The sequence below is a fragment of the Hypomesus nipponensis genome, chromosome 17 (genome assembly GCF_054491055.1).
Source record: "Hypomesus nipponensis isolate SF chromosome 17, ASM5449105v1, whole genome shotgun sequence".
Lineage (NCBI taxonomy): Eukaryota > Metazoa > Chordata > Actinopteri > Osmeriformes > Osmeridae > Hypomesus > Hypomesus nipponensis.
This window is the reverse complement of record NC_140377.1, coordinates 13,556,444-13,659,799: the sequence shown is the minus strand read 5'-3', so window position 1 is coordinate 13,659,799 and position 103,356 is coordinate 13,556,444. Positions and strand designations below refer to the sequence as shown.

Genomic DNA, 103,356 nt, shown 5'->3' with positions numbered 1-103,356 from the left:
GTGTTGGGACCGGGCAGTCTTGAGCGGTGGGACCACCAGGCGGTTGTCTGAAGAAGACCGTAGGTGACGGGTGGGGGTGTAAGGTTGCAGGAGAGACTTGATGTAGACGGGTGCAGTCCCGTTCACTGCTCAGAAGGTCAGTACCAGGGTCTTGAATCTGATACGGGCGTTGATGGGTAGCCAGTGGAGAGAGATGAGGAGCGGTGTAACATGGGAGCGTCTGGGTAGATTGTAGACCAGGTGGGCCGCTGCGTTCTGAATCCTCTGAAGAGGGCGGGTTGCACATGCTGGGAGACCAGCGAGTTGCAGTAGTCCAACTTGGAGAGGACCAGTGCTTGGACTAGCAGCTGGGTGGAGTGCTCAGACAGGTATCTCCTGATCTTCCGGATGTTGTAGAGGGTAAATCTACAAGACCGGGAGACTGCGGCGATGTGGGCCTTGAGGGAGAGCTCGTCATCCATGGTAACCCCAAGGTTCCTGGCAGAGGATGAGGGGGTCACCGTCGCAGATCCCAGGGTGATTGACAGATCGTGGGAGATGGAGGGTTTAGCCGGGATGATGAGAAGTTCAGTTTTGGCGAGGTTCAGCTGGAGGTGGTGCTCGGTCATCCAGGCGGAGATGTCTGCGAGGCAGGCTTCAATCCTAGCTGAGATCCCCGGATTGGTCGGGGGGAACGACAGGTACAGCTGTGTGTCGTCGGCGTAGCAGTGGTAGGAGAAGCCATGGGAGGTGATGATTGGTCCAAGTGAGGTGGTGTACAGAGAGAAGAGGAGGGGTCCAAGGACGGAGCCCTGTGGGACACCGGTGGAGAGCTGGTGAGGGTCAGACAGTTTGCCTCCCCAGGAGACCTGGTAGGATCTTCCCGAGAGGTAGGATGAGATCCACTGGAGTGCAGTGCCAGTGATGCCCATCTCAGAAAGTCTGGAGAGCAGGATCTGGTGGTTAACAGTGTCAAACACTGCAGAAAGGTCCAGCAGAATGATGACTGATGACCTCGAAGCCGCTCTGGCAGACTGGAGGGCAGTGGTGATTGAAAGGAGGGCAGTCTCTGTGCAGTGGCCGGTCTTGAAGCCCGATTGGTTGGGGTCAAGCAGGTTGTTTTGAGAGACAAAGTTAGACAGTTGGTGAGATACAGCACGTTCAATTGTTTTAGAAAAGAAGGGTAGCAGTGATACCGGTCTGTAGTTCTGGAGGACAGCAGGGTTAAGGGAGGGTTTTTTGAGTAGAGGGTTAACTCTGGCCTGTTCGAAGGCAGAGGGGAAGGTACCAGAGGTAAGAGAGGAGTTTAAGACATGGAGAAGAAAAGTTATGATAGAGGGGGAGATGGTTTGAAAGAGAGGGGAGGGGACAGGATCAAGGGGGCAGGAGGTGGGGCGATGAGAGAGAATGAGGTCAGAGAGCTCTGACTCGGACAGGGGAGAGAAAGAGTTTAGACATTTAGTTGGGTCAGTCATGAATGGTGAGGGGGTAAGAAAGGTGGGTTTAGGGAACCGACTGCTAATGTCGGAGACTTTTTCCTCAAAGAAGGAGGAGAAGTCGTCTGCTGTCAGGGTGGAGGGGGGGGTGGGGGAGGTGTGTTAAGAAGGGTGGAGAAGGTAGAGAAAAGTTTGTGGGGGTTTGAAGCAGAGTTAATTTTGTTTAAAAAGTAGAGGGATTTAGCACCAGTTATGTGAGAAGAGAAGGATTTAAGGAGGGAGTGATACTTATCAAGGTCCAGACCGTCTTTGGACTTGCGCCATCTCCTCTCAGCTGCTCGAAGGGTGGACCGCTCTTCACGAATAACATCCGTAAGCCACGGGCAGGAGGGAGAAGATCGCGCAGGCCTGGTTGACAGGGGACAGAGAGAGTCAAGTGATGCAGTTAAAGTGGTTAACAGGGTGTCAGTGGCAGTGTTAGTGGGGTGGGACGAGAACTCATCAATGGGAGGGGGAGGGAGGATGTTACAACCGAGGAGAAATGGGAGGGGGATAGGGAGCGGAGGTTGCGCCGGAAAGTTACGAGGGGAGGGGAGGTAGGAGGGGTTGGAGGGAGAGAGACAGAGAATTTGATAAAGAAGTGATCAGAAATATGCAGTGGGGTTACAGAGGTTAAGTCAGTGATACAGTTACGTGTCAGGATGAGGTCTAGCTGTTTGCCTGCCTTGTGGGTTGCCGGTGTGCTCAGCAGCGTCAAGTCAAAGGAGGTCAGGAGGGACAAGAAGTCGACAGCCTGCGTTCCCTGGAGGTGGATGTTGAAGTTCCCAAGGACTATCAGGGGGGTTCCATCATCCGGGAGGACGCTGAGGAGCATGTCCAGCTCCTCCACAAAGTCAGCAAGCGGTCCTGGTGGGCAATACAGAACAATTAAGCATGCTTTGATAGGATTAGTTATCATCACATAATGGTGTTCAAATGATTTGGCAGTAAAGGAGAGTGGTGTGGATGTGTATTTAATATGAGGGGAAAGAAGCAAACCTGTCCCACCACCCCACCCGGTTGAGCGGGGTGAGTGAGTGAAGGAGTGGTTGACGGAGAGAGCAGCTGGAGTTGCAGTGTTCTCTGGGCGGATCCACGTCTCTGTCAGCGCAAGGGCATGAAGAGAAGCATGGGATGCAAACGCCGGGATGAAGTCTGCCTTGTTCACAGCAGACTGGCAGTTCCAGAGCCCTAAAGAAAGAGAGAGGGCAGGTGGAGAAGATCTGGATATGTAGTGAAGGTTAGAAGTTGACTGTATATACTTTGTGACATATCTACGTCTACGGGTAGTGTAATGAACAGGAATGCTAAAGAAACACATGCTAGCTAAGAATAGGTTCAAGGTAGAATTTAATCTAATTATGAAAATAAATAGGTTGATACTTATCAGAAGAGGTGATCCTCCTCGTCGGCCTTCCTTGGTGGACTCCCGCAGGTAGACTCCTTTGTCTTTGTTCGACTGGGTCTTCGTGCGCCGAGGCTAGCAGACGAGGCTGCCTCTGTAGTGCTAACCGCCTTAAATATGCAAGGCGCAGCTGACAATGACCCTAATTATGTAAACAAAGGTCAGGGTCTCACGCGGCGGCAAGTACCCTGAACAGATCTCTAGCTAGCTACTTAACTTAACGGCCTGGATAGCTGCTGTCTAACAGTCCTGCCCAGACACAAGAATTAGCAACAACACAACACAAAACTATAAGTTAAAGTCACTTACTTGGTCAGGAGGCAGTCACGACGTACATTCAGTAAAAACACTATTCGCTCAGAATCTGGTTACAGAGTCAGGGCTATTTAGCTGCTTTCTACAATGACCCTAATTATGTAAACAAAGGTCAGGGTCTCACGCGGCGGCAAGTACCCTGAACAGATCTGATACATCATAACTTGTGATAATAGCCGAATTGATGTAGCCACCATTTTGAATTCATTGAAAAACGTTTTTTCTTTACTCCTCCTACACATGTTGTCCAATCCTCACCAAATTTGGCAGAGAGTATCTTCAGACCAAGCCTCACAAAGGCCTTCACACGATTTTTGGATTTTCAGAACCGTTTGCCCGGTACAGGCAATCAAAATGTGCCGTTAAGCCAGCAAACAGGAAGTTGGGTCGTATCTCAGCAAATCTTTGATGGATTTGAACCAAACTTGCTGCATGCACTCGGAATCCTGTTCGGAGTGTTTTATGGGTCATTTGACTACTTGGCCACCACATTGCTGCTTGCAGCAATATTTTGTCATTAAGTTTTGTTCAGTTCATTGTTCTCATAAAAATGAACGTGTTCAATGACCGCGTTCTGCACAAAGCTGTCAGCCAATGAAGAATACATTTTCCAATAGAGTCAAATAATTGGTCATTCTGAACTTTTGAGTTGTACCCATAAATGTTGACGATGATACAGACAGTGTTGTTGTTACTGACAACATGACAAAGAAAGTGACCAGAATGGTCACTGTCTGAGTGCAAAATGCTACCATTAAAATTATTCTTCAAAATAATGACTCCAGCAGAGCGCTCAGAGCCCATTACAAAACCATAAATCATTACCCCACTGAGATCTCCAGAAACTGGCATCAGAAGTAATCGAATGAGATTCTTGAAAAAAACTGTCTGTCTTAAATTGTTTGGCAAATTAAAAAAGTGCTTTGCGCTTCACAACATTTCTTAACCCCCTTGCATTCAATGAGCTTGAATGAATTCAGCTCTTAGCGTTAAGAGCTTCTTAATGGACCTGGGAAACCCGGCCAATATGAACAATAAAATACATTTCTAAGACGTAGTTGGTTCGCAGTTGCAAATAAAGTAGGTGAAAATGAGCCCAAGCTCTGCAGATCATGTAAACTTAAAACTGTGTGAAAGCTTAACCAAAATTGAATAGCAAAAAAAAAATGTTTTTAATATGGCCAGCTCAAAATTACAGCCTTAACTAGCTGGCAAAGGGGGCTAACTCTGTAGAGTAGTAGGGATGTTTGGAATGTTAACGACGGCTCATTACAAACAACGGCAACATGTTAAGGAAGCCCGAGAGAGGGATGACTACTATAACAGCAGCAAACGCTGTACATCAGACACCTGTTAGTGCAGCAGATCTTCATGTAGGCAGGATGATTTCAGAACCATTGATAAAGGCACGCCCTCCGACGAAGTAAGCCGCTTTCCCCTCTTACCAAACTTTTTCTACAGCTGGCCAAAGTTTATTTAACTTTTCTCTGTCCACAGTTGATAAGTCCTCTGCAAAGCGCAAGTTGTTGTCACAAAGGAAGGTTGACTTCTTTGCTGCTTTCCTGGTAGCGTCACTGTAGAATCGTGAGGTGAAGTGGATGACACACAAACTTTAAGCACAAATTTGAGTGTCCAATAACCTTCAAAGGGCATAATTATCTGCAGTGGCGTTGTTAGACATAAAACTGTACTGGGGCACAGGCCCCTATTCATATAATTTTTTTTTTTAAGCGTGCTGCGCACAATGCACTACCAGGCTATAGAAACTCCCCTTGCTTAACCCACTATACAACAGTTCCGGGACACAAGTTTGATATCAGGTTTGGCAGGGACATCTATAGTTAATCCAAGCGTACAATTTTTTTTAGCTTCATGTAATATTGTTTTTATGTTTTAGTAAAAATAAGATGGTTATTTAGAAACTTTCTTTAGTTTTGTAATGTTTTCTTACTGTTTTTCCGGGACTATCAACCTAAATGAATGCACTGACTAATAAAGTAAATTGTTAAAACTCAAACTTTAGATTTTACTGGGGCATAGCAGATTTATACTGGGGCACGTGCCCCAGTAAAAAGGGTCTAACGACGCCCCCGATTACCTGTAAGAAAGGCTGGCAGGATCAGCCAATAGGAGACCAAATACGCTTGTCAGACTTTTATCAGTTATTATAAATGACGGTTTGTCTCTGCAGTAATACCGCACCAAGTTTTCTTTTATGCTCGCAGTGAGCAATCTTTAATTTAGTGAAATGGTGCGTTCATGATAAAAGTAAGTTGGTTATTGTTCTTAGTCTTCGGATTGTTTAACCTTATTTAATTCTGTAACGTTTATAAATAGTCTATGTAGTGGTCGGAAAATTGTGGAGGCTATAAGTCTAGGCTATAAGTAGCCATAAGGCTATTATAAGTCTCCCGACACAGCATATTACAGAATATACCACAAATAATGTTACCAATGCCATCATAATTAAACAAATATTATACAGTCTATTAACATTATATTAATCAAATCCGACCACTGTTGAAAACTAAACTAAACATTCCTCAGCGCAGTAGAGTTAGTTAGAGCATGTCATCGGCACCAAAACTTAAAGGTGGAGCTGAAAATCTCAGGGAGAAAAAGAACGATACATGCGATGCATTGAGTGGGTAATGCGGCGTGTATTGAGTGGGCAACGCGCCGTGTATTGACTATGCAATAAAATGAACTTAGTGTAACCTGGGGTCAGGAAGAAAATGACTATTGGCTATATCTGGAAAAACTTCACAGGTTTTTCACTGTACACCATTAAAGACTACAATAAATGAAAACAAAGCTAGGATTTCATCCTTTAGCAATTTATTTAGGTAAATTTGTTAAATAACAGAACATGTAAGGAAAAATGATTGTTTATAGAAATGTAACTTTACAAAGCGAAAAACAGAAATAACTCAATAAATACATAATCAACAATATAGTCTTTGATCATTTGCAGGCTACAGCAAAAAAAAAACATTAATTGTGAGTATAATAATCTTCAGACATTTCAGGATGGAAAACTAAAATAATACAAAATAGACAAAGTCCCATTTTAAAATAGGAAAATACTTTTATGTGATTATTGAATACTTAATTTGTTAACTTAAAACCTGATTTGCACACTAAAGAGTCCATGCATACCGTGAAATCATAACTAAATCTCAGTGTTTTAATATAAATCTGAAAACACAAATGTGTGTGTTTGTTGTAGGGACATGTGAGATGGCAAATAAAGAAAATAAATGTCCAGAAATGATTAATTCATTCATCAGCATGAGATAGTCCTACAGTTGTCCTAACACTAAATTATACAGATTTTGATCCACAGCATTGACTAAGAAGGAATGTGTGGACATAGAGACATCCTACTCTCACTGCTGTAAAAATTTAGTCTACTGCATATAAATAAACTTGGTATTAAAATGAACATGGCTTCAGTTTAACAAGTAATCAATATGATAGGTAATGACAAACAGTGTTTGGAAAGTTCACTTTCTACATGAACTAGTTCAGTTCATAGTTCACACATTTTTTAATGAACTAGTTCAGTTCATAATTCAAAATGTTTAACTAAGTTCACAGCTCCAAAAATGTCTTTAAATATGTTGCAAGCTATAATTGATATCTCTCTGTTTCCAATACTGCTCTTCCAATACTATTCTTTACATCAAGAATATAAAGGTGTACCAATCGTAAAAAAAGCAGAGAAAAAACAATGCAAAGGAGGGAAAACCTAGAGTCAGTGTGTGTGCTCAGAAAGATCTACTGTCAAACTATTAAATACACAGAGGTACCAATAAATAATGTATTGTTCAACAGTGTGCAATTGATCATTGTAGATCGAATATATTTTACTGTAGGAGAGTATTTGTCTGGGTTCTCTACCTATATGTAGACAGACTTCCTGTTTGCAATATATAAATAGAATTGTTAGAATGACGTCACCAGGAGAGAACGATGGGTGCACCCTCTGCAGATGGCAGAGAAACGCATCCACCAATCTCTGTGTAGGACAGGTCTAGCTAGCCAACCATCGCTGTTGAAAGACAGATGCATTACAAGCTGCAATAAATAAATTGTCATAACTATCCATATTAACTGCCCAATTAGAGTAATGCGTAAGCAAGAACCCATCTGCGTCTTTGTATGCAAAGGGACAGATCGGAGATCCACACCATATGTTGATATGATCATTTCTTTTTAAGGGATGGATAGAAGTGGGTAGCACCTGTTGTTTTCTGAAGAGAGTAGAAAGTTTTACGGCTGAACTTTGTTATCAAACTCTCAAGTTATCACTCTACTGAAAACAACAGGTGCAGACTTAGCTCTGGCTGGCGCCAACACCAAAACATCTGGCCCCACATGTCCTCTCATCTGGATCCAAAAGCCCAAACTACTCCCACAGGCCCATCCCAGGTCCACCACAGACCTGGGCATGATGGTGGTTGGTCAAACGTTACAGGGCGCTTGTGTAAATTGGCCTGGTGTGCCAGATGAATGAATGTGCAGCTTTGGGACTATTCCTTTCAAATACACTACATTGTAAACATGGAAAGCAAGGTATCTTGTAGGTTTCACACACTAAACTGAAGGAGGGTGAGTGCAAACTTGTAAATGTTTCATGAATACTGTTTATAACTTTTGGCAGCAAATGAAAAAATGATATAAATAAACAAATATAAATAGTTAAAAGATGGAAGGTTTCACTTTTGTACACAAGCAACTCTGGGGCCCACGCCCCCCCCCCCCCCCCCCCCTCAAAAAATAAATAAATAAATAAATAATAATTTACAAGCAGTTTGACCACAGATAGCCCTTTTTAAAGCAACCTGTTTGGCTGCCCTCTTAGTTTGTTTGCGTGAATGCTTGTATGGAAAAAGTGCAGATATGTCAAAGTGGATGAAATACAAAGCAGGGAAGGCTATTGTGAAAACATGTCCCTATATGTTGATTTGGAAAAGAAAAAGGGGAAAAAAACATTTTAACAATATTGAGGTAATGTATAAGAAGTTCATTAAAAGATCCTGTAAAGCAAATTCCATGATTTGCTTCTCAGTACATTATAAACGTGTGAAATTAGTTGCTGAAAGCATGTGCAAAGTGCGAAAACTGTCACACTGAAATGTGGAGTTAGACCGTTGAACAGTTTCTCTTCCGTTTTCAGCTCAGGTTTCGTATAGGAGGAGCCAGAACCCGACCGATCTACGTCACAGCGACCTATTTACGTTAGATCACAGACGGTTGCATTCTGTTATTCAGCTGGTACGATGCAAAGACAAAGTAATTAATACATGAAACACTGAGACTGCAGGTAGGTCTGTTCGGATATCTGCAATTGATTTAGCTACAGTTGCTGATGTTACTAAATTCAATATATTCGAGGGGGTGGAGATTCAGCTCCTTCAGACACGCCCCCCCAGTCTCAAGCAGAAAAGACTGTTGTTTTTCAAAGCCTTATTTAACATATTTGCTGTGGGTTTTTTTTCTTTTGTTTTATATCATATGTTTTAATGCCTTTGTGACCTACGCAGCTGGGAATGGCTGTATTACATTTCTATATGTAGCGAACAAAGTGATCGCGTCAAACGCGCCCTTTTTTCAGATTTTATTCAGTGATAAATCATTTGCAGTGATCAAGGGCTTTCTGCGTTAAAGTCTGACCAAGGCAAGACACAATTTATAGGGGAGGCGTTGACATGGCCGGACAAAAAAATAATAACAATAGGTTGAATAAGAAAAAATAAAAGAATGAGGTAAGAAGTTCTCTTTTCTCTATGTTTGGTGTGCTTCTTCTGCTATTGGGTAAACTGTTCAATACACAGTGTTTCCTACAACAGAATAGTATCCCTTTGACACAGAAACAAACGTGTCATGGCACAATCACAAACCAAGGCAGAAACCGCAAGTGGTCTGCAGATTTTTACTGAGCATCACACAGACTGAGGCCCTCATGTAGGCCTACGTACATTCCCAAACGTAGCGTTATTAGCGCCATGGCCAACCCGCGGATTGCGCACTGTGATACTTCAGTTTACGTCGTATTTACGAAATATGCAGGTCATCGGGTAATCAGCGCCTTTCTCCGCCCACTATACCGTATATTGCAAGCATTTAAACGCGCAATTGAATGGGCCTCCTTTTCTCTTTCTATAACGGATCAGACACTAAAGTCGAAACAGTGATGACTGTTTGAAATTATCCTGATGCCAATATTTGTAATGTGGCGAGGAGTTTAACAACTGCTGGAATGGAATGTGAACGTTGAGTCGGAGATTTGATGTAATATTCGATTTCTTCCAGCAACTGTAATATTGCATGGCTGCTTAATCTGTAACGCATAATGATTTTGTGTTCACTCAACTGAAAAAGTGTGATCCCTGTGGCAAAAATCCTTTGGCCTATGTCTTCTTCTTGCTCGGGTTACGAATGCCATTTAACCAGGAGGCATATGCGCATCCTGGTTTACGCCTGCTTTTTAAAAGCGGACAATTTTCACAGCAAAATAGAGGTGCGCTTTCACAGACGTTTTTATACCACGGAATACATAATTAAGCGCACTTAACGCATCCCTTCCCATCTATTTATGGGAAACTCCCACTTTCCCCTTGACCCTCCCGTGAATGCATATGCATCAAGGAAACAAGGAAAAGCGCAATTTGCCATTTTCAGTTCCCTCGACAGGCAGTCTGCGCTGTTACCTCAGTGCGGCATGTTTGTACATACCTCGCTATGCTTTTACGCAAAAATTGCGAAACAAATGGGCGCAAACGCGTTAGTACATGAGGCCCTGAGAGGAAAAAAAGCTTAGTAGCAACTAAAGAAGGACAACAAATACTTCTCACCTGTTTGGATTTAGATTTTGATCTGGTTGAATGCTCCCCTCAATAAGTTTGTGTGTGTGTGTGAGTGCATGTGCAGCTACTTGGATCAATTCTGTGTAAGTGTGTGTGTCAGTAAGCGTAAGTATGAATGCTTGTATTCATTTGTAAGTATGAGAGAGTGTGTGTGTGTGTGTTCAAGGGCATCAAGAGCAGCAGACAGGCACAGCCCCACAAACGGACCTGACCTGCGGTCTTCGTGCTTCTGCAATTTTACAACTAAATAAAAACTGGACTTCTGCTTCATTCAAGTTTGACAAAGCTAGATTACTCTCAGCCCTCTTCTCCCCTGTCCTGAGGGAGCAGTGCAAAGGTGCTGCCCCACTTGGCTAATCTGTAGAGTCAGCTCCAGAGGGGAGCCCCGCACTGGGGAGGAGGGGGGGGTCTGAGGAGTTCTCCCTCTCTTTCTTCCTCCTCTCCACCTTAATCACCTGCTCCTTGGAATCAGGGCTGTGGAGCGAGACATAGGGGGCACACCTGCGATCACTATCCCATTCGAAGACAGCTGGGTTGCCACCACTTGCCAGCTCCCTACCACTTAGCCAAAGCATCCTACGAGGTGTGGGGTGGGGGTTGGAAAAGTCACAAAATGAGGTCCAATCCAGACCCCTTTTTCTTCTTACTTCAGTGGATAGTATATGGTGGAGGATGTACACACAAAAGGAGTGATAAAAAAACACAACTAAATTAGCTAAAGAAGCCAAGGATAGCAACATGGTTGTGGTGGCAACAGTTCTTTTTTGTAGTGGGGGGAAGGAAGGAGAAGGCAGAGAAATGGGTAGGGGATGTTTCAGGGAGGGTGGTCAGAGTGAGCAAAATGCACATGATGATGTCACAGTGCCGGTCACCTGGAAACGGTTGAGGGAGAGAGTAGCTTTCATCTACCTCCCTCTTTCTCAGCCTCCCTCACTTTCTCCATCACCATGCCAAACCCCACAGTGCAACACCATCAGGTAAGAAGGTTTCAGTTAAAAGACACTGAGTTGGATAGACTCTGTGGTCCTCAGTCCCCCTTCTCTTCTGCTCCTCCATGTTATCCCTCCTTCTCCATCACGCCTACTTCTCCACTCAGTGTCTTTACTTTTCGTGGGTTCTTTAAAAAAAGAGTCTTAGTCCATCTTAACCCTCCCCCCCTCGCAGACCAACAGTAAACTAATCCACCCTTGAGTCCATCCATCTCTCCGTCCAACTGTCAGAAAGACAAATATCCTATCTGGTCTCTTGGTCTGTTCTTCATATTTAGTTATTCAGTCCTTGTGAGTGTTTTTTTTCTTTTTCCTGTATTCCTGTACGTTTTTCCAAGCCTCCACGGGTGTGTCTCTCCACCCATGATGACAGAGCAGGCCTACTCAGCCTGGCAGACACACCTTACCGGCAAACAGGAGTCCCACTATGGTGAAGAAGATGGAGAGGACGAAGAGCACGTAGGATGAGCCCACAACAGTGTTGTTGGGCAGTTTGTAGGGCTGGCCCCCTACCTCATTGATGTAGAAGCCTATGGGAAAGATGAGTGCTGCCATGCAGAACAGGATCACTGTGAGACAGAGAGAGAGAGCCAGAGGGGGGGAGAGAGTGAGAGTGAAAGAGAGGGGATGAGAGAGAGACAGACAGAAGGGGGAGGAGACAATTAGCATTTCATGTCACACAAACATTTGGCAACAAAAAAAACATACTTCCTTTAGGCACTGAGACACAAATCAAGGACAAGAATAGAGCAAACCGAGTGAAATGGAGTGATAGAGAGAAAGGATCCTACCAGGCAGGACCGACAGGAAGATAAACTGTAGAAGAGAAAGAGAGAATGCAAGGCAGATGAAGAGCAATAAGTGAGTTGGCCCTGTAACAGAAAGAGCCATCTAAAGGGAATGGGAGGTGCCCCGTTGAGGAAGCAAAACACTGTGACATGCATTCGAACCTCTCACTGCCTCTCTCCCTCACACACACAGCGTAGAGAAGGGCATCAAGACAGGGGCTTTTCTGTAGAGGTCTCACGTTTGAGTTAATTTTCGAATATTCCTATTATTTTTTTATCTGTGAGGGAAAAAAACAGCTTTATTGAGAGAGAAAACTATATCAAATGTCTGTCTCTAATCCCTAAAAGTGAGCTACACATCACACCCTACAACCAAAACCCACACATGATAATTTTCCACTCTATAAGGACTGAATTATCTCAAAAAGCTAATTTTCTGTCTCTCTCCATCTGAACAGGTGGGATGTCTCCACTGCCAGCTAGCTAACCAACGTTGTATGGCTAACCCACAGGGTTGGGTAGACACAGAGCTAATATTTACGTCTGTCTTCTTCCCGGACTTCCCCGGGAAGTCAACAGCCGACTTGGTGGCCATGACAGTGGCACATAATATAGGTAATATGTGCCACATAATATACGAGTACACCCAGAGGTACCTCTGACTCTGAGGGCCTGTACACATGTACGTGTAACCCACCCAAAATCTGAGGGTTGTGTTCAGAACCTAACTCATACTTTGTGTTGAACTATTGTTTTTTTTCAATTGTAATTTTTTTATTTATCAGACACAAAGAGCGCAGGTTATGTGACTTTGCCTGATTTAGTTATTTTACTTTTGCAACACTTTTCAACTGTGTCAAACAGCGGTAGTGACCACTAGGTGGCAGCTGCGCAAGGCAGGTGTTGTCTTTTTGTTGTTTTGTTGTTGTGTTGTCTTTGAGAGACGGTGTGGATGCGACAGAGGAGCGGTGTGTTCCAGTTGGCCAGCGGTGTGGGGAGTGAGCGTGGTGGACAGCGGACTGGATTCTGAACTTAAGGCCTGAGTTTGGATTTCCATTTCATTGTGTCACCAGTAAGATCTTTCCTTTCTGTGGATTCGGAGGATCGTCGGTTACCTGTTTATTAGTTTTTTTTATAGACTGAGCTCAAAACAGGTACTGGGTTGTGCACAACTAAAATCAAATTGACTATTGCTGCAGCAAAAACTTAAAAGGTAGTATTCTGGCCAGAATATATATTTTTTTGTGTTTTGATATGTGAAATGTGACATGCATTGTTGAACAAAATTTCAATAATACAATTTTCTCTTGGAGAGTTGCCATACCATTTGTTATTCAATATACTTTGTCTATTTTATCTTTCTCTCGAACCAGGACATTACTACAGGCAGGGGTGTAACTACCCAGTGTCAGAGGGGTATGCAGCAACAATTTTTGGCGCCCATCCCCACCCCCCAAAAAAATAAATAAGTGTGCCTGACATCATCATGTATAGGCTTTAAATAATAAAGGTTTATTTTAAAGTATATCAGCCACTGTAGGCCTACCATAATTATAAGTAATTATATATGTATATATAGCATAGGTATATTCAGGGCTCGACAAATTGTGGCAACCATATTGTGACAAGTGGTAACCTAATCATCACCCCTGGCAACCACATTATTAGACAATTTTTTTCATGTACTTTATTTTCATTACAAATAAATCATCATTCTTGGCATTCGAGCATATGCTTTGCGGATGTTTAAATTTCCATTCTGATTTATTTACTACGTCCCCACTGTCAGACATAGGCAAAAAAAAAAAATTCCCACATGCAGGGTTTTGATACAGAAATGCATTTTTCATTTGCAATGGCAAGATTAGCTTAGCCTTTAACAAAACATGTTAAATTATTTCGATTTGGCATTAGAACTAATCAGACTTCATCTGTAAGCAACCCCACTTTAGCTCACGTTAGCAAACACTAGCTAGTCTGAAAACATGAATATTTGCAAGTCTCCAAGTTTGGTAGAAAATCTATGCATGATTGCACACTGTGCATGATTGATGTAAACCAGAGTTATTGCATTATGTTTTCCAAATTCTTGTCATTTATTGTACATGCTACCTTATATTTTCCGGTTTTCAGCTCAGCAACCTCGGTTTTGCATATTCTAAACTAGCCTTAAACCCAAATTTGGCTGCTACATTCCCAGTGTTAGCAAACGCTAGCTAGTCTGTTAACATGAATATTTGCAAGCCTCCAAGCACAAACGTCAGCACAAATCCTACCTGTTGCCTTTAATCATCCACTTATTTACTACGACTGTTGCATCCCTTGACATGTCATCTCCTTTTCCCTCTTTCTTTTTCTATTTTTAGCCCCAGACAACATGTGTCCATCATTTTCCATAGACGACAACTCAATACTCATAACTGCTCGCTCAGCGCTCACGGCGCCCCCGCTCCCTCTAGATGTCAAAATTCTATCTTATGAGATAGGGCGCCTACCCTAGCAGTTCTAAAATGTTTTGTAACATTGAGGAAATGCAGAAACGCACAACAGCAGCTATAAATAGAAAATACCAAAAAAAGATTTAATATTTTTAAATTTATTAATTTTTACCATTGCTTTGGCACCCCCATGGTGCGGCGCCCCTATGCGGCGCATATAGCGCATTCCCACTTTTTGCGCCCCTGACTACAGGTATTTAAGTAGTGATCCCAGACTTTGAGATATTTTTCCAAGTAATTTATGGAGGCTGATTAGGACCTGGTCACATACGTACATTCGCAAACGTAGCGTTATTAGCGCCATGACCAACCTGCAGATTGCGCACGCTGTGAAACTTCAGTTTACGTCCTATTTACAAAACCTATAGGCCGATTTATACTTCTGCGTCTCCGTTAACGGACAGACGCACGCACGGAGTCGGACGGACTGGTTGAATTTATACTACTCCAACGGCTCTGCGTGCTGAAAGCAGTTCACAGCCAGAACAGTAGATGACGCTGCACTGCGATGCTAGCTAGGTTATCGAAAGGTCGGAGCAAATTTACAAATGAACCATTTCATCAATAAAATAAGCACATTTTCAGCAACTACACTGTCCATTTCTCGTAACATCTTAATTCAGATGCTGATTTACATGTACTGTTTAGCTGAAATAAGAGTTGTAAAAACTTACAACAATGGCGGTCAAAGGATTCTGTTCTCTTGTTGGTCACGGCAATCCCGCCCCCCACCCCTGACGCAATACGGACCAATCATAGCCAAGGGGTATCCGTAAAAAGACGCACGGACAACGGATAGTCAGGAAAATCAGGAGGCGCACGCAGAGCTGTGCGAGGGCTCTGCGAAGACACGCAGAGGGCGTTTCTTGAAGGAGAGGGCGTTCCCCATGTGCGTGTGCGTAAAAACGCAGAAGTATAAATCGGCCTTTAAGGTCATTGGGTAATCAGCGCCTTTCTCCGCCCACTATAGCGTACATTGCGAACATTTAAACGCACAATTGAATGGGCCTCCTCTCTTTCTATCATGGATCAGCCACCAAAGTCGAAACAGCGATGACTGTTTGAAATGATCCTGATGCCAATATTTGTAATGTAGCGAGGAATTTAACAACTGCTGGAATGGAATGTGAACGCTGAGTTGGAGATTTGATGTAATCTTTGATTTCTTCCAGTATCTGTACTATTGTATGGCTGCTTAATCTGTAAAGTGTAAAGATTTTGTGTTCGCTCAACTCAAAAAGTGTGATCCTTGTGGCAAAAATCCTTTGCCCTATGTCTTCTTCTTGCTCGGGTTACGGCTGCCATTTCACCAGGAGGCATATGGGCATCCTGGTTTATGCCTGCTTTTAACAAGCGGAGAATTTTCAACGCAAAATAGAGGTGCGTTTTCACAGGCGTTTTTTGTACATACTGCCGAATCCATAATTAGGCGCACTTTGCGCATCTCCTCCCATATCTTTACGGGGAACTCCCACTTTCCCCTGACCCTCCCGTGAATCATAGAGTTAATATAACTAGAGACAGCTACTTCTGTCTTCCAAGATGGTGTCCCCATTCATTTCAATGAAAAGTGCTCAGTGGCGCAGTGAGGCAAGCGAGAGCTCCTAACGGACCGCGCCATCTTTCCAGACCGACTCGTCCAGTCTTGCGCAGAAGCTTGTTCCTAGCTCCGAAACTCATGCATGCTTGCAACTAGCTGTATACGTCATACTTTGCGACAACCAGTCGCAAGCTTGTGAGCTGGAGCTAAGGCATTGCAGAAAACTGTCAAAATGTGGTAGAAGTCCGATCAAGAAGCAGATAGCCTACATGTGAACTTTACGAAAATCAATACTATTAGTACTGTAGTATTATACGTGCAGGGCCTATACGTTTTTCTTTTTGCTTTGTGTTTATAGTTTAACTGCTTATGTATTGTGTCGGATAAATAAACTTTAAACCTGAATATCTGGCTCCGTTGTTGTTCTAGCTTTGCAAAGCAAATTAAGCCTATACCTTTACTATTATAATGATGATGAGTGTTGTTTACAATTACTAGCTTATTGTTAATGCCATCGTTGTGGTGTTAACTGACTTAAAGTTCTAACAATTTAACGACCATAACAATATTGACGTTATCAGACATGATTTATTCATCTTTGTCTTTGCCTCAGAATAACATGTCAACAATATATAATGAAGCCGTAACATGCCACTATATTATAACTAATTAGATTAGGCTATAATTACGTTTGTCATGCCATGTGCATAATAGCGTTCATTACAAAATGGTTAAATCTGCTTTAAAATAACTTAAATTAACTCTACAAACAACCGTCATGTATGTGCAACCATTTTTAAAACTACAATAAAGGCAGGCAGCTGTAGATTATCAAATCCTTTCTCTTTGTTCTCATTCAGCTCAGGTAAATCAGCGATTTGCTGATGCTCCCTTTTGTGCTCGTTCATTGTTCGTATCCGCGAGCACGTTTCCAGGCAACTTTTCTTGACGTAAGCAAATAAATGGGCTGCTAGTTTACCCATTTCGGATTGGTTTCAATCTTTGCAAAAATCAGGAAAAATTCTTATATGAAAAAGCTAGTAGTATGAGCCAGGTTCGAGAATCTAACAAAAATTATTGGGGGAGATAGTTTTCGATATGTTGACTGGAGTTAATAGAATAGAAACGACCGGACGAGTCGGGTAGAAAATCGGAAATGCAATACCAACTACATCCACCGGGGCTGTTGCCTCAAGCCGAGAGTCGAGGGGTGGGGGCGTGCCGTGAATGCATATGCATGACACGGAAAAGCGATATTTGCCCTTTTCAGTTCCCGCGACAGGCAGTCTGCGCTTTTAACTCATTGCGGCATTTTTGTACATACCTCGCCATGCTTTTAAGCGCAAATTGCAATACAAATACGCCTGAAGTGGGCGCAAAAGCGTTTGTACATGAGGCCCTGAGTGTCTGCTTGCTTACCTTAGCTGAATTTGTATCTTACAAGACCTCTAGTGTACGTGTCATACTACACCCAGGGGTGAAAGTAAGCCGTAACGGGAAGAAATTACGACACACGCACAGGCCCGTTGCGACAAGGCAATCAAAACAAGCAATTGCTTAGGCGCCGAGCTGGCTTGGGCCCCCAAGACAACGACTGGTTAAGAATAAAATGCGACAAACGTGTCAGCGCCCCTTTGATAGTCAATGCAGTAAAGTGCAAAGACACTGTTATTGGGATCCCCCTCAAGGGGCCCCTTTCTTGATCTGTGCTGCTGGTAAAATACAAAAACCACGTCGGTCGACAGTCATCATGAAGCAGAATTATGCTTCAGGAAGCCAAAAAAGGAAGAAGAGAAAGGAAGAGGAGGATAATAAAAAACAAGATAGTGGTAAGTGATAAATTACACTGGATAAAATAGCTCTACTTGTCTTGGTGTAATTTTGCAGCAGGTAGGCTAGCAAAAATGTGTTTGTTAGTCCGTTAGACAGAGACTTAAGGCCGTTATATGCTGGTACTCCGTACTAGTTTTCTCTAAAAGGTCGTCTTTTTGAAAGACATCTGTGATGAGAACTTCTTGGAGAGAAATTTTATTGTGAGCTAGTTTATGCTCTACTCTAGCGAATTCAGAAACGTGAGTTTGTTGTCTGTGCACTGACTGCCACAGTTTAGTGACCTAGAGTAGTACATTGTAGTTTTGACTGTAGCCTATATACAGTTTGTATGGATCTTTTTGTTTCCAATTATATCTTTAATATATATTATGTCTTTTTGTTTATCATTTTTCACATTGGATTATACACTTGGTGGAGAAATGAATTCACAAAACCAGAGCCTTGTCTATATCGCAGGGGTGTCAAACCCATTTTCACCGAGGGCCACATCAGCATGGTTGCCGTCAAAGGGCCAGTTGTAACTACGATGTAACGTCAGTAACGATGTAAAAACATGGTGTTTTTGTTGTAGCTTTTGTGAACATAGGGCATATTATGCTGCAATTTAAGTCCGCCTTTTAATTCTTGGACAATCTGCTGTTTTTCTTGGAGGATACATTTGCAAATGTTTGTCAGTGTTCGGTGACAAAATGCAAGCGCGTATAGCGCAAGAGCAAAACTTGTTTTGCCCTTCATCTGAACGCAGAATAGCTTTTTGAGCTTCATGTAAAATAAACATTGCCGTTTTCCAATAGCCTAGGTAAAACCTTGTCTAATGAACGTGATGTCTTCATCATTGCTGGCTCCAAATTGTCGATAAGGGAAGCAGAAACATGCTAGCTTGGCTGAGTACTCTAACCAAATTCGAGAGCGATACCAACTTGGGTTGAATGCCCGAGGACCTTGGCTGAAAATGCACATGGGGTACGTTCGCAGAACCGGCTGCATTGGAGTGCTGTCATTCAAACCATGCTCGCCTTCACCCAGTTAAACTTTGCGTTTAACACTGATGTGCATACACTGCTTTCTAGAGGCGGGATGTCGTCACTTTGCCGTAACACAATTGAAATGCATGGTGAGAGATGTCGTTTATGGTCAATGCACGCTGTAAAGCAGCGTAGACATATTTCAATAGCCCATTAATCTTCCGCGGGCCACATAAAATGACGCGGCGGGCCTTGAGTTTGTCTTTAATATAATATTATGTGACTGCACCTGTTGCACTCATCGTCTGACTAGTGACAGCTGGTAAGAGTGTCACACGTGTGATGAGAGGTGGGAGATAAACAACGACGATTTCTAACTTACAAAGACGCAACAAAGCAACGTGTTTTCGACAAAAAACCGCTTCTCCACCTACTGTTCTGGCGGTGAATTGTTTTCAGCACCCCCAGCCTTCGGAGAACCATAAAGGCAACAGAAATGCTAATTAATCCGTCCTATCTGGCGGCCCGCCCATCCGTAACGGAGTCGGAGTACCATACTGGCACCTTCAGTTTTAACATGCCGCAGTGCTGTGTCCCGTGTTGTTTAAATAGATCGGAGTTTAAAAAAACAACTGTCATTCTAGCGCTAGCAGGCTGCGGGACACATTTTTTTCAGCCCAAATCAACAAAGCTGCCATATAATGGCACTTGTCTCTGCCGATTGGGCACTCGCATGTGCTGTACCTGACTGCCTGACTCTCATCAAAAACAGATACAGGTGGGTTAAAGAGTGATACTAGAGTGATAAGAAGTCCTACTGAATGCTTGATAAGTAGACTATAATACAGTAAATAAACAAAAATAAATAATAAATAATTAGGTTAAGTGAAATTTTCGGCGTGCGCACAGTGCGTGCATTACACCTGTATCATAGTACCACCAAGAAATAAAAACTACTTTCACCCCTGACTACACCTCCTATCTGAGTTTCTAACGTCAGCTGGTCAGATAGGCTACAGTACTTTAAAGTTAACTGTCTACCAATGTATTGTATGTTACAGTAACACATGGTTAATGAGGGCTTTATGACCAAATTATTAATTTTCTGCTTCCACTGATAATCTATAACTCAGAGATAATGTATCAGAAGACAGAAGGGGACCTGAGATTGCCAAACAAAAGCTACCCATTCAGGTGGCAGTGGCCCAGGGCCAGTTACACCTACAGGTACCGACAGGCAACCATCCCCCAGCCTCTGTGACCTGGTAGACCACCATCTGTTACAACGTCTCCCTGCATCACAGTCGTCCAGACAATCTCCTCATGCAGGGCTCTACAGTGCGAGTATTTCACTCGCATTTGAGCCTAAAAATCTGTATGTGCGAACTTGAAAAATAATTTACGAGCACAGTGCGCGAGTGACGGGCTGTTGTCAATACACGGAACAACAGCGCGATGAAGTGAAGCATATATGACATGGAAACCAAGTGACGGAGTCGCGACTGCACAATGTGAACATAGCATAATGACGCGCGAGCGACGATTGGCAACCAATGGGCCAAAGCCATATAAAAAGAGTTACGACACTCTTCGACCTCGCCAACACGTGATCACTTGGTTCAAGTAGCTTGCAAAAAGAACACTGCTGGCAACCTGTTTGAATGGTTTTCAACGGGACAGACAGTAGCAGCATCTCGTTTTACTGACATTTTCGGTATATTAACACATAATATCAATTGGTTACTGGTGTGTTGTATTAAATATATGTCTGATACTATTACATTTATGTATTACATTAATTTATAACACTAGGCTGCAATATTGTGAAGCAGAGCTAGAAATGCCTATGCTAGCTACCATACTGTAGCTCACACCAGCTCAATTTAAGACAAGAAAGGAGTTTGGTAAATAGAACAGAATATACAAGGCAACCAATTGCATTAAAAAAAACCTATTATGCAATATATGGGTGGATGACGTGACATGGCAGTTTTGCTGTCTTCAGTGTCCAACATGTATGAATACAAAATATATTTGCCAAAAACCTTCTCAATATTGTGCAAAACATTTTGCTTTATGTGAACACACTCAACATTAAAACAGTTCATCACTCATTTTTTCAGAATTTTCAACCAAACATAACCAAACTCATATGGTGTGACTGTCCGGCACTTGTTTCTCAAAGTGAGAACTTGAATAAAACTAAGAAAAATGTATGCAAAAATTCTCAAATAAATACAGAAAAATAATACAGATGTCTATTTGTGAGCCTACTATTTTCAAAGTCCAAGCATAATGTTTTGAGTCAGTTCTAATCAAAAAGATTTTGTCACACAAATCAAAATCATATGGTGTGACACTATTTTGGGATGTTTGAACGGGCAATAGTTTTGACACCTTTGGGAAGGAGAGGACCTTCTTCAGCAAGGTTGTACAGTACTAGCAGTGTATTGCTACTGTACAACCTGAGGTGAGTCATCATTTTTTTATATTTACAATAAATCAGATTTTATTGGCACTCTGACAAAAGTCCCACTTCCAGATGTCTTTGGTGTGACACATTTTTCATAAAAATGCAAAAGAAATGTTATTATTTTGTCATAATTACATGTAAATCTATGCTGCTTTGTTATAGCTAGCATGTTGTTAGTGTGCTAATATGTAGCTACAAGACTCAAGGTTGTGCTAAGTGCAGAAAACATCATATGGTGTGACACTTTATCATATGGTGTGATATGTCTGCCTGTCACGCCATATGATTTGATTGTCACACAATATGATATGAATTGTAATTTCCTGCAGATATAACAATAAATAACAAAGTCCAATGTATGTTTTGTCCTTTTAAACATGTATTTGGGTCCATCATCACATACAAGTTGTAATTATCCACAATTGATTGTGTTTAGTTTAGTTTCATTCGACACAGCAGACCCCTTCACAGAAACCTTAGAATGCTGTTTAAGTCTAAACAATGTTTTGTCTTAATCTCAAACCATACATTCCCTTTTCTTTTGTCAACTTGAGGCAGATAATGATGACAAGTGCAGAGAGGACAAAGAGATACAGGGAGACTGAATTTAGACCCTGCAAAGAGAGGAGTTGCTGAGGAAAAGAAAAGTAAACAACAACTGTCTGTTTCCATTTGCTGACCAATAGGAAGGTCTGAGGGAGGGTTTTAAGGGGTGCTGTCACTGTTGATTCAAAAGACCTTGAGGCAGATTTCTTGAAGCCTGGCAATACATGATAGCTAAAATATCATTGGACTTCTTAGTTACAGTGTAGGCAGTGCAACTAAGAGGAACACAGTTATGAAATGAAGAGAATAGACAATGTTGAACAACTGTTCATACCATTATGTTACTCTGTTAACAGATATCAAGAAAAGAAACAGAAAGGGGAGATGCCTAAATTTAGAATCCAGACTCCCCCACCGTCAAGAAGAAAGAAGCTGAGGGAGCTAACTAACCCTAAGGCAGTCGGTTTGCTACTCTCTGCAAATTTGACTGGCTTATGTACAATGAAGTCTAGATGAATTGATTTATTAATGGACCCACTCAGCTACCCTGTATGTTTGTTTTACTTATATTAATACATATTGAAGACCAGTTTTGAATTGAAATGAAATTTGATAAACAAACATTTGTTCATATGTTTCATACAATATTAAAAAAATGTTTGTTTTATTGTTAAATATCAAATGAATCAATAACATTTGAATATTACCTTCCAGCATTTAAGAGTGGTGAAATATTTCCTGCCATATGAGTGATCAGTACTCACCAATAAGTAGGATAAAACAAGGTTTGTATTGACACATGGCGACATTATCATATAGCGTGACACTATATCATTTGGTGAGACATTCCAAATTGTGAAAATAACATACCGTTATTAATGGTAACACCTGAAAATGTTCATGAAATACATAGAAAATAGTATCAGCAATAGTCACAAATATTTTTAAAATTCTATAGCAAGGTTTGTCACAATAAATAGAAAATATGTTGAAAGACCGACGGCATAAGTCTCACATTGAGCAATGTTTTAGAAAATAATACACAAATGTAATTAATTAATCTTCACAAAACTATAATGGATCACTGTTTAGTTATGATTAATGACTTTGATAAAGTGAGTAACTTAACAAAAGGTATTATCCATTTTCAGTTTATATACAATTATTTTCATGTTAAACCATATGACAATTTTACGCACTAATACAACAAATTCTCACATAAATTCTGATTCCAATTGAAAATCCAAAAACAACATATGTTTCTATAAAGATGAGAGTTAGTAGAACAAAGGTCAATCATTTTTATGCCTGTTATTTGAACTTTTTGAAAAAACACATTTTTCTGGTACAAATGTCACTGACCCACATCCAGTGAAAGGGTTAAGTTTGTTTTTAGTGAGTGGACCTGAAATTCCTGCCGAGCGTTGACAGCTAGCTGGACGATAGGGGACCCCTTAATCTGCAGTTCATTGTTGCTAGCTCTAATCAGATGTGCATTTAGAATCTAGCAAGCTATATCTTACAATAAACTTAAAGTAAAACTGGCTATATAAAATGTGGGTGACCAGACGTCCTCTTTTACCCGGACATGTCCTCTTTTCGAGACCAAAAAAAGCGTCCGGCAGGGATTCCAAAATTGTCTGTGATTTTGCCTCGTCGGAAAATTAGTGCATTACTTTTAAAGCTATTTTCAAAACAGCTCACTTGATTCGTAACACTGAACATGAATGGAGTTGAACGTTACAAAATACAATGTTTGGGACTACAGGTCGCAAACGACACGCTTACTTCTGCCTTCTTCTAAATACAATGGAAGTCTATAGAAGTGTCCCAACTCTCTTATTATTTGGCTCTGGGTCTACCCAACTTTGACTACCAAGCCTTTTAATCTGTGGCGTGCCTACATAGTCTATAATGTCCCAGTATTTTAAGAAAATATGAACTATAACTATATTCATGTTTCTTAAGTGTTCTATTTCTATTAGAGTGAAAGTTGCTAGTTGTCTAGCATTAATTGTTAAGTCAGTGGCGTTGTTAGACATAAAACTGTACTGGGGCACAGGCCCCTATTCATATCCCTTCTTCCAAGCATGTTGCGCACAATGCACTATTAGGCTAGGCTACTAATACTCCCCTTGCTTAAGAACACTTCATGAATCACACATAGATTTTTCTTAGAACTTTCTTAAGAACAAATTTAAGAAATAACTTAGGAAGATATTGGTGAATGAGGCCCAATGCTTGTAAAATCAAAGCAGTTAAACTGAAAACACAAAGCTTGCATTAACAATAGATGTCCCTGCCAAAGCTGATATCGAACTTTTGTCCCTGAACTGTTATATAGTGGGTTAAAACCCTTTCCTGCCGGACCATTCAAATATGGGAAATACAATTCCCATGGTTCCCGCCTTAATATCTTTGCCGTCCAATCACCGATTTTATTTCTGAAAACTGCCAGATACTCATGACAAGTTAAGCTCAAAGCACATACCATTGGTTAAGGGGTTACTGGGAGGGGAAAATAAATACATCGTCAGCAACGGCAGCCATTGTTTTCAGAGTAGGAGCCAGAGCGGAGACAATGGGAGATTGCCTACAGTGTTAGATTTACAGCTTCGAATTGAAATCGGAGACGATATTATGAGTAAAGACAAGTTTCTTAATATGTGTTGTCAATATTGTCAATTAAAAGTCTAAACTTTTTCCTTACGAAGAATTTGTTTGTGGCAGTGACGCCCGTTTTTTCAGGAAAGAATGACGTGTCCGGCTTGACTGTTTGTGACAGGCAGCTATGACGGTAGTAGCATTGTTTAGCTTCGATTTGAGCAGATTTCTAAAAAACTTGGAAAAACAACTTTGACACGTACGAACATACCGGTATGTCCAGTCCTGGCTGGTCCCTGGAGCGTACGGACATACCCGTATGTTTAGAACGCGTCCTTAGAATGTCCAGTTTGGCTTATTACGTAACAATAAACTCTTCAAAATTAGACTACGTGTACATTATAAACATAAGTCTTGATGTACTGTATATTTTGAGAAAGTTTACCTTTATTATCCATATGAAAACGTTCAAACAAATTAGTTTAGCTAATGTTAGCTAATAGCTAACCAAAAATAACTCATGCTTTACTCACGTCACCTAGTAAACCGTAAAATTATCAGTTTTCCTTAACTTGGCTATCACTTCCAACACATGTTACTTTTGTACAACCAACTAAAGATCGAAATAATAAATATACATTCACTAATATGCATCTAAAACATCCGACAATAGTTTTTCTTTCGTCTCGTTTTGAGCTACTAGAGGCCATCTTAGATTTTTTTTTCTTCCGGCAACAAATATGACCCTTGATGATGTACCACTTGACCCCGTACACCTCAGTATTTTCTCGTGAGAAGAGTAGGTTATCTCGTTGACCTTTTCACACCCACAATGCATTGAGTACTGACCAAAAAACATGGCAGCCTATATTATCGGTATTAGCCGAGTTAGCTTGTCGACAGCTACACTACGATAATATATCATATGCATTCACTGTGGATTCACTTGAGTGAATATTTGAAAATCGGAACAGTAATGATAGAATTAAGTTATTTGAATCAATATTTTAATAAGTTAAAAAACCCACACCAACACGTTTCTTAATTTTTACCACAGTATCATTTCATTCATTTCAGGTAGCTACATGTCCAGGAAAGGGTACAATCTCGTCATTGTCACGTTACATATCAAGAAATATCATTAGTACACAGCTATAAAAAACATCAAAATCTAAAACCTTGATGCTATGTAGAGGTAGGCAAGGCTTCTGTCAACATATCGGCAGAAAGGTACAGCATGTTTGAGTTGTGTGATGTACTGGCTATATTTAGGACATGATCCTTTACACAGGATCCATTATGGGTATCCAGGATCATGATGAGTTTAGGATTTCTGGATCTGTTGTCATGACAAGTCAACTGGCATTTATGGTCATCATATACTTACAGTATACAATGAAACTAAACAACGTTTTCCAAGACCTAGACAGAACCTACACAACTACAACAACTGTGTGGTATTAGGTCAATAAAAGACAAGATTAAATTTGTCACAAATGCCTCAAGACACCAAAGTGGGGATATTGTGAATGTAAACAAGTAGGGCTAGGTCATAGGAAACTGAATGTAAACATAACATACTAATACCATAATATGTGGACATCAGTTTTTGAGGTAGCAGCCATATGCCAAAGTATTGAGTGGAGTCTGATGATGTACAGGTGTGTGTGGGGTGCATGGGTTTGTCCACAATGCGTGTGGCTTTGCGGAGGCGGCGTTAAGTATAGATGTTTGAGAGAGGGACGAGAGATCCTGACTTTCTTCTTGGCTGTCCTGACTATCTTCTGCTGAGTTGCGGTTCGAAGCGGTGCAGTTCCCAAACCAGGCTGTGATGCAGCTCCTTGGGATGCTCTCTATAGTCCCTCTTACAATGTGGTGAAGATGTGGGATGGGAAATGGGCTTTTAGCCACTGCAGGTATACCAAGAAATAAGGTGTTCAACGGTTTAGTTGATGTTCAGCAGGGATGGGTTGCTTTGTGCTGACCTGACTTGCTCTGCACACCTGAGAGATGGCAATGTAGTACTATACATGGACAATTTGTACAGCAGTGCAACCCTCTTTCAACCTTTTCTGTCTCTTGGAACGGGGTCTGTGCAGGCCAACATTCACATTCACCTGTAAAATTAGAAAGGGAGATGTTCAATATATAGAAAACGGTCAACAGCAGGCAGTCAAGTGGTATGACAAGAGGTGTGTTCATAACCCTATGAAACATTACAGTCATACATAAGTGTCTTGTCAATTCAATAAGTTGTTATTTTGAATAAGCATAAAGTATGGTTTATTCTATGTCTTCCAAGTAGCTCAAGCCTAGATTTTCCAAACAAATTACACTTTCACATTTTTGCAATACTTGAACTGTGGCCTGACAATAAATGAGGAATAATAAAAGTTCCATCAACACGGAAATGAATGGCAGTAGATGGTAGCAAGAGATCACAAAACATAGCCATCAATTTAGAATGGATGTCTGCATTATTGTGTTTGCTCTAATTAGACTAAACATAAGTTACGAGCTAGCTAGCAAAAACATCAGATCGTGGAAATCAACAACAGGTCATGCTGTCATCTCAATATCATGCCACAGGTATGTGTATAATTTGTATAAATAATCTACTCACCGGAAAAGTTTTCCCAGAAAAGTAGAAGCCAACCAGAAAGGTTTGGAAGTATCCAAGCAGCATGAGCTTACTTGATCGCTTTTGATCAAGGGGTCCGGGAGTCATTGGTCATTGTCCAGTCTCGCCTTTATGGCTCAACTTGATTGACATTGTTGATAATTTACTCTGTTACGTTGTTTGTGTGGTCAGATTAAAACGAGTACAAAAATAATGCAGGTGCATCCAGACAGACTAACGTGCTAGGATTGTAATGCATCGTTTTATTTTCCTTACTTATTTTGTGAACACGGGCTGTGTTGCCAGCTCAGTAGGCTTACGAGATGGAAGCCAAGTAGAGAAAACAAAACGATAGTTAGACTGACTGGATGTATCTGAATTATTGTGTATTCGTTATAATCCGACCACACATACAACGTAACATAGCCTCGTAAATTAGCATCAGCTAACTTGTTGATTTGACACTACGAGCTAGCTAGTTTGGCAAAAACATCACATTGTGAAATACAACAGTTCATGCTTTCATACCCGTAACATGCAAAATATATATGGGTGGTATAATTTGAGTTGTAAAAATACTTTGGTCACCAGAATCATAGCAAAAATATCTACTTTGAAGGTTTCCGCCAGTCCCCTGAAGCGGAAGTAATACGTAACGAGAAGGCGGGATAAACAAAACAACCAATGAATGGAGTAGTCGTCACTAATACGGGGTGCAAACTAGGTCAATGGAAAATGCGAAGCGAGAAATGCTGAAATTGTATAGCAATTCGATTTCAATGCGTCATAATCAATTTCTGGAACATTGACATTAATCAAAACTCACGCGCATAAAAAACTTACTCTGGGGGACCAGTCAAGAAATTTAGAACCTACGTGTGAAAGGATTAACTAGCTAGATTATGTACATTGTAAGCTAAATGTACATGCCTTGCTTGGCCAATTCGGTCTACTGTGGAAGAATCTCCAACGTTTTTTAGTTATCGAGAGGAGTATCCAGCCATAGCGCTAGCTACTTTTGGGGGAGGATAATTCCGGTTTCCCCTATGTCTCCACTAGTCGCTAGAATGGTCATAACTTTTAATCAAAATATGATATTTCTAATCTGTTTTCTGTTCTACATTGCCCACAGATTTGTGGATATTCCACCTGCTCAAAGTTTTTCTCTATCTCGTAATTAAAGTGGTTAAAAATTAAGTTGTCTGATGAGGTATGGTGGATGGAAACGTTTTTTGTAAAAAATGGCTGCCTAAAACCACCTTGATAAAATATGATTTGCCATAAGTAATCATATAATTATTTACATCATAAAAATCCCCTAGTTCTCCTCTTCAATATGGTATGAACAGTTAAGGTGTATGATTTAATATGAAAATTCATAAAATATGAAAATTAATATGAACATCATATTTCAACAGCATATGGAATGTTCAGAATTTTGTCCCAGGCAGTAAAGGACAACAGAATTGTTCGCAGGTGTGTTCTTAGAATGATTAATCCCGATATTTCGTAAGTTGAAAGCTTGTGCCCCGTTGCTCCTATTTAGCATAGTTAAACGCCCCGTTAATTCCCACAAAAGGGCATGATATGGCAGGGCCGTGTGCACACTCAGAGAAATGTCAAAACAACGTGGTAAAGACGGTGGAGGCCTCGACAAAAGACAGAAAAACGTAATAATAATTCTGATGTGGAGGTACAGCTGCAAGAAGTTAGTGACAAACGACACATCATATTTAATGGCATCAGCTGTGGATACAAAGCAGTAAATAAAACCGATGCATGGTATGCAATCATGAAGTGAACGCTGTATCTGGAGAAGTGCGCAGAACTGATGAAGTGAAAAAATAAATGGTTTAACTTTAATCTGTATTCTTCAGCAAAAAACAAAGCCTAGAAATCAGTTGACTGTTACAAATATCCATGAGGACTGCTCTTGGTAGCCTAAAGCGTTTCAACAGGTAGCCACTCGTCGCTCTCTGCAAATAAATTTGTATGGTCAAGGAAGATGTGATCCCTCCTCAGGGAACAATCTGCAACATTTTGGAGCAGCAATAAATACGCCACTGTGTGGTGTAGTCCTAGTGTGCGGAATAAGCCTGCTTTGGGTCTATAAATACAGTGATAAGTCACTTATTATTTGATGGCAAAGTTCCTTGTTACTGTAACATCATTGATTTGAATTGAAGACAAAGCAAGGCTAGTTTACAGTTTTTTGAATTACCCATCTCAGAGTAGCTTTATAGAATGTACGGTTACTGTATTGAAAAAAATAAGACATAACATAATTGCTGCAGTAAAGACTTCATTTGCAACAGGACAAGAAATATGCAATATAGCTTCCATTTACAGTATTACCCTAGCTCTGGCCCTTCTCTGAGCGCCACCACACATTCTAAATCCTCTCCCTCTCCCTTGTCCCCCTCCTCTCCCTTGGCATGGTACTTGTCTTCCTCTCCCTTGCCCTTGTCCCAATCCTCCCCCTGTCCTGGTACTTGTCTTCCTCTCCCTTGCCCTTGTCCCAATTGTCACCCTGGTCCTGGTACTTGTCTTCCTCTCCCTTGTCTCACTCATCTCCCTTGTCCTGGTACTTGTCTTCCTCTCCCTTGTGCAGGCATTACTGTATTCTTACTTTCTTGTGTTGCTCTATATTGTTCTTTTTCCACTCCAGATAAGCCCAAAGAGGTCCTATTTACTGTCTATACCATATGGTCATGCAATTGAAAGAACCTCAACTCCTGAGTGTTTCCTAGTTGGGAATCAGCTGTGATGTACAGTATTTGCATAACTTCAGCTGTTTCTCAGTAGCAATGGAATACAATACAGGGGATATATTTGTGTTTCAATTCACAATATAAATAGCTGTTCACTTTGATTGTAGCCGATAATTTGGTCTTGGTTGAGCTTGTGTCTAAAAGAAGTTCAAGCATTTAAAATGTGTATTTATTCTATCCATTTTGTGTCAACGCAACAAGAAATGTGTTAATTGTATAGCCTACACAGACGGATGTTGTGCTCACTGTGTTAAGAGTTTAGGAAACTTGTTAAAGGTATTGAAAAAACTGTCATAGCGATTGTAAAATACTGTATTTATATAGGCCCAGCACAATTCATACACAATGGAAATTTCAAGTGCTTTACAAATGAGCAGAAGTGTAAGTGCAGTGTGTATTTATTAAAACAAAACAAAACATTTTTTAAATTATGAAAATTATGAGTTATATTATTACTTATAAAGGAGAGAAATATTCAATTTTAAATTAGAACGGACGAAAAATGTATAACTACTTATTTGCGCAAAAATGTCAGCTCTCAATTGTGCGTAAGAGTGCTCTTGGGTGTGCGTAAATTCTGTTCTTACCTAAGAATAAATCCCAAATAAGAAAACATTGGTGAATGCCGGAATCTTCATGAAAACTGCGTAAGTGGGGTTTGAGAACAAATTTGTTCGTAAGAACATTTGGTGAATGAGGCCCATAGATGTTGCGTTTTTTTTTTTCGGGATTATCAACCTAATGCACTGACTAATAAAGTACATTGTTAAAACTCAAACTTCAGATTTTACTGGGGCACAGCAAATTTATACTGGGCACGTGCCCCTGTAAAAATGGTCTAACAACGCCTCTTTGTTATGTTATGTTTAATAAATAATACAAAATAAAAAAAACTGTGCTCCTAAATTTCTTTGTGTGCTCCTACATTTTTTCATTTAGGAGCACATTTACTCCTTAGTGAAAACGTTAGCGAAGAGCCCTGTCATGTATTTTCCACATTCTTGATAGCCTATTTTACACACACACACACACACACACACACACACACACACACACACACACACACACGTAAGTCCCTTTCTGTTTCCCCTCTCTCCACCACTCCTTCTCTCCTGAATCGTCGTGCCTCTTGCTCCAGTAGCCCCGTTCCCCCCAGCACCCAGCCCTCTATGTAAACCATTATGCAGCAGCCTCGGGAGGTTGAGTTCAGATAGGCACTGCTGCTTAGTTCAGCAACGTCACGAAAAAACATCTAGCCTCTTCACTCCCTTTTCTCACATGAAACAGGCTCTTAGGTTATGAGAGATGTTGTTCTGCCTCGACACTATGGGAATATCTTTCTCTGCCTGTCTTTTATGCAAGTCCCACAGTCCACCTTTTTGTTACTCTTTCCACTTCATTGACATCCTGGCTCACACCTAGCAGTCTAAAGGGGACCTTTCTATCAGAAAGGTACAAGGCCTTTTTTGTGTCAGTACTCAATTGCTTATACACTGATTATAATGATCATACACAGGATCAGGGGGAGAGAGAGAAAGAGAGGAAATTAGAAATGATTTGGAACCTGAGATAGTCAACAGAGCTTAAGACAATAGTGACAAAACCCCCTGTTACCACACCAACCTTGTCACTTTGCTGGCAAATATGAGATGTGTAAAATGACTAAATCATTCCACTTCAGTCTCTGACACACTGAGAACTGAATGCCTCGACAGCTTTTAAACAGGTTGGAGTTTGGTAAATTGTGTGATTCACAGAGTATTTTTGAATGATTTACATTAAGCTGAATCATGATACATTAATTACATGGTAATGATCCATTGGTGTAAAACAGTCAAGGCCTTTGTTACAGGCTAAAGCTAGAAACCACCAGGTTAAGACCTTACCATAGTTGCCAGGGTTTGAATCCAACCTGGGCCCTTTTATGCATGAATTCCACTCTTTCACCCTGCCTTTCCTGACACTGAACTTTAACTGTTTAATAAAACATCAACATGCCGAAAATATATCTTTACAAAAACAACAACAAAATGATGACCATTGACTCCATGACTAACATGTTGGTAAGTCACCCTGCTTCATCTCTGTTAGGGGGTCTGCTCCCATTGATAATCAACCAATTATAATACAGGCGCCCACGTGTGAAAGCACCACAGCTAAGAAGGGCTGGTGTTGATCTGCACAGAGTAGGAAGTGCGCTTCACTGAATTCCTGTATGAAAGGAGGCGGGATGAGAGTGCAAAGATAGTGAGTGGCAGAGATGGCACCTAACTTCTGAATCAATGACCCTTGGGGACCAGCGAAATCAGGACACAATCACATGCACCATTAGTAGCTTCTACCTGACTCAGCATTGCTGGTCTAAAACGGAGAGAGAGAGAGAGAGAGAGAGAGAGGGAGAGAGAGAGAGAGAGAGGGAGGGAGAGAGCAGGAAACGGGCCCAGTGATGAACTACAACAATGGACTACAAGAATAAATGGCATGGTCATGTAAATCTGGAAAGTGTCGTTTTGCAGTTACAAGCTTCTCTTTCACCGTTAACTGCTCAACGAACTGTCACTTACTGCCGGTGAAGGCGATCCAGCGGGCGTACTTGGTGGCCTCCCGGCGCCAGTGCGATGCCACCAGCAGGCCACAGGTGACGGTGAGGGAGATGATGCCCATGATGATGAAGAAGAGCGTGGTGACCCACTCTGGCGGAAGCCGTGGGGGAATGCATGTGCGGTCGCGCCCATGGATGGTCTGGCACTGTCGGACCAGGCCCACAGTCAGCGCACCTGGAGAGAGGGGAGGAGAGGGAGAAAGAAAGTACGATAAGACAAGTCATTAGTGTTGGGTATCACATACATACTAATTACTACAATGCCAAATGCCAGAACTTGTCCTGGGGTGCGTTTCCCGATAATGATGGATTGTACCAACAATTGAGCAAAAAAAAAAAACATGAATATTTCTAACGTGCGTTTCCCAAACGAATTTTCAAGAGACACTTTAGCTACGATGTCTTTGGGAACGGCCCGTAAAACTAAGATTCGTTGTACGATGGATTTTACGATCAACTTAAGCTTACGACTAGTGCTGTCAAACGGTTAAAATATTTAATCGCGATTAATCGCATTAATGTCATAGTTAACTTGCGATTAATTGCACATTTTTATCTATTTTAAATGCCCCTTGATTTCTTTTAGTCCATTTTTTTTTTTTCTAATTTGAATGCTCTTATCAACATGGAAAAGTGGATCGGATTGCTTGGTGCAAATGTTTTTTTGTTTTTTTTAAACAACATTGCAATCGTCTGGCTTTGATGAGGGGGCGGAGAATTTGCATCAGCTGTACGCTTGGCCATCAAGTGGTATTTCAGACTGGACGTGCTGCGATGATAGCTCAGTTCACAAAGACAAAACACACATATCACTTTGCTCTTGTCGATGGGACCATTTGGTAACTTTTTAATAGTAAACTTTCTATTCAGAATCTTATTGGCATCCATTTAGGCGTCCTGCACTCGCCATCCACTCAAAACATAACGTTAGCCAATACTCTTTAGCCGGCTCGCAAGCCCAAACAAGTGTGTGTGGCGTGCCTGTTGTTTTGTTTCCGGTCTAGCTAGATCCGGTGTGGTGTTGTAGTTTTTCTAACGTCAGTAGTTGTTGCAACAGCATGTTGCAATGGGTTTGCGTTAACGCCGTTAATAACGCCTTAAACTGACAGAACTACTTACAACGCTTTCGGGAAACGCAGCCCTGATCGATTTGTCGTATACCTGGAACACACACAAACACACACCCACACGTCAGTCTGATACACAGAAAGCACGCCTTGTCTAAATATGACGTATCCTTCCTATTGATGATCCCCAAAACACCCCAGAGCACCAGGCCACCACAGAGAGATGTGCTCAGCACAGTGCTCAGGGTGGGACAGACAACTTCCTACACCAAAGAGATCTAAGGGTGACTCAGAGCCTGTGAGCAGCTCCACTCTGCAGCCCACTGGGCCCAATTATGTCAGAGGTTTAGACCTTCTCACACCCAGCGCTAACGCCTTCCTGTCAATAATCAAATCAATCCCAGACATACATGTGTATGCACAAAACACCCACACAGCATCAAGGTTGATGAAACCAGACATTCCCCTAAAGAATGTGCCAGTTCATTAAGAAACAACGCCTGTGTGAAATTGCGATGCCAACGTGACAGCAGTGTGTCTCTACTCGTCTCCCTCTCTATTCCTGCTCATGCCATTCTCAGCCTCGCTGTCACATGCACCTATCCAGCTCTCTCTCTCGCTCCCTCGTCCCATCTCATCCGCTGTATGATCTTTATCTATCAGTTTTGAGGAGGCTCTCCTCAGATAGTGGAGTCAAGACATGAGTGCTGGCAGGATGACACCAGCGCTCAGGGTAGGAACATGCTTCAGTCAGTCCACTGAGCTTCGGACTGGGAGGCCTTTCAAATAGTGAGTCCTCTTCATGGGGGATTTCTACCTGAGTAAGCATGGAGTACCACTTCACATAATGGTGTTCTGCTGGAGAACTGGCCTGGGGTGACGGGAGCTTGACTCAGTCACAAAACTCTGCCAGGGGGGAGGAGTGGGGGTGTGCAAAACATACATTCTAGCACCTGCAATTAAGGCTTCCATGGGTTGAGACTGGGCTGAGACTGACGGGCTGTAAATCTTTGTTGTCAGAAAATCTTTGTCGTCAGAGGACCTTGTCCCTGGGGTTTAAGATAGACCTCTCCTACAATGTGAGACCTGGCTGGTATGGAGCTCTCCAACTGTAGGGTGGATCTCCTAGGACTATAATACTAAAATGTTGAGCTGAGTACTGCTTGGGACATGTCTTGTGCTGTTGCGACTTGCCTGGGTGTCTTTTTCAAAATGTCTGCTGTTCTCCGTGAATGACTTTCTGTCAGAAATATTAATCTATCAAGCATTGCACAGTCAGTCGGTGAACAAGTTTAAGAAAGCTTTATTGCTTGCGGCCGGCCCACAAGGAGACAAAAACATCACACGCCATTGTGCTACAAAGTTTGTCCGCTAGCATGTTGCGCTAGCTAGCTATTTAAGCAGAACCGCTCTTTACAGTCATTGGTTAAGACAAAGGCATGCAAATGTTCCATGGCTCTTCTTCATTGGCTCCCTTGCATAGACCTGGTGCGCGTGTGTGCGTGCGTGTTTGAGTGCGTGCGTGTTTACGACATCAACCCTGATTGGCACACAACAACAACAGGATCTCCTGATGTCGTAAAAGCTCCTTCACGAAAGGTGTCAAGCAGATGGTCTCCAGACCTTGCGTTTCCACCTTGGTCCTTGTCACACAGCATCTCATTAAAACCAACAAACCCCCAACCTCTTCTAGTCTTCAGCCCCAAGATAAGGGTCTTGAATGTTTACTCACAGCTCAGATTTGGGGTTAGGTCTTTCTTTGCACTCAAGTAATACTGAACACAGAATCATTCTTATACAGGATAAATATGTTACATCTTCAATTTTTCCATCACTTTCCAATGGAAAATCTCTCCTGTTCAGTCCTCAAAAGAGATGACAGCTCACACGAGAGCAATAGATGCCAGCTAAATAGCCCATTAACAAAGTGAGACATATTTTTGTGCAACCTTGAACCCATTTCAGGACAGATGGGTGGAGAGTTGAGGTGTTGGGGGGGGGGGGGGGGGGGGGTAGTAATGGCACTGTTTTATGACCATTTCCCTTACGTCTTATAGCTCCTGCTGCTTCACTAGCTCTCAGTGGAATTCCTGTCACGGCATGGTTCACAGCCGGATGAGGCAGATACACACTTGAAGATAAAAACCACAAATACACACACCCAAAACATGTTTTTTCTACTCCCAGACAATTCTGCAGCACACAGGCAGGCCCGAACGGCCTGTTCACACACTAAAACTGTCTGTTTCTACCTCTTTGGAAAATACACACAAACACACTGACTAACATGCTTAGTAAAATTACACATCTGGATAAATACCTAGAACTTATTCATAGCTAGCATGTGTTTCCATAGCATTCCTGTTCATTACACTACCCGTAGACGTAGATATGTCACAAAGTATACACGGTCAACTTCCAACCTTCACTACCTATCCAGATATTCTCCACCTGTCCTCTCTCTTTCTGTAGGGCTCTGGAACTGCCAATCTGCTGTGAACAAGGCAGACTTCATCCCAGCGTTTGCAACCCAGGCTTCGCTTCATGCCCTTGCGCTGACAGAGACATGGATCCGCCCAGAGAACACTGCAACCCCAGCTGCTCTCTCGCACAACCACTCTTTCACTCACCCACTCCGCTCAACCGGGCCGGGTGGTGGGACAGGCTTCTTTCTCCACATATTAAATGCACATCCACACCACTCTATGTTACTGCCAAATCATTTTAACACCATTATGTGATGCTAACTGATCCTATCAAAGCATGCTTAATTGTTCTTTATCGCCCACCAGGACCGCTAGCCGACTTTGTGGAGGAGCTGGACATGCTCCTCAGCATCCTCCCGGATGATGGAACCCCCCTGATAGTCCTTGAGACTTCAACATCCACCTCCAAGGAACGCAGACTGTCGACTTCTTGTCTCTCCTGACCTCCTTCGACCTGACGCTGCTGAGCACACCGGCGACCCACAAGGCAGGCAAACAGCTAGACCTCATCCTGACACGTAACTGTATCACTGACTTAACCTCTGTAACCCCACTGCATATTTCTGATCACTACTTTATCCAATTCTCTGTCTCTCTCCCTCCAACTCCTCCCCTCCCCTCGTAACTTTCCGGCGCAACCTCCGCTCCCTATCCCCCTCCCATTTCTCCTCTATTGTAACATCCTCCCTCAAATTGACGAGTTCTCGTCCAACCCCACTAACACTGCCACTGACACCCTGTTAACAACTTTAACTGCATCACTTGACTTTCTCTGTCCCCTGTCAACCAGGCCTGCACGATCTTCTCCCTCCTGCCCGTGGCTTACGATGGCCTAAAAGGTTTGTCATGGTATAATTCGTAAGCACTGACGGTATCGATATTTATCACGATATATTAGTTATTCTTAAAATGTCATGACAATCCAATCCGCACTGCAGCGGCTAATCTACCGCAGTCGGACGGATTTGGATTGGGTAACTCCGTTGTGTCACTAACACGAGTTGAATTTTTCAAATTTGGCAGCATTTAATTGCCATGGAAGATCGACTTCTCAGTAGCCTATGTGTTCAACAGTAGCTTACGTTTATTGGATTGCAAAAAAAATGGTTAAATATTTGTAGAGTTAGCTCTAGCTATAAACAATGATTACATGGCTGAAAACTCGATTATTTTGGCCTACAATAAACATACATTTCACAATTCTAACCAACCTGGCATTGGATTTGTCAAACCTATTCTGGTAGATTCAATTAGCGGTCGGTTCCCTAAACCCACCTTTTTTACCCCCTCACCCTCCTTGACTGACCCAACTAAATGTCTAAACTCTTCCTCTCCCCTGTCCGAGGCAGAGCTCTCTGACCTCATTCTCTCTCATTGCCCCACCTCCTGTCCCCTTGATTCTATCCCCTCCCCTCTCTTTCAAACCATCTCCCCCTCCATCATAACTTTTCTTCTCCATGTCCAAAACTCCTCTCTTACCTCCGGTACCTTCTGCTCTGCTTTCAAACAGGCCAGAGTTACCCCTCTACTCAAAAAACCCTCCCTTAACCCTGCCGTCCTCCAGAACTACAGACCGGTATCACTGTTACCCCTCTTTTCTAAAACAATTGAACGTGCTGTGTCTAACCAACTGTCTAACTTTCTTTCTCAGAACAACCTGCTTGACCCCAACCAATCGGGCTTCAAGACCGGCCACTCCACAGAGACTGCCCTCCTTTCAGTCACCACTGCCCTCCAGTCTGCCAGAACGGCTTCAAGGTCGTCCGTCATCATTCTGCTGGACCTTTCTGCAGCATTTGATACGGTTAACCACCAAATCCTGCTCTACACTTTCTGAGATGGGCATCACTGGCCCTGCACTCCAGTGGATCTCATCCTACCTGTCGGGAAGATCCTACCAGGTCTCCTGGGGAGGCAAACTGTCAGACCCTCGCCAGCTCTCCACTGGTGTCCCACAGGGCTCCGTCCTTGGACCCCTCCTCTTCTCTCTGTACACCACCTCACTTGGACCAATCATCACCTCCCATGGCTTCTCCTACCACTGCTACGCTGACGACATGCAGCTGTATCTGTCGTTCCCCCCGATCGATCCGGGGATCTCAGCCAGGATTGAGGCCTGCCTCGCAGACATCTCCGTCTGGATGACCGAGCACCACCTCCAGCTGAACCTCGCCAAAACAGAACTTCTCATCATCCCGGCCAAACCCTCCATCTCCCACGACCTGTCAATCACCCTGGGATCTGTGATGGTGACCCCTTCATCCTCTGCCAGGAACCTTGGGGTTACCATGGATGACGAGCTCTCCCTCACGTCCCACATTGCTGCGGTCTCCCGGTTGTGTTGATTCACCCCTTACAACATCCGGAAGATCAGGAGATACCTGTCCAAGCACTCCACCCAGCTGCTTGTCCAAGCACTTGTCCTCTTCAAGTTGGACTACTGCAACTTGCTGCTCGCCGGTCTCCCAGCTTGCGCAACCCGCCCTCTTCAGAGGATACAGAACGCAGCGGCCCGCCTGGTCTACAATCTACCCAGACGCTCCCACGTTACCCCGCTCCTCATCTCCCTCCACTGGCTACCCATCACGGCCCGCATCAGATTCAAGACCCTGGTACTGACCTTCCGAGCAGTGAACGGGACTGCACCCCACTACATCAAGTCTCTCCTCCAGCCTTACACCCCCACCCACCACCTACGGTCTTCTTCAGACAACTGCCTGGTGGTCCCACCGCTCAAGACCGCCCGGTCCCAACACAAGCTCTTCTCCTGCCTGGCCCCCCAGTGGTGGAATCAACTCTCCACCTCCATCAGAGACACAGACTGTCTCTCCACCTTCAAGAGAAGGCTCAAGACGCACTTGCTCCGGGAGTACAACGGGAATGGTTTGCTGAACCCAATGCTAGTTTCCTCAAGGATCACAATGACTCTTGCTTAGAGACTTGTTGCTCTTGTTAGTTAGTGGTAACTGATTTAAACCGTTATATTCGCTGCTATATATTCTAATTTAGTTAATCTTATTTTTATTTTTACTGTTGCTTGCTTTTCTACAGGTAAACTTGCACTTAGCGATTCCTGTTGTTTAATTGTAACTTGCTACGTGCTCTTATGGTTCTTCCTTTTGGCACTTATTTTTTGGTTGTTCACAATGTGTGCTTCTTGTTTTGGCTACCCGCAATGCTTTGGGGCTATCTTGTTATTATTATCAGTGGCCTATGCACTTTGTAAAGCTCTCTCTTGGAAGTCGCTTTGGATAAAAGCGTCTGCTAAATGAATAAATGTAATGTAAATGTAATAAGTAAATAATCCTGCATCTCAAAATGACTATGGCAAGGATGCAATGTCTCGTTTCCTGTCCCCTTGACTGGTGAGGGGCCTTGGAGGAACAAGTTGGGTTTGCTTCTGATGTTGCCAGGGCAATCACACCCATCAACACATGCAATCTGGGCATTCAACACAGAGCACCACAGCACCAGCCCCCAAACACTCCTCTTCTCCTAAAAGATTGACCCTTTCCCTGCCTGGTATCCAATCCCAATCAATTAATTGATCTATTCGTAGACTCATGTTCACTACTCCGCTCCCTCCAGATCCAACAAAATGTGCCGGCAAGTCTCTTCTTCTCTCTCCCTCTCTGATGATTTATCCTCCTCTGGGGTCTAAATGAGAGGAAATTAAGGCAGTGTGCTTGTCCAGAGTCTAGCAATGCTGTTGTTTGAGGGGTGGAAGTGATGCTTCAGGCCCAGCACTGAAGGGAAGCTGGAGGGATTAGTCAAGCCGCCCCCTGAACTGTGGTGGGTGGACAACAGTGTGGGCGAACGCAGCTGTAACAGCGGTGGCCGTTGTTGCTGCTGCAGGCTTAAATACAGTTGGCTGCATCAGAGGGACACACAAGCTGTGTAGTGCCCAAACACAAAGTACAGACACAGCCACTGTAATCACTGAAGATATAGCCCACTTCTCACACACTGACCGAACCACCTGTGAGCAGACTACGCCACACCAACCACACACACTAACTAACGCACAACAAAAAACACAATCACCAATTTAAGCACAAAATAAATCCCTAAAAGTATATTTAACCACAGGCATGTCTAAAGTTACAATTCAATGTTTTTGTAGTTTTAACAAACTACAATGCCAATGGTCTACCACTCCTTAAGTCTTAATCTATATAGTCTCTCAACAGTTCAGCAGGCAAGCTATGTGAAGATGGTTTTTGAACCATGCAATTCTACCAGCCATTTACTGCAGCAGGCTGCATTTAAAGATCTAATTTTAGATGTAATTGCTTTGTTTAAACAAAAACCATTTACACAACTGTTTTTCTCAGCAGAGACAGTTTTGACAAGTAATCCCTCCCTCTGTGGGGACAGAACACTTTCACAACAGTAGGAGGCCTTGGCACTTCTTCGCAGTATAGCCATTTCGCCAAGAACATAAATCACTATCAAATGTCAGACATGACCATGGAGAGAGACAATCGGACTCCATGTAAACACAGATGAATAGAACGGAGGAGGGAGAAAAAGCACGTGTCTCTGTGTGGAAAAGAGTTGGTTCCTTGTACAGCAATAAAACAGGCACACAATTTCCACATGTAGTGATGGCCTTGAGGGCTGCTCTCTTCATTCTGAAAATGTCACGACTCGCGATTACCCCTTCACCAACAGGCACATTATTCTCGCCAGTACTCATACCTAAAAGTATGATGTCTGTATTGGACAGTGTATGGTTCTCTCAGTAAATAGCAGAATAGTGTGAATTCCCAATTAACTAGGTTACTTAAGGAAAGCTCACACCTGTGACCTTAAGCTCTAATAGACCTGACAATCCCTCTCCCATTTGTGTGTGTGAATCCCAATTCTGAGACACACTTACTCTGGTAACAAAGAGATAGAAAGGAAATGAGAGTAGGGCTCCTGGCTGATTCACCGGTTCTCCTTGACACTGCAGAAAATTGCTTTGTGTTAGGAGCCCCGGCAGGAAATTAACTTAGCTGTTACTGCCTTGGGACATCACACAGAGGTGAGGACAATGTCAGGGCTCCAAAGATCCTTTATCTGGGAGGACATGGTCATTTCTCATACTGAGGGTTGGAGATGGGTAGAGGAGGTCCCTTAGCTGTAAATTCAGTTCAGATAAAAATGTTTACACTCATAAATAACAGGCATAGTTAGGATTGAAAGTTGTATGAGCTGAGCAGAGTTAGGGTTCAGTTTTAAGTAGTTATATTGTATGATGTTTTACCTTGACCTACAATGCCCAACCATGAACTGTTTAAAGGGGTCATTGACTGGGTTTTTGGGGTATTTCACACTGTTCCTTGAAGGGGTCATTGATTGCAAAACCGATTTTACCTTGTCATAGTTGAATAACAACAGTTCAGTGGGTAAAATGGACAGTGAATCTCAAAGTCCATTGACACCTCTTTCCTATCTAAATCTCACAACTTGAAACTGCAACTGTAAAACAATCGGTTACGAAAAAGCTGAATTTGTGACGTCACAAATATGGCATCACCTTTGTCACGCCTCAACATTTATATACAGACCAGCCCTTTGGTGTTCTGGCCCAGGATCTCAGACACTAGTTTAGCTGTGCACTGCTCTGTTTACTTCCATGGGAATTACAAATGAGAACGTTTCAAAGTTTTTGTAGGATTTTGAAAATGGACCATCGTAAATGCAGTATTCCAGGCAGTACAGGGAATGCTGACACTTTTCATAATCTTCCCAAGGAACCAAACACTCGAAAGGCATGGCTTATGTTTTTCTGTGAGAAGATCCCTGTGAAGTTCGACACTCAATTATTAATTTGCTCAAACCATTTCACCAAAGACAGTTTTGAATGAAAACCTTGGTCAATTTAAAGAAGGATTTGCTAAGCTGCTGTTGCTGGTGCTTTTCCGACCATATGCTCATTACAAACACAAGCTGTAAGTATGATTTTGTATGATGAACAGTTAGCGCGAGTTAAAGGGAGGTTTTCTCCATTTTATGGTATGCACATGAATATATAGATAAGCTGAGCGCTGATTGGTTAGTTTACAACGAGTGAAGCTGCGGAGCAAAGACGCAACACAGCCAACAGCACTCACTGAAACATTGAAGGTGGAGACTTTAAATAAAAACGTACAAATAAATCTATTTTGTCGACCCAACACTGTTTTCGACAGATTGACTAGATATCATTTGAAATGATAACGTTAGTTGTTTCCACTTCTGTTGTCGAAGCAAACGGGTTTGACCTAGGTGGGTAACGTTACAGTTTAGCAACCAAACTATCGTGGTTCAACTCAGCATCAGTTAGCTATATTGCTAGCTCTAACTAATAAAAAATAACCTGACACAGATCTGGACAAACATGCATCAGTGAATTGTAGATTTACATGACAACACAGGTTAATAATACAAATGAAACAGTTAGGAACATGAAATAACGTTAGTCCCATTGCCAATAAACTAAATCATCACACATTCTACACATGATAGATACCGGATACGTTAGCATTGCTAATATCTGTTAGCGACAAAATCATACTACAGCTTGCGGTTGTGATGAACATAAGGTCGGAACAGCACCTCTTTTCAGCAACAGCTTCATAGCAAATCCTGCTTTACATTGTCCCAGGTTTTCAAAACCGTCCTTGGTGAAATGGTTCGCGCAAATGTGTCGAGGGTCGAACTGCACAGGGATCTTCTACACTACGGTATAGTCAATGTTAGCTAGACTCCTGCTCATCTGCTTTTTATTAACGCTGATTTGCAAGGAATGCAAGAACAGCAAGATGGGATAGCGAAAACACCTAGAGTGCAGGCATGTAAACTAGTTTAGCTTGCTAACGCAACAGCATATGTAGAATGTGCGTGATGATTTAGCCTAGTTTATTGGCAATGGGGATAACGTTATTTCATATTTTTTCCTGACTGTGTTTCATTCAAATAAATAACCTGTGTTGTTGTGTAAATCTACAATTCAAGATGCATGTTTGTACAGATCTATTTTTCAGCAAGATAGCTTGACCTAACTGAAGCTGAGTTGAATCACGATAGTTTGTTTGCTAAGCTGTAGTGCTAGTGTCACCCACCTAAAGCGATCCTGTTTGCTTCGACAACAGCAGTGGCAACAATTAACATTAATCATTTCAAATTATATCTAGTCAATCTGTTGAAAACAGTGCTGTGTAGACACAATAGATTTATTTGTACGTTTTTATTTTAAGTCTCCACCTCCGTTTCAGTGAGTGCTGTGGCCGTGTTGCGTCTTTGCTCCGTAGCTTCACTCGCGGTAAACTAACCAATCGGCGCGCAGCTGATCTATATATTCATGAGCATACCATAAAAGGAGAAAACCTAGTGTTTTTTCCAGGGAAAATTTCACAGGATGTATCAGGGGGCATAAAACAGCACCCGGGCCATTTTCAGCCCAACCAATGTTACATACCCCAGATAACACACATACGTCGGGCCGACGTCGGCTTAAGATCGAAACGTGTTCTATTCATAACGTCGGATGAGCATTGGCAAATGGTTGGATTTCTTCTCATCTCTGTGCTCTATTTCATACGTCGCAGATACGTCGGCTCATCACTGACTGTTTCAGGAAGAACGTTCCATTATGCTCATTCCGTGTTGTATTGCAAGCATATCTAGAGCCAGAGACTCGCGAGTCAGAGGCATTCACTTTTAAAACTGTCATTTATCTTCACAAAGAAGGACCAGTCGTTATTAGCCCTTTTATGCATGAATTATGACAAACTTAGTTAAGATTTTTCCCCCATGTGTTTTAGTCCTCTTTAGGCATACAAAAATGAAGTCGAACATCATTTGTTTTATGAACACATTTTTATACCCATAATTTTTTGTCCACTCAGATGGACAGCATGCGTCTGGGTTGTAAAAAAATAAGAAGTTGAAGAAATAGGGATTAACCAAACCAATGAGAAAAATCATATATTATGCTGTTAAAACTACTGTGTCACATTTTTACCATCTTTCTCAATGAAATGCAATGAAATATGAAGAATCCTCTGACTCCTCAGCTTCCCTCTCCCTTTTTACCATTCTCAGATAACGAACCATTCATTTGAATCAGGTGTGTTGGAACAGGGAAATATCTAAAACGTTCAGTACAGGGGGTACTTGAGGACCAGGGTTGAGAACCACTGTTGTAGGCCAGTGGTTCTCAAACCTAGTCCTTAGGGACATCCCTGCCCTGCATGTTTCCCCTGCTCCAACACACCTGATTCAAATGATTGGTCATTATCAGGCTTCTGCTGAGCTCGATAACAACTCAATCATTTGAATAAGGTGTGAGAAACATCTTAAACAGGGGTCTCCAACCCTGGTCCTGGGGAGCTACCTGCCTGTAGGTTTTAGCCCCAAAAATCTAGCACACCTGAATCTAATAATTAGCTGGTTGATCAGGTAACTAGTGTAGGATAGTCAAATTAGTGTTGTTGGAGCAAAAACCAACAGGCAGGTAAAAAAAACATATCAAATTATAACACCCCAAAAAGTTGTTGCATATCAAGTATTTTCAAGAACATCCAAGTTAAGTACTAGAATAAATCGTGGGTGACTTGAAGCCACTGACGCATGATGTCCAATTTAGTGGACAGATGATCAATCGTAATTTCCTCCCAAAATAAAAGCAATACTTCGAAAATGTTACAAAAGCATTGCTCCTTAGTAGTTATTTACCTACGATTGTATACTTCTATAGAAGGATTGGCAAGATATTTATGCGCTAGCTAGCGTTTTTGAAAATCCGTCGGCCATCTTGGAATTTCAAAAGTTTTGTTTCACTTAGAACAACTGGCCAATGGGTAGCAGTGTATGGGATGATGCAAAAGCGTCCGCTAGAGTGGCTGATGTGCAATTCTAAAACTGGTTGTTCCCATCCTTGATTGTGATTGGCTATAACGCCTTCCATGCCGTTGTAAAATCCAGCATAACCTCACAGGTTGTCCTCATAACATTCTTTAACATTCCATTTTACTGTGCATCGAATATTTCAAATTGAAAAAGACGGCAAAGACGTCCATCTGGCTGTTGCGTGGCAACACGGATTTATGTAGGAATTATACTTTGTAGTAGCGGAAGAATGACGGTTTATTATTAAACTATTTTGTTTCTAATAGTTTTTATTGATGAAACCATATCAAATATTTGTAGTAACAGTTTTCGAAAAGCAATAAGCCCCGCGAGTCTGTGGTTTACTCTGATTTTAGCATCCGCTTTGCGTAGTGCCTAACAACTCCCCTTACCTGTTTTAAAATCAGCGTATACCATGGTTTCTTGGGGCTTATTGCTTAACTAAACCACCAAAACCCATGCATATACAAGAAACAGAGTTTTGAAAAGCTGTCCACTGTAGTGACCACTATGCGTGAAAGGGTTAGGTAAGTAAAGGAAAGTAGAAAAATATCAAAACGTTTTGCGATAAGTAGCCTATGCCTACAACAATGTGTAAAGTTACTGTAATAAGCTAGGTTTGAGTGAACATTATGCTACAGAGCTAGCGCAAAGGGACCCCAACCGGCTAGGCTAGGTCGACACTCGTCAGACATTTTACAAAAATGTAGCTACTAAGTAGAGCAAAATAAACATACACTATACATGTTATAGTGGTTCAGATGGCTGAGCGGTTAGGGAGTTGGGCTATTAATCAGAAGGTTGTTGGTTTGATTCCTGGCCATGCTAAATGACGTTGTGTCCTTGGGCAAGGCACTTCACCCTACTTGCCTCGGGTGAATGTCCCTGTACTTACTGTAAGTCGCTCTGGATAAGAGCGTCTGCTAAATGACTAAATGTAAATGTTATGTCAAAGTGTTGTATTGTAATTAGTAACCTAGGCCTACATACACATAGTCTCATACATTCTGGTTTAACAGTTATATGTCTGATTTTTTTTCTTCTAATTTCGGCAGTTAGCCACTGTAACCATGGCAGTCAAGACAGACAGAGGGCGGCGGAGACCAATGGAAGACGCAGAACTGTAGGCAAAGCTGTATATTTATGTTTCTCTGTTCCGTTGATCTCTCTGTTTTGTGTTGGAGTTTTTTTAAGAGCTTAATGACATCAACATCCAGTCTGATAATAAAAGATTGTTAACTTGAATTGTGTCTCTTCATTATATTACCCACACACAGAAAATCGAGGTTGAATCAAGTAGCTTGCTACTGCTAATAGCCCTGTATGTTCATTTGCTAAGTGACATTTCAGATAGATAGTGAAATATTTGCTGTCTGAGAGATCCAAACTAAATAAGTCACCTTATTGAACGAAATTAAAAAGAGTGAAAGAGTTCACAGTAGGGATAGGCATAATTAATCGACGATCGATTATCGATCATTAAGAATTTCGTCGATTACATTATTTGTTCATCGATAAAACTAATGTGTTCCGTTACGTAGTGTGTCTTGAAGGAATGCAATGGATTTTGCTATGTGGCAAGATTTAAACATTTCACCAAACGAAGACAATGTTTGGAGAAAAAAAACGCTAAAAGCCTACTCAGTTACCGGCGAGTTTCCATGTATTTCAAAAGTAAACATGAAGAGGTCACGGCGAAGTGTAGCGTGAGAACATTTTGACTTAAAAATTACTTTGTTCACTGCCAACATATGGAACGCCGAGTTAGTCAAAATTAAATCAATAAATAAATAGTTAAATGAATAGATAAATACATACATAAATAAGTACGGCTATGAAATAAAAAGAGATATTAAAAAAAAGATGGTAATAAATATATAAATATAACATTATATAATTATATAGCTGAATCAATTTACCGACATCAATAAATAAATACATTTATTTATTTAAAAATGAAGTTTTTGTAAAGACAACATGTATTTAATTCATGGGACTTTTATTTCCTAATGCCACATTTATTTATTTTTTGAGACTTTTACGCACCACATTTTTTTCCACATGTATTTCCACACCACATTTATTTCCACTCCACATTTCTTTCAGTGCTGTATTTATTTCACATCTCACATGCAAACGAGAGGGGCGTGGTTATCGTCAGACCAACGCAGCAGATAGCTATGCTACCTGTATGGGGGTGACAGTGGCATCGCACTGCCGAAAAGCATACAATGTAGACAAGCTTTGCCCATAATGTCTGTGTCGTCTCTGCCTTTGTATGGGAGTGATGGCGGTGACTTAGTAGCCTACGTGTGGGGACTTGATCTTTGATAGCTATGAGGTTGCGCTGAAGTTACCTTTATAAACATGGCTTTCGCTCGTGTGACGTGGAACTCGTCTGCAAAGCTAACAATCACTGCCAACACTATGTCTTCCTAGGTGGTATGTTGGCTGTCACCGGTCTCGAAGTCGGCAACTGTAGGCCAAGTGGCTGGCTATCCGGCTAGCTAGCTGACAAAATAATAAAAGGACGACATCAGTGTGGCCATTTCAGCTAGAGCTAGCTACTGTAGAGCTAGTAGTGTTGTGCTGTATTGGCACATATGAACAGCCAAACCCGTTTTGTCACTGAATGGTCATTAAAACGAGTCCAGTGGTAGTGGTTTGATTTAATATTGAATAATTCCATAAACCTGTACCTAATATCTGGGTTTGGTTATTGTGTACCGTGTTGAATGGGTCTTGGTCTTGACACGTCTTGGTTAGTTGCAACTTTAAATTGCCAATAATAACAAAGCGTTAAGAAACTTGACTTGAAGCAGTAGCCTACTGTAAATCCAAAGGTATGGGTAATGTCTGGAATGGTCTGGCTTCACTTCAGGTCTCGTCTCACTAAATGGTAATGCATGGCATAATGGTGAGGCTAGATCGTTATAATCAGGTGCCTTATCGACCTAGTTATCCACATAATAGCAGAGCGATGTAGCGGTGGTGGCAGTGATTGTCTTCTTTGTTGCTAGCTGTGTTAGCTAACATTACCTGGCACTTATCACCCCCCGCTACCTGTACATCTTGCACACGAACAGTGCTCGATAAGTCTCAAACTATTTAAGACTTCAATATCTATGTTCTGTAGAGCACTTATCCGCCCAAGTACCTCTACAAAATCTACTATTTGTGCCAAAATAATATATCCTGACAAGCCATGCCGTTCGGCAGTGCGATTCCACTGTCACCCCCATACAGGTAGCATAGCTATCTGCTGCGTTGGTCTGACGATAACCACGCCCCTCTCGTTTGCATGTGAGATTTGAAATAAATACAGCACAGAAATAAATGTAGTGTGGAAATAAATGTGGCGTGGAAATAAATGTGGCGTTTAAAGTCCCATGAAATAAATAAATGTTGTCTTTACAAAAACGTCATTTTGAAATAAATAAATGTATTTATTTATTGATGTCGGTAAATGGATTCAGCTATGTAATTATATAATGCTATATTTATTGCCATCTTGCATATGGCATATTGCCATATTGCCATGTATGTATTTATCTATTTATTTACCTATTTATTTATTGATTTAATTTTGACTAACTCGGCGTTCCATACCAACACTGCAAAGCTGAGTATAAATACAACTCCTCCACGACTCAAATGATGTACCACTTGAAGAACGTACATCCGACTTTGGTTAGTGGCGGTGCATCCTGCTCTCGGTGTTAGCACGGAGGAGCTGCGATGCACAACGAGCAGAGAAAATTACCCAAAGGATCTGCAAGTCCATCGAGATGGATATGCTACCCTTGAGTATTATTGAGGGCGAAGGTTTTTATGAAGCTTTGTTAATTAGCCGGAAAAAAACGAGGGTCAGTTGTGTTTGAGCACCGGCTTCTAGCTGTCGGCTCCGCTTCTAGGATAAGAAATTGTTGTTCTTCTTGTAATACAAATCTCAATGCGGAAAAACGTTGTGTTTTTTCTATTTTCACTGCATTTTGATATAGCCTATAAATAGTGAATATTAATATAAAAATGTTAATGATTAATTGAAAATCGATCGTTAATTCTCCCGACGATCGATTAAGACAATTTAATCGAATGCCCATCCCTAGTTCACAGACACCAGAATGAATGCGTTCACAGTATAGTTCATCAGGCAGTAATACGGTACGTTCAGTTCACATTCACCAAAATTATGAACAAGTTCATGAACTTCCGTTCAATTAACGTATTCAGTCGCAACACTGGATTCCACCCCTACTGGAGTCAGGTGGCTGAGCGGTTAGGGAATCGGGCTAGTCATCTGAAGGTCTCCAGTTCGATGCGCCAAATGACGTTGTGTCCTTGGGCAAGGCACTTCACCCTACTTGCCTCGGGGGGAATGTCCCTGTACTTACTGTAAGTCGCTCTGGATAAGAGCGTCTACTAAATGATTAAATGTAAATGTAAATAAATAAATGTACAGTTAAGAGGAAATATCTGTAGAACGGCCGGTACAGTTTTGATTAATCGTTCAGACATCGTCTGAAGATCGGTTTCGATCAATTGCCGACGTCTTGGCGACGTCTTGCCAATGTCCCATGATGTCCATACGAAGTCGGCCCGATATATATTTTATACGTCGGCCCGACGTATGTGTGCTATCTGGGACCCTATTCGGAGACCTTAAAGAACAGTGTGAAATACCCCAAAAAACCCAGTCAATCACCCCTTTAACAAAAAATATTTATATCTCTATCTGTCTACAATACCGCTCTCGGCCTCTACGCAACTTCGGTGCTCTCACGCTTACCAGGCATAGACAGTAGAAGAAAACACGAGCAGCGATTGACTGGTTGGGCAACCCTGGATACCGGATGCTTCATGGTGTTTTTCGCCTGGAAGTCTCTAGAAATCTGGCACCTTATTAAACGAAATTAAAAAGAGTGAAAGAGTTCACAGACACCAGAATGAACGCGTTCACAGCATCGTTCATCAGTAAAACAGTACGTTCAGTTCACATTCACCAAAATTATGAACAAGTTCATGAACTTCCGTTCAACGAACGCGTTCAGGCGCAACATTCAACCCCTACTGGAGAGAGTTGTGGGAGACGACGATGATTGGTCAAAGTTGCGTGAAAATTGCGGTGATAGATAAAAATGTCAACGTCGCACTGAATTCGCGGGGAATAGTTGAATTTGCGTGAATTGGTGCGATGGCAATGTTGCGAAATCCTGGAGGGTCTGGTAAGTAGTGATGGGGGAAACGAAGCTTTTCGAAGCAACAAGCTATTTGACACAATTGTCTCTAAAAATTATCGCTTTTTCGAAGCGTTCAATACATCTTCTCCATAGGGACATCTGCTGGTCAGTTTATAGTATGGCGACTGTATCGAGCGATGGAAGGAATCAAGTGACGTCAAGTCCTCGAGACGTCAGTCTCATAATCGTCATTGACAACTTGATAAATAAAGGTTATGTGACAAATGTTTCCATTTGCAAGTGTCAAAAATATGTTATCATATATCTTGTTGTATTATAAACAACGTAACGTCTATACTACTTTATGTTTATGATATTTATTTTTAGGTTCTTATTACATTAATTACACATAAAGTTTAACTGAGTATGGCCTCGTGGTAAGAGCGCAACCCCTCGCTCAGACGTAGTGAGATCGCATCCCCAGCTTCCCGTTTTAGTAGAAGTATATGCTAATAGAATATATTACTATATGACAATGTAAGCTAGCGGTTAAGTTTTGGTACATGCTTTTGCAACCGGGAAAGGGATGGCCACATTTGAAGGCTGGTAAAACTAGAGAAAGATGTAGGCTATGTGCTTGTGTACACCTACTATCTCATATCTGTATCTATCTCTGTCTATCTAGCTCTGGCAATCTATCTGTATTTGGTTCTGTCAATGAATGTAGTGTCCGTAAATAGGCCTGTCTCCTCTTTATAACCTACGAATATTAGTGATGTCTGATGTCTTGTAAGCGTTTGAATAAAACGCCGTTTGTCTCAGCTGCTCGTGTGACGTCCGATGCTTCGGACGTCACTTCGACACTTCGACTCTGATCACGTGGTTTTTGCCCATTTGAAGCCACGCTCGACACGTTTGTATCGGTACAAATTGTTTCGAAAGGTCGATACCGCTTCATGAGCACGGTATCGAGCGTAACATCACTACTGGTAAGACAAGACAGCAAAGAAGTCCTGTCTTTCTTATTCTGCGTCTTTGCTTTCAATGTCATCAAAAGACGAGTCACACAAACTATAAGTTTAAAACAGTAGCCTATATTACATGACGCTCTAATGTCAAAATATGTGAATTGTACATGATGGCCTTTGTTAGGCACTTCACCAGTAGGTCTAATCCCAGAATGTAAACATGAGGGGTGGATGTAAGTGGTTGTTACAAATGTTAGGGATCAGATTAAGAATACCATGCAGTTCTAAATTAAGATTTGGTATTTCCAGTGGTGATGCTAAAATTCTAAACAGATAACACTTAAAGACATTTAACACTTGATCAATTACCTGCAGATTCACCAGTGTTGATCCAATCGGGGTTAGCAATACTAGCGATTGCAAAGATATCCGCAGCCAGAAAGAGACATCCTGATATAATCGTTAATTTATCCATTTCTTTTGTTTGATTCTTGTTTAAAGGTTATATATATATCGAGAACGTGATGCGGTGGAAACAGGTGCAATCCCGCGACCTTCAGTGTTTAGATATCAGATTGTTATCAGTCTACCTCACCCCCATCAAAGGCGATTGTTGTAGAGATTCTGTCATTTTGTCGGTACGTTGCCGCAAAGAGGCTTTCCCACCAACAGAACAACCCCCCCCCCCTCCCCCCTCCCCCCGCTCATGTGTATAGTTGAAAGACGTCATGCGAAAATAAAGCACTTCGTCTCCAAACCTTGCCGTTTTACCCGAATCTTCCTCAGATAGAGCAAAAGGAGCTCGCGCAATGTAAAGGCCCAAGACTCCAACCGCTTGTGTCCTCTCTCGGATCCGCTCAGTAGCAACAGCATTTGGTAATTAGCAGGCTATTTCTCACGTTCGGACTCGATGTTCCGAACAGCGGAAGGGGGGCTTAATGCCCGAATGTGTCCCTTTAAAGCATTTCGTATGTGAAAGTCAAACAACCGTGCAACCAAAAAACGGATCTATTCCCTTAACGATATCCTTGTAAATGAAGCTCTAATGTCACCAGTCATGAAAACGAGAACCAATCCTCCTCTTGCTTATTCATTCCCCCATCCTTCATCCATAGCATCTGTAGAGTCCACTACAAAGCTAACCTACTCGCTCTCCATGCCAAATATAAAACCGCTGTATAAATGCAAATATTACATATCTAGAACAATAACGATGGGATGTTGCAAGTCTAACTATCCTCCCATTCGCTTGCTAGTCCCCCCGCCCCCACCCACCCCCATCGCAGTTAACGACATAAAGCTGACACCCCCACGCAGTGTTCTACAGATACAACACCCCTCCTTGCAGCCCTCACACATTAGGTGGGTTCGACTTCATGCAGCGCCGGCGTCGCCTGCAGCCCGGCTGACTTGAAGCAGCCAATGGGATTCTCAGCTTCAAGGCAGCCGGCTGTCGGCGCCACCGGTGCTGCATGAATTCGAACACACCTATTGGCGTTTATGAGGCATCCGCTGTCGTATCGCGAGATATATTCACAAGGGTGGCAGACTACCGTGGCACTCCAGGCATTGTGGGCATCGATTCATAACTATTCCAAGAATAAATCTTTGAATGATGAAAAACACAACTGTGAAGGCATACTTTTTATTTCCAAAGGTTCTCATGATTCCACCCGAAGACAGACCAGAATGATTACCTTTTCATTCAGCTACCTAATGTAAATTACGTTTCTTTTCATACATGAGTGGCATGGCTACTATTTGTAGTGTTAGTAATTATCAGCAAGATCTTGCACGTTTTTTTTTTTTACTTTGGAACTCAGAGGGATGATTAAATGGCAATATGCCGGGGTACAGATTTAGTCCACACTTCAAATCCTTGTCAAACATTCAGCCGTCGGCTAGTGTATTTATTTGACAGATTTGTCACGTGGTTACATATTATTTAAATTAAGCTACCAGCAGTGTAATATGGAAGCAAATCGTGACCAAAATTCAAATGAAAATGCATGAAATTTAATTTTCAAAATATGCCCCAGCAAATAGATACCAAAATTCGATTTGAAATGTAAAATTCGAAAATGATTGCGGGCAGAACACGAAAACGAAAATGCATTTCCAGAAATGCGTTTTCATTTTAAGAACGTGGCTGCAAAATCGTGACCACAATTCAAATTCAAATGCATTTCCAGAAATGCATTTTCGTTTTCGTGTTCTGCCCGCAAAGAACTGCCCATAATTCGAAAACGAAAATGCATTCTGCGCGGCGCAGCAGAGTGACGTCAGTAGCCTCTCTTCTTCAGCTCCCTGCTGACCGAGCTACCCATCTTGTTCGGTAGGGGGCGGTGTGCACATACGCATTGCATTACATGACAACATTTGCCTAGAAATTGACTGAATTGCCGGGTCTTTAGAGTACGCATCACAGATCATGGCGCTCCCTCAAATTGTGCATACACTGATAGAATTAGCTGAGCTGGTAGAAACTAATAATATATCTGAGTCTGATGCCCGTGACCAAGTAGAACAAACTGAGTTGCTAGTTGCTTGAGGAAGACCCAGATCGTCTGGGATAGCACACATACTTTTTGCCGACGTCGGCCCGATGTGTATAAGATACGTCGGCAAGATGTAGTATGGAGATAGTTGGTATTTGATCGAAACTGACTTCCAGATGATGTGTGGACGATGAATCAAATCACACCCGGCCGCACTACAGATATATTCTGATAGATAACTCCTTATATGCTGTTAAATAGGCTATGTCCGATCTCTCAGAAAGAAAATATTTCACTAACCATAACCGATATGAAATGTCACTTGGCAAATGAAGATAGCCTATAGGCTGAACATTGACTTTGATAGGAATAAGGAGACAATGAAAAATATGCTTGACCATCCAAAATTGGCTATTAGCAATACAGTAGGCTACTTGATTCAACCTGGATTTTCTGTGTGGGTATTATAATTAAGAGACACAATTTAAGTTCATGATTTTAAATCAGGCTGGATGTTGATGGCATCAAGCTCTTAAAAGAACTCCAACACAGAAAAGAAAACAACGAAACATAAATATATAGGCTATAGCTTTGCCAGTTGTTCCACGTCTTCCATCGGTCTCCGCCGCCCTCCGAGTCTGTCTCGACTCACTTGGTAACAGTAACTGCCGATTTTGGCAAAGGAGAAGACAAGTGTTTACAAGTTTCATAAGCACTTGCTCAATACTGTTCCTCCAATGAGCAACGGAGCTTTTGTTCTGAGGTAAAGTTCGGTCGTTCTGAAATCGTCTGCTTTTCCCTAAAGCAAGCTGTTTCACCCTTGGCCTATTTCAGACAAAATCTGAATTTCCGCAATCTGAATCTGAATTTCAGCAATCTGAATTTCAAGAATCAGAATTTCAGCAATCTGAATTTCAAGAATCTGAATTTCAAGAATCTGAATTTCAAGAATCTGAATTTTTGAAATGTGTATTTTTGGATCAAATAATTCCGTGTAATTAAATTCGGCATACAAATAATTCAGATATTATATATTAAACAGCAAAATATTTCAGTTTTATGAAATTCGACACACAAATATTTCTTAACTTTCATATTCAAATTCAGATACCTTTGTCAGTTTGAGCCCCATACACTTTGTACATCTTTACTGTATCTCCCCCACACATAGCATTTCACTCCACTCACTTTCTTCCAACGTCAGAACCACACACCCCTGTCACAATAAAAGCACACAAGAAAATACCTTACAAGTATCTGCACAATTAGAGGGAGCGCCATAATCTGTGATGCGTCCTCTAAAAACTCGGCAATTCAGTCAATTTGCCGGCAAATGTTGTCATGTAATGCAATGCGTATGTGCACACCGCCCCCTACCGAACAAGATGGGTAGCTCGGTCCGCAGGGAGCTGAAGAAGAGAGGCTACTGACGTCACTCTGCTGCGCAGCTCAGAATGCATTTTCGTTTTCGAATTACGGGCAGTTCTTTGCGGGCAGAACACAAAAACGAAAATGCATTTCTGGAAATGAACTTGAATTTGAATTGTGGTCACGATTTTGCAGCCACGTTCTTAAAATGAAAACGCATTTCTGGAAATGCGTTTTCATTTTCGAATTTTACATTTCAAATCGAATTTTGGTATCTATTTGCTGGGGCATATTTAGAAAATTAATTTTCAAATGTCTTTTTCGTTTTCATTTTAATTAAGTGAAAGAATGAGCAGTCTTAAAGAAGAAAATCAAAATGCAAATAGAATGATTGACTACTCATTTTATTTATGAGTCAAATAATGCAGCCACATTCTTAAAATGAAAAAGCATTTCTGGAAATGCATTTTCATTTGAATTTTGGTCACGATTTGCTTCCATAGTGTAATACCTGCATGCATGTTGCTTTTAAATGTGTCAAGTCTCCTATAATAACAGATTAGTCTTTGCATTGTCGCCTCCTGTTGGTCATGACTGTACTAACATGCAATGTAAATTTGAACTAATACCATTACCATTGATAACCTTATATATTTTAATGAATTTACATCAGGTATACAGTGAAATGGACAGAAAAACATTATTATTACTCCAGATCCCTGTTTACGGTTATTTGTGAACAACTTTAACGATTGCTACCAGAGGATTATCATTTGCAGAGGGAGGACATGGGTTAGGGGAACATCCTCCTTTTCTTCGGTAAGCAGCTAGGCACAACATTCCCATGTTCAAATGTTAAATAAAGGTGTATTAGTTGTTGTAGTTAAATCATATTTCATAATTCATCAATGAAGGGTGTGTTAAAGAGGTGTCCACTGGCTGCCATGGTTTTATTGCTGTCCACAAACTTTTTTGCAGCCTGGAAGACAAGAAAAAGGAAGAACGAAAATAAATTCACTTTAACCTCATATCTACATAAAAGACCATGATAAAACAAATATGAACTTAACACGGACCAGTGACAGATACAATTTTACCAGGAGTGAAGATATTGGGGCCATTTGAAGTGAAACAATTTGACTGACTGTTGGTATGCTGTCAGAAATATTAATTTATCAAGCATTGCACAGTCAGTCGGTGAACAAGTTTAAGAAAGCTTTATTGCTTGCAGCCGGCCCACAAGGAGACAAAAACATCACACGCCTTTGTGCTACAAAGTTGTGCTAGCAAGCTATTAAAACAGAACCGCTCAACTGTTATTGGCTAATACAAAGGCATGCATGGGGCTCTTCTTTCATTGGCTCCCTTGCATAAACCTGGCGCACGTGTGCGTATCTGAGTGTGGGCGCTCTCTGACTCCTAAGTTTGACCATATGATTAACTCTTTTATGGCCTCTCCAATAAGATAGTGGTCAAACCCAGGGAATCATTCTTATAGGATAACAGTTACATATTTAACTTTTCCGACATAATGGCTACTCACATTGACCACATCAGTGTGGTTGACTGTGTCAATGCACTGTGTGATGTTCTCTGGTGCCTGGTAGGCCCCGCTGGCCAGGACCTGAGCCCCCAGCTCCTCCAGCACACATGCTGAACTCTCCATGGACATCAGATACTCTGCTTTCACCTGGTTCCTAAGGGCAAGGGGTGACACACATGCCAGGGGTAGGCATGGGCTGGTTTCAGATTTTGATGGTATGACAACCTTGATAAACAATACCACGGTATCACAATTACATCTCAAAAATATTTTTGTTGAAAACAATATATTTTATTTTAAAAAAACATTAAATGGTTTGAACAGCAGTAAACATAACATTTAACAACATTAAATTGTTCAGTGTTTCCTCTAGGATTTTTTTTAGCAGTGGGGGCAGGTCTGTCCGAACCCCCCGCCCCGGCCAAAACAAAGTGCTAATCCTATATTTCGGAACAGGTTCATGTAGTAGTCTAATAGCTAATGTAATATTGCACATATTTTCGTCCTATTTCCCCTAAAGAAATAAATATTGCCTACTTTAAGACACCTTACACTCAAAGTATGTTGTAAATGGCATAAATGCTGCCAATGAATAATTGACGTAACAACTTATTGTAAATGGTCAGTGGCCTAGCCTATCGATTAAAGTAGGTCACTCGGAAGCATGTACACCGTCTGCTTCATTTTATTTTGATAGGCTAAGCATTCTGTAGCAAATAACAATATACCCACTATTTATTAATTAAAACGACTTCAGAATAATGCACCTAAAATACAAACGTGAGCAACGGCAACGTGAGCAACGGCAACGTGAGCAACGGCGAGCAGGGGAAGATTACAAACATAAAATCACCAGTTAGCTTAATTTAAATATGCAAGAACTATAGACAAATACAATAACAGGCTTAACCCTTGTGTTCTCCTCGGGTCATTCTGACCCATCAGTCATTGTGACCCACCGTTGTTTGCGACAACTTTACCGCATACAAAACAAAGTGAAGCATTTTCTTTTAACCGTTGGGCTGTCTCAGACCCCCCACATTGCGAAGGTTAAAATAACATTATTTCTATTTGCTTTTGTATTGGGTAAAATTGGGTAAACACAACGATGGTTTGTTATGAACCTTTTGGTCATGTGACCCGAAGGCAGCACAAGGGTTAAATTAACTGACAACATAAGTTATAAGACTTACAGTTCTCAAGGACGCACACACGCAATCTCAACTGCGCTGTGAAGCGCGTGTCCGTGCCATTCTCCGACATGCACTCTAACAATCACGGCAGATAGATGGCCAAAAATTTTGTACAGCCCTATTTCTGATACAGTGGCGGCAGAAATTTAGCCGTGGCGGGCCGCCAACATAGCGGAAACACTATCAATTCTATTTATTCATTTTTACTAAAAAGAACAATGCATAAATATTGTTTTAATTTAACTTATACACACACAGACGGTGGAAGACTTAAATGTATATACATGAAGCCAGCTAAATGTAGGCCCTAATTTTCTTTTACTAAATCGCAGAAATGAAGTAGCCGGGCTCTCAAGTTTATGTTTCTTATTATTTGTTTAACTCTGTATAACTCAAGACAACTATAAACTCTGCAGAAATCTGCTCTTCACAGCGTGAGAAATGGTTGAAATATGTGAGTCTCACAGCAAATAAGTGAGATTTGAGAAACTTGTAGTAGGCCTATCTGCTCTTCCCCAGAAAAAATATTTTTCTATGGCTCTGGTGTAATGTGAAACTAGATAGTTACATTTTATATTTATTCATGTAGCTGATGCTTTTATCCAAAGCAACTTACTTTTTGCTTTACAAAAAGTGCATAGGTCAATGATCATAAACGAGATAACCCCCAAAAACATTGCGGGAAGCCAAAACATGAGCATACATTGTGATATGCAACCAAGTGCCAATGGGAAGAAACATAAGAGCAAGTAGTTAAACAAGTTACAAATTAAACAACATGAACCTCAAAAGTGCAAGAGTGTACCTGTAGGAACGCAAGCAACAATAATATAATTTACAGCGAGTACAAGGAGTTAACTCGGTTACAACTAACCAACAAGTGCAACAAGTCCCTCGGTAAGTGTCTTTGTGTTCCTGGAGGAAATAAACTAACATCCGATCCAACAAATCTTTCCAAAGTACTGTTGTACTCCTGGAACAAGTGCGTCTTGAGCCTTTTCTTGAAGGTAGGGAGACAGTCAGTATCTCTGATGGAGGTGGGGAGGTGATTCCACCATTGGGGGGCCAGACAGGAGAAGATCTTGGGTTGGGAGCGGGCATACCTGTCAACATTGGAGTACCAAAATCCGGGAGATTTTTTTGTTGTTGCTGATTAGACATTAAATTCCTCCGTCCATGTAGCCTACTGTCAGGGACGGACTGGGAGTAAAAATAGGCCCTGGACTTTGATCCAGACCGGCCCTAATGCTTAATGGCTTAATGCGAGTGTGCATAGCGAGCGAGCACATTTTTTGTGGCTGATTTGAGCGAAAACGTTTTTGAGGCTTTATGTAAAACAAACAAACATAGCCGCCTTTTCAATTGGTAAAACATTGTCCAGTGAAGGTAATTACATTTAAGTTTCTTGGCCTGGTTTTCCATCTTTATATTGTCTCTACTAGCTAGCTTTCTATATGTCAGTGTCACTGCTGTGTGCATAGACATTCATTTGGAATAGACCAACTGTCCGGGGGGAAAGGGGGGGCCGGCCAACCGTGTTGCTGGCCAACCGTGTCGCTCAATCTTCTGCCGAAATTTTTATCAGTTGTAAAAAAATATATAAGGCAAGCGAATTATAAGTCATCCAGAAGTGCTTCGGCCCATCGGGAATTCTCCAGGTGCTCCCAATGGCCAGTCCGCTACTGTGTAGCCTACTGTTAATTTGCAGCTATATATATATTTTTTTTTTTTTCTGTAGCACCACCTGAGACTGTTGCCATTTCTACAAGTGATTCTGTATCAAAAATCAACCATGTTTTTTCAAATTCTCCCGCCTACCTGCGGAGATATCAACAGCGCAACTGGGTTGTAGGTTGCGGCAGAGAATGTAGTTAATATAGACGGGCTCTGGTTGCGGTTACAAATGGGTTGAAAATTGTATGATAGCCTATGTAGTAGGTGAGTAGGATGCGTTTCATACAAGATCTGGCAACTGGACAGCATTGAAATTATATATTGATGTGAATATTTATATAATGAGGTTTGGCCATACAAATTACGGGAGTTTCACGGGAGAAATTACAAAACGGGAGGGGGGCAGGAGATGGGTGTGAAATACGGGAGACTCCCGGCGAAAACGGGAGTGTTGACAGGTATGGGAGTGGGTGCTCGAGAGTTGGGACCACCAGACGGTTGTCAAAAGGAGACCGTATGTAGCGGGTGGGGGTGTAAGGCTGGATTAGAGACTGGATGTAGGCAGGTGCAGTCCCGTTCACCGGAAGGTCAGTACCAGAGTCTTGAATCTGATACGGGCTGGGATGGGTGGCCAGTGAAGGGAGATGAGGAGCAGAGTGACATGGGAGCGTCTGGGTGCGTTGAAGACCAGGCTGGCTGCTGCGTTCTGAATCCTCTGGAGAGGGCGGGTTGCGCATGAGAGCTTGTCATCATCCATGGTAACCACTCTTAAACACGTACAAGTTGTATTTCCTTCATCCATGGCCTTTTTCGGTACCAGAAAAATTCCCATACTGCAGGGAAAAGTTCCAGGGGTGCCCCTCCTTCGGCTATTCTATACACCTGGTAGTGAGGCTATTCTATACATCTTCTCGCTGCATAAAACCTGAGGGATTCCTTCACACAGTCTTTGATGATACCAAAATAAATAAATAACAGCTCATACCACAGCAACAGTATAACAGAAAATTAGAGAGGTATTGAAACCGTGATTTTTTCAAATCGCGGTATACCTTGAAACCGGCCGATGCCTAGCCAGGTGTCAGAGGTGTATACCACAGTGATACCATACCATCACTTGAGTCAGTGATTATTAGGGCTGTCAAAGTTAGCACAAATTACTTTTAAGTAGGGATGCACCGATATGAACATTTTGGCAGATACCAATAACTATATTTGGAAGCCAATAACTGATACATGCCGATAAATACAAAGCGTGGTCTGATTACAAAAACAAAAGGCAAACCAATACAGTGGACAAGTGCTTTTATTAAAACCTTAACTGCATAAAACATCTAGATCTTTACATTACCAAAAGGATCAGATTTCTTAAAGGTCCCATGACAACCTTTAAGAAGTTATTTAACATTAATAAGTTTCCCCAGCCTGCGTTTGGTCCCCCAGTGGCTAGAAATGTTGATAGGTGTAAACCAAGCCCTGGGTATTCTTCTCTGCCTTTGAGAAAATGAAAGCTCAAATGCTCGGTTTTGAAAATCCTCTCCTTGTGTCGTCATAAAGGAGGAAGGTTACCTCCCCTTTCTCTGCTTTGCTCGCCCAAAGAATCTGTCCCACCCATGAGATACTGAGCTACAACCGTGCGAGTGCGATATTGTTTTTTCCTCCAGAGACATCATGGCTTGCAAACTAACAAAGCATAACAGTTGCTCACTGTTTGGATGTACAAATAAAAACAAGTCTTTTTTTATTTCCTTCATCCGAGCCTCTGAAGAACCAGTGTCTTAATTTGATTTTCTTTGGAAATGTGCCGACACAACTTCCAAAAGTTTTGTATGCTGCGCCAAACATTTCAGCCGACTGTTTCCTCAACTTGGGCCAATACAAAGTTGGCCTTGCTGACCGTCTGAAATTAAAATCTGGATCAGTACCAACTCTCCTTGGTCCGGCTACAAATGGACAGTAAGTCAACTACCGCTATATCATTTTGTTGCTTTACTGTATATGGTTACTTAGCTTGCTACCCTTAGAATGTGGACCACCATTAGCTACCATTAGCGCTGGAGCTAACAGCTCAGTTACTGTCGTTAATGTGAAGGTAGATAGCATCATGTATGTGTGTGAATACACACACTGTAACGCGAGTGTTGTACACTTCTTTGTTATTTGGATAACCGTTCTGCTGTTGGTGTTACGGCGCGTGCAATATCCGCCTTAGCCCTTATTGAAATGACTGAGTGTGCACCTCTGCAAACCAGGGTGATCAGATGAGAAGGGGAAAATTTGAGGCATCTTACAGCAAAGGGGATACGAGCCACTGCAATACATCCACAATAGCGCATGGTGCCACCTCTCCTCCTCATTAGCATTTAAAGCAACAGACACAGCAACGGCACGTCCCGAGGAAAGCTAATTGTGGGACTGCTCGTAGTGGCTCTAATTCTGCAGCAAGCCTGAATTTTGGGAAAGAGACTTCAGATACAGTATTAGGGGCCACTAAGGCCTATGTAAAAACATCTACAAATAGCATGTCAAGGGACCTCTACATTTTACAATCAATTATACATTCCTATGGCCGACTTTCTTTTCTATAAATAAAATATTGTTTGACAGAATAAATAAGTGTTTCAATGGGTGGAAATAATCCATAATTTATCAGTTTAAATTTATTGATGAAATGTTCTTATTGGACCGATAACAATAACACTAAAAATATACATTTATCGGCCAATACCGATATGGCCGCCGATATATCATGCATCCCTACTTTTAACAGCATATTTGTTGTATTATTATTTTTTACCCACAATGCAGGTAGTGAGTCAGATGTTACAGAAGAGTATTATGGCCAGACAAATCAAAATACAAATATTACCCATCTTTCAAGAATATTTGTTTTGTGTTGTTAAAAGAATCCTGTTAAATTTGCCTGAAAATGCCTAAACAGCATGTCCAAAGTAAATTGAAAGCTGTTCTTGAACCATTTGGAGTACATGAATAAATGGTCTCTTTGAAAGGTGACACTGAAGTTATTTCCCCTGTTGCCAGGACCCCTGTAAGTCCTACTGGTGTTGAGTAATAGAAGCTTGAACACAAGGAAATTGAAAGTTTCTATATCCGCCTAGATTTTGTTCTGAAAACAGAGGCCTGAAGAGGCCTAAAGGTGGTAGGTATTAGCTGGAAGACAGAATTGGACCACAGCTTGAAGCCTTACCCAATTCAAGTCAAAAGTCAAACATAATACCACAATATATTCATATTTGACACGTTTTTATAAGAGTACATCCAGCCATTTTCTAAAAGGGCCTTTTGGAGACTCCAAAATGACGCTTTGTAATCAAGGTAAAATACTTGGGATAAAAAGGTATTCTTTTTCATAATTGTTATCTCTAATGAAAGGTGGTACTTAGAACTATCATATATAATAGCTAAATCCCCCATTAGTATTGCTGAAACACAAACACTGAAGCATGAACACACTGGAGTGCTTTATCTGATTCCCAGGATTGACGCACAAGAAACACAGCTCGTGTCTATTATACTATTCCCGGGACTTTTATTTTGAAGGCTCCACAGATACCTAGCATGTTGGGTATTAGCATTTACAGCATTTCCTTAGCTCCAAGGCTAACAAGCTAATTTCAGAGCCAGTAAAAGCCAGTTAGAGAAATTTGTTTAGAACGAGTGTGTGTGTCTTTTTGTGTGTGTGTGTGGGGGGCAGGACGCACAGACCTAGTTGGCTTTTGAGGGCCGTCACCAGTAGCCTGGCTCTGCCCTCCTACGTACTTCCGCTCAAATTTGGATTTTGCTTCTGTACTAGGTCTGGGAGTTTGACTTTGAAGTCGGTTTTCAGAAACACATTTTTTGTAGGTCCAATCAGCGAACAGAGGGAGTGGCTGAGAACAATGACGTTAATGTCGTGCACTACTTTGAGTAGTTCAGTAATGGCGGCAGAGAAAGATGCAAGCGAAGCTATTCTGCGGTTGCAGCAACGCTGCCGAATATCCATAAGTTAAAGCCGGAGCAAGAACATTCCTTACTGAGTTTTCTTGGTGGCCGTGATGTTCTGGCCCTCCTCCCCACAGGGTTCGGGAAAAGTTTGATTTTCTAGCTACGGCAGCTAGCTCCGTTACAGTAGTGGTGAAGGAGTTGGCTAAGGCGAACGCTTGCGATTGGTTATGGCAAATCAGAGTGGCTCTGGGCAGATCCAATAGTTTTAAACTTCTACAGAGGACCCGCCTTCAAGGAAGTTAACGCTTGTCAATGAAGCAATCCCAGACCCTCTGAACAAATGAAATGTACGAGGGTCTGGTTAGGACCAGGCTACGTCACCAGGGCATGCAAGCTCCTATTGGGTCAACAGGTGTCAATCGAAAGGGCAGAGTGTAGCGGCCATTTTAAGACTATCCACTCAAATACTCGAAGCACATCTACTCCTATGAGTAATAGTGCGAGAGAGACTGAAAAAAAAAAATTTGCGAAGGCAGAATGAAGCAACAAGATCGTGGCTAAGTGTGGATATAATTCATTGCTTGGACAACTACTCGACATTGTTAGATACTTTGGACCTTTGGAAATGTAAGCAGATCATGTTTTTGATGGGTTGTTTGCATACCTGGACCAATCTGAACCTTTTAGGGTGGGTACAACTTTTTGCTTTGGCTTTCTTTATATATTGGTCACCGAAAAAATACATTGACTGTACTTGCTGTTGTAACTTGATCTTGAAATGGATTACAGCAATGCAAGCATGAGAATCTTAGCTTTCCAAAGATGTATGGAATGTGTAGCAGTCTAAAAATATACGTTTTAGTAGTGAGTGCGCAGTAACTTGGGCAGGAGGGGGGCTCGGTTCTGTCGCACGGGCGGGATTGGACCGGAAACAGGTTAATTGATATACAACAATATACCGACATTTGCATAAAGAAAGCATTTGTTTCTTACCAAAAAAGTAAGAAAGTCCCTTTACGGTACATTGAACAAATAAAAAATACTTTACAATGCACAATCATTCAGGATAAAAAAACAAATCATTTGACAGACATTGCGATTACATACAGTCCTGCTCACTATTTTTGGCACCCCTTCATGTTTTGCACAACTGAGGGAATGTCTTCAGAAATAAATGGAAATGTACAACATTTATATCAGCAGTATCTTTTAATTGGAACTCCAAAGTAATTTAACAAAGACAATTGTTATTTCAACATAGATTTTGTAATTCCAGGGGTATTCCAACAGAAAACCAGCATGTGCACTAATATTGGAACCCCTCCTTAATATTTGGTTGCACACCCTTTGGCAGCGATGACAGCCTCCAAACGTTTCTTATATCCATCTATAAGCTTCTTGCACGTCTCGGGTGGTATTTTCTCCCACACTTCCTTTGCAATATGCTCAAGCTCTTGAACATTCGCAGGGTTCCTTTCTCCAATGGCAAATTTCAGCTTCCCCCAAAGATTCTAAATTGGATTGCGATCAGGACTCATTGCTGGCCATTTTAAAACAGTACATTTTTTCCCTTTCAACCATTCCTGCGTGGTTTTGGAGGTGTGCTTTGGGTCTTTTCTTGCTGGAGGACCCATGATCTTTGCCTCAAACCAAGTTTCCTTACACTGGGCAAGACATTTCGCTCTAGAATTGCTTGATAATCTTCTGATTTCATAATGCCTGTGATACAGTCAAGGCTTCTAGTACCAGATGCAGCAAAGCAGCCCCACAGCATTATGGATCCTCCACCATGCTTGACTGTTGCTATGGTGTTCTTTTTCTTAAAGGCTTCATTGCGCCGACTGTAAACATACTGTTTGTGTGCATTACCAAAAGGCTCCACTTTTGTTTCATCTGTCTTGAGGTTTGTCCAAGTTCTCTTTCAAGAAGATCAATTGTGTCTTTTCTTCCTTGGCCTCCGCCCATAAAGCCCCGCTTTGTTTAGTATGCAGCCTATGGTACTTGTTGAAACAATTACACCAGACTGCTCCTGGTTGGTCTTCAGGGGTCTCATTTATAAAACTGTGACTAGGTTTCTTACTAAAAGTGTACATACGCCCAAAAGCCTTAAATGGCGTACGCACACAAAAATTCCGATTTATAAAACCGTGCGTACGCACAACTGTAATGTTCCCTTTATAAATCACTGATTACCCACAAGTGTGCGTGCAAGCACACTCATGAATGCTAATGTTGTATCTCAGCATGACTCTGGCATGCGATTGTTCTTTACGGTGAATCATAGCGCATGACAACTTCTCAGACACTGTTAGCTTATTGGTGGAGCCCGAAAACTCAAATTTGGTGGCCGGTAGATCACCAATTAAAAAAAACTGTGCGAGTGGAGTCAACTGTGCCAGTGATACCGCGAGTCGAGATACAATTTGAAAATAAAAGCGTTTGGTTATGAACAGTAGTCTATTAAAGTCTGGACTGATAACGAGGACGTAGTGTAGCGATTGCGCAGGAACTTAACGACCAGTTTCCAGTTTTTGACATGATGATATATGCACAGTATTAAATAAATATATTTAGTTATACACTGTATTCCGCAGTTATGTAAAGGTAGGATATGTGATGTTATCTGCATTCCATGCAGTCGGGCATTTCCCCCTCCTGCACTCCGGTAGTGGACAATATGATGGTGAGACAGCGCTGGATTTTGATTAAAAATTTTAGTTGATTGTACAAGGTGTTTATGGAACAATTATCACTCAGTACCAGGTAAAATAATACTGTTGGATTAAATCGTCATATTAATGATGAAATCGAGTGAAAAAAACGTGTGAGGAAAACAAAATATATAAATATTACGAGTAATCGTTCTTCCCACATTTCCTTTCTGCAGTCTGACTACAGTACGGTCATCTGCATCGCCAATTCCAAATGTTTCCTAAATGTGCGTAGGCTTACGAGAGGGTCAGAGTTTGCGTGGAGGACCGCACATTCTCCCGTCAAGTTTGTTTTTTATAAATCACAACCTTTGAGAGGAAAGTAGCGTACGCACATTTTCAGCCCCGTTTTGTGCGTACGCAAGCTTTATAAATGAAACCCCAGGTCTTTAAATGTTTGACGTGGTGTTTTTTCCACCATTCACACCAACCTTTGAAGACTTCTGTCATCAATTTTTCTCTTCCTCCCCATGTCCAGGGAGGTTCTTGACAGTTCCATGCCTGGAAAACTTCTTAATAACATTACGCATCGTTGAAACAGGGATACCAAGGTCTTTGGAGATGGCCTTTTGGAGGTCTTGTGCTTACAAATGCTAGCATTTATGGTGTCCTCAGACAGCTCCTTTGTCTTTACCATTGTCACACATGAAGAGGGAATAACTGGTGGCTTTTTAAAACACCAATATGATAATTCATTGGCTAATTCATGTCACATGGGTGGAGGCAATTCATCCCAGGTGATCCTCATTTGTGATTTACAATGGGTGAGCCAAATTGGGTTTCCATGCTGATTTGCATCAAAGGGTGCCAATACCATTGACACAGCAAGCATTATGTTTTCCTCATAATGTTTATCTTTTAAAATGTTCTTTATCATTTGCTGTTTTGTATCAAACACAAGCTATCTGTAGTAATATGTTGTTTCACTTGATACATTTTCTTCAGTAGATATTCCACAATATGTTCATAAACTTCATGGGTGCCAATAATGGTGAGCAGGACCCCCCCCCCCCCCCCCCCCCAAACTCACTTTGCTCTGTTCACATCCTCTTCAGACAGGTTTCCCTGGGCTATGCCCACCACCTGGGCAATACTGGCCTTGATCACCTGGGGTAGCAGGGACATTCAGATACAGGGAATGAAACACTCACTGCACCTTGATGTACTGTAACAGCGGAATTTGAGGCTGATTAATGCATTCTGTGCTGTACCTCTCTGGCAGAATCTGCTTGGGCAATGGTGTAGACTCCAAACAGGCCAGAGTCAGAGTATGTGGCATTGAAGGCTGTAGCCTGCAGATGATAGTGTAGTTACAAGGATTATGGTACCTCATTGACATACACAACCCAATCAAAATCCATCACAATGAATCAGCACTCGTCCAAAGATTTATAACTCACTAAGTAATGACTTTAGCATAAATGGTCCTCCCAAATACTCAGCCCAATGGTTCTTTCCACAGGAAATAAAAGCAGTTATATTTGGAGAGACAATTTACCAAGCCATAACAAGGGTTCGTACAGATACTGTATAATGAAATTCCAGTACTTTCAAGGACTTTCAAGCACTTTTTGGGGGATTTTCAAGGACTACAATCAGAGATCTCATTTATCAAACATAAACTTTATTTACTTTAAATTAATCCTTATTAAAGCTATATTTGTTATTCAATCAAGAGCAGTAATTTTCTCTTTTTCTTTTGTTCTTTGATTAACATTAATGAGACGGACAGCAGTGGGTTTATGTAGTGAGTTTGTCTGTAACACTTCCAGAGTTCTCTGTCATATAAGAGGTGTACAAACGTAATCTTAATTCTGGATAAGGAATCTAAGTTCTTTACAATTCTAAATTAACTGCCATTTAATTGGAAATGTTAAGGTGAAATTTGGCACAAAAATTGCTTGACTTAACACCTGAGCGGAACACTTGTGTGCATACCTAGAGTTGGGTACTGACTGGGGGTGTAACAATACACTCAGCACACGATTTGATACGCATCACAATACTGGGTGTACAAATACAATACGTATTACGATATTTTGAACGACATTTTAAATGAAACTGAAATTCATAGGGGTGGGAATCTTTTGGTACCTCACGATTAGATTCTTGGGGTCATTAAAAATTGATTCACAATTTTTGATCAAAAGAAATGTTTTAATAAAATAAATAAATAAATAATAACATATTTTAAAATATATTGATTTTTTACATTTGTGAATCGATGTGAAACGCTAGAAGACTGAATCGCAATTCAAATGTGAATCGATTTTTTCCCCCACCCCATGAAATTCAATTTATAGATTTATTTCCAAAACATTAAACATTTTCAATAATTTTCTTTGTTGTACATTCAATTTAGTTAACCCAGATCAAGCGATTTCTGTGAATGCCGCATGACGCAGGTGCAGAGTAGGTCGCCGAGTGATCAAACGGATGTCATATTGTAAAAATATTGCCATAACTCTACATTTTGTAAACATTTTGTATTAAGCATTAAGCATTCATGAAACCATAACAACAGATATGGCTAGGGCTTGACTGGTCACTCACGTCAAAAGGTTTTGTGGTTGCCTTGGCAATGCCCTGGCTCAGTTTGCTAGTGACATTGGAGCCTCTCTTCACATGCGGCCCAGCTCCAAGAACCCTCTGCAGCACACTAAAGGCGTTGGCCTCCGACGATCCTGCAATGCCAGCCTCACTGGCGATCAGTGCATGAACCAGACTGTCGCCGTTCTGCATTCGCAACTCGCCTGGTATACACAGTGAAATGATTAACCACCGTGTGAGCACACTCATGCCATTAATACTCACTGGGACAAAGCTACCCAAAAAGTAGGAAAGCGACCTTGCGATTCCATGACGCTCTCCCACCACCCAGGTCGACAAGTGATGCACACGCCTTACCTCCACGATAGTGAGCCTTGGCACCAGTTGCTCCCGCCCCACCTCGTCCACCAAGAAACAGTTCCCCCACCTGCCTCAGCACCGAGTGTTTCACCCCTGTGAAGGTCAGAGAAGGTCAAAACACAGAAATCCTAAAACAAACATTTAAGTCTATCCTCAGTCCAATTTAAAATAATGTTCTTTTCTTCCAAGTTCAGGATCATTACCGGTATGCAATATGAATATGCACGTGTGTACACGCATAGGTGTGTGTTCATAAGTATGAAAATATGTATGGGTAGTTGGGTACAAAAGTGATGTGTGTCAACCGGTGTTCGCATGTCGTGTGTATGTTTGTCTATAGATTTTGTTGTTTATTTAAGAGATGGATCCTCCCCTTGTTATTTTCCTTTCAAGTGTGTTTTGTGTCTGGTTGACATCACATTGTTCCTTAAAAGAAAACATAAAAAGTAAAAATACATAAATGAAATAAAAACCTAACAAAAACGTCTATCCTCAGTGAAGAGGGTGTTGGACCTAGGTCCGCAGCATAGCTTTAAACATGCCAGTGCATGTCAATTCCCTCACACTGTAGAGCTCAAACTGCATACAGTACTGACACCCCATACAGATCATCTCTACGTCTGTAGACGGAGGCCAAATCTGATCCACACATTCTAAGAAGAGAACACACAGTGGCGAGGAAGGGGGCATTTACAAACTGAAATAACCCTCCTTGTCAGGCCGTCAGCCAATAGAGCCCAGGGCACCCCTTAGGCTTGCCAGATGAGAACTAAGATCAGGGTGCCCTTGGATAATCAAGGAGATGAGACAGAAACTCACCTAGTCCTACTAGGGCCATTCTTGAACTGGTGAAATTGTTCTCAATGAAGGACCGCAGCTATAGGAGAGGGGGGATAAAATGGGACACATTTCTGAATGGCCTCACAATAGAAAGGCATTTGGTTATGCAAGGTAACCTTTAACAGCACAATCCTATCACCATTGAACCACATTCTATACGAATGCTTTCACAAACTGAGCAAGGTTTGACAGTTGCCCATCAGCATCATGGCAAAACAGTCCTCTACACCTGAAATCCAAGCATCAAGCAAAACAATCACAACTAGCTCACCCATTTCTGCCAAGGACAACAAAGAACAACAACAGCCTTACCTTTTCCGGAGTGATCCGGCCGACCATGTAGTCAGGAGAGTATAGGGAGTTGGAGAGGGCGTTCTTGTACGCAGCTTCATGCAGCTTCTCAAGGACACCTGCAAGGAACAGTAAGAACGCCAAACACATTCAGATGTGAGGAGACAAAAGGGTACAGTGAACGTCTTGACTTAATCTTTTCACAGTTTACACTTGAGCATCAGTGTTCTTTAAAATAAAACCTCATGATAAGTAAACAAAAATCTGAAATGTCAGAAATAAGGTGTGCACAGTTAAGAAGTGGAGCAGACCTATTTGTGTGCACTGCTGGGCCAGGGCCTTGTCTATCTTCACCCTGGAAGTGAGGTCTTCCACCTCCCATGGCCTGAACTCTGGGGCTGTGATCACATTAATCAGGTACTCCATAACAGAGTCTCTGACGGAGAAGGACACACACACACAAGGCCCATTCACAATCACACACAGGATATTGTCAGTATGATCATTGTGTAACTTACTGTTGCATTGCTAGTCATATGTTGACAAGTAAGGGTCATGATGTGTTCTGATTGGTTGTTCTTGTGTATAGGCATGAGTATTGATAAGATTTTAACAATTACGATTCCTTATCAATTCCTGCTTATCAATTAGATTCCATATCGATTCTTTTATCGACTCTTATTGGGCAAGGGGGGGGGGGGGGGGGGAGTAGCCTGACGTTGTCATACTCATAATTCTATTCAGAATACGAGTATGATAACTCTCTGTTGGGTTGTGAGTATGGGGTGTGTTTCAACCAAACTCGTAAAACAAATGCCTTAACCAACCTAAACCTAGACCAAAACCAACCTAGACCTAAACCAACCAGAGCAACGTAATATGTTGTTTGTTGAAAACAAATTTAACCCAAGCGCTCTTTGGTGACGTGGTTGATTATGTTACTGTTGATCATCTGCCCATCATTGTATAAAGCCCACCCTGACAATTTCATTAATCATAATGTTCATAAATGTAATCAATCATCAATTTCATTCAGTTATCAGACAGTTTTTCCCCAACGGAGCTACCCCAGACCCAACTTCCCGACCAAATGTTTTTATGGGCGGGGCGAAGTTGGGCTGGCAGCCAGGCTAGGGAAAAAGAGCACAAACAGGGTTTTTTTTACATTTTTATTTTATATAATGCTACATACCATATACAGCATGTATGCATATACATTTACATTTTTCCATTGCTCTTCTTCTACACTTCTATTTGAGCATATAATATGACAGTGTCAAACATCGGCCATTCTGTTAAACAATTAAAATTGTAATAATAGATTAAAAATGTATTTGGTCAGTTTAATAATGGGTTAACACAACAACGCAAACGTGTGCTGATAACACGCCTCCGTTCACGTAAAGTGATCAATAATGGGAGACGAATGCCGGAGCTAAAATGTATGCTTCAAACAACGGGACAGAAGATAACTTGATCGACAACACACAATAAAGGCAAATTGCTTCACACAGTAACAAGTGGTTGTGATCACTTTTGAGCAGTTTAGTTCTACTCTGAATAGTTAGAGGGGAAGCGCGAACGTTAGCTGCGCTGCTGCATGCATCGAACACATGACATTCCAGTAACTTCATTCCATGCTGTGTGTTCAAATGCTTCTTGATATTTGTTGTGTAAGGCTGGGTGTCAAACCTGCCCCCACCTCTCATATTTTTAAGTCTGGAGTTTCTGGACGGTCTCAACTTGATGGCTCTCACACCCCATTCAAGATATGGTCTGATTGGTTGTTCTTGTGTATAAAGGGAATTGTAATGCATTGTTCTTTGGATTCTTCATCTCCCTTGTCCTACTGTCCTACTCCTTGCTCACCTCTTGCTTTTTCTCTGATATACAAAGATCATGGTAGAGTAGGTAAGATTTAAAGCTTTCATATTGTAACATGTTTGCATTGTAATTGATTTCATTCATTCGCAAAGTTATTAAATGTGTATTTCATTTAACTGTACTTTGACCATTCTTGCTGTGATTTAACCCATAGAGTCAAATACCTAGCCTGACGTTGTCATAATTCTAGTCAGAATATGAGTCTGAAAACTCTCCGTTGGGCTGTGACTACGGGGCGTGTTTCAACCGAACAAATGCCTCTTCGCTCAATTGGATAGACCTACAACTAATCAGAGCAACGTAATATGTTGTTTGTTGAAAACAAACAACCCAAGGGCTCTTTCGTGACGTTGTTGATTACATTACTGTTGATCATCTGTCCATCATCGTATAAAGCCCGCCCTGGCAATTTCATTGGTCCGCCCAGATCCTGGTTTTATGTAGTTGTCCCCAATACGAGACCCTCCAGATCCAACTTCCCGACCAAATTTTTTTATGGGCGGGGCGAAGTTGGGCTGGCAGCCAGGCTATCAAATACCTGGAATTCTATTGGTATTGGCATTATTTGGTTCATGTTAATACACTGTTCAGTTTCCCATCTTCCTTAAGCCATAGGGGAGTTTGTTTTGGTTGTTTGGCCAATATATTACCCCCTACAGTTTTATTTCCTCTCTTCGACGAAATCGACTTTTTACACGGGTTACAAGTGGCGTTGTTGTCATTTTGACTTTAGAACGCTTCTGCCTAGTTTGCTGCAGTGTGAATAAACTATAAAAGTTTGCGCATGTGCAACGGCACAGAGAATCGTTAAAGAATTTGGCTGACGATTCCAAGGAATTGGTTCACTGGGAACCAGTTCTAAACAAGAACCGGTTCTCGATACCCATCTCTACTTGTGTATAAAGGAAATTGTGAAGGATTGTTCGGTGGATTATTGATCTACTGAGGGTTTCTCCTCAGCTCTGGCTCCCATACTCCTTCTCCTTCCTCACCTCTTGCTTCCTCTCTCTCTCTCTCTCTCTCTGATTTACAATAATCATGGTAGAGTAGGTAAAAGTTAAAACCTTAATTTTGTAACACGTTTGCGTTCTAATTGATTTCATTCATTTGCAATGTTATTAAATATACATTTAATTTAACCTTCTTTTGACCATTCTTGCTCTGATTTAACCCGTAGACTCAAACATCTAACTCCAGGTTAACTCCAAGAGGTTATATATCATTACCATTGACAGCAAATAATGAATCTAACTGCCAGTGAAAGAACCTGACTGAGGCAAATGGCAATACAGTACTGTCCAACAGCTCACATCTCAAAATGCCAGGAATTTGTGTGTGTATCTGTCTGCAGGGTTTCCCGCAGCACTTTTCAGTTAAGGCGGACGCCTAAGCAACACACACCTACCGCCTTAACTACTAACCCTAACCCTCACGCCACACCTGGTATATCTCACGTTGAAAAGGCCACACCAACAAAGTAGCCCTGTTTACGTTGTAAACAATAATGGACGATGCGCAATTTCACGTGAAGAGTGAAGCGACAGACTCGCAAACAGGCGTGAAAAATTGTTGCAATTAATTTTGGTGCAATATATCGCGCAACAAAAAGTAATTATCGTGAGAGCCCTAAGAAGAACCGTCATCACCAGCTAAAATCACGGGGATTGCACTATATCTATTAGTCCAAAAATCTGTGAGTCACCAACATCATAACGGGCACTGTGCCCCATCTATAATTCCATGTGTGTGTGTATGTTATCACAGGCACTGTGCACTTGTTATCAAAATACAATTTAAACCCCATGCAAGAAATCAAAGACATTGGCTAGATGCAGCATGCTCATATCTACAAAACGCAACAATGCTGCAAGTTTTTGGTGTAGTATCGAGTCAAATATTAAAATTGTAAAGAGACTGCTAGTACGAAACCAGATACTAATTGACGCTAACAGCAATTTTGAGGCCGAACAGATACAATTTCAGAGCATATGCAAACAAAATGGCCGCAATTTCAAGCCCTGCTCTCTGTAGTGCAAAAATGTATGGCGCTTTAAGCGTGGGAAAATAATAATAATATAAACGAAAGAGAATATAGGTAAGTGCCTTGCAAAAGGCAGACACACAATAAATAACAAATCACAACACTTCACATTAACAGTACAATACTTAAAATGGCATGTTTTGTAACATAGAATTTCTAGGGTGCTTATACAGTAATACCAGGTGAAGAGGGCAAAAATAGGTGACTTACAAGTGGTCTCTCAAGCACTCAACCGAGTATACCATGGTCTCTCTTGATGATGTTACACTGTGGATACAGAAGTGTGACACGATTAGGTGTGAGTGCAACATGAGCCCTCAAGGTTATTAAGAGAGGTTCACGTAGGGACACTGGGTATGTGGCCTGTGTGTGGAGAAATAGAAGGGGGGGAGGGGGGTGAACTACACCGACTGACCTCAGACTGCCTCCCACTGCCTCCACGCCCCGACATATTCTTAATGCAGACGCACCCTTAGTAGTCTGTAAACAACAAAAATGGTCATGCACCAGCAGTACTCTTAAGTACTTTAGGACTTCAGTCGGTGGCAAAGATGCGAGTAGGGTGTGGAATATAGACATTTAAAGTCCCTGTGACAATAAAATGTGTTTAGTTTGTCACATCTCAAAAAAAAAAAAAAAATCCGAACGACCCAGACAATTAAGAATGATTTCAAATATTGTAACTAGGGTAACTAGGGCCATGTAACTAGGGATGTCACGAGAACTGATACTTACGATACCTTTCGATGCTAAAATAACAAAACACTGATGATGCCCATTTTTTTGAAGCACCGTAAGCGCCGATGCCAGATGTTAGCATCGGTGCTGCACCTCTTCTGGATCTGATGGGGGCAGTATTCAGGAGTGTTCCAGTTGACGTTTACATTCAGAAAACCAAGATGGCAACTGCAGCTGCAGCGATCGCCCCACCTCGACTTGTTTAAAACATAGGCACAAAAAGTTGTGTTTGGAAATAACCTAGAAGCTACTATGCAGAAGATGCTACCGTGTTCTTCAGATCAAGGGAGGTAATACATTACATTTACATTACATCTAGTCATGTGGCAGACGCTCTTATCAGGAGCAACTTACAGTGAGTACAGGGACATTCCCCCGAGGCAAGCAGGGTGAAGTGCCTTGCCCAAGGACACAATGTCATTTGGCTCAGCCGGGAATCGAACTCTTCAGATTACTAGCCCGCTTCACTAACCGCTCAGCCACCTGACTCCCCTAATACTTCCAATTTAGCTAAGAATTCAAGGTGAGCCGTTCCAGAAGAGGCGCAGCACCGATGCTAACAACTGGCATCATACAAAATAAATCATTGTTCGTTGTGGTCGCGGCGAAGTTCTGAATACATCCAAAGAACTCACTTTTTCTGTTTTTTTTATCTGTCATACACGTTACACGATGTTTGAGATGGTGGGCACTAATGTTACAATGGCTTATGTTATGTACGTAGTTTAGGTTAGCTATGCTGTAGTTTTAACCTTAACCTATAGCCTACCTTGGTTAGAAGGTAAGCTCATGTTCATCTTGTTAGCTGTATATTTATATTTATTTAGCTGTATTGTTATGCTATATTCTGTTGCACATTCTGTTGCACAAGTTTTGTATGTCTTACGACATTTTGCTATTTTTCCAAATATTTTTATAAATAAGTTCATGTTTCAAGTTCAAGTACATGGAATCTTAGGAAATCCTTTTTTTTACCATGGTATCGAAATTGGCATCGAGAAATCGTGTTATTTTACTGGTATTGGAACCGACTACTGAATCTTTGGTATCGGGACACCCCTACATGTAACTAAAATAAGTTTAAATCTTTAAGTTCTCAGATCTCAAACGCTAGGGGGGGTGTCTGTTTAGGTTGCTACAACAAAGGGGTTAGATTCTACAACACAAATGGATGCCCCTAGCAGGATTGGCTAGGAGCCAATTCAGAGGACATTGATTCCCGGGTAGCCAGTCAATCTTGTCCTTCTCGGTCTGCAACCAAATTGTAATTTTGTATCTCCCTTTATGCAAGTTAGCAAGCTTGAATAGCACTTTTTCGATATGTAACTAGCATGACTTAGCCAAATAAGCTATCAATAAATACGTCTACTAGTATTAATAACAGCTTATGTGCTCTGTAGTTACTACAGTGTTAGGGGAGGGGCTATACTCAGTGCCTCCATTGCATAAATCCTGAACACAAATTTTGAAAAACTGTTTAAATGGTCTAACTCAGTTTAATTCAGTACTACATAGTTCAGTATTTTTCATGTGTTTAACCCTTGTGCTGCCTTCAAGTCACATGACCCAAAGGTTCACAACGAACCATCGTTGTGTTTACCCAATTTTACCCAATACAAAAACAAATAAAAAGCATTTTCTTTTATTCTTTGTGATGTGAGAGTCTGACACAGCCCGACGGTTAAAAGAAAATGCTTCACTTTGTTTTTGTATGCGGTAAAGTTGTCGCAATACGACGGTTGGTCACAATGACTGATGGGTCAGAATGACCCGAAGATAACAAACATTAAAAAAGGTGTTTAGACAAAACTTGAAATTCACTTGAACTAGGAATCAAGGGCAAACATCAAATCTCTCAAAAAATATAGATTAAGCTTAATGGGGGTCATAGAATGTAATCTACATACATTTGAAATAATCCATTGTTGAGCATACTAAAAACGCACCTGCAGTCAGGTAAAGTAACTGGTACAAAATGGTAGCAGCAAATACAGGACACTAGCTAATACAGGGCACCACCTAACACAATGATACCATGGCTGAATGAAGTGAACACAACAGGTAACTCACAAGGTTAGCTGCCAACCGCAGCACGTGGCTGACCCCCTGGCTCTCCAGGGTCTCATAGCGACTGCCTGCCTTTACAAACACACCCACGTTGGACACAGGAGAGTAGTTCTCCAAGGAAGCAATCACAAGGCCATTTGGCAGCTTTGAAACCTGAAAAGCAAGCAAAGATTTGAGGACTACCGAAATTAGTCTTCCACGTACAGGAAGGGGTCTATACAATTGACCTTTCGCAAAAGCCACGCCCACCTTAGTTACCGTTCTTCCTCCATCAAGTTTTGCGTCTTTGTATAGCGGGTAGTGATGGGAAGTTCGGATCATTTTACGGACTCGGTTCTTTGAATCTTGTTCATTAAAAGGAACAAAAGTTTTTTTGAGTCATTCGTTCATTTCAACGGAGGTGGGGGGGTAAAAAAATAAAATAATTAAATACAAAGCATCATGACACTTTGTATGATTTGAAATTATTCATTATTACACTAGCATTTTGTTATCACAGCACACAATTACACTGCACTGAACTGTAAGTAAAGTAAAAAAGTTGCAAAAATGACCAAAATAACAAAACATGTAATCAAATCAAAGATTGATGTAACCGCAGGGTTTCCCGCCAGATTCGGTTTGCTGTCAGTTTGGCGATAGTTTCTGTAATAGACTAAGTCGTTCTGCAGAGAAGGGAAACTGGCGTTTTGAAATGGAAGGGAGAAAACAGGACAGAGTAACACGGTGGATGTCGCCATTATTATTTTTTTTTTACGAAGTTGTTAAGGCGGCAGGCGTGTGTTGCTTAGGCGGGAAACCCTGACCCTGTAATCAAAGAACGAATATCATTCACGTCTTACTGCTAAACCTAGCAGTCACGCGAAAGTGAATGAAGACAATAAATCCTTTCTGTTCACTTTTCGGAGCGTATGTATTCAGATAACGTCGATGTGTTACAAAAATTTGTTTGTTAAGAAACGTTTTACAAAGGCGTTTGCAGACCTGTTGAAGAGTAAACATTTGCAGTTTGTATGGTTTAAAATTGTCATTTATTATTACACTTGCATGTAATCCAGGGCTTCAACAACGAATCGATTAAATTGATTAAAATCAATTATTAAAGCGTTGGCAACAAATTACGCCACTCAATGTCGCGGAGATGTTTGAGTATTTTTAAAAAAGTTACGTTGAGTGCAGAGTGGAGGTAGAGGAAAGGCCATCGGAGAGATGTTGTTGAGTAATGTTCTGAAACTAGTGCTGTCAGTTTAACGTGTTATTAACGGCGTTAACGCAAACCCAAATTAACGGCGTCAATTATTTTATCGCGCGATTAACGCTCTTTTTGGCCTAGCAAACTTTGTAGTTTTTTTCACATGCTGTTGCAACAACTACCGACATTAGAAAAACTACAACACCACACCGGATCTAGCTAGACCGGAAACAAAACAACAGGCACGCCAAACACTCGTTTGGCTTGCGAGCTGGCTAAAGAGTAGTAGCAGAGCCCGTTTACGGATATTAGACATTCTCTGGTAGTAGGCTAACGTTACGTTTTGAGTGGATGACGAGCGCGAGATGCCGAAATGGATGCCAATAAGATTCTGAATGGAAAGTTTGCTTTTAAAAAGTTGCCAAATGGTTCTATTGACAAGACCAGTGATCTGTGTGTTTTGTCGTTGTAAACTGAGCTATCATCGCAGCACGTCCAGTCTGAAATACCACTTGATGGCCAAGCACACAGCTGATGCGAATTCTCTGCCCCCTCGTCAAAGCCAGGCGATTGCAATGTTGTTTTCAATAAAAAAAATATTTGCACAAAGCAATCCGAACCACTTTTCTATGTTGATAAGAGCATTAAAATTTGAAAAAAGATTGGGACAAAAAGAAATCAGGGACATTTAGAATAGATAAAAGTGTGTGATTAATTGTGATTAATCGCGAGTTAACTATGACATTAATGCGATTAATCGCGATTAAATATTTTAATCGTTTGACAGCACTATCTGAAACACATGACGGAGGCAGAGAAATCAGTATGACCCAAGTCATCCAAGGTGTGGGAACATTTCACACAAAAAACATCGAAACAGTGTGTTAATTGACAGAGGTGAAGTTAGTTTCATATTCAACATTCGTCTCACATTCGGAAGACGCTACTTTGCAGCATCGCGTAAGGAACCGGGTGAAAACAACCCATAACATTTTGAAAAATGTAGACTTTTATAATATTTTTAGGAATATAAAACCTCAAACAGACACCAGAGTATCTTAACAATGTCTGGTATGCTTCCACAGTCTTTACTTTTTCAATGAAGTTTCAAATAAACTAGAGAGGGTACAAATTCTGGGGAAATTGCAAATTGCTTGCGTGGGTCCGTTTTCCGTTCTAGTGATATTTTCAAGCATTTAGCCTACTCATATTGCATAATTCATTAAGAACACCTTTTTAAACAAGGAACCCCCTTTGAAAAAAGCTACTGTAACAACGTTGTCACTGACAGTATTTCATTTGGAATTGCGATTCAAATAGTACTGTCTGCTAACTGAAAATAAGCCTCCCAAAACGTAAATAAGTTTGATTAATTTAGGGAGACATGGCTAATTCAAAAGCAGTTTGCTAGAGGCAAGCTAGCTGCCGTTGCTACCCACACTCCACTGATAGTTTGAAAGCGCAGGAAATTAGAACGTTTCTTTTGTAAGGCATAATGTATAGTAGACCCGACAGGGCGAACAGCACCCCGACGCGAAGCGGAGGGGTTTTGTTTCGCCCTGAAGGGGCTTATTTTCCCGATAATGACCGGCGTTCTATACATTATCCCGCTTATTACACGGCTACTTGCCAACAAAAATAACTTAACACGGTGTGTCTTTTTACAATGTATTTGTGACCTTTCGTATTGTTGATCAGCAGAGAAAGTAGTTCGCCAAATAGTTTGTAGCTAGAACAGATTACCCTTCGTCGAGGCACTTTGACGCCACAAAAACGTTGTAACCTCCTAAACTGTGCAACGGAACGTAAATCCAAATACAAGCAACTCAATCACTACCAAGACTAAACTTTTGACACCAACGTTGTGTATGTAGTCCAAATATTGACTGAGCCTTAGGGGGGCATGGTTTGTGCTCGCCGAAGGCAAGTACACCCCAATGATAGAAAATCACTAATCTTTGAAAATAGCTTAATCCTCGCAAATCCTAACTTTTTTCAAAATGGTGTCAAAAAATCTTAAATATACACCAGTATGGCCTACTTCCACAACCTTTCCATTTTCAATAAAGTTTTAAACAAAACTCAAATAAATTGCTAATCTTGGAAAATAGCATTAAATCCACGCTAATATTGATAACTTTTTCAAAATTGTGTGCCTGTTTGTGCAAATTCTGAAAATTGTTTTTGCACTGTCAGTTTTGTTTCTGAATAATGGGTTGGAAATTCATGCTTTTTTGTTTTTTTCGTACCCGAAGACCCAGTTGGGAAATGAACATACCATTTTCTGTTTCCTCGACTGAGCCAGAGAATGTCTAATCAAGAGCCACAAATGTGGTTTACTGTCCACAAACAATTACATTTTGATTTGCCTTCGAGTTTCTTTCTAACTATATATTTGCAAGACATTTTCAAGGGGATTCCGTAAAAATGGCACCATAAAGCTTTGCAAATAGGGCCATAAAAAGCTGAACTTAGATCATGTGACTTATGAAAATGTCTTCCAAGTAGTTAGTAAAAAAGGCAAATCAAAATGCAGTGTTTCCCCTAGGATTTTTTTTTGCAGTGGGGGCAGGTCTGTCCGAGATCTCCTGCGACTCCTGCGACAGGGGGGACATTCAGGGGGGACATTTAGAATAGATACAAATGTGCAATTAATTGTGAGATAACTATGACATTAATGCGATTAATCGCAATTGAATATTTTAATTGTTTGACAGCACTGCTCTGAATAATATTAACAGCTAGCTACTATTGAGATAATATTAGAAGTACGCCCAATCATACTAGTAAATAGTAACTATGATTAAAAAAAAATGTTTTACGAATGTAATCCCACATCTACTATAGCATTAGTTCTAGTTAGACAATGAATGACAACAGATTAGCCAGCTACTCTGTAAGGCTACCAACAGATAGGATTAGAGTAGCCTTCAACTGGTGCGTTAAAACAGACAAAAGTATGTTTGTTTATCTATATCATATTCAGCAGAGAATGGGGCCATACCACATTGTTTTACCCTTGTATTTTGGGCAGTGGAGAGGTGAAAAATGACTCTCCCCTCTAAACTCCTGGGGGTACTAGCTATCAAATTTGTATGTACCGTAATGGCATTTTGGCCTTAATGACCGAAAGCTTGGCAGAGCTTCTTCAAATAGTGACCGGTAGCTAAGGTAAGACTGGTCAAAGCCGCGTTATGGGCGTGGCTTTCGCAATAGGTCAATTGTACAGCTAATTAAAGACGTAGACAAAAGGACATGTATGAAGGTGAACGATAGCCTACCTGGACATTCTGGGGAGGGAGAGAGACTGAGGCCTTCTTGAGGCCAGAATAGGGCTCAGTCAGGATATCACTCCTCCTGGCTGCATAGCATCGTCTCTGAAGAAAGAGAGGGAAACATAATAACAAGTCATTTGCACTCGCATACAAATACTTGATTTATTTTTGTACTCCCTAATTAGGGCTGTCAACTAATATTCTAAATTCGAATATATATTCGAATAGTGGTAAAAAAACTAATTTCTAATATGAAAATGTATATTCGAATGTAAAAAAAATAAATAAGCACAACCACTAGAGTTAGCTTACCATTCAACAACTAGCAACTTGAGGCTACATCTCCATGTTTACCACAGCACAGCTCGCTCGCTCGGAGCGTTCAATGTTGGTTCTATACTGTAAAACTTTAATGTAATTAATATTTGTTTAAATCACTGAATGAAGCCTGCCATATTTGGGACAAGAATCGCGACCTTAAATTGCTTGCACAAAACTCTTGATCAGAACTCAGCATTTGTTTATTGTTGTCGTTAATTTTACACCGCTATGCGCAGAGAGCGCGACGGTGCAGGAGAGAGAGAAAGACTGCGTGTGTGCAATCGAGAGGCCAAGGTTGGCCATTAGTTCATTTACTTATTTTTGTGTAGGTAATTTGTCAAAAATGTTTTAACTTAAATAAATAAGGCCTACCTACAGTATACAAGTAGTTATGTTTCGTTGTATTAACTTGTCCTGTTATTGACGTACCTAATGCGCAACCAGAAATTTGAATATATGTGTTTTTTTAAGGGAACATTCGAACGCCATTTTTCAGCAATTTTGACAGCCCTATCCCTAATACAGCAATACTATAGTGTGAGGCATGAATGACAATTACTGTTTACTTTAGGAACCGTGGTCTTAAAGTCTATATAGGAGATGCAGTAAACATTTGCAATACTATACACAGGCAGGAGCATCGCGAGAGCAGAGAGTTTATAGAAGTCAGAGCAATAAAGCCACAAACTAATCTTAGCCGGACGAAGTCTATCGACAGTGTTGGGGAGTAACGGAATACATGTACTGGTGTTTTGTATTCAGAATACAAATTATGAGTAACTGTATTCAGTTACAATTTAGAATAGAGTTACATTGTTGAAATCAATAGATTACATTACGATACTGTTTCACAAGTTTATTCATTCTAAATAAATTAAGGCAACTCCATGCATTTCCCAGAACTTCTATCTGGTGGTTTCTACACTCTACGAACACAACTACATATGTAGCTCCCATGTCATTGGGGTGTGCTTGCCTTCGGCGAGCACAAACCATTGTTATCTCACATATATATTATTTATTGTGAGAATGCTGTTATATATATATTTATTGTGAGAATGCTGTTCAGCAACTGAGCTGTTTTTCAACTTCTCAGTTCTTCCGCCGTTTTTTGGCCTTTAACTAGTCCTGCATACTTTCACCGAATCCTACAATTTTGGTATCAAAACGTTCAGCTCCTTCAGGAGATGATGGCTATGACTTCTGGTATTTCGCACTTTTATACTTTTTAAAGAATTAAAGTTTTGGTGCAAATTAAACATTAAGCTCCTTCTTGATTGTTATGATTGAGCTGCTCTTTTTCTGATATTCAACTAAATTGTCAAACAAATTCCTCTGACGTTCATATAGTTTAACTTACAGAAACAAGTTATACCGTAAAATGTAGGAAAACTTGTCCTCTTTCAGCCAATGTAACTACTAAAGAGCTCACATTTACAGATTTTCAGCCTTGAAGCGAGAGCAGCCTTTCAAGTTCTCTCACTAACCTCAATGGAGAGGTGGGTAAAATTCGTCAGAGAATTTCGAAAGTAGACGTGTTTTTAAACTGCCGGTAGAATCGTATTTCTGACCGCACAGACATATAAAGGACATGTCTGGTTTCGGGAGAGTCTTGGAAAATATCCACATTTTTGGGATTGGACGTATAGTTTTGCGTCTAGGTTAACTTGTTTGAGGTGTGGATGCTAGCTAAATGTGTAATTCCCTGCCCAGCTCGTTAGCGAGTACAGCTGCTCCATTGCCGTGGCAACCAAACAGACACGCACCATGAAAGCAGAATTGGGTGACGTTATGGAAACTGCAAAAAGAGTTGTATTTATGACCACACAGACACAAAGGATATCAATGGTTTCGGCAGAGTCGGTCTCGGAATATATCCTTATTTTTTGGATTGGACGTACAGTTTAGCGTCTAGGTTAACTTGTTTGAGGTGTGGATGCTAGGTAAATGTTTGTTTCACTCTTATAATCGAGCTAGCGCGATATGGCTCTCCATAAAAAGGTTCGACTTTTTCTTCAACTACAGTATCGACCAAATTGGCCAAACAAGGTATGTACGTTGAGCGTAAAGTGTACATAATCTAGCTAGAACGTTTTTATTTTAGCAAGTTATAGCTATAGCTATGAGTGAGCAGAATCACCCGTTTTTCTCCGTTTCATTTTTGGACAAAAAACGATGAAAATATTCAAATAAACGCAACGAGCGCATAAAAGAGCGCTTTTTTTAACGCACTTTTTTCATGGAATTGAAAAAATCGTAAGTTAAGTTTTACTTGGCCTATTTACACAACTCAAACACTCAAATGTAGCTTCAGGTCTGCACTATCGCATGAAATCGACGGCAGCCCTCTGAGTGTCTTTGTTTACATGCTTTGTGGTCCGAAAGCTGACCAGCGCTCTGATCACGCCGGCGTGATCGTCGACTCGGAAGAGTTGGGGGATACTAGTCTGCAAGGCAGCTGCAGAAACGCCACAAGCAAAGAGGCCAGGGTGATATTTAATCATTTTACTTTCTGATGTGAAACATAATTGTGAAATGTAATGTACAATATTAGCTGATATTATTAAGTAAGTAGGCCCACATCTACTTTCGGAAACGGTAGTCTACTATTTCACTGAAGCATTAGCATCATGACATTAGCCTCTGTTGCTTGGGCAACACATACTACAGTGGTCATGATGCATCTGTTTTCAATCGTTAAAATAAACATTCCTCACAAATACGTTTTTGTTGTAGGATTTATTTTCACATTAATAAACTATTTGTTGGTGAAATGACCATTACCAGTGGTTTCAAATCAGTGTGGCGGCTCACTGCAACGCTGTAGCCTACCCGAGACACTAATGAGTAGCTAACAAAAACATCTCCACACTTCCACAGCTGTGGACCACAGCTGTTTAGGAAGTCAAACGGCGACGTAACATGTTCAACTTACCTCTTACTCAAAAGTTTTTCAATAGGTGAAAGTATCTGACTACTAACCTGAACTTCATTGCCACAGCCTAAACTTTGTCAATGTCAAAACTTTGTCTGTTCATGAAAATAATTCATGTCGTCCTGCTTCAGCCTTGCTTAGCTGTAGGATATACATTTCACTGGGTCCTGCAGCGCTGCTTGATTTACTGAAATTATTATGAAATGTTATGTTTTACTAGCCATTTGCCTTCTTAAGCAAATCACAGTATTTCCCACCCCTCATAGTGTAACTGAGATGACCGTAAGAAGCCTAATTCATCTTTCAAGTAATAAGCCCCCGTTGAAGTGTTGAGCAGGAAATTAGCTGGTCTGTAGAGATCTTGGGTTGGTGGTTTTACTGATGCAGAATTCGCTCCAATAAAATCGATAGACGTAATGAGTGGCACATAACGTGAAGAAGGCCTAACATTGCATTTTATTTTGTTTGAGTATTAATAACTTGTCCAGTGCATTGGGGCAAGTAGCACTAGCCTAAATTGATCTTCCAGACTTGCCGTACCAAAAAAAACCACTCTTCCCGGACAAGCCTTAGCTAGTACATGGCTAGACTGTTGATACAGATCAGAATCCATTATATCTTGGACACTCAAAATCAGCGAATCTTGCAGCCAAATCAAGTAGCCTATATATATAGGCCTTTATATGGCTACAAACGCCTATATATATAGGCCTTTATATGGCTACAAACTTCTGCTCGGTTTCTAGCTGGCTACTTGTTACCAAGTTACAACTTTGTTGCAGGGGCCTTCTTTGTCTACATTGCGAGCTAACAGTGTCCGGTAATGATGTCGCTATAAATAATGATGTTAAACCGAGACCACTAAGCCCTAAAAGAAAATGTAAGGTAAAAGAAACAAAAGAAAGGTTTGAGGTTACTCTGAAAATTATTAATAAAATAGGCTTGTAATAATAAAACTGCTAAATCCTTTTCTAACTAGGCTCCTCTATCATGCATAATGAAACTTAACGTTTTTTAAGTAATCAATAAGCCTGCGCTTGCCCTCATTACTTAAATGATGCCGTTCAGGGCGTTCAAATTACATAATAGGACGATAATAGGACATAATAGGGCAACCAACAAGTTGTTTATATCTGATTACAATTTAATAAGTTATCTAGCGCTGCATCTTCATGAGCTACATTTGGCCTCCTTCTCTTCCAACCAACCAGTATCACCTCTCCTCCATCTGAGTGATGCATGTCATTTTTACAAACTTATTATCAAGGGAACACAATGGTCAGAACTGTAGTCATACACTTAAATGCTTTTTGAAATATGTAAACACTAGGAGAGTATGGGCAGCTGGGGCAGCCGCAGGCATACCCTCACAATTTCCCCAGAAATGGTATGTTCTCTAGTCACCTCTCGTTCTTTCCTCAGGCATGAAAACGGTGAAAAGGATATTAACCCTCTAAGGGGGTCCGGGTGCATGCTCCCCCATAAGAAAATTGTAAATATTCCATATAAAGCATCAATCTGATGCATTTTGAGATACTTTTTTTGCCAACCTGGGGAGAGCTGGAGAAACGTAACTTTAGCCATGAGTCAAAATTATTATGGCCTCCTTACTAAGTATTATGCAAGCCATTTCATGGCAGCCTGTCAGTGGGTCTAACATTTACAGTATATGAGGCACAATGTGGTAAGGGCACTGTCAGGCCAAATAGTGTCCTAGGGCCAAATAATGTCCTACCTGACGTCACAATGCCGTTCCGGAGCAAGGACTCGTCCGTCGCTATGCTGACCTTAAATTCCTGAGATAGCTACGCATGCTAGCAGGAAACTGTCATGGTTACTAGGTAGGAAGTTTTGTATTTAGGCTTATTTAAACCAGTTTATTCTACTTTGCTATTTAAAGTTTTCACCCATTCGACATTCCCGAGACAGCAACGCGCGCAGGTAGAATACTCTACGTGTTGACTTTCCAGTCTGTTAAGTATAGCAACCATGACAGTTTCCTGCTAGCACGCGTAGATATCTCAGGAATTTAAAGGAGACATGACATGAAAACTTCATTTTATGAGGTTATTTGACATTAATATGAGTTCCCCTAGCCTGCCTTTGGTCCCCCAGTGGCTAGAATTTTCGATAAGTGTAAACCAAGCCCTGCTTGTTCTTCTCCGCCTTTGACAAAATGAAGGCTCAATTGCTCTGTTTGAAAATCTCCCCCTAGTGACGTAGATCGGGGGAAGGTTACCTCCCCTCTCTCTACTTTGCCCGACCAGATCATCTGGCCCGCCCATGAGAAACTGAGCTACCACCGTGCAAGGGCGAGTGCGATATCGGTTTTTCCTGGAGAGACATCATGGCGAGCAAACAAACAAAGCATAACACTTGCTCAGTGCTTGGATGTACAAATGCAAGCCAGTGTTTCCCCTATGTTGATTTTACCGTGGCGGCCCGCCACGGTTAAATTTCTGCCGTCATGGTATCAGAATTAGAGCTGTACAAAATGTTAGGCCTTCTATCAGCCGTGATTGGTAGAGCGCATGTCAGAAGCGCTTCACAGCGCAGTTGAGATTGCGCGTGTGCGTCCTTGAGAACTGAAAGTCGTATAACTTATGATGTCAGTTCATTTAAGCCTGTTATTGTATTAGTCTATAGTTCTTGCAAATTCAAATTAAGTTAACTGGTGATTTTTGTTGTTTGTATTCTTCCCCTGCTAGCGAAATTGCACGTCTGTTGATTCGATAGCGATTGCTGCCCTTGCTCACGTTTGTATTTTAGGTGCATTATTATGCTTAAGTAGCCTAGTTTTAATTAATAAATAGTGGGTATATTGTTATTATTTAATACAGAATGCTTAGCCTATCAAGATCAAATGAAGCAGACAGTGTACATGCTTCCGAGTGGCCTACCTTAATCTGTAGGCTAGACCACTGTATTTACAATAAGTTGTTACGTCAATTATTAATTGGCAGCATTTAGCATTTCAGCCACTAACTACTGTTTCAACTTGAGCCAACACAAAGCTGGCCTTGCTGAAATTAAATTCTGGATCATTACTAAATCTCCTTGGTCAAGCTACAAACCTTGGACAAGTAAGTTAACTAACGCTATATCATTTTGTTGCTTTACTGTATATGGTTACCAAGCTTGCTACCCTTAGAATGTGGCTGTAACATTAGCTCTGCAGCTAACAGCTGAGTTACTGTTGCTAATGTAAAGATAAATGGCATCAAGTGTGTGTGTGAATACAAAAGCTGTAACGCCAGTTTTGTACACTTCTTTGTTATTTGGATAACCGTTCTGCTGTTGGTGTTATGGCTCGCGATATCCACCTTTCTCCATTGAAATGACTGAGTGTGCACCTTTGCAAACCAGGGTGATCAAATGAGAATGGCTAAATTCGAGGCATCTTACAGCAACGGGGGCTACGAGCCATTGCGATACATCCGTTGTAAACATTAACGCATGTTGCCGCCCCTCTCCTCCTCATTAGCATTTAAAGCTACAGAAACAGCGCGTTTTGAGGAAAGCTCATTGAAGTACTGCTCGTAGTGGCTGTAACTATGCACCAAGGCTGAATTTCAGGAAAGATACTTCAGATACAGTATTAGGGGACCACTAAGGCCTATAAAAAAGCATCCAAAAACAGCATTTCATGTCTCCTTTAAGGTCGGCATAGCGACAGACGCGTCTTTGCTTCGGAACGGCATTGTGACGTCAGGTAGGACACTATTTGCAGAGACTGTTTAAGGAGAGCCTTGCCACTACCTATTAAGCCCCATTGTTATGAATTTGGCTGCAGTTCCACCAGAGTTCCACTGGGGGTGATCGCGAGCGAGTGCATGTTGAATGGGAGTCTATGGAGCTAAACGGCTAAATTTGTCTCTTTTGCCTGATTGTCGTTGAGAAATCTCCGATTTGATTGTAGTTTTTGCATGATCAACATGGATTATAGGTCGAAAGTTGAATGAACGAGTACTTTTGTCCTTTTGATTTCTTAGAGGGTGAGTCGTTGTTGCCCATAACACGCCAGCATTCTGCTAATGAAGGCTGATTGGTTAGTGAAGGACTGATACGACCAGAGCTCCCGCTTGATGGCATCCGAAGCGGAATCAGTCAGGGATCGACATTAACTTTGAGGCACTAGGACAAGTACATTAACGTTTCACTTGTCCATGCACAAAAGTCACTTGTCCGGGTAAAGATTTATAATTTTATCTAAAAAAGAAAAATGGTGTGCTAGCGTCGGCAGTGGTGTACCTAGCAAACTTTAGCAGCATTTGTATCGGTTAAATGTATGTAGTTAAATATCAGCTAATATTCAACTGTAAAGTAGGCTATACACCAGGGGTGGTTTTTAGTGCTCAAGCACCCCTAAAAATAAAAAAATGAAAATATATATATATTCTTTATTATCATTTGATTCTGGTAGTTCATGAAGAAAGGGACATCCTTAGTTTTTTCATTCATTCAATATTTTGCATAATAATACATACATCTATTAATTGTTATCAAGTGAAATTAGGGATTTATATTAGCATGGGGGTTTAGCACCTTTGCAAGGCACTGTATTCATGTCACATTCTAATTGGGGGCTGAGCACCCCTAGAGGTCTGATCCTAGAATTGCCCCTGCTCAGACGCTCCCACACCAAACCTTGTACTTCTCACGCTGAGAAGGCAACGCAAACCAAGTAGTCCTGCTAACGTTGTAAACAGTAATGGCCGAGGTGCAGCCCCACGGAGTGATGCAACATAGACACGCGAACACCCGTGAAAGCTTGTCTCGCGGCGATTTCTCATATGTTAGATACAGTATAATTTTAGATAGCTTGCAAATACTGAGGATAGCCTACCAAAGTAGAGTTAGCCAATGTCGTAGCAATGGGTCACTGGGTCTTACAGCGTTGCTTGATTTACTGAATTTATTATTAAATGTTCTACTAGCCATTAGCCTACTTGAGCAAGTCACAGTTTTTTCAAGCCCTAATGGTGTAATTGCGAGGACACAGTACATACTTGCTCTTTCAAGTAATAAGCCCTCGTTCCGGGGGGGGGGGGGGGGCTATAGCTAGTAACTGAAAGGTTGTCTCAACTTGTTCAAATGTAGTTATAGTAGTGTTTCTTATCAGCCAAGTATGAATGCAGGTGTACAGTTTTTACAACCAGCAATACCAAGAAAGGCCAGTATGTAGGCTTGTCGCGATAGTCAATATATATATTTTTTTTACTTATCGCACGCTATATGGAAATGAGCGCAATCATTTTTTGTGCTGCGACAAAAAATTATGATTATATTCATTTTTACATAAGAACAAATGTCACCAACATTTTGGTCGATCCCGCTGCCTCAGTCATCTTGTCTGCTTTCTGTGTCGAAGGCGTAGGCGGAACAAGCGTCACCACACACACAGAGCGGACACCGATAGGTGAAGACAAGGCGTGAATTCACTGTGTTATAAAGTATTATGTTTCGTGACATCTACAGTTAGTTAGGAAGAACAAGTAAAAATGGACTTGGTTTCAAAGCCGCAATCTTCAGCTCCGGTGTGGGAACATTTTGTCTTTAAGCCGAATGAGATGAGAGCCAATTAACGTGAACGGGCCGGTATGTCGACTTTGTTTAAAAACAGTGGAAATGAAAAGAGGCAACTAACCTAACATCTCACCTACAGTAGCAATACGTAACTAGAGAGGGTACAATTTCTGGGGAAATTGTAGGGTGTGCTTGCTTGCGTCAGTTGCAGGTGGGTCCGTTTTCCCTTCTAGTGATATTTTCAAGCATTTAGCCTACTCATATTGCATAATTCATTAAGAACACCATTTGAAACAAGGAACCCCCTTTGAAAAAAGCTACTGTAACAATGTTGTCACTGGCAGTATTTCAGATGGAATTGCGATTCAAATAGTACCGTCTGCAAACTGAAAATAAGCCTCCCAAAACGTAAATAAGTTCGATATTAATTTAGGGGAACATGGCTAATTCAAAAGCAGTTTGCTAGAGGCAAGCTAGCTGCCGTGGCTATCCACACTCCACTGATTGTTTGAAAGCGCAGGAAATTAGAATGTTTCTTTTGTAAGGGATAATGTATAGTAGACCCGACAGGGCGAACAGTTTCGCCCTGAAGGGGCTTATTTTCCCAATAATGACCGGCGTTCTATACATTATCCCACTTATTACACGGCTACTTCCCAACATAAATAACTTAACACAGTGTGTCTTTTTACAATGTATTTGTTACCTTTCGTATTGTTGATCAGCAGAGAAATAGTTCGCCAAAGACGTTGAAGTTCATAGACTTATTTATTATTTAGGCTTCAAATCAGCTGACGTCAGTAAGCAACAGAGTACGCTGGGGTTGAAAAGTTACCGGACTACTAGCGTAGTGCAACGAAAGACGTGAAACCTGAGGCAAAAAGGCCACTTCCCTTGACAGCTGTCAAATATGCATAGCAACGGTCAAATATGACCGTTGCTATGCAACAGTCATACTGTAACCTACTACTACACACTGCCAGTGGGAGAGCCGAGTCTGTGACTCTGAGGCTAATGTCAAAACAAGACGCGGTCTCACTCAAATTCCAAGTTTTACACAACAAAAAAAAAATGCTGACCCGCTGGCTGTCTTCACAATCGCCATATCTTTGAAACACTGCTGTCCATTTGGATGTAGAATTGACCCTGGTACAAAATTAAGAAAATACTCACCAGACGCAGATCGACAACACTGTTGTCGACGAGTGTCAACACTCGTTGACAACACTGTTGTTGCTGCCGCAATCGTCAATGGAGGCTGACGGGGCTCTCACGTAGCAAACAAATCAAAGTTTTTACAGCAACCTACATTAAAATCTCACCACCTGGCTGTCTTCACAATAGTCATAAGATTTCCATGAATTTTAGTGTAAAATTGAACTATAAAATTTGCTAATACTACTATGACGCTTTCTAGCATGGCTGCCGCCTAAATTACTAGGCGGTCTCACGGGCGACCCGCACTCGCTCAAATTACAAAGACTTTCACGACCTAAATCAGAAATCCGAGATTGCAGTTCCACTCGAAATCGCTTTCTCTACAAAGCCAAATGGTTGTGAATTTTTGGTGGTGGTATTTTTCACTCGTAATCCAAGCTCCAATTTGCGAGCTAGAAAGTCTCTATCACGTTGTATCCATGCGTTATTGCTAACGTGTGTTGACGTGGTGACGTAGCTAGCACAGATTACCCTTTGTTGACAAAAGGCACTTTGACGCCACAAAAACGTTGTAACCTCCTAAACTGTGCAACGGAACGTAAATCCCAATACAAGCAACTCAATCGCTACCGAGACGAAACTTTTAACACCGACGTTGTGTATGTAGTCCAAATATTGACTGAGCCTTAGGGGGGCAAAAATAAATAATAACTAGAAAAGGCTGTTCTTGCGAACCAGCAGTGAGAATGCTGAAAACCTGAATGGGGATTGCTGACCTTGCAAAAAAATCTGAAAATTGTAATTTTATTTTGAAAGTTGGACGATGGCATACAACTATAGAAAAGAAAAGAAAAAGTGGTAAAAAAAATCAGAAAGAAGAGAAACGATGCATACAAATGTGAAAGCAGAAAGATGAAGGCAGAAAAGTACAGAAAAGAAGAAGAAAAATGCTAAACAAAAAGGGGAACATTTCAGAAAGATGAGCTGCAGGAAAATTTAGCAGAAAATCAGTTGCTGAAGTCTGGGTTGAACGAATTTGAAGGTAAAAGGACAACACTGGAATGACTTGAACTTGCTGGAAAAACGTAGCAACTGTTGGTCATTGGCAACATTTCTAACTTACAATCTTGGTTTCAGGTTCAAGACGGAAAAACTAATCATGCGTGCCTGCACACCCAGTCCTGTTCAGACACTTAATTTAAGATGACATCAAAATAATAATTCATAGTGCAGGGTTGGTGATGTTGTTGTTGTCCCTGGTGAGTTTTTTTCTACGTAAATAACAAGATCATCCTACATCTAACCAGCGGATCATTTCTTGCAGGTGTGTCAAAGTGGTATGTAGATCTACTACCTCAAATTGAAAACGGACAAGATATTTAGAGTAAAGACAAGTTACTTTACATTGCGTTCAATATCGTCAATTAAAAGTAAAAGCTTTCCAGTTACGAAGCGTTTGTTCGTAGGATTAACGCCAGCTGCAGCAAACACTTAGCTAAGCTACCCCAGCCCTGGTTTGGCTGTTCGTGACGGTCAGCTATGACAGTCGCGCCTCGATTTTTGCATATTTCTCTAAAACTTGCTAAAATAAAAACGATCCTGCTAGATTATGTACACTTTAAGCTCAATGTACATACCTTGTTTGGCCAATTTGGTCGATTGTGGAAAAATAAAAAGTCGAACCGTTTTTAGTTATGGAGAGAGCCATCGCGCTAGCTCGATTTTGAGAGATGTAGCCAGAATCCACACCTCAAACAAGTTAACCTAGACGCAAAACTGTACGTCCAATCCCAAAAATAAGGATATTTTCCGAGACCCAAGACTCTGCCGAAACCATTGATATCCTTTATGTGTCTGTGCGGTCAGAAATACAACTCTTTTGGCAGTTTCCATAACGTCACCCAATTCTGCTTTCATGGTGCGTGTCTGTTTGGTTGCCACGACATGTCCTTCTATGTCTGTGCGGTCAGAAATACGACTCTACCGGCAGTTTAAAAACACGTCTACTTTCGAAATTCTCTAACGAATTTTACCCAGAATTTGAAAGGCTGCTCTTGCTTCAAGGCTCAAAGCTGAAAATCTGTAAATGTGAGCTCTTTAGTAGTTACATTGGCTGAAAGAGGACACGTTTTCCTACATTTTAAGGTATAACCTGTTTCTGTAAGTTAAACTACATGAACGTCAGAGGAATTTGTTTGACAATTTCGTTGGTTTCGTTAGTGTGCCACTCTGCTGGCTGCTCAATCATAAAAATCAAGAAGGAGCTACATTTTTCATGTATTTAAAACTGTCACGATTCAAAATTGGCTGGAAATTTGAAAAAGATTAATCATTTGGTAATAGCTGAATGTCTTGTGAACATTTTAAAGTCTGAATGGTGTTTCTAGCTGAAAGTATGCTGAAGTAGTTAAGTTTGAAAGAGGAGGAAGCTTTTTAATGATTTGAAAGGATTTACCATTACTTTCAATGGGAGAATAATTTGCACAAAAACCTTAATTCTTTAAAAAGTATAAAAGTGAGAAATACCACAAGTCATAGCCATCATCTCCTGAAGGAGCTGAACGTTTTGATACAAAAATTGTAGGAATCGGTGAAAGTATGCAGGACTAGTTAAAGGCCAAAAAACGGCGGAAGAACTGAGAAGTTGAAAAACAACTCAGTTGCTGAACAGCATTCTCACAATAAATTATATATATATATATATATGTGAGATAACAATGGTTTGTGCTCGCCGAAGGCAAGCACACCCCAACTACTATCCCACCCAGTTTTTCAACCTGTGAACAACAACTGCAGCTGGAGCTGGAAAGGGGTCTTCCTACAGTGTTGTTACAGATGCCTTTTCCCGACAGTGCAAATATTAACATGACAGCGCGAAATGGCGCACACTAACGGATAGCGTAACTCGCTATATAGCCAAAGAGATGCAGCCATTAAACACCAAAAAAACAGCATTTACAAATATGCTGTGCTTTTGACAGACACAGGGCTGCCAACTCTCAAGCATTGGCCGTGAGACACACATTTCAACCATTTCACACGCTCTCACGCCACACCTTGTATATCTCAAGCTGAAAAGGCAATGCTGGAGGGCGGTCATAATGTAATCAGTGGCATAAAATGGACAAAACATTACAATTGACGCAATAATATCGTCTATCGCAATTAATTTTGGTGCAATATATCGCACAAGAAAAAGTAGTTATTGTGACAGCCCTACCAGTATGTACTGTACACTGTATGGGTGCCGTTTATGTAATTACAATGGGCATGGTGCAGTCTCATCTAAAATAATCTCAATTGAACCATCATAAAGTTGGGGAAAATCGCAAAACCATTTCTCTTGAAGTGTCAACACTTTGTTGACAAGAGTCTGCAGTTCTATACATTGTGGGTGTGGCTGATATGGTTATGTGCCACCATTGAGGTGACTAGACAGTGCTGTTCCAATGTCTCCTATACTGGTGCTGCTGGCAAAATGGTTGACCCCCGGTCCTGCCATGGCTGTGACACTGTCATCTGAAGTCTCTCCCTGGCTCTTTCCCTTTCACCACCCTCACTGACTCAGTCTGTGTTCCAATGATAAACGATCATTTTGGTGGCCCACCAACACTGAGGTCATGCAGGTCTGCCTCTTAGATCTGATCGATTCTGTCTGTTGGCATTGTTGTGCAGTTACGATAAGTAGCTAGCTACATACACCACTCGGTGTTGTTCAACCTGTGGCTGCATGAAACGACCTGCGAGAGTAACAAGTGTGTCTAATCGCAGTTCAGTTCCACTTTAAGAGACAGGTACTAGGGTTCTCCTTACGAGCATGTTCGGGAAACGCACGTAAGAAATAATGATGGTTCGTTATTTTGCTACTAGAGAACCCTCGTAACAACTAAGATCCATCGTTATCGGGAAACGCAGTTTAGTAAACAGGATTTGATGGCCGCATTCCTGTACTTATACAATGCAATTCAATGTGGAAGTATCCAAGTATTCACAAAACGTTCAGTAACGTAACGGAATACATTACAAAATTCATTTTTGGCCATGTATTCTGTAGCGAAATACGTTTTGAAAGTATCCTTCCCAACACTATCGATAGTGGTCAGCTGGACAACCATCTGCTGGACAACCATCTGCTGAGACATTCGGCTTGAAAAGCAAAAACATTTATACACGACCAAACATGGAATATCCTTTATGTGTCTGTGCGGTCAGAAATACAACTCTTTTGGCAGTTTCCATAACGTCACCCAATTCTGCTTTCATGGTGCGTGTCTGTTTGGTTGCCACGACATGTCCTTCTATGTCTGTGCGGTCAGAAATACGACTCTACCGGCAGTTTAAAAACACGTCTACTTTCGAAATTCTCTAACGAATTTTACCCAGAATTTGAAAGGCTGCTCTTGCTTCAAGGCTCAAAGCTGAAAATCTGTAAATGTGAGCTCTTTAGTAGTTACATTGGCTGAAAGAGGACACGTTTTCCTACATTTTAAGGTATAACCTGTTTCTGTAAGTTAAACTACATGAACGTCAGAGGAATTTGTTTGACAATTTCGTTGGTTTCGTTAGTGTGCCACTCTGCTGGCTGCTCAATCATAAAAATCAAGAAGGAGCTACATTTTTCATGTATTTAAAACTGTCACGATTCAAAATTGGCTGGAAATTTGAAAAAGATTAATCATTTGGTAATAGCTGAATGTCTTGTGAACATTTTAAAGTCTGAATGGTGTTTCTAGCTGAAAGTATGCTGAAGTAGTTAAGTTTGAAAGAGGAGGAAGCTTTTTAATGATTTGAAAGGATTTACCATTACTTTCAATGGGAGAATAATTTGCACAAAAACCTTAATTCTTTAAAAAGTATAAAAGTGAGAAATACCACAAGTCATAGCCATCATCTCCTGAAGGAGCTGAACGTTTTGATACAAAAATTGTAGGAATCGGTGAAAGTATGCAGGACTAGTTAAAGGCCAAAAAACGGCGGAAGAACTGAGAAGTTGAAAAACAACTCAGTTGCTGAACAGCATTCTCACAATAAATTATATATATATATATATATGTGAGATAACAATGGTTTGTGCTCGCCGAAGGCAAGCACACCCCAACTACTATCCCACCCAGTTTTTCAACCTGTGAACAACAACTGCAGCTGGAGCTGGAAAGGGGTCTTCCTACAGTGTTGTTACAGATGCCTTTTCCCGACAGTGCAAATATTAACATGACAGCGCGAAATGGCGCACACTAACGGATAGCGTAACTCGCTATATAGCCAAAGAGATGCAGCCATTAAACACCAAAAAAACAGCATTTACAAATATGCTGTGCTTTTGACAGACACAGGGCTGCCAACTCTCAAGCATTGGCCGTGAGACACACATTTCAACCATTTCACACGCTCTCACGCCACACCTTGTATATCTCAAGCTGAAAAGGCAATGCTGGAGGGCGGTCATAATGTAATCAGTGGCATAAAATGGACAAAACATTACAATTGACGCAATAATATCGTCTATCGCAATTAATTTTGGTGCAATATATCGCACAAGAAAAAGTAGTTATTGTGACAGCCCTACCAGTATGTACTGTACACTGTATGGGTGCCGTTTATGTAATTACAATGGGCATGGTGCAGTCTCATCTAAAATAATCTCAATTGAACCATCATAAAGTTGGGGAAAATCGCAAAACCATTTCTCTTGAAGTGTCAACACTTTGTTGACAAGAGTCTGCAGTTCTATACATTGTGGGTGTGGCTGATATGGTTATGTGCCACCATTGAGGTGACTAGACAGTGCTGTTCCAATGTCTCCTATACTGGTGCTGCTGGCAAAATGGTTGACCCCCGGTCCTGCCATGGCTGTGACACTGTCATCTGAAGTCTCTCCCTGGCTCTTTCCCTTTCACCACCCTCACTGACTCAGTCTGTGTTCCAATGATAAACGATCATTTTGGTGGCCCACCAACACTGAGGTCATGCAGGTCTGCCTCTTAGATCTGATCGATTCTGTCTGTTGGCATTGTTGTGCAGTTACGATAAGTAGCTAGCTACATACACCACTCGGTGTTGTTCAACCTGTGGCTGCATGAAACGACCTGCGAGAGTAACAAGTGTGTCTAATCGCAGTTCAGTTCCACTTTAAGAGACAGGTACTAGGGTTCTCCTTACGAGCATGTTCGGGAAACGCACGTAAGAAATAATGATGGTTCGTTATTTTGCTACTAGAGAACCCTCGTAACAACTAAGATCCATCGTTATCGGGAAACGCAGTTTAGTAAACAGGATTTGATGGCCGCATTCCTGTACTTATACAATGCAATTCAATGTGGAAGTATCCAAGTATTCACAAAACGTTCAGTAACGTAACGGAATACATTACAAAATTCATTTTTGGCCATGTATTCTGTAGCGAAATACGTTTTGAAAGTATCCTTCCCAACACTATCGATAGTGGTCAGCTGGACAACCATCTGCTGGACAACCATCTGCTGAGACATTCGGCTTGAAAAGCAAAAACATTTATACACGACCAAACATGGAATCAGAATCAAGATGTTTTCCCTGTGTAGATTAAACAGGGTTGAAGTTTAAACGATAATGTGCTTTTCTTCTGAATGCCACGGGAACTTAAATGACCTTCAGTGGTTTCGATGGCTCGCAGAAACCATCCTGCTGACAAACACAAATACATAAACTGTCTGTTTTTATTAGTTGAGTGCAAACATCAAGTAACCCAATTTAACAGTTTCAGCGAGTCAGCCTTCGATAGTTAGCTCTAACAAAGCTAGCTGGGGTTTAGGCATATGCTTGTTTTAACACAAGCTAGTGTAACTAGCTAACCGTGGCTAGTTAGCCAGCGAGCAAGGGTATTTCATGGACTAACGCTACTCCTTCACTGGAAACAATCTACAAAGCCCGTGGAATATGCACGTCAATCAACACATTTACAGTATTAAAAAGAGTCGACAACAGCAACCTACGGAGAGATGATTCAATGTTCGGATCCCTTTCATGACTCCCCAGGTCTCTCCTTTAGCCGCTGAGAAAACACCGATATGGCGGACCTGACGTCCTTACCCATAATACACTGGACTTCAGAGCCGGATACAGTATTAATCTGTCGATTTTTTCGCAGAAATTAAAAAAAATCACAGATTTGAATCAAATAGTAGGGCATCTCCTGATCTACCAGTTGTTCAGAAGATTCGAATTGTCCGTCATTTATTGTGATGTCTATTCATTTCAATGGGTACTTCCTATATTAGAAATCAACCAATTTCTACAGTAATATATTAACCCATTCCTATAAATCCCACGATGCATTCAGATCTGTATCTTTTCGACAGCTCGAGGTAGGCCCCATTTAATTTCCTGGTGAACCTCTAGGCCAGGGGTTTTCAACTGGTTTTGTTCCAGGGACCACCATTCTTACTAGAAAGTAATCCGCGGCCCAATGATGCAATAGGGTCCAATTAGCCTGGCTTCCAGCCCAACTTCTCCCCACCCACAAAAAAATGTGGTCGGGAAGTTGGGTCTGGAGGGTCTCGTATTGGGAACAACTACATAAAACCAGGATCTGGGCGGACCAATGCCAGGGCGGGCTTTATACAATGATGGACAGATGATCAACAGTAATGTAATCAACAACGTCACGAAAGAGCCCTTGGGTTGAATTCGTTTTCGACAAACATATTACGTTGCTCTGATTGGTTGTAGGTCTATCCAATTGAGCGAAGAGGCATTTGTTTTACGAGTTCAGTTGAAACATGTCCCATAGTCACAGCCTAACGGAGAGTTTTCAGACTCATATTCTGACTACAATTATGAGTATGACAACGTCAGGCTAGGGTCCAATTCACCTTATTCCGCCCCGCCCACTTTCTTCATCTTTTTGCACTTCCGTTGTATTTGCACTTCCGCTTTACCGGGGATATCATTCGATTCAATGGAGAACTGCCGAGAAGTCCCTCTGCTAAAATATTAAATCATTTGGTGGATTTGTGCAAGATGTGCTATGTTCGTGTGCTACAACAAGTGAACTATACACCATTTCACTGGATGGCTTGAAAACGACTTTTAAGTGTTGATATAATTCGTTTGCCGGTCAGATTGCTGCCCTGCACTCTGCTGTGCTGCCATATGCAGGCATCACATTAGCCACAAACATAAGATATTCTAACGATTTCACTGCAGGGCATATGCATTTGCTATACTTTGTTCGAAAGCTTAGGTCCTCTAGAATTCAGTTGTGTGATTAATTTTACAGTCAGTACATGTATTTGAGACTTCCCCTCTAAACCGACCAGCTAGCACTGTTAGCAGTAGAACGTTAGCTAGCTTCTTGTTTATCTACTTGAGGCTCTAGTTTTTACATCAGGTCTCTGCTATTAGCCATAAACTGCAAATGTATGAGTGACAAATTGTGCTGTAATAATACAAAGTTACAACCTTTTCATCGAGGGGCTTTGGTACAAGCGATATGCAACGTGTTAAAACTTACAAGATATGTATCTTCCCTCCTATCTAATGGCAGTTAGAAAGACGCATGAAATAATTTGATTGCCGCGTTGTTTCAAAAGCTTTATATTAAATTTAGATGTACTGCAGCAATTGTTTTGCTCACAGCCATGCCCATACCTTTGGTTATAATCATGTATCTACTTATATCATGAATTGAGAACACTAAAACATACTAAAATATAGTTAGTTTACACCCTTTATTAATACGAGCAGACAAAAGGAAACTTCAGGTTTTTTTTATTCAGCGCCTTCAGCCAGGGACGCAGATCCTCAACTTTGGTTGGAGGTCGATGCAAATTATGTCGGCCCACAACACTCGGACCTCTTCTTTCCATGGTCAAAACAATGATAATACAGGGTCTGATTCCGTCTTCTCCACCTGTTATGGCAGCCACAAACTGCAGTTGACGCTGGGCATCTTTATTAGCCATAAATGAGTACCAGAGCCTGTTTAAGACACTGTCTTTTAGCACCGTTATAAAGTGGAAAGTATCTAAACCGGAAATGAGAATACGCGGATGGCCGCGCCCATCGTGACTTCCGGAATAAGGTCAATAGGCTCTGTGCACAATCGTACTGACGAACTTCTGCTGTAGCCAAACTTCGGTAAATCAGTTTCCGGTTTACTGGAGGCGATCACCCGAGTTTCCAAAATTCTCAGCTTTAGTACATGTCTCCAAGACTTGCCTAAAATAAGCGTCAGTGAGGTCCATCGCATCGTAAATGCTTTTCCCCCTGCTCCAACAAGCAAGCGGGACAAGGGATTCAAACTGTGCATATCCAGTTATCTGCACAACTATGAGTGTAAGTCGTATAATGTGGTGTTCCGGTCGGCTAGCGTCTAAGCTAGTTAGCGATGTGTTCATTTTAGTGTAGTATAGAAGCTTGTTTTTCTTTATTTGAAACGCTAACTGTCCGTTTTTATGTATTATCATCTGTATTTCTGCCCCTCTCAATAGATAGCCTACAGCCCGATAGCCCGAATTTTGGCTACAGCGGAAGTTCGTCAGTACGATTGTGCACAGAGCCTATATGAGTAGGCTAAATGCTTGAAAATATCACTAGATGGGAAAACAGACCCACCTGCATCCGACGCAAGCACACCCTACAATTTCCCCAGAAATTGTACCCTCTCTAGTTTAAGACTTGCATGTACAGGCCTACATAATGTCACATTAACTAATGTATTGAACTCAATCTTGTGTGATATGTTGCTGTATCGTTCAGTGGTTTCGGTTTAGGATTATATTACAGTAACTAAAATAGTCTGGTGCAGTGCAAAAATGAACACCATTTTGCTACCATATACCTAGCTATAGCGTAGCTTCGTTTTGCTCCTAGATTCAAACCTTGCCCTTCTAGAGCGAGCTACTAGACTTCTACCTGACATTTTACAACATTATTTATTGATTAAAGAGTTTCTTGATTGAAGAACTTCATACAAATATTGCTTTTCATTATAGTGGATCCGTCTTACTGTATAATGAGGATTGATCATGTTATATGCGAGTGACACTGAATATTCAGTACAATATGTGCTATTGCTGAGGTCAACTCATTAAATGTGCCTTCTGGGCATAAGCGTGACCAAGGTGAATTGTCTTAGAAATAAAATAATTTTCTTAATGTAACGCAAAAGTAACGCCTTACGCTCTACAGCAAGTAACTAAGTAACGTAACTAGTTACTTTACAAGGTATGTAACTAGTAACTGTAATTAGTTACTTTAAAAAGTAACGTTACCCAACACTGGTGTTGCATTGATGATGATGCATAATTTGGGCATCCCAATTTATAGCACCTTTTTACTATCTACAAGTATAAGTGGGAATGATAACATTCATGGGTAACATCGTCTAAACATCCCTTATAAAACTGCAATTTAATGCAATACTTACTAAAATGGACAATTCAACTTCTCACCTTAACCCCTGATGCTGATTCATCTGTATCTTCAGGGTGCTGTTTTTCCTGCACAGTACTTCATCCATTTAATACAGACACTAACCATGCTTAGTTGACTGCTGACATTGGTCGAGATTACAGGGATAGGCATATTACTATCCAAGGGATCACAGCCTACTTATTACCAGTTAATATCACTTGTGATTGCTAGCCTGCTGGTACTAGGCTAAACTAGCACGGACCCATTATGTGGAAAGGTTAGCTTTATCTTTCTGGCTTCAACAAGACAAGCCGCTTCTAACACACTGGTCGAAAGATTGCAGACGCTAGGGATAGCAAAAGTTACATTCTCTACTACACTAACATAGCCTGACGTTGTCATACTGATAAATTCTAGTCAGAATATGAATCTGAAAACTTTCCGTTGGGCTGTGACTACGGGGCGTGTTTCAACCGAACTCGTAAAACAAATGCCTCTTCGCTCAATTGGATAGACCTACAACCAGTCAGAGCAACGTAATATGTTGTTTGTTGAAAACGAATTCAACCCAAGGGCTCTTTCGTGACGTTGTTGATTACGTTAATGTTGATCATCTGTCCATCATCGTACAAAGCCCGCCCTGGCAATTTCATTGGTCCGTCCAGATCCTGGTTTTATGTAGTTGTTCCCAGTACGAGACCCTCCAGACCCAACTTCCCGACCACATTTTTTTGTGGGCGGGGCGAAGTTGGGCTGGCAGCCAGGCTAACACTAACAAGTTTCAAAACATGTTTCCATTGTAGAATGGGTGTCAATGTAAGGCTTGCAGGTTTGCACTGTGTGTGTAGTTTTTCTACTAACTAACAACAACCTTCTTGATAGCTACTTACTCTCTGGGTGGTGAAAACACTTCTGATATCTCTCTTCTTTTTGGGTGACATTTTCCTGACATTCTATAAAGCACACAAGGATCAAAAATATCAATGCTGGGACCAAACAAAATACTAATATGAGGCTTTATTATTTCCTGGCATACTGCCAGCTCTCTTTCTGCAAGTCACGATTCACTAACTGTTCCTGACTCTGCCTGCCACTTCAGCCAATTAAATGACATGATCTTGTCTCGCAGGCTCGAGGGCGCATTGTTTAACTTGAAATGTATTTTTCACTTTTCTGGGTGACGAATATAGTAAAGATAATAATACGAATGAGTTTTGCAAATATATTGTACAAAATATTTTTTTTTGAAAATCAACAAAATATTTGTGCGAACGATTGTATCTTTCCCAAACTTTGGTCGTGACTAGGCCCTATGGACCCTATGCAAACCTACGCCCTTGGCCTGTAAAGGTAACGTTTCTGATTTTCGTTGCCAGTCAAAGCTCGAGCAGGGTCGTTGTTTTGTTAAAAGCTTGCCTGTCGTCTAGAGTGACATTGAAATGTATGAAGTGGGCTTTGCCGCATTTCGCTGATCAACTGAACATTTATTGGTTCTATAAAGTAATTTTATAAAAAGTTAGTTTTATTTTTAAAAATACAGATTTTATTTTGTGTGCGGTCTGGAAAATCTAGTGCGCACTCAGCGATTCCCCCGTTAGGAAAGGGGTTAACAGTCCAACCCAATGTTCCCTGGTCCAGGCTTCCCTAGTGGCCATGGCTTCAAAAGCATGCAGGTACGCCTCAACGTCGTCCGTGGCCCCCATCTTGGAGATAAAGTCACTCACTTTTATTGGTCGGACGTTCTGGGCGGCCATCTGTCTCTGCAGGTGTAAGTCCTCTTCCTTCAGAAGGTTGGCTTTCTTTTGTTCCTCCACGAGAGCCGAATTCACTTTTATCTGGGCTTGCTGGGCAGCAACAATGGCTCTCAAAATGGCCTCCATTGTGTTGTGACCCTGATCAGGGTCTGATCAGTCCCAGGTCCGCAGGAACGCCCCGCTTTGAGGGAGGGATGGAGCTCCCAACTCCCGCAGGAGAGGGAGCCACAGCTGGTCAGGG

General features: G+C 41.3%; 2 protein-coding genes and 3 long non-coding RNA genes across 8 annotated transcripts; 2 read left to right on the top strand and 3 right to left on the bottom strand.

The window, feature by feature from the left end:
• The first annotated feature begins 7,927 nt into the window (after positions 1–7,927).
• LOC146253638 (uncharacterized) lies at positions 7,928–16,266 on the top strand. The gene is made up of 2 exons (XR_014731657.1): positions 7,928–11,023; positions 11,374–16,266. It is a non-coding gene; the product is annotated as an uncharacterized LOC146253638 (long non-coding RNA).
• mosmoa (modulator of smoothened a) lies at positions 11,011–51,513 on the bottom strand. Its single transcript, XM_084676616.1, has 3 exons — positions 51,226–51,513; positions 32,238–32,450; positions 11,011–11,604 (listed from the first exon to the last, which is right to left on the bottom strand). The coding sequence occupies exons 1-3, from the start codon at positions 51,329–51,331 to the stop codon at positions 11,420–11,422; spliced, it is 504 nt and encodes a 167-aa protein (XP_084532742.1). The 5' UTR covers positions 51,332–51,513; the 3' UTR covers positions 11,011–11,419.
• On the top strand, positions 17,833–22,353 carry LOC146253637 (uncharacterized). The gene is made up of 2 exons (XR_014731659.1): positions 17,833–21,779; positions 22,035–22,353. It is a non-coding gene; the product is annotated as an uncharacterized LOC146253637 (long non-coding RNA).
• On the bottom strand, positions 25,273–28,175 carry LOC146253636 (uncharacterized). The gene is made up of 2 exons (XR_014731658.1): positions 26,906–28,175; positions 25,273–26,399 (listed from the first exon to the last, which is right to left on the bottom strand). It is a non-coding gene; the product is annotated as an uncharacterized LOC146253636 (long non-coding RNA).
• A 3,850-nt stretch (positions 51,514–55,363) lies between the features above and the next one.
• uqcrc2a (ubiquinol-cytochrome c reductase core protein 2a) lies at positions 55,364–98,057 on the bottom strand. Of its 4 annotated transcripts, none has more exons than XM_084676705.1 (14): positions 97,938–98,057; positions 81,033–81,128; positions 76,563–76,712; positions 74,170–74,234; positions 73,965–74,021; positions 70,141–70,265; positions 69,851–69,948; positions 69,518–69,575; positions 68,696–68,791; positions 68,342–68,541; positions 67,000–67,080; positions 66,819–66,895; positions 56,266–56,419; positions 55,364–55,701 (listed from the first exon to the last, which is right to left on the bottom strand). In XM_084676705.1, exons 1-14 carry the CDS (start codon positions 97,968–97,970, stop codon positions 55,618–55,620), a joined length of 1,374 nt encoding a protein of 457 aa, XP_084532831.1. In that variant the 5' UTR covers positions 97,971–98,057; the 3' UTR covers positions 55,364–55,617. The 4 variants fall into 4 exon arrangements, with proteins under 4 accessions (XP_084532831.1, XP_084532832.1, XP_084532833.1 ...); XM_084676706.1 differs by lacking the exon at positions 97,938–98,057 and adding an exon at positions 81,339–81,495; XM_084676707.1 differs by lacking the exon at positions 97,938–98,057 and adding an exon at positions 76,809–76,903.
• Positions 98,058–103,356: the final 5,299 nt, after the last annotated feature.

Bases quoted from the DNA above. Each gene is read 5' to 3' on its own strand.
- mosmoa (XM_084676616.1), bottom strand. From the start codon at position 51,331: ATGGATAAATTAACGATTATATCAGGATGTCTCTTTCTGGCTGCGGAT. The intron at 32,451-51,225 runs GTAATTGATCAA...CCCTCTCTCCAG, and splicing joins CAACACTGGTGAATCTGCAG to GTGCGCTGACTGTGGGCCTG. The intron at 11,605-32,237 runs GTAAGTGACAGT...TCTGTCTCACAG, and splicing joins CTGGATCGCCTTCACCGGCA to TGATCCTGTTCTGCATGGCA.
- uqcrc2a (XM_084676705.1), bottom strand. From the start codon at position 97,970: ATGAAAGGGATCCGAACATTGAATCATCTCTCC. The intron at 74,235-76,562 runs GTGAGTTACCTG...TGTTGTTTACAG, and splicing joins TGCGGTTGGCAGCTAACCTT to ACTACTAAGGGTGCGTCTGC. The intron at 69,576-69,850 runs GTAAGGCTGTTG...CCTCTCCTATAG, and splicing joins GCCGGATCACTCCGGAAAAG to CTGCGGTCCTTCATTGAGAA.